General features: G+C 38.0%; 1 protein-coding gene, 2 long non-coding RNA genes and 1 other non-coding gene across 4 annotated transcripts; 3 read left to right on the top strand and 1 right to left on the bottom strand.

The window, feature by feature from the left end:
- Positions 1 to 29,142: 29,142 nt before the first annotated feature.
- Positions 29,143 to 31,226, top strand: LOC141373103 (uncharacterized). The gene is made up of 3 exons (XR_012378758.1): positions 29,143 to 29,203; positions 30,257 to 30,372; positions 30,994 to 31,226. It is a non-coding gene; the product is annotated as an uncharacterized lncRNA (long non-coding RNA).
- A 2,596-nt stretch (positions 31,227 to 33,822) lies between these two features.
- NDFIP2 (Nedd4 family interacting protein 2) lies at positions 33,823 to 101,169 on the top strand. The gene is made up of 9 exons (XM_073894403.1): positions 33,823 to 33,844; positions 34,104 to 34,447; positions 67,904 to 68,069; positions 73,907 to 74,040; positions 80,243 to 80,336; positions 89,748 to 89,872; positions 94,985 to 95,051; positions 97,704 to 97,809; positions 100,222 to 101,169. The coding sequence occupies exons 1-8, from the start codon at positions 33,838 to 33,840 to the stop codon at positions 97,805 to 97,807; spliced, it is 1,041 nt and encodes a 346-aa protein (XP_073750504.1). The 5' UTR covers positions 33,823 to 33,837; the 3' UTR covers positions 97,808 to 97,809; positions 100,222 to 101,169.
- A 3,595-nt stretch (positions 101,170 to 104,764) lies between these two features.
- On the bottom strand, positions 104,765 to 104,835 carry TRNAQ-UUG (transfer RNA glutamine (anticodon UUG)). The gene has a single exon. It is a non-coding gene; the product is annotated as a tRNA-Gln (tRNA).
- A 3,384-nt stretch (positions 104,836 to 108,219) lies between these two features.
- LOC112826918 (uncharacterized) lies at positions 108,220 to 111,174 on the top strand. The gene is made up of 2 exons (XR_003209078.1): positions 108,220 to 108,784; positions 109,176 to 111,174. It is a non-coding gene; the product is annotated as an uncharacterized lncRNA (long non-coding RNA).
- Positions 111,175 to 144,179: the final 33,005 nt, after the last annotated feature.

Genomic DNA, 144,179 nt, shown 5'->3' with positions numbered 1-144,179 from the left:
AACTGGCTGTGATCAATGAATTGTAAATGCCACTGCACTCGAACCAGCCTCTGCTTTTTTTGTGTGTTTTTAAACCAGAAAAGATTTGGATCTTCTGAAGATAATGATATAATATCCCAGGAAAATGGAAAGAAGGGGAAGATGGTTTTCTTTACGTGTTATGTATGCAAACAAGTGACCCAAGTCACCCATTACAGAAGGCCTTTATATCAACTTCATAAAGTGTGGATGTCTTGCCTATGGCAAATCTATATGTATTTCAAATATATATATTTGATATTAGATTGAGGCTGTTCAACTTAGAGGTTAGCTATAGGTTTTCGTAGATGCCGCTTATTGGGTTGAGAAAGTTCCTGTCTATTCCAGTTTTTGGGGGGAGTTTTTATCATAAATAGGTATCGAATTCTGTCAGATGCCTTTTTCTGCATTAATTGGTAGTGATCATGTGGTGTTTTTCTTTAGGCTGTTAGTATGGGAATTACAATGATTGAATTCTCATGGTGAACCAACTAGCCCTGTATTCCTGGGATAAACCCATTTGGTTGTGATGCATTGTTTTTTTAATATATTGTTGGATCTTATTTGCTAATATTTTGCTGAGGATTTTAGTGTCTCTGTTCTTGAGGGTATGAGTCTGAGTTTTCTTTTCTTCTAATGTCTTTGTCTGGATTTGGTACAAGAGTAATTCTGGCCTCATTAAATGAGTTGGGAAGTGTCCTCTATTCTATTTTTCTATATACCTACATTTATTCTATTTTTGCTTCTATTTTCTGGAAGACAATGTATAGAATTATTTTTATTTCTTTAAATGTTTACTAGAGTTCTCTAGTAAAACAATCTGGGCTGGATATTTCTTTTTCAGAAGATTTTAAACTATGAATTCAATTTGTTGAATAGTAATAGGATTATTCAGGTTGGGTAAGTTTTGGTAGTTTGTAGTTTTCAAGGATTGGTCTTTTTCATCTTATTATTCTTCATATTATTATTCTTTTATTGTCTGTGGGATCTGTAGTGATGTCCTCTTGCATTCCTGCTATTACTATTTTTGTGCTGCTTGCTCAGTCTCGCTATAGGTTTATCAATTTATTTATTCATTTCAAAGAACCTGCTTTTTGTTTCATTGACTTTCTCTATTTTTCTATTTTCAATTTGGTTGATTTCCACTCTAGTCTGTGTTATTTCTTGAATTCTTCCTGTTTTGGGTTTATTTTTCTTTTCTTTTGCTAATTCCTGAATTAGAAACTTACATTATTGATTTGAGACTTTTCTTCCTTTCTAATATAAATATTTAATGCCATAAATATCCTAGTAAGCACTGCTTTAGCTATGGTCATTCACTTTTAAGTTTCATTGTATATTAAGATTATTAGCCCTTTGCTCATTTTATATGTCATTGATATTTCTCACAGTTTGTCAGTTCATGACAAACTTTGTTTATGGTTTTGTTATGCAAAATTTTTAAATTTTTATGTAATCAGATGTATTATTTTCTTATTGTCTGTGGAATTTGAATCATGATTAAAAAGTCTTTCATTATACCAAGGTTAAAGAGGAATTCACCCATGTTTTCTTGTAGTATTTATATGATTTTTTAATTTACATTTAGATTTCTAATCTATTTGGAGTTTAGATATGGATCTAATTTTATCTTTTTCCAAATGGTTACCTAGTCATCCAAGTACTTTCATGTTTTGAAATTAATGGAAAACTCAGCGACCAAAAATGAATGAATGAATGAATGAATGACAAAATTATTGAGAATACAGACTCCTCAGGAATTAAGTTTGGGATCATTCCACCAAGTAAAGAGCCCAAGTAGGTGATATCTTTCCTGAGAGCAAGCAAAATATGGAAAGGATAGTACAAGAAAGAAGTCCAGTATCAACTACAACCTCGCGGCCAGTTACAAAAGCAAGGATTGTAGCAGCTTTGTGTATTTTCTCTTTGCATAAATGCATATATTAGTGATTTTCTCTCTTTCATTTATGATTTTATATACATGATTTTGAAGGTTACATTTACAATTTAGCCTTTAGATAACAGAATATTCGGTTGGACTATGATTGAATTACCATACGGTAATTACAATAACCCTTGGAATGGTGCATCTTTCCATTTTGGGAAAAGGGTGAGAGCTTTCTCATGTGTACGAAGGACAGCTGCATCTTTTTTTTTTTTTTAAAGATTTTATTTATTTATTTGGCAGAGAGATACAGAGAGAGAACAATTAGGCAGAGAGGCAGGCAGAGGGAGAGGGAGAAGCAGGCTCCCTGCCGAGCAGGGAGCCTGATGTGGGGCTTGATGTGGGGCTCAATCCCAGGACCCTGGGACCATGACCCGAGCCGAAGGCAGCCGCTTAACCAACTGAGCCACCCAGGCGCCCCAGGACAGCTGCATATTATTGGGTAGAAAACTTAAGTTGTTTTGTTGAGTAGAGGTCTAAATGTGTGGAGAAAAGCGCATATGGAAGCTGAATAGCCAGAGGATGGGCTGTGCAGTTATCAATTTATTGTCTCTCAGCTACAAATCCACCTTTATTTGCCCTGCTTTGTGATATTACAGCTGGACTCTCAGCACTGGTGTGACCCTCCAGGCGAGCAACAGGAACACACTTCCCTTCCAGATTCCTATCTTCAGATATTATCAAGAGCAGATTAGCTGCTGGCTGTTCCAAGGAGCTCCAGCCATACCCTAAGGCCATAATCTCCCTACCAGAAGCCTGAGCAGCTCTGGCCTGCCTACACTTTCTGGCAATGGTGTATCACTTCTAGAAACCAGCTCCAGCCCACTCACAACTTGCAGCTCTGGTGCACCCTTTTCTACAGACGAGTGCCTATACCCGAGTGGCAACTTCTTCAGCGACCAGCAGGCTGTGTATCATTATGGTAGCCACTTCCTCTCTGAAGATGTCAGACTCTCAGCCTGGGATACGGGACAGCCTGCTCCCTGTACTACTATGTTTCCCAAAGCTTCCAGATAGTAGCTGCTTTTTTACACCTGACATTTCCGGACTCCTTTTATTCATTTTGGTAGATGACCAAGTCTGCTTGTTGTCTAGCAATAGTATTGTCTAACAAAAGAATTGTCTAACAAAAGAATTCTAACGGTCTTTATACTGAACTTTTCCTTTTCAAATAACTGGTGGTTTTTGTTTTGTTTTGTTTTGTTTTTTTTAGTCAAGTAAATTGCCTTTTGCTCGTTGGTTTACTAGGTTAAGAATAAATGTCTTACATCGGATTGCATTTGGTTTTATAGTGTACTTTCTGTTTTCTAAGCTCCTGTCCCCAAAAAGAAGAAGATGTGCTGCAGAACCTGATTTTATCTACTGTGAAATACACAGTAAGAACCCTTGTACTTGAATAAGTGTAAACATTTTGTGAAGCACTGTAGTAAATAATTGCCTCAAGTCATGATATAATAGCTAGAGTGAAAATTGATGATGGTTCATAAATTTAATCGATTGGTACAAATGAATCAGCAGCAAGTTCACCGTTTTCTCTTTTGAAGTCTTTTATTTTCAGAACTGTAAAATGTTCATTGTAACTGAGTGGTTAGAAAAAAATCACATTCTTTTCTGTAGCAGATCTTTTTATTTTTTTTAAAGATTTTATTTATTTATTTGACAGAGAGAGAGACACAGCGAGAGAGGGAACAAAAGCACAGAGAGTGGGAGAGGGAGGCTCTCCACGGAGGGGGGAGCCCAATGCAGGGCTCGATCCCAGGACCCTGGGATCATGACCTGAGCCGAAGGCAGACGCTTAACGACTCAGCCACCCAGGGGCCCCTGTAGCAGATCTTTTTAACAAAAGGATATGTGACTGATTCCTGAAATCTAAACACAATGCAAAAATTTTGCGTGGCTTTTTTTTTTTAATAAAAACCTTTAACATATGACAGTCAAGACAGAAACTGGCCCACTCCCAGTAACACAAGCTGCAAATGCTAACTGATGTTCTAAGGAAGTGGTTCTCAAACTTGAGCTTGTGCTGGAATCCCCCGCTGGCTTGTTAAAACCCAGGTTGTTGGATCCCACCTAAGAGTTTCTGATCAGTAGGTGTGGGGCAGGGCCTGAGAATCTGCATTCTTAACAAATTCTCATGAGATACTCATCTGGGGTCCACACTTTATTTATTTATTTATTTTTAAAGATTTTATTTTTATTTATTCGAGAGAGAGAGAGAATGAAAGATAGCACGAGAGGGAAGAGGGTCAGAGGGAGAAGCAGACACCCTGCTGAGCAGGGAGCCCGATGTGGGACTCGATCCCGGGACTCCAGGATCATGACCTGAACCGAAGGCAGTCGCTTAACCAACTGAGCCACCCAGGCGCCCTGGGGTCCATACTTTAAGAACAAATGTTTTGGGAAAACCACTCAGGACCTACTTCCTCTATTATCTTCCATCTCTCCCTTTCCTTCTATTTAATCCCAAACTGTTTGCACTTGCTATTATTACCTGGGGGTCCATATTCTTGGCATCATATTCTGTCTTCAATTCCTGAACTCTTTTTCTAACATTTTTGAAAGTTGGCACGTTCTTTTTCTCTGTCTTTTCTCAATCACCAGGCCTTGACACCTCCCACTGCCATAGCCTTTTCATTGCCAGCTTTATTGCTCAGTGTTATATTATACTAACTTCCACTGCAGCCCCACAGCCAATGTCCCTCTTCTTTTCTCCTCTCCCCTCCTTGAAGCTCACAAGCACACTGTTCTTTTGTTAGTAATGAACGGTAGGTGTGGAATTTGGATAGATGAGGTTAGGGTGTATTGATCTCAAGTTAATCCATGCTGGGAACTGGGAGAACATGAAGCATTCCTTAATAATCCAATTAGAATTCTCCTTGGGGAGTGCCTGGGTGGCTCAGTCGTTAAGCATCTGCCTTCGGCTCAGGTCATGATCCCAGGGTCCTGGGATCGAGCCCCACGTTGGGCTCCCCACTCAGTGGGAAGCCCACTTCTCCCTTTCCCACTCCCCCTGCTTGTGTTCCCTCTCTCGCCATCTCTCTCTCTGTCAAATAAATAAATAAAAAATCTTTTAAAAAAAAAAAAGAATCTTCCTTGGGATTTACCATTTTAGGAATTTGTGGAATGAACTTCTTATCTCTTCTAAGTGTTGTATAATCTTTATTTTACTCCTGCTCAGCATCTGTCTTGTGCCATGTGGGTAGTACTGTTATGAACAGCATTGTAACATTTCCTCTATGTTTAGTGTCGATATCTCTTTCCTGACTACCATGGTTCCTGATGCTTTTCCTTACTTCCTTTTTATGATCTGATCTTTGCCTCTTGGTCCTAATGATTGATATTACTCTTCTGCTACTTACCAGAAGATCATATCTGCTTATATGTGTCCTCTCTGAGGAAGCCCTATTTCTGGAAACATAGTGTAGAACAATGACTTAGTTTTATAGAAATCGGCTTTAAAGAGTAGCAAAAGTAAGCACTCTGACATATATATATATGTGTTATACATTTTATTGTGTAACTTACAGTGATACATTTGCAGCAAAGAAAAACAGAAGATATGAAGCTAAGGAAGTCTTTCTCAACTAATTCCAGGTGAAAATCAGGCCATATTGCAATAAGGCAACCATTGCATGCCATAGATAACTTCTCTCCTATGCATCTAGAGTGGTACTAGTTTTGTAACTAACTTGGGATAACGGAGAACATTGTCACTTGAATCATTTTTCCATGTTCTTTAGCTGAGATGGGTAGCAACTATGACTTCCTGTGTCCTGCAGAGGACATGTGTTTAAGTGGTGCCAATGGCTTTGTGATTGTCCAGGGTAAGGGCCTGCCACACTAAAGAAAGTTCCCAATGGAGCAAGGGCAGATTTAAGCTTAAGATTGAGGGTCCCTTGCTTGCATAAGCCTATCCCCAGGCCTTGGAAGAGACCATATAAATGTTGAATTTGTCAGCTTTTATTTCTTAAGTAGGGCCCTCCTCCCAAACTGAATACATTCCAGACCCCAGAAAACCTAGATCTGCTGCTTCTCTTCTTACTCACACTTTGTTCACCTGAAACTCCAGGATAATTACCTTTTATGGTTTCTAAAACTGTCTTAAGCAAAGAACATTACATGCATTTCAGCCAGGGTCTAGGTGCAATTTTTTACTGCCATAGATACCATATTGCTAAATGGTACATGTGTTACAAAAAAATGACTAGGGCTTATCCATGTATAGTGGCACTGCAATCATGTTTCATTGGCACTATGCAACAATGACCAGTCTGCAAACATGCATGAGGCATGGAAGGCCTGGCTGGGATCCACAACATGTGGGTCCTTTTCCTTTCCTCTCCTTTCCTTTCTTCCCTTTCCTTCTTTTTTCCTTCCTTCCCTTTTTGTGAAATAATAACAGAAAAGGAAGGAAGAAGGGAAGAGAAGGGAGAGAGGGGGAAGTGAACAGGAAGGAAAGAAACAAGTTGCGATGTATAGTATTTTAAAAATAATCTCACTTTATTCCTTAGGCATATGGCTGCCCTCTGACATTGCCCATAGTTATATGCTTTTTATTTCCACCACATATACATACATACATGCATGCATGCGTGTGTGTGTGTGTGTGTGTGAGTATAGGTAATATCACATTAAAAACTATAATTTAGGGGCAGCTGGGTGGCTCAGTCAGTTAAGCGTCTGCTTAGCTCAGCATGACCCCAGTGTCCTGGGATCAAGTCCTCCATCAGGCTCTCTGCTCAGTGGGGAGCCTGCTTCTCCCTCTGCTTGTGCTCTCAGTGTCAAATAAATGAATAAAATCTTAAAAAAAAACACTATAATTTAAATGTGAGATTACCAAACAATTCACTGTGAATTATATGGGTTTTTTTTTGATATCTCCCCATTCACTCACTCACACATAGACTAAACCAAAAGCTATATAGTATAGAGCATTTATTCAGTATTGGTGTGATTACTGATGCCATTTGAATTATATAATGAGAAATAGATTTCTGGAGTTTTAAACTCTCTTGAGCTAAATAGGAGCCTTATAATCTATTCCTCTGGGTTTTTTTTTTTAAATATAGTCTCTTAAAGTTAGGAAAATCGATCTAATTTAGATTTTAGACGTCCTAAAATTAGCTTATGCCCAGCCTTTCTCTCCAGACCTATGACAAACTCTAAAATTACAAAATTTAAGCTCTTTAACACTGTCTCTCCTACATCATCTCCTGCCATTCCCACCTTCACACCTTATGTTCTAACAAAATTGGGCTGCTTAAAATTCTCTAATCCAGTTGGCTCCAGGCTAGTGATAGGAGTTAAGTACATACACAAAGACACATCTTCCATAACCCCTCCATGTGGGTGTCTCCACCTTATGGGAGGTTAAGTTGCTAATAAGTATGCCAAGATCTCTAATGTAAAATACCAATTCTAAAAGGTGGAGGATATTTAATTAACAGTTTTAAACTATAGTAAAATAAAACCAAGAAACAAGTATAGTGGAATCATGATTTATTTCTTTATTTATTTTTTTAAATTGCTTGACATTGCAGAATAGTGTGAAGATCGGGTGCAGCAACTTTGGTTGCATTGACAATCGTTGTCATTCAGGAGAGGTATGATATGTAAAACTATGAATAAACAGATCCTAAATAGAATGCCTAGGATTGCAGTTCTGTACCTTATTTTGGACAATTACTGACAGCATTTAATGGAAAATACAGTAAACTGTACCCTAGGAAATAAGATCTTCCTCCTGCACTGTTTTTCCCCCCATGGAAAGAAAATGCCTTAACAGGGAAGCAGAATAGAAAGCCATTTTTAAATAAATGATCTGCAAAACAAAGTTACGATTTTGGACTTAATTTAGCTTGCATTCAAAGAAATGAGGAGAAGTCTATAAGAGAAATGACCAAAAATAGATAAATAAGTAAAAATAGGGGTTATTCTTGTCCCTATAAAATGACACTGGAGAGATAGGGGATTAGTCACAAACCACCTCAGCAGAGCTGAAAATTGGGGCAATGCCCCAGATCTCCATGTGGGGAGGTGGGGGCGGGGTGTGTTACTGCTGAGCAAACAAGCAGCTGGTAACAGCAGGGCAGTGACTCATGGCAGAGAGTCTCTTCTGAGAGAGGAAGTGGCTCAGGCACTGCTGGAGCCAGGCCTCAGCTCTGTGTCTGTGTAATCAGTACATGAGGACCTCCACTGTCTTCAAAAGAAAGGGACGGGGACGCCTCGGTGGCTCAGTTGGTTAAGTGCCTACCTTCGGCTCAGGTCATGATCTCAGGGTCCTGGGATCAAGCCCTAAATTGGGCTCAGCATGGAGCCTGCTTCTCCCTCTGCCCCTCCCCCAACTCGTGCGCACGCGCACACTCTCTTTCTCTCTAACAAATAAATAAAATCTTAAAAAAAAGAAAGGGATAGACTGCATCTCCCTTATTATTCTCAAACTATATACTCCAGTGTCCCTGATTTTCACATTAAATGCAATTCCACCTGAATAAAAATGTTGACTAACTAGGTGGAGGGAAGGGTGAAGCTGTGATATTTGTCCCTGCCCATACTTTCTAGAACTCCATAAAGAGAAGTCAATGCTGTTAGATCATTTTGGGGGAGAAAGAAAAGAGAGAGAAAAAGAACAATCTGAAGCTAATTCAACAGCTAGATAAGGTGTAAGGATTTTTGGCTACTTGGTCAGTCTTTTAGAAAAGATGCAAGAAACCTGAGAGAACTACAAAGTGTAAGTTTAGCCCAGTTAGTAGAAAGGGTCATAAACAAGAACGAAACGTTGGGAAATCATTCTGCCTGATCATGTTTGTGGACGTCAGTTATGATTGTGCATAACATCAAAATAGGAAACTGAGCAAATACCGATCCACTCTCTGAAGCAGTCTGAGTTACTTCTGAACTTAAGGAAGCCTGTAGCCAGAAAATTAGAAGACAAAATGAAATCTAAATGGATCTTTTGGTCCTGGTGAGAACTCAGTAATAAGAAAATAGACTCCTTTTGTAAGAAATCATTCTCCATCCATTAGATTGTCGAATGCCTGCTCTGACCTAATCTGCACAGCTTGAGTTGTATCTGAATTCAAAAATTGTTGTTCCATAGATTTAACCAAGGGCAGTACTGAAGCCACTTTGAGAAGTAAAAAGTATGATCCTAAACCATTCCTGGTGATCTTAGAAAGTGGGTTAATGCATTATTTTCTCATATTTCTCCAAAGGCTTCCAACCGTTTTTTCCTGAACTGATCCCTAAATATTCATATCCTGGTGCATACCTAACCTCCCTCACGATACTGCTTCTCTAAAAACCAAACAAACACAAAGCAGGATGAAGTGAAAAAAATGGCAAAGAAGATCTCTTAGAAATGAACAATATGGGCGCCTGGGTGGCTCAGTCGTTAAGCGTCTGCCTTCGGCTCAGGTCATGATCCCAGGGTCCTGGGATCGAGCCCCGCATTGGGCTCCCTGCTCAGGGGGAAGCCTGCTTCTCCCTCTCCCACTCCCCCTGCTTGTGTTCTCTCTCTCGCTGTGTCTCTCTCTGTCAAATAAATAAATAAAATCTTTAAAAAAAATCTGTAGACATGTGGGCATTCAAACATATGACTTTTTAAAAAATTTTTTGTTATGTTAATCACCATATATTACATCATTTGTTTTTGATGTAGTGTTCCATGATTCATTGTTTGTTCATAACACCCAATGCTCCATGCAGAATGTGCCCTCTTTAATACCCATCACCAGGCTAACCCATTCCCCTACCCTCCTCCCCTCTAGAAACCTCAGTTTGTTTTTCAGAGTCCATTGTCTCTCATGGTTCGTCTCCCCCTCTGACTTACTCCCCTTCATTCTTCCTCTCCTGCTATCTTCTTCTTTTTCTTTTTTCTTAAAACATGTTGCGTTATTTGTTTCAGAAGTACAGATCTGTGATTCAACAGTCTTGCACAATTCACAGCGCTCACCGTAGCACATACCCTCCCCAATGTCTATCACCCAGCCACCCCATCCCTCCCACCCCCCACCACTCCAGTAACACTCAGTTTGTTCCTGAGATTAAGAATTCCTCATATCAGTGAGGTCATATGATACATGTCTTTCTCTGATTGACTTATTTCACTAAGCATAACACCCTCCAGTTCCATCCACGTCGTTGCAAATGGCAAGATCTCATTCCTTTTGATGGCTGCATAATATTCCATTGTGTATATATACCACCTCTTCTTTATCCATTCATCTGTCGATGGACATCTTGCCTCTTTCCACACTTTGGCTATTGTGGACATTGCTGCTATAAACATTGAGGTGCACGTACCCCTTCGGGTCCCTACATTTGTATCTTTGTGGTAAATACCCAGTAGTGCAATTGCTGGATCGAATGGTAGCTCTAATTTCAACTGTTTGAGGAACCTCCATACTGTTTTCCAGAGGGGTTGCACAAGCTTGCATTCCCACCAACAGTGGAGGAGGGTTCCCCTTTCTCCACATCCCCGCCAACATCTGTCGTTCCCTGACTTGTTAATTTTAGCCATTCTGACTGGTGTGAGGTGGTATCTCATTGAGGTTTTGATTTGGATTTCCCTGATGCCGAGCAATGTTGAGCACTTTTTCATGTGCCTGTTGGCCATTTGGATGTCTTCTTTGGAAAAATGTCTGTTCATGTCTTCTGCCCATTTCTTGATTGGATCATTTGTTCTTTGGGTGTTGAGTTTGATAAGTTCTTTATAGATTTTGGATACTAGCCCTTTATCTGATATGTCATTTGCAAATATTTTCTCCCATTCTGTCGGTTGTCTTTTGGTTTTGTGGACTGTTTCTTTTGCTGTGCAAAAGCTTTTTATCTTGATGAAATCCCAATAATTCATTTTTGCCCTGGCTTCCCGTGCCTTTGGCGATGTTTCTAGGAAGAAGTTGCTGCGGCTGAGGTCAAAGAGGTTGCTACCTGTGTTCTCCTTTAGGATTTTGATGGACTCCTGTCTCACGTTTAGGTCTTTCAACCATTTGGAGTCTATTTTTGTGTGTGGTGTAAGGAAATGGTCCAGTTTCATTCTTCTGCATGTGGCTGTCCAATTTTCCCAACACCATTTGTTAAAGAGACTGTCTTTTTTCCATTGGACATTCTTTCCTGCTTTGTCAAAGATAAGTTGACCATAGAGTTGAGGGTCCATTTCTGGGCTCTCGATTCTGTTCCATTGATCTATGTGTCTGTTTTTGTGCCAGTACCATACTGTCTTGATGATGACAGCTTTGTAATAGAGCTGGAAGTCCGGAATTGTGATGCCGCCAGCTTTGCTTTTCTTTTTCAATATTCCTCTGGCTATTCAGGGTCTCTTCTGGTTCCATACAAATTTTAGGATTATTTGTTCCATTTCTTTGAAAAAAGTGGATGGTATTTTGATGGGGATTGCATTGAATGTGTAGATTGCTCTAGGTAGCATTGACATCTTCACAATGTTGGTTCTCCCAATCCATGAGCATGGAACGTTTTTCCATTTCTTTGTGTCTTCTTCAATTTCTTTCCTGAGTATTTTATAGTTTTCTGAGTATAGATCCTTTGCCTCTTTGGTTAAATTTATTCCTAGGTATCTTATGGTTTTGGGTGCAATTGTGAATGGGATCGACTCCTTGATTTGTCTCTCTTCTGTCTTGTTGTTGGTGTATAGGAATGCCACTGATTTCTGTGCATTGATTTTATAGCCTGCTACTTGACTGAATTCCTGTATGAGTTCTAGCAGTTTTGGGGTGGAGTCTTTTGGGTTTTCCACTCAAACATATGACTTTTATAGGAAACTACTAGAGAATGTACTCCAGCAGATGAGGGAGTAGACATGACAGTATGAAAGGGATCCAACACAGGGAGGAGGCAAAGCAAAGTCCCAGAGTAATAATAGCAAAAGGACACCCCACGTGACAGCTGCACAACAAACCCAATAATAAGTCAATCAAGATTGGAGCAGGAGGATGGTGGAAATTCTTCCTGTGGGGACAAATAGAATTCATAGATTATTTGATATGTTTGAACACTCATAAAAATAATATTTGATGTATAAAAATTCCCATGAGAAATTGAGAAATGAAGCAGTTACTAATGTTAAGAAATGACAAAATGAGGCAGTGAAAGCTAGGAAAAACAATGTTTTACAAGAAAGAATATGACTCTGAAGCATCAACATTTACACAGCCATAAAAATGTAAACACTGGATATTGAATTAATCAAAACTTGTGGTGTTACTATCTTGGGGGAGTAGCAGATTTTTTTTTTAAAGATTTTATTTATTTATTTACTTGAGAGAGAGAGCGCGCACAGGAGGAGGAGCAGAGGGAGAGGGACAAGCAGACTCTGTGCTGAGCATGGAGCATGACTTGGGGCTGGATCCCATGACCCTGAGATCATGACCTGAGCCAAAATCCAGAGTTAGCCACTCAACCAACTGAGCCACCCAGGCACCCGGGAGAGTGGCAGATCTAAGGAAAGTGGGATTGGTATTAATATCCTATCATAATAGGATATTAATAAATAAATTTGAAATTAAAGAAGACATACCAGTATCAGCAGATTGTTTAGAAATATGGAGGTAAGTACCAGAGAAAAGTGTTAAGTATTTCAAAGAGTTTCACCTGGGGAATGAGATGGAGATAAGCAAGGGATTATAATGAGTACTATATATTTTTTTAAAACTGCTATTACTTTACTAAACTTTCTCCCTTTCCTCTTTCTTTCCCCTCCTCACTCATACACACACACACACACACACACAGTTCTATGAATTAAGACTTTTTAGTGTTCAAGTGTGTCTTAATAAGAGAGAAAACAAAGAAGAAAGACTGATTTCCATTTTTATCATAACTTAGTTTATGGACTTCATTACCTTGACCACTGAATGATATCAAGACTTTGAATGGAGAGGAAAAGTTTAATTCTAGGACATGGGAATCTGTCTGGGACATAGCCTGTTGGGTTAAGGTTAGGATATGATGGGGCCTAGGGCTGTGGGGGTGCTTTTGGGGTGCTTTGGGTGGGAGAACACAAGTCAGGGTATCCAGAATAGAGGAGCACATAACCACTCTTTCCCCTAGCCCAAATAGTACACTTGTGCAATTTAGGAAAAAAGACACTCACAAGACATTTTACTGCCATCTGTCAGAAAATCATGGAAATACATACACAAATCAGTGATGACTATGGTTGTGAACAGAGTCCACTAGAATCCTGTATTGCATCATCAGTCAATAGCGAAGCCTGTAGCTAGAGATGAGGAGAGGACTGATAAGGATTGCAAGGATTCTGATGGAAGACCTTCTGTTTCATAATGTCCTCAAGATTATTAAGCAGATTCATAAGGATATTTGGTAGATTCTTTCACCATAAACCAGGAGCTTTAAAGACAGGATGTGTGTCTTATTTCTATGTATCAGCTTCTATTAAAGAGCAAAGATCATAATAAATACTCATAATTTCACAAATGAACGATTGATCTATCAAAACTATAAAATTTGCTTTGCTTTCTGTCCCTGGGATTGTATTTTTTTTTTTTTCACCTTTGAGAAGTTTAGAACCAGAGCAGTCATGGCAGCCTTTCTGGGTTTGAGTTCCAATATTACCACTTTCTAGTTTGTGACCCTGAGGAAGTTCCTTAACATTTCTGAGTTAAATGTCTTTATATGAAGAATAGAGTATATACAATACCTACCTCATAAATCTTTATGAGGATTAAATAACATAATATTTAGGAAGTATTTCAGAAATTGGCAGACAGTAAACAATACGTTTTACTATTATAAACTAATCCAAGAACACCTCATCTTTATTTATATTCACAATTAACAGTTGTATCTGTTGAGATTTACCTTTAGCAGGTAGTGGCAAACAACAAACCGGGATCTTTAACTGTCTCTCAGGTAGGAGAAGTTTGGGGATGGGTGGCCTACATTTCACAGGGCAGTGCCAAAGTCATCAGACACTCAGCCTGTTCCTATAGTCCTACTGTGCCTTTTGCAGCCATGGCTTCTATCTGCAAAGTTTCCTCATGGTCCAAGATGACTGCTGAAACTCCAGCCACCTTGTTTGAGTTCCAGGCAAGAAACAAGACAAAGAAGAGAAAGTAAAAAGGCTTCATGCAAGCTGGCGGTCCTTTCTTAAGGGGCCTTTCTGGATTTCATGTCTAGCTGCAGTGGAGGCTGTGAAAAGGAGTCTTTTAGCTGTTCATATTGCTACCTGGAATAAAATCAAAGTTTTGTTTTTAAGTAAGAAGAAGAAAATCAGTATTTGTTTGGCAGCTAGCCTCTCTCATAACTGTAAATCAGGACCTGAACATTGCTATCCTGATGAAGGTTTTAATTCATCTAAGCACAAGTCCCAAATTATGTTGTCTGTTTCTGCCCTGCGGTAAAGACATGCTTGAGCCACTAGAATGAGTATTTTCTTATAAAATTTGTGTGAGGATAATTCATTCCAGGTACAAAACTAAGATTTTTGAGTTCTAAGAGTAAGATAGGTCACCAGTTGTTTATATTTTGCTTTCAGGATACAAATATATACAGATATATACATGTATTTTGTCATTCTGTATTGTTCATGGATCATTGGATATCTCCAAATTGGTATTTAAAGGGATAAAGTCAGCTGTTGAAGGATCAACTATCTCCTTAACTCAATCATTTAAAAATGGCATCACTAACAATTAACCTAGAAAATATATGATCTTATAATTGACAGACTTTTCCAGTGAGAATGTTCTAAGAACTAAGATGTGATATGACATAAAATGTTAAAAAAAAATCTACTCTTTTTAAAGTACATTCTTACCTTTTATATAAAAGAGAGAGAATTTAAGTAGTGAAGATGCTCTTTGGGGAGAAAAATTATGATCATTCTTTGAGAACTAAAGCTTAATAGTCAACGTAAAGACATCACTGGTTTAAAGGATCTACCATGGGGCGCCTGGGTGGCTCAGTCATTAAGTGTCTGCCTTCGGCTCAGGTCACGATCCCAGGGTCCTGGGATCGGGTCCCACGTCGGGCTTCTTGCTCCACGAGAAGCCTGCTTCTCCCTCTCCCACTCCCCCTGCTTCTGTTCCTTCTCTCGCTGTGTCTCTCTCTGTCCAATAAATAAATAAAATCCTTAAAAAAATGAAAATAAAAAAAATAAAGGATCTACCATGGACAAGCAGATGACCAACCATCCTGGTTTGCCTGGGATTTTCCCAGTGTTAAAACTGAAAATATCAAGTCCTGGGAAACCTTCAGTTTTGGGCAAACTGAGCCAGTTGGTTACTCTACTTTTAGCTAATATCAGGTTAACTGGTTTAGGGTTGTGTGAGAGAAATTATTACATTTTTATCATATATGGATAACAAAAACCTAACAGATGGTTCACTGTGAAGAAACACTAATTCTTGAAGTCAGAGGTGAAGGTGGATGTTTCTGGAAATGCCACAGGTAGGAAAGAAGCAGCTCAACAGTCACAGCTAACCAGTCTGTGGTTGTTGCCACATTATGAGCATGTGTTTGTTGATCTGTCTGCTATTGACAGTGAGTCATGCTTGCAAATAAAACAAATATTAATGAATTAAGAGGATTTTTATAGTAAACTTCAACCTTAGCTTTAAGTATTAGGCATTAATGTTCACACCTGATTTTTTTAGTTCTCATATAGGGTTGCCTGGTAATATACAGGTTGCCAAGTTAAATTTGTATTTCAAATAACTAATGAATAAATTTTTAGTTTAGGGTCGTCCCGACTGGGGCGCCTGGGTGGCTCAGTTGGTTAAGCGACTGCCTTCGGCTCAGGTCATGATCCCGGAGTCCTGGGATCGAGTCCCGCATCGGGCTCCCTGCTCAGCGGGGAGTCTGCTTCTCCCTCTGACCCTCCCCCCTCTCATGCTGTTTCTCTCTCTCAAATAAATAAATAAAATATTTAAAAAAAAAAGTTCATCCCGACTATTGTATAAGACATACTTATCCTAAAAAATTACCCATTTTTATTTGAAATTCAAATTTAGAAGGGGATCTTGTATTTTTATTTGCTAAATCTGGCAACTCTATGGGAATAAAATCACAGTGTGCTCTTTTGTGCCAGTACAAACACAGTTTCTTCCTTTGATAGTGCTCTCTGAGAGGCCACAGCACATTCCTGTGTCCCCTACGAGCCCCCTCTCATCCTCTACATGATTCTTGCCATCCTCCTTATGCACCTTAACCTTTTCCGAAAAAGGTCCCGGCTGCTTCACTGAGGAAAAGCGCTGGGGGATTAGGGGCGGATACATAGTAGAATTCCTTCCATCCTGTCCCTAGCCCTCTCTCCCCAACTATTTGGGTCTATGTTCCTATCCTTTCTTCTTTAGTTCCTAACTCAGAACTGAGATCCTCCTTCGCTTCAGTCTTTCCTCTGTGAGATGGATTCCAAGATCTTGACTCCCTAGCTGCTCCCTCCCTGTGGCTTTTCTTTCTTTGACATGTGAACAGTCGTGGCTCTTTGATCTTTCACCAAAGCTCCCCAGGGCCTTCTAATTGCCATCATCTATCTTCTCTCTCTCTCTTTTTTTTTTTTTTTGGACACTCAAGTTCTCTGAGAAGCAGTCTGAGCCAGTATGTCCCACACCTGACTAATCAGCAGGATACCTGGAAAATTTTATTAAACTATTGGCTTCAAGATATTTCCACAGACCTACTAAATCCTGGGCTGAGACCCTCACGATATCTAGCCAGGTCTGCCTTCTGAATATCTCTGAGGTATTCGGGTTTCATTCCTGCCTCTGAGAGCCTACTGTCCCGGCATTGTTCCAGGTGACCATGACTCCTGCAAGGATTACTGTAGCTCTTTTTCAGTTTCCTACATGCCCCGAATCTGAATACACATGCACCTCATCCTCAGATTAATTGTAAATTTAAATTTTATCTCATCACATTTCTAATTTGAGTCCTTAACTGACTTCCCCTTGCCTTCAGGATAAAATCCAAGTTCCTTAGCCTACCAAACAGAGTTCTTAATTATGTGGCCACTCCTAACCATGCAGCCCACTCACTCACCACCCTTCTCCCCAAGAATACTTAACCACTGCAGTTTCTCCAAGCTCTGCTCAATCTCGTTTCTCAGGTTTTTCTTGTGCACCTTCAAAGCTCCTCTCACCAGGAACATCTTTAGCCACTTCTTTTTTCTTTTTTTTTTTTTTAAGATTTTATTTATTTATTCATGAGAGAGAGAGAGAGAAGCAGAGGGAAAAGCAGGCTCCCCGCTGAGCAGGGAGCCCGATGTGGAACTCGATCCCAGGACCCTGGGATCATGACCTGAGCCAAAGGCAGAAGGTTAACCATCTGAGCCACCCAGGCGCCCACCTTTAGCCACTTCTTAACCTCCTTATCCTTTAAGATGAGGGAATTATCTGTATACCTCTCTACCCTTGCTATATTGATAGTGAGCTCCTTTAGGGCAAACAAGGTATCGGATTCATTTTTGTGACCTCATTATATACCAAACATCAGAAGATATTGTTGTAGGTACTCCATCAAAGAAAGAATGCCTGAATGATTGAATTAAAAAATACTAAAAAGCCAATGAGTTATTTCTTGGAGGAAAAAGTGTTAGAATACAAGGTGAATTCTAAAGGACATTGAAACTTACTTAGAATATTATACTTAGAAAGGAACAGGATCTGGGCACCTGGGTGTCTCAGTCAGTTGAGCGCCCGACTCGTGATTTTGGCTTGGGTCATGATCTCAGGGTTGTGGGATGGGCCCAGTTTCGGGCTCCCCACTCAGCATGGAGTCTGCTTGAAGATTCTCTCTTTCCCTTGCCCCTCCTCCCCACTACACTGCTTGCACATGCACATGCCTTCCCTCTCTCTCTCTCTCAAATAAATAAAATCGTTTTAAAAAAGAAAGGAACAGGATCTCAGAATTCACATAGTCCAATTTATAACTACTGAAGATTAACAAAATTTTAAAAATTAAATGTAACTCAAACGTACACATACACTTCATCAGAACCAACTGAGTCCATATTCAGCTGTTTGCTATTTTGTTTTGTTTTGTTTTCCTGTGCCCTTGATTCTTTGGTCTTTCTTTTGTTTTCTTTCTCTTTACCATAAAACCCTACACCAGCTACCAAATTTCTTAGTGCACCTGGCAAACCTAACTAGTAACCTCAATTCTAATGACTAGTATGTTTTGTCTAGTTGTCCCTGTATCCGAATCTGTGCTTAATAGTTCAAACATTTAAGTCCATCTCTCTTCTGCCTGTGACTACAATGTGTTAGCTGAGTGAAACAACTTATTTCCTTCCACCAGTGCAGACATATATCATCAACTTTTTATGTTTTCTAATTAATCATTTCCTCCACATTAACTAGAAATTATAAAATCTCCGAGCAACAGTGAGTTCCTATATGAATAATATTGTCCTTCTTCAGGATATACAGGGATCACTCATGTATTTATGTATGCTAGATTTGCAGACACATGTACAAAATTTTATTAGTCTCTTTTGTTTCACTTTTTATGTACAGTTTGTCTTCTGTTGCAAGTAGCATAGTGTAGTGTGTTAACTTGCTTTTTTCCCCCCAATTTTTTTATTGTGGTAAAATACATAACATAAAATTTACCATCTTACCATTTTTAAATGCACAGCTCACTGGTATTAAGTCCATTCATATTGTTGTGCGATCATCAGCACCACCCATCTCCAGAATTCTTTTCATCTTGCAAAACTGAAGCTCTGTTCCATTAAACAATAACTCCCCACTACGCCCTTCCCTCAACCTCTGGAAACCACTATTCTACTTTCTGTCTCTACGATTTTGACTACTTTAAGTACCTTATATAAATGGCATCATGTGGCATGTGCCTTTTTGCGACAGGCCTATTTCACTTAGCGCAATATGCTCAACGTTCATCCGTGTTGTAGCAGGTGTCAGTATTTCCTTTCTTTTTAAGGCTGAATAATATGCCACTGTATGTATGTACTGCATTTTGCTTATCTGTCCATCTGTCCATGGACATTTGGGTTGCTTCCATATTTTAGCTATTTTGAAAAATGCGGCTATGAACATGGGCATACAAATATCTCCTTAAGATTCTGCTTTCAGTTCTTTTGAGTGAATACCCAGAAGTGGAATTGCTGGATCATATAGTAATTCTATGCTTTACTTTTTAAAGAATTGTCACACTGCTTTCCACAATGGCTGTACCATTTTACATTTCCACCAGTAGTGCAGAAGGGTTCTAAGTTCTCTCCCAACACTTATTTCCTGTTTCCTTGTTGTTTTGTTTTTGATAATAGCATCCTAAGAGGTGTGAGGTAGTAACTTTTTTTTTTGGTTAAAGATTTATTTATTTATTTATTTATTTGACAGAGAGATAGAGAGAGAGCACAAGTAGGCAGAGTGGCAGGCAGAGGGAGAGGGAGAAGCAGGTCCCCCACTGAGCAGGGAGCCTGACGCGGGACTCTATCCCAGGGTCCTGGGATCATGACCTGAGGCAGACGCTTAACGGACTGAGCCACCCAGGCGACCGAGTAACTTGTTTTTATTATTAGGATTATTTGGCTTATTTTTAAATAATTGGATTGCCTACAGTTATTTTTAAATATGTTTATGAAGCTTTTTTAGTTGTTGTTAGCAAATAATAGATAAAACATACTGCTCTCATTTCCTGAATATTGATCTCTAATGTGTCTGACATTAAATAATCGGTCACCTTGAATTGGTGACAATATCATGTATGCTTCCCAACCTTGAAATTTAGTGTTAAAGTCCAAAAAGGCAACTGTTTTTTTTGGGGGGGGGAGTGTTTTAATATTAAACAGTTTTTTATCTATATTTGATAATATTAAGAATTATTATTAGGGGTTTTTGTTTGTTTTAGCTATAACAATGGATATTTTGATTTTGTTTAAAAAAGAATTCTTACTGTGGTCATCATTTCACAATATGTGTAAGTCAAGGCATTATGCTGTACACCTTAAATTTACACAGTGCTGGATGTCAATTATATCTAAATAAAACTTAAAGAAAACCCAAACAAACAAAAAGAGATCTTATCTTGTAGAGATACATACTAAAATGTTTACAGACAAAATGAAATAATGTCTGATATTTGCTTCAAAATAATCCAGTGGAGACTGGGGGTGAGAGAAGGTAGGTTATAGATAAAGATTGGTCATTAATTGATAATTGTTGAAATAGGTGATGAATCCAGGGAGATTTATTACATTAGTCTTTCTACTTCTGAGCAAATTGTAGTTTTTCATTAGAAGGTTTGTTTTAAGCAGAGTTTAATCTATTAAGTATTTAAAAGGTAACATTTATTAAGTATGGTGAGCGTAGGTTTTCACTTAATGCAGAAAAAAATGTGAAATAAAACATTTGTACGACACTCACATAATGCTTTTCTTGCATTTGATCCTTACCGTAGATGATTGATCCAGTTCTGAAATGATATTAAGCTTGTATTATATTAGAACAAATTTCTAATTACTAAAAATTGAATAATTTATTTAAGTAAAATGGAGACAAAAGCACATTACTCATGAATTGATGCATAATCCAAACATGCCACTTTCTGCCTAAAGCCATAGTACAGCTCTGTCCAATAGAACTTTCTGCAATGATGGAAATGTTCTATATCAGCTCTGTCCAATATTAGAGCCACCAGCCACATATGGATATTGAGCTGGCTGGTATAACCAAGTGGTTAGTGGGACTGGGAAATGGAAATTTATATTTTATTGATTTACACTTGTATTTTTAAGCACTTTTCATTAGATCTGAGAAATTACATTTTTCAGTGAAGATGTATATCCCTTTGACAAATGAAAAATAAAATCACAAACTTAGTCCTCCATATATTAAAAAATTGGTGATTAGAAGTCTTACTACTCGACCTGAAAAACTTTATAGATGTTAAAATTTAAACAGAAGGTATTATAAGTAAGTTATCTATAAATAATATTGCAAATTTTAAATTTAGTTATTATATCTATCCTGTTTTAAGATTTCAGTATTTAGCAAAGCAAATATGCACTTAATAATTTCATGTGTGTTACAGATTAACACATTTAATACTTATACCAACCCTCTCAGGTTGGGTACACTTAATATTCCCATGCTTCAAGAAACTGAGACAGAAGAAATTACTTACTCAAGTTAATGCTAGCAACTGGTGAGACAGAGATTTGAACCCACAAATTTGGCTTAAATCCACATTCTTAATTGCTTTGTATATTTCCTCTCTTGAAGTAATTTGCCCAGAAAAGGATTAAGAAAGAATGATTAATTAGTTGTTAAAAATGTGTTAGTAAATTTAGTTTCTCATCACTTTGGAAAAAATCCTATGTAAGGCATTACATTATAAGGTCTAGTGAAAAAGGATATAAAATTGAATATAGAGAATCATTCACTATGTTTACTCTCCCCTAACCCCTAAAAAAACTGTGTTCAGGAAAAGAGACCAGAAATAAATCTTTTCTCTAACTTGTTTGTATGTTCAAATTTCTAAAATAAGAAAAATATTTATTATAAAACTTTAGCTATTATTATAAAGTATATTTAAAACTTCTTTATGGCTTAAATTAACATTTTATATCAGAGACAATCTAAAACTAGATTGTTATAAAAGTTCATAAAAATTTGTCTGAATAGTTTGGCTGTATATTTTCCCAGATGCTCACTCTGAGAATTAGTCTTAGTTGAGTCTGAAGATGCTTTTTATTAGTAATAAGTTATTAATTCCATATTCCTTGAAGATATGATTTTATTTATTTGCCAGAAAAACAAAATGAAACTTTTTTTTCCCCTGAAGAGACAAATCATTGATACTCCTTAAAACTGAACTCTTTGCAGTGACATTTTGACCTCTCTGATGTTGGCGAATAGATTGTGAGTAGAATAAAAAAAATTCATGTTTCACAAATGATTCTTGTTTTCCTTTGGTGATTTGAATATTTTAGAAGCCAAAAATACCTTTTGGATATGCCATATGTATACAACCTGAGATGACTTTTTCATAAAGCAGAGGATGCAGGGGACGCATTGAATACGTTAGTCTGGACTTCTGAGAGGTGTGGAACAGACTTTTGAATTGTTTTACTATCAACATGAGTCATTATGTTACTAGCTACCCTTTACTTAATACCAATTATACGACAGGCACTACACTAGATGTTTTGTTATCTTATTAAATCTTCCCTCCAGGAAGGTGGGTAATTTCATTTCCATTTTACAAGTGGGGAAATTAATATGCAAAGAGAAAATTCAACTTGGCCCGAGTCAGTTGCTATGTAAGTGACAGTCAGTTTTCCCATTCAGGCCTGCCAGGGCTAGCAACTGTGAAGGTTAAATAAAATAACTTAGGTGGAAACAACCCAAATGTCCACTGATAGGTAAATGGATAAATAATATGATATGTGATATACACATTCAATGAAATATTATTCAGTCTTTAAAGAAGGAATGAACTTCTGATACATTCTACAACACAGATACACCTGAGGACATTATGCTAAGTGAAATAAGCCAGACACAAAAGGATGAATATTATATGATTCTACTTATATGAGGTACTTAAAATAGTCACACATAGAGACAGAGTATAGAGTAGTGGTTGCTAGGAGCTAGGAGGAGAGGGGAGTGGGGAGTTAGAATTTCATGGGTGCAGAGTTTCAGTTTGGGATGATGGAAAAGTTCTGGACATGAATAGTAGTGATGGTTGCACAACGATGCAGAAGTATTAGTGCCAATAAACTGTACGCTTAAAAATAGTTAAAATGGTAAATTTTATGTTATGTACATTTACCATAATAAAAAATAACTTATGAAAACTCTTCAGTGGGCCTATAGCCCATTATAGAGCCAATACAAGGTTGAGAATCATGAGACTCTATCTGTAATAATAAATGAAAGTGGGAAGGAGATCATTAGTGAGATGCCATTTAAGTTGTCAGACCTAGCTCTTTTTACATTTAGGATAAATCAGGGAAATTTTCATGGAGAAATATTAGAGACTTCCTAAACCTCATTTACAAAGTATGGCATTTTTGGTTACCTCTTGGAATATTTTTTGTTGATATTAAAAATTCTTAAAAAACAAGACAACATTCTATGAACGGGTACTACTATGCATCCATTGCATAGCAATCAAGTGGAGGCTTCAAATAGTTGTAGTCAACAAATCAATCATGAGGGCCTACTTTATGCAAGATTCCGTATTAGGCACTGAAAGCAGACACATACAGCCTATCTTTCTCTGCAGCCAGAGCTTGAAGGCAGGGGTAGTAAGCCCAGAGGAGAAACTGAAAAAGAGAAGTGGGCCAGCCAAGTGGCTAAAGCCTTTTGAAAGGAATGTTAAAAAGGACAGAAAGATAGAGTCTGATACAAAGACAAACATGCACACTCTCATTCTCTGAAACTAAAGGTCAGATTAAAAAAAAAAAATTCAATAGACCAGATGCTGATGGATAGTTTTGCACCAATTTTTTCCTCTTGTTCCTATTTTAGGGTATGATTTTTTTCACCTTCTATCTTTAGCATTTTAAACACATGCATAGGGGAAGCATGCAGAAAGTGAAGCAAATCACCGACATCTGTCCACTTGCCCGAAGCCAAGTTCCTAACTCTGAGTGAAAAGGGATATATATAAAAGACCCATTATTTCTGGAAAAATAATGAGTTATTGCAAAGCCAAGACAAATGCAGGTAATTCAATTGAAAAATAAGCAAGTGATTAGTGAAATGATCTCCAGATGGTCAATAAAGATATAAAAAGAAGTTCAACTTTATTAATCATCAGAGAAATCCAAATTGAAATCACAATGATGGGGCACCTGGGTGGCTCAGTCGTTAAGCGTCTGCCTTCGGCTCAGGTCATGATCCCAGGGTCCTGGGATCGAGCCCCGCATTGGGCTCCCTGCTCAGCCGGAAGCCTGCTTCTCCCTCTCCCACTCCCCCTGCTTGTGTTCCCTCTCTCACTGTGTCTCTCTCTGTCAAATAAATAAAATCTTAAAAAAAATCTATAAAAAAGAAATCACAATGAGATACAACTACATTCCCATCATAATGGCTTAAATAAAAAAGACACAATACAAAATGTTTGTGAGGCTGTGGCTCAACTGGAATTCTCATACGCTGATAAGGATGAGAGGAGGGAAAATTGGTATAACTGTTTTGGAAAACTGGCAGTTACCTGCTCAAGCTGAATATATATATATATATATTCACTCTAAAATCTACCATATCCACTTATAAGAATATACTCATCGGGGTGCCTGGGTGGCTCAGTTGGTTAGGCTACTGCCTTCGGCTCAGGTCATGATCCTGGAGTCCCGGGATCGAGTCCCGCATCGGGCTCCCTGCTCGGCGGGGAGTCTGCCTCTCCCCCTGACCTTCTTCCCTCTCATGCTCTCTCTCTACCATTCTCTCTCTCTCTAAAAAATAAATAAAAATCTTTAAAAAAAATAAAATAAAAGAATATACTCATCAGAAGTAAGTACATATATTCAACCAAACACGTATAAGAATATTCTTAAGAGTGGTCCTAATAGCCTTGTTGTGGGTTAAATTATGCCTCCCCTCCTCCCAATTTATATGTTAAGGTCCTAACCCCTAGTATCTCAGACTGTGGCCTTATTTGGAAATAGGGTCATTGCAGATGTTATTAAAGTGAGGTCATATTAGGGTGTAGCCCTAATCTGACCAATGACCTTTTGAAGGGGAAATTTTGGACACACACACAGGAGGAGATGCTACGTAACGATGAAGGCTGAGAGGCGGGTAATGCTTCTACAAGGCAAGGAATCCCGAAGACTGCCAGACAACCACCAGGAGCTAAGGGAGAGGCATGAACAGGTTCTTCCTCACATCCCTCCAAAGGAACCGACCCTGCTGACTCTTGGTCTCAGACGTCTAGCCTCCAGAACATGAGATAATAAATTTCTGTTGCTCAAGCCACTCAGTTTGTGATACTTTGTGTTGCAGCTCTAGGAAACTCATACAAGCCCCAAATTAGAAACAATCCAAATGTCAATCAGCTGTATTTATTCAGTAAAACAGGTAAGTAAAGTAGGGTATATATTCCTGCATTGGAGTACTATACAGCAACAAAAATGAATTAGCTACAACTACACGCAGCTATATGAATAAGTCTTACAAGTATAAAGTTAAGCAAAAAAATCAGACTCTAAAGAGTATGTATAGTATGATTCCATGTATATAAAGTCAAAAGTATAAATTAGCTAAAACTAATTTATGGTGTTTAAAGTCAGGATTGTAGTTGCTCTTTGTATGGGAGAAGAGACAGGAATTGGGCCAAGGGTTTTTCTGAGGTTCTGGAAATATTCTATTTCTTTTTTTTAATTTTTAATTTTAAAGGTTTTTATTTAATTCATGTGTCAGAAAGACAGAGGGGGCACAAGCAGGGGGAGCAGCAGGCAGAGGGAGAAGCAGGCTCCCCGCTGAGCAGGGAGCCTGATGCGGGGCTCAATCCCAGCACCCTGGGATCATGACCCGAGCTGAAGGCAGATGCTTAACTGACTGAGCCACCCAGGTGTCCCGGAAATATTGTTTCTTTTTTTTTTTTAAAGATTTTATTTATTTATTTGAGAGAGAGAGAATGAGAGAGAGAGAGCACGAGAGGGAAGAGGGTCAGAGGGAGAAGCAGATTCCCTGCTGAGCAGGGAGCCCGATGTGGGACTCGATCCCGGGACTCCGGGATCGTGACCTGAGCCGAAGGCAGTCGCTTAACCAACTGAGCCACCCAGGCGCCCAATATTCTGTTTCTTAATATGGGTGCTGGTGGCATGGATTTGTTCGGTTTATGAAAAATCTTTGAGCTGTACACTTATGAATTGCATACTTACTAAAGTATGTTATTTCAATAAAAAGTTGTTAAAGTGGAAAAAAAAACCCCAGAAGATCCCTTTTTTCCTCAATTGTTTGTGACCTTTGGTAAATTTCTTAAGACTCTAGGTATCAGTTTTCTGATATATAAAATGGCAGTAACAATAGTACTTATTCCATATGTTGTGAAATATAGGGAGATAATATATAGGATGCACTTAGCAAAATGGCTGGCAGCATTTAATAAATGTTAGCTATCATTACCATAATTATAATGATTGACAAATATACTATGGAATAGTTTTACTTCTAGATAAACAACTGACGTATTTTCTATGGTTACACACATTGGAGTCTTTTATTTATTTTACAATGACTCATGCAGAATATAATCCCAGACACTTAGCCTAGGAAAAATATGATGTGGCCAAGTTAGGAGGCCTAACCAGCTTCTGGGTTCTTTGAGCTAATCTCCGTCATCTCTAAATTATATTTATGCCACATTTTAACTATACAAGGTGTTAAACATCACTTTTTTTCTGCAGTGACTAGAATGGAAAAGAACCTCCAGGATTAATTTTACTTTATATTTGTATGGTTACATTTCATTTGAACTTCACAACAACCACTGAGACAGATAGGGAAGGAATTAGTATTCTGATATTTTAAGATGAGCAAACCAGCTCAGCAGGTTAAATGACTTGCTCAGGAGCCACATTGCTAAGATATGCAGAGTTGGGACCAAAGCTGGTACAAAATTATGTGGATAATCCAGGAAGTCAAAGAAGGAGGATAATTTAAGGTGAATAGTAAGAGAATCTTTGCTTGAGCAATGATGGCCAATGGAACGTTCTGTGATGATGCAAATGTTCTTTATTTGCTCTGTCCAACACAATAGCCCCTACACACTTTTGGCTAGTGTCACCGAGGAACCAAATTTTTAATATTAATGTAAATGTAAATGGTTATATGTAACTATTGTATGTATGTGCAACTGTCTTGTTTCCAGGAATCATGGTCAAAGGGTTGTGCTGAGAGCCGGCATTCTGTTCACTTTTCGTGGTTAGGTCATATTATATCCCAATCTTATCTGAATAGACATGCATGTATGGGGTTGGGATTGTTTGGTTTTTAAGCTTGCATGTATATAACTAATGTCAGGTATCTATTGTATTTTCAAGGATTATCTTTTGGTAAGGCTCATTTATTGCATTTTAGAAAGTAGACATTCATAGGGAACCTAGTGCTAAACCAATTTTTAGACGACCTGCTTCAGGGTCGGGGTTTCATACTTAGCAAAGCAGCTCCCTCGTTGCAATCTATTGAAAGTCAGCCCTCAACACGAGGGTTTGAAAAAAAAAATAAGAAGGAAGAAAACACAAGAGAGAAAACAATATTTAATATATGTTTATAAGATAAAAAATTTTAAAAAACAAACAAAAGTAGTTGTTTTACTTTTTCCGAAGCAGCAACCCCTGAGAGAATTAGCAACGATCTTAGAATTTATTCTGTTTGGTGGCAATGCGTTTGAATATAGTATTTCTTCCAAAAGAAATGTTGACATGTTGAGTTCATGATGTGTTGAAGTTCTATATTTATTTTTACTAGTACTGCTTCAGAGGGCTGTTTCTTGTTGGATGTGGTAGGAACAGTCAATGGAGTATTTTTTATTGTTTTATGAATTACCACATTTGAACCAAGCTGGAAGTGGGGTGGTAGTTTCACAGATATTCACTTCAAGGCTGCATTTACCTCTCTGAGCCTCAGTTTCCATATATCCAAAATGAAGGTTTGGGGAAAGGTGACTAAGAAGTTCCCCTGAAATGCTAAAGTTTTATGAATCCCTGAAAACACACATTTTTCTCTTTTCCAGACATTTGGGTTCTAAGGAAATTGCAGTGGCCTGCCTGTGAGTGAGCCAAATCATCTGTTCCTTCAAACCAAAAATATTCAATTTTATTTTCTACTTTATGTGCTATATTTATATGTCCACATGTGTTTTTATAACTTTATGCTTTTGTTTTTAAATGTCAGTACCTGAATGCTATGATCTGAATGTTTGTGTTCCCCTTCCCCACAAACTCAAATACTGAAAATCTAATGCCCAATCTGATGGTGTTAGGTGGTGGATTAGGGAGGTGATTAGGTCCAGAGGCATGGGATTAATGCATTATAAAAGAGTCCCTGGATAGAGCCCTCAGGGCCCCTTCTGCCACGTGAGAAGCTGGCATCCAGTGAGAAGCTGGCAGTCTGAAACCTGAAAGGGGGCCCTCACTAGAACCCAACCATGCCAGTATCCTGATTTTGGCCTTCTAGGCTTGAGAGCTGTGAGAAATAAATTTTTCTTTCTTTTTTTTAAGATTTTATTTTATTTGAGAGAGAGAGAGTGCGCGTGTGAGAGAGCACAAGCCAAGGGGAAAGGCAGAGGGAGAAGCAGACTCCCCGCTGAGCAGAGAGCCCAATGTGGGGCTCGATCCCAGGACTCTGAGATCATGACCCAAGCTGAAGGCAGACGCCTAACCAACTGAGCCACCCAGGCACCCCGAGAAATAAATTTCTGTTTATAAGCCACTCAATCTATGGTATTTTGTTATAGCAGTCCAAACTGACTAAAATACTGGATAAAGAAGATTTGAGCTTGATGTCTTTACCTTTATTGTGGAAATCATGCCAGATTTCTCAGGGATCATTCTTCATAAGCAGAACTTACAGACATTTCGTGGGAACTTTACACATTATTGACAGGTAAAGTAGGATAGTATAGTTTATTTTTTCTATAATATCTAGCAGATACAAAAGGAACTCCCCTTTTTCATTATCTTGGCTTACTTTGGCTCTGTCAGGCCATTCAGTTTTTTTTTTTTCCCCCTATTTTCCCCTTAAGGTCAGGAAATGGGTATGAATTTTTTCTTGTTCTGGAAAGGCAGCATCTTGTGAGTCACTCCGTCTGAATCCTATCACCATTTTCTCCCTTCAGATCTTGAATGCCCTTTATCCTCACTACTGAAACCAGGCAACTTTATCATATGGAAACCTTACTGCTAATGTTGTACTATGTTGTTAATTGTGAAGGAGCATTCATACGATTTAACAAATGAGGCCTAGTTCCTGTTATGGAAGAAAGAGAGCAGGCAATGTTTAACCTGTTAAGAATACCTGGATATATAGAAGACATTTTTCTCTCCTAGTATTTTATACACACACCCACACCCACATGCACACACAAATAGTATTTGTCTTCTTACACAATGATCTTGCATTAGTTAGTCAAGAGAAACCTGTCATAATAGGCAATATACTCAGGGCCTGCCTTGCTCTTCTATGATGAAAGCGATGATCAGGCTTGCAGAGAAAACAGGAGACAAAAAAACCCCACATAAAGTCCTGCTTTAATATGGTCAAAGAACAGCCTTCTGTACTCAAGGTAAAGCAAAGAACATTTTAATAACTTATGACTTAGCCCAATTTGAAATAAGTAATCCCTAAGGCAAAATGGCTGTTGATTTGCTCATATTTGTTGCTCATGACTAAACAAAAAATGAAAGTGCTAAATAAAAATAGTGTTAGGACAGCTTATCAGAATTCAGATATTTTCTAATTGCTACAAGCTGAAGGGAAATCGGACAGGGAGATGAACCATGAAAGACTATGGACTCTGAGAAACTCCTCCAAATATAATAGTACATATATAAAATAAGGCTGATAGGAAATATTTAATATGGAAATTTATTTTAATCTCTAAGCTAACTCTCTGGAACTTTTCTCTCTTTGGTCTCTCTCTCTCTCTCTCTATCCTTTATTGTATAGAGATAATTTCAGCTTATAGTATTTATTTTTTTAAATTTTATTTTATTATGTTAATCCCCGTACATTACATCATTAGTTTTTGATGTAGTGTTCCATGATTCATCGTTTGCGTATAACACCCAGTGCTCCATTCAATACGTGCCCTCCTCAATACCCATCACCAGGCTAACCCCCGCCCCAGGACCCTCAGTTTGTTTCTCAGAGTCCATAGTCTCTCTTGGTTCGTCTCCCTGTCCGATTTCCCTTCAGTTTGTAGTATTTATTTATTTATTTATTTAAAGATTTTATTTATTTGACAGAGAGAGACACAGCAAGAGAGGGAACACAAGCAGAGGGAGTGGGAGAGGGAGAAGAAGGCTTCCTGCAGAGCAGGGAGCCTGATGCCAGGCTCGATCCCAGGATCCTAGGACCATGACCTGAGCCTAAGGCAGACACTTAACGACTGAGCCACCCAGGTGCCCCCAATTTATAGTACTTAAATAAACATGTGATATTCAGTTTTCTGTGTTAACTTGGTTAAGCTATAGCTCCAATTACTCACTCAAATACTAATCTAGGCGTTGCTGTGAAGGTATCTTGTAGATATTATGGTCAAAGTCCAAATCAGTTGACTTTAAGTAAAGGAGATTATCTTGTATAATCTGGGTGGACTTGATTTAATCTGTTGAAGAGTCAAGAACAGAACTGGGCCTTCCTGAAGAAGAAGACAGCAGCTTCTAGAACTCTTCTAGAGTTCCAGTGGCCTGTACTATGGATTTTGAAGGCTTAACCAGTCCTCACAACAGTGTAGGTCAATTCCTTGCAACAAATCTCTTAATATATATCTTCTACTGGTTCCTTTTCTTAGGTTGAACCCTGACTGATAAAAAACATTAGCTGTATTTTAGGTTCTTCCAACATAGTGTATGAGAATAAAGAGAAGAAAGGAAGTAGATACCTGATTGTCAAATTGCTCACTTAGATTTTCTTTCTAAAATTACAGAGCTGAACAGATGACAGGAATTTCAGAAACAGTTAAATAAGGAACACTATGTGAAGCTAAATTGAGGTCCCAGCCTCCAAACTGCTTAAAAGATCCATATACATGGTAACAGAGATAAAACGTTGGAGTAATAATTATGCTTATTTTCATTTACCAAAGTGACAATAATTTCTTGTATTTTCTAAAACCTAGTTTAGAATTTAGTGTACAGAAAATAATGGCTAGTGAATTTTTATTAGGTAGAGACGGAAATCTTCAGAGAATGCAATTTTACCTCTTTTAAATCATTCTCTAGATAAATATGCAAAGTCATACATATTCCAAATACAATTAACTATTAGGATCTATGGTCACACTAACCATCAGCAGCTACTTGAGGAGTAGTTCTATGTTGCATGTTCTATGTTGTATGTTCTATGTTGTAGGGGAAGTGATAAAGCACTAAAAAATCACTGAAAAATTAAGGAAAATTTGGAGCATTTGCCTACCTGTGATTTAGGCCTGTGTAGAAAGCCATCTGCAGGCAATGGCATGTCTGTCCACTGCTCTTTAATTGGTGGGAATATCAACAAACAATCTTGGCACATATATATGGAGCTTAGCATACCCGATTTGAGCTGAGAGGAGACAATGGAGGATGATAAGAAAGCAGTTTACCTCTGGCGGGAATGACTCTGCTTTTGGGAAGGTAGGAGGGATTCCAGTGGGAAGTATGTCCCAGGAAAAGGGGACTCGATAGCATCACTCTACAGAACATCCAAGTCATTCTGAGTGGGAAGACATTATGTCCACATGAGAAAATGGGAACAATGGAGGGTACTGGGGGTGATTCTGGAGGTGAAACATCAATTATGTGAAAGGACCTTTGTAGTCATTTCACACAATTTTGATATGAACAATGTTTTATCACTTTACATTTTGGCACTTGTCTAGTTTGGGTTCTCCAGGAAGCAGATGCTGCTATGAATTTATGAGTGCAAGAGATTTATTAGGGAGTTAACATCTGTGAAAGGAAAAAAGATCGGGCAGGGAGACTCATTACAACATACTGCAGAGCTAACGAGTTTAGCAGGGAGTTATGAAGCAAAGATTGCCCCTTAAAAGGGTCAGTGTCAGGCAAAAGTGGCTTAACCTGTACCACCACCAGTCAATGACCAGATGCCACGCTGAAAATAACACGACCTCAGGTTGAAAACTCAAGGAAACCCCGACACAGCTAACAGCTGGAGGTTGTTGGTTAATCACACTCCTTGCACCTGGTCAGAGTGTTTTCTGGATGGGGAATCCTGGCAGTTTATCTCCATGTCTGCCCCAGTACTGCAACGTGGCACTCGTGAAATTATGGGTGGCTGTATATTTGGAGATGAAAATTGACTAGGCCAGAACAAGAGGTGTTAGTGAAATGCATTAAAATTCTAAAATTGCACTTGAACTAGTTTCTAGAGGTACACTACCACCAACTTCTTAGGTAACTAGAGTTGTCACCACTTCCAGTAAGTTTAGGGGTTGAATATATTGGATGTTGCTTAAGGCCTCTAAAAGGATAAGAATATTGTTATTCCCATTTCACCCAAAATACATTGCTCTTAGTGGGACAACTCAGGGCCTCCCTTGTGATGGGCTACTACAGGTCACACTGGCTTAGTTGTAAAATGGGCAAAAGGAGCTCAGTGTGGCTCTTTTGGGGATAATGAGAAAAAATCATTTATTTCATATAGATCAAGAAGGTAGACTTAACGAAGTCAGATTGGCTCTTTGTGATGCATTTTTTTTTTTTTAGGGTATATTATAGCATAGTGCTTAATATAGAGGAGACTCTGGAGTCTGTGACCATTTGCTAGTGATTTGGCTTTGGACAAGTTCCTGAACCTCTTGATGCTTTACTTACTGATTTGTTAAACAGGGATTATAGTCATGCCTACAGCAAGGAGATATTGTGAGGATAAAATGATGTAACATATGCAGCCCCCAGCTTGGGGAGGATTCAATATCCATTAGTTATTATTTTACTTCCTTCCCCTCTTTCTCTTCCTCTTCTTCACTGAAAAAGTGCTCTCCCATTGAATTTTGTCATTTGCTCTCTAGATTAGCAAAATGTTCACAGAACTTGGGAGGAGGGTAAAATTGAAAGAATCCGTCACCCTAACAGGATTCAGGATGTCTACTTTTGGTCAGGTCTTTAAGCTTTTACCATTATGTTCTCAGTACTGATCTGGGTGTGTTAAGTGTAAAAAATGGCCTCTGCCCTGAGCAGTAGTGTATTTGAGAAACAACAAATGGACATATAAATGGTTAACGAAAACACAAGCACATATAAAATTAAGTTCTAAAGGAGCAGTATAGGTCATACGTGATGTAGGAATCTAATTTCATTTTGCTGATACTGTTGTTTTGACCATGAAAGATGATACCATTTGGGGTGAAATTGTGAGGGTGACCTCTTGTACAATAATACAAGAAAATGTTCTATTTCATCGTCTTCGAATCTAAAATATATGAACCTAGATCAAAAGAAAACAAGTTTAAAGACATTTAAGTATGATATTATTCTCTTTTTATTGTTAGCCTATTCATGCTCTCTACCACTAGATGTGTCAGGATGGTAAAACTAGGAAGAACTAGTCAATGCTTTGAATAAAATTGTCAAGAAGGTTTAAATTTTTTTGGTGATGATCTCTCAATGAGTTTCTGTCTTTATTGTATTTTTGCTATTTTAACTAGCTGATCAGGCTCATTCAGTGGCCTTTTTCATTCCAGGAATGTCCTTTGGAGATTCAGGAAGGAAGTAAAGTAAAAGAGATAGCTGGGCCAGATTATGTGGGATCATAGTTTTCAGCGCATAGAAAGCAGGTCTTTGGGTTAAAAGGTACTTTATTTTGTCCCATCATACTCTTCTACTCCCTAGAAAAACATGCTTTGTGGCCTTTGGGAGATACTCACACATAGTAGGTAACGTGTAGTTACCCAGACACTTATATAGTACACAAATTTATTGTTAAATCCTTCGGAATTATTTGAGTAGGATGACAAAACAGTCCTATCTTATTTCATTATATTCTTGTATCCTTCCAGTAACGTAGGGCTCTCCAGAGGCCTCCTTCCTTGGCGAGATATTAAGAGTATGGTTGAAGAGTCCCTGTTAGATTCTTAAATCTCATACTACCAAGAGGGGGTCAAAACAATATTTAAAAAGATATCCCTTACCTCACTAATGATTTTGAATGCGCGTTACAGGAACGTCCTAGAGACGGATCTCCCTGCATTGTCCTATGCTGGGTGAGTAATAAGAGGACGTGTTGGGTAAATGGGTGGTGACCCGACCTCAGGTGTTCTAGGTATGCGTTCTCTTTCCCCTCCACTCTGGTTTCTGCGTGGTGTGACTGTGTACCCGCCTGTGCTTGCGCGAAACCCGTCCAATAGAAAAGACCTATCAAGGACGGTGATATTTTTTTTCCGTTCCCTTTGCCACCGCCCACTCCCAACAACCTAGACAGTTCCCCGGACTTGTCTTACTTTTCCAGCTCCTCCCACCCAGCCCGACCTCCCCTGCTTGCGACGCGAACGGGACGCCTGAGGACCCAACGAGCATGCGCAACTATTCCAAGCATGCTCAGTAGCGCGCGCGTCGTTCTGGGGCTTCACTGCGCGGTGGCCGACGCGGAGGATTCCGCGGCTGCTGCGGGAGCGACAGGAAGTGAAGCGGCCCGGCCGGGCGACCGCGGCGGCAGAAACAGAGGCGGAAGGGGCGCTGCGGCGACGACGTCGGCGACGGGGGTGGACGAGGGGGTCGAGAACCGAGACGACTCGCCCGCTCGGAAGCCGGATACCGAGCCGGGCAGGATGGATCACCACCAGCCGGGGACTGGCCGCTACCAGGTGGTGAGTTCCTGCGCCCCCGCCCCGGCCTCCTGAGCGGCCCGCCTCCCGCCGTTGACCAGGGAGTCCCCTTCTTCGGGCTAAAAACTGCGTAATTTATTTTTTTCCTTTACACCTCTCCTTGTGGAGCTTGCCACTGATTCGAGACCGTTTGCTCTCGACCCAGGGCTCCTCCTACCTCCCCGCCCCTCACCCGCACCCTATACCCCGCTGTAGGACGCCCTCCGTCCTCCCTTTCCTAAAACTTGTATTTGTTTTACTTCTCACTTTCTCGATCATTTCCTAATTTCCTGACCCAGTCACTTCTGAGATCTTTCCAGTGGATTGTCTGCTGGAAATGGTGTTGAGTTCACATACCTGCTAGGAAGATGATCGCCGTCATAAATGGAGCGGGTTGGTGGGGGGAGGAGATGTAAGCACGATGTAGGGTGGGATGTGGATTCGGTGAAAAATGTGGGTTGAAAAATTGTGTAACTATAGAGAATAGCGGTGCTGATCTTGTGTCTCAGCTCTAGTTAACCTTGTCATTTTGTCCTTTTCCATTGTTAGTATTAAAAGTGACTATTTTTTCCAATTCCGACTTTTTTGGGGGGAGGGGTAGGAGAGGATATAGAAGTTTTACTAGAAAAAAACGCAAATCTTGTTTGAAGAATTATTTTTCATTAAATACAGGGTTTTCCAGTTCAACCACATAAGCCTTTGTATGTTAAAATGACTGAAAAGTGTCCCTCTCTATTTTTCAGTGTCAATTTTTCCAACGTAGTTTTTCCTCTAGTATTAATTATGGTCCTGGCATTGGGGCCTTCTATTGTAAACACTCTTTAAAAAAGGGTCTCGGCAATAGTTGACTCTTCTGTTGTAACTAGGTAGCGAGTTACAATATAAACTTTCAGATGGTAATTAAGTTAAACCTTTTTACTAAGGAAGAGGAGGAAAACGTTAATATGTAGCATTGATGGTGCAATTAATAGTACTGTTTGTGAAATTTTACAAATGTAGGTATAATAGAACAAATATGTATTTGCACATGTGAGCCTTAATTATGAACTAAGAATTTCTTTTAATAATTGCATTTTGACAAATATGAAGGCTACTGAAAGATGAAATCCCAATGTATGCAATTTTGCATTTTTCTAAGGTAAAAGCTCATGATGCTTTCATTTCATCTGCTTTACATCCTGTAAATCGTCAAATGATCTATGTTGAATTTTGTGAAAATTTGTCCGTATTTCAGAATGGTTTGGAAAATACTGTCAGTATGGAAGGCATTTTTCAAGTTGTCAGTGTATACACTTTTGGTAGTTTATTTTTTATTATTTTTGCAGATGTTAGCTAAAATAAAATTCAGTAGGTTAATATTGAGTACTATTTCCCGTGGTTTTTTTCTAATCTCTTTTCTTTTCTTGATCCTATTTGTTTCCTTAATGGCATTAACTGATTTGAATTCTTTGTCTGTGGGGATTTTGCTTATCAGAATCAACCATGTTCTCATACACAAGTCACTACTCAAAACATTTTTAATTGATATAGCTGTGCGTTAAAATAATTTGTTATATTGTCACATTCACTTTCAGTAGTTATGACTAGTTAAGACTTGACTTAATTATTACTAAAAAAAAAATTCCTAACACCAATATTTTGAAATTTACTCTCCTAGTTTTAAGATTTTTTTCCTTTTCTCTACAACTTTCTTCACAATAAGTGGACATATCATATTTTATTTCATTTTTTCCCCCTCAACTGGAGATATGTCCTACGTAGACTTTGAAATAGACTTTGATTGGGTGGAAGCATTCCTTCAGAGCAGAGGGCAAAAATTTGTTCTTTTAAAGTTACTCTTGGGTGGGGGGATGGGTTAGCCTGGTGATGGGTATTAAGGAGGGCACGTTCTGCATGGAGCACTGGGTGTTATACACAAACAATGAATCATGGAACACTACATCAAAAACTAATGATGTACTGTATGGTGACTAACATAACAACAAAAAATAAAAATTAAAAAAATAAAATCCATTAATTCCTGCTTTCTATATAAAAAAAATAAAGTTACTGTTCACTGAAAGTAGGTATGATATTAATGGGTTTTCTTTGTAGGGCAAGTGTTTGAGAGTCTTAGTGTAGTTTAAATTTGGATGTTAATTCCTTGTTGCTTTGTAATTACATAATTATTTCCTTTGTCTAGTATAACTCTTGGTTTTGTTGAGAGTGGCCTGGTAAATAACTCTATCTAGTTATTCCAAAGAAGCAGCTGAATTGGTGTCTCCTAGACTATTTGGCCCGGGACAAATCTGCAGCTCTGGTTTGTTTATACGATGAACACAACTGCTGCGTGGCTGTCTCTAGCTCAGAGTTTTTGAAAACTCTGGAATGATTAGTAGATCACTGAGCAGTAAACAATTTCAGTTGTTGAATGTTAAGAGATGACTAAGTAGGAGACGGGCAGATATACTTAGGGGTGAAATAGTATGTGATGATAATTTATCACTTGGTGATAGAGTTACAGTTTAGCTTTTCCATATTGGAAAGCTGGCAGTGATGCGCAGGCCCACCAGGATGACTCACTACCATTAACCAATGCCAGGTTTTATGTGGAAACTGGTTTTTCTGTGGTCTTTTCTTCCCTTCCCTTGTTATAGGGGGTCTGAATTTTGTTAGGTAAAACAATGTAGAGCTACCAAAAGCCTTAATTATTACCCTTCTAATTTCAGAAAAAGCTAGGTATGCTATATAATTTCCTTGTGTTATGGGGAATTAAGTCTTGCTTGGTAAAAAATGAGCAATGTTGCCAAACTATGTAGTAGTTGATTTGGCTTGAAGCTGTTAGGCCACATTCTAACTTTGATGTTCTCTCTTGTAAAGGATTATGTACCTGAACCAAGCTGACTATTATGGTTTCAAAGATAATTCTGTATACCAGTAAAGTTGGCATTGTTGATTGTAGCAGTAGTTTCCCAAACTCTTTTCCAGAATGCTGATAATAGATTATCTTAGAAGATTTATGGCTTATATTAGCATGTTAAAACATATATTTGCATATTAAAACCATGAGAAATTCTACAGTAGAGACAATGGTTTGGATTTGTTTGACCTAGCTCTTCCTAAATTTTGATCGCAGAATTTTGAAGAAAATTTTAAGATTAACATTTCCAAAATGTTAATTTTTCTGTGAACATAATGAAGTATTCATACTGTAAAGGTCTAGGTACTTTGGTCTTATATCTGGAGAATTAGAGTTGTCCTTGGTAAATCAGCTGGGAAGGAGATTGATTATTGATGGTTTAAAAAAAAACACATTTTAAAGGCATCTGGGCTTGTATTTAGGTTGTGCTGTTTACAGTTTGTGGGCCCTTAGCTTATTTACTTAACATTTGAAGCCTCAGTTTCATCATATTAGTACCTATCTCATAAGGATTATTATGAGAATTATATGTTGTAACATATGTAAAAGATAAAATACCGAGGCCGTTACATGATAAATAATATTATGAATAACTTAAGGTATACAAACTATAAAGTATTATATATATTTCAGTTTTTGTTTGTGACCACTTTTGTGTCTCTTTTTTATATAGCAACATGAATATCAACTAGTTCTTTGTTGCTCATGTCAAGTACTGTGAAAAGTCTTAAGATTTGATTTTACCATGTTTATAGGCTAATAAGTTAGTTTTATTAATTTTTAATTGTTGCTAGTAAAAAACAGGAGATGGCCAGATCAGAAACACTAGCGTTATTACTCATAACACAGCAAGTGGCATGAACATCAGCATGTTTGTGTAGGTTTTCGTTAGTACCCAGTTCCCATGAAGGTGATGAGTCTAGATGGATGCATGTAGTGGGTCACAATGGAGGAACTGAGGACCAAGGCTCCAGTACTTTTTTAGCAAGCAGCAAACATTGTAGCAGGCAACAAACAAGGTAGTTCACCTCTCCCTTGGAGTATAGTTATGTGCTGTGGTAACCTTGACCTTCTTTATTGCCTAGGTGACTTATTACAAGAATCTACTCAGTATCAGGAAGTAGGTAAGTTTTGCAGACTTTCACACTCAGCGGGAATATGCAGGGACAGTCACGCCCACGACTGCCTTACTCAATAGTACATGTTCTGGATGAGATAATAGATGGGGATTTTTAGGTGTAGTCATTTACTTTTGCTTTTCATGTTAAAGAAATACTGTAGCCTTTTATATTATGTTGCTCTCTAGCTTTTTCCTTCTTGGCCTACCTTTATTTCTTTGATCCTCACTTGTTTGTTTCCTTTGAATTTATCAGTATCCTTTTTCTGGTGTATGGTCTTACCACACCACTTTTACATCATCAGAGTTGCTCATTGCTTAATCTGATAGGTATTTTTCTTTGTTCATCTTGCTGGATTTCTGTTATATTGACACTGGGAACTTACTTTCTCCTTGAAACTCTTTATTCCTGATAAGAAGCTTTCTACTGTTCTCTGACTTCTCTTTGTGAACTCATTTTGTACTTACTATTTAAATGTTAATACTTTCTATGACATTGACTGTTGTAAGATCCTACTTACTACTTTCTTCCTTCTTCTGACCATCCTTCAGTGTGTCTTTTGCACTGTGTGGGTCATATTTGTAGAGCATAAATTTGTATATCATCCTTTTTATTGCTGAATAGTATTTCATTGTATAAACTGAATGAATACACTACAGTTTATTCATCCATTGCTCTGTTGATGGACATCTGGGTTGTTTCCAGGTTTTGGCTATTATGGATAAAGCTGGTAGGAATATTTTTTTTTTTTAAATATCTTTTTTTTTTTTTTAAGATTTTATTTATTTTGACAGAAGGAGAGAGTACAAGCAGGGGGAGTGGCAGGCAGAAGGAGATGGAGAAGCAGGCTCCCTCAGCAGGGAGCTTGATGCGGGACTTGATCCCAGGACCCTGGGATCATGACCTAAGCTGAAGGCAGCCATTTAACCAACTGAGCCACCCAGGCGCCCCTGTACAAATGTTTTTATCAACATATATTTTCATTTCTCTTGGGTGGAATTACTAGTAATAGGATAGGTGTATGTTTACTTTTATAAGAAACCACCAGACTTTTTACCAAGTAGTTGTACCATTTTACACTTTTACCAACAATGTGTGAAATTTTGGTTTCTCCACCAACTTGCCAAATCTTGGTGTTGTCAGTCTTTTTTAATTTTAGCCATTCTGGTGGGCTTATTGGAATTTTGAAATCTAAATTTCTGTTTTTAAAATAAAAGTTCCCTGAATGGACCTTTCCATACCTGTACAGTGCAATATCTTAGGAGTTCCTCCTCTTAATTTTTATGCACTAACTGCTGTTGTCTAGCAGGACCTACTTATTATTATTACTTCTTCAGCCGTGATGTATTCTTTCTTACTTCTTTGATTTTACGTATGTTTATTTCTCATCTGCAATTCTGTACTACACCCCTCTGGTTTGTTTGCCTGTTCTTAAATGTAAAAACTCCTACAAAACTATATTTGGAAGAGGGAGAGAGGGCGAGTTACTTGTATCTCATCTGCATCAAGGCAGAGAAAAGTTGAAAATCACAGTATTAGAGAACTTGTTATAATGAATTATGTTTTTGTGTGTCTTTCTACCTTCTAGACCTGGTGTATTTTGGAGGTGCTTCAGCACTCAGGGTTCCTGTGAATGATTTTTATCTCAACTTTAGAATAGGTTTGAAACTTATAAATAAAAACTGTAATTGAGGAAATTCATACTCAAATCTATATTATACCAAGTTTCCACAGATTGAAGACTAGTATTATGTTATTGTGTGTTGCCAGGTTAATTTTTTTTTTTTTTAAGATTTTATTTATTTATTTGACAGAGAGAGATATCGCAAGAAAGGGAACACAAGTAGGGGGAGTGGGAGAGGGAAAAGCAGGCCTCCCGCGGAGCAGGGAGCCTGATGCAGGGCTTGATCCCAGGACCCCGGGATCATGACCTGAGCTGAAGGCAGACGTTTAACGACTGAGCCACCCAGGCGCCCCTGGTTAATTTGTTTTTGAACAGAGCTCATATTAAAGTTTCTCTGGCTATTTCTGTGCTTGTAGTGATATTAACTGTAAGTGTGTCACTGATTTGATTGATTGAGGGCAGCTCATTTTTTTTTTTTTTAATTATACAAATGAACAAGGAACAGTGTTGGCGGGGATGTGGAGAAATAGGAACCCTTGTACACTGTTGGTGGGTGCAGCCACTGTGGAAAACAGTATGGAGGTTCCTCAGAAAGTTAAAAATAGAACTACTCTACAATTCAATAATTACACTACTGGGTATTTACCCCCAAAATACAAGAACACTAATTTAGAGACATACATGCATCCCTATGCTTATTGTAGCATTATTTATAATAGCCAAATTATGGAAGCAGCTCAAGTGTCCAACCATAGATAAATGGATATAGAAGATGTGGGGTGTGTGTGTGTGTGTGTATGTGTGTGTGTGTATACATACACATACATACATACGTATATATAAAATGGAATATTAGTCATAAAAAGAATGAAATATTACTATTTGTAATAACATGGTTGGAATTAGAGAATATAGTGCTAAGCCAAAAAAGTCAGAGAAAGATAAATACTTGACACTCATGTGGAATTTAAGAAACAAAAGAAAAAAGAGCGAGACAAATCAAGAAGCTGATTCTTTTTTTTTTTTAAAGATCTTATTTATTTATTTGAGAGAGAGAGAATGAGATATAGAAAGCACGAGAGGGAAGAGGGTCAGAGGGAGAAGTAGACTCCCTGCTGAGCAGGAAGCCTGATGTGGGACTCGATCCCGGGACTCCAGGATCATGACCTGAGCCGAAGGCAGTCGCTTAACCAACTGAGCCACCCAGGCGCCCCTCAAGAAGCTGATTCTTAACTATAGAGAACAAACTGATAGTTAACCAGAAGGGAAGTGGTTGGGGGGGTGGGTGAAATAGGTGAAGGGGATTAAGAGTGTACTTATCATAATGAGCATGGAGTAATGTATAGAATTGTTGAATCACTATATTGTACACCATCTGAAAGTAATATAACACTGTGTGTTAACTGTGCAGGAGTTAAAAAGCTTAAAAAAATTAAAGTACAGATGATATACTACATGAGCACACCTAATTGATACTGAATCAAATGCTGGCCATCGCTTAGGCATATTTAAGTAGTACATGATCTAGTAATAGTAAAAGATTTGTGCAGTAACAAGTGTGTTGGAATTATGTCATGAAAATACCACATTATAGTTGATATGCTTATTTTATGTTTTGAGTGCCTCTTGTCAGATTTATGCTTAAGGTATGGGAACAGTTCTTGGATATCATTGTTAACTATGAAACAGAGGTCCTGAAACTCATTTATTCAATATATAATAATTCATGAAGTATCTCTGTCTACCAAATTCTGTTTTAGTGCTGGTGAACAAGACAATAGCCAAATGTCGTATGGCTCATACTTTGGTGGAGGAGGGGGTGCAGATAAATAAGTCAGCATAATTTCAGATAGTACTAGGTAGTTTTTAAAAAAATGAAGCAGGTTGTGGAATGAATAATAAATTTTATCAATACTGAAATAGCAATAATAGAACAATAATGACTTTGCATTATGTCAGGAATATGCTGAGAACTCTGCCAAGTGCTTTACACATATGAGCACATTTAATCCTTAGACCACTTCTGTGAAATAGATAATATCCTGATGCTTACTTTGCAGATGAGAAAAAATGAGACATAAAGAGGTTAAATAATAGGCTTAGCTGTGATGGATGTGGTATTCAGATTTTGTTATTGTTTTATATTGCTTTATAACAAACTACTCCATATGCGAGCATTTTATTATGTTTCATGATTCCGTGGGTTGGCTTTGATCAATAAAGAGGTTCTTCTGCTCCATGTGATGATAGCTGGGGCTGCAGCCGTTTTGGGGCTTGATTGGGTTGGAATGTCCAAGATAACTCATTCACTTGGCTAGCAGTTGATGCTGACTGTTGATTGGGAGCTCAACTGGTACTGTTGACTGGATCATTTCAGTTCCCCTCTGTGCTAAATTTTAAAGCAGTCATAGATTCAGCCCTGTTCAAAGGGAGAGGAAATAAACTCCATCTCTCAGTGAAGGAGAGGCATGCATATACATGCAGGTAAGAAATTGGTGGTGACCATCTTTGGAGATGTCACACCAGTTGGTTTGACCCCTCACTTGACTGGAATCAGGATAATCAGAGAACGTCATCCATTCTGAAGGGTGTGACAGTCAGGCTGAGGCTTGATTGAACTGTTCTAGTTGATGAGTATTTCAAGTGTGATAGTGGCTTATGGTGAATATTAGTTTGTTGGTGTAAGAATATGAAGAAAACTTTGTGGCTAGAGCAAGAAGAAGGGCGTTGGCTCAGAGTGAAATGGGACAGACCATAGAAATTTTATGAATTTGATAGAAGAATGGAAGTTTCATTTACAACTTTGGTTTATAATTTTTGTTTTATGAAAGCAGTGAAGTCTAGCTACATAATTTGTGGGTCCCAGTGCCAAATGAAAATATGGGTTCCTGGCCTGGGGCAAGGAAGCCAGTCTCCCCTTCCTGTAGGTCTGCTGTCTCAACCCACAGCAGATGGACAACTCCCAAGGGATTGCATCCTCCGTGCCAGGACTTGCTCCATACCTGAATCAGCCACAGGAGGAAACCTTGCTGGTTTGCCTGTGAATGTGTCACAGTGATGCCAGCCTGGGATGGGCGTGGCTGGTGCCTTGTTATACCCCTAGTTATGGGGCAAGCGTGGGGAGGTCAGTCAGAGCCAGAGGGTTCAACTGACTGAGAATCCTTCCCGGGGAGGCAGACTTCTTATGGCTTCTTTTTCTTTTTTTTTTTTTTAAGATTTTATTTATTCATCTGAGACACAGAGATAGAGACAGAGAGAGAACATAAGCAGGGAGAGAGGCAGAGGGAGAGGGAGAAGGGGAGAAGCAGACTCCCTGCTGAGTCAGGAGCCCGATGTGGGGCTCGATCCCAGGACCCTGGGATCATGACCTGAGCCGAAGGCAGACGCTTAGCCATCTGAGCCACCCAGGCGCCCCTTCTTACGGCTTCTTCTGAGCCCTGGCACATGCACTATTGTCTCATTGGGGTTTACTTATAAAACTCAGATTCAGAGATAAAATTATTAAAAATTTTAAGATGGTGACCATAGAGCATTAAACCCCAAGCATGGGGCCTTCCTGAGGCAGGGTTCTAGTGACTACACTGGTCATGTGCTCATGAAGGTGACCCTGAAAGTGGTCATACTGTGGGGGGGGTGGTGGTGGTGGTGATGATGGTGATGGTAGTGTTGATGATCTAGACCAACTTCTGTAAAGGGCCAGATAGTAAATATTTTAGGCTTCCCAGGCTATGTGATCTGTGTCATAACTTCTCAGATCTACTGTTGTAGTGCAGAAGTATCCATACTTAATATGTAAACGGATTAATGTGGCTCAAAAACAGTGGGCTAGATTTGGCTTGCTGTAATTTGCCCACCTCTGATATAGATGTTATGGTAATATACCTCAAACAGTCCGGAAGCTTGGGCCTGTTGCCAGATGCTTCTGACAAATTTTTTATTTCACCCAGTCTAGAAACCCTTAGGACTGTGGTAAGGTTGTTTTGCATCATTTACTTCTACCTGGTAATCAGTCAAACGCCTAGTCTGTCACTAGAATTGGGGTAGAGATGAATGGGGAGTGGAATAGAGTATAAATTTTTTCTGTGAGAATGGCAAAGACAGACTTCTCATGTCTGGTAGAATCTTCATTCTGTTGGAGTGGTCCCCTCATTGAGGCCCTCTTGGCCATCTTATTTAAAACAACTATATACCCTTTTCAAAATACTTTCAAAGTTTTTTCTGTAGTACTCATCACCAACTGATATTCTAAATATTTTGTGTATTTAATTCCTACCTCCTCCCTTCACCCCAGGTGTAAACTTCATGAGAACAGAGATTTTGTTTGTTTAGTTCATTGCTATATCTTTCAGTACCTGGCATATGGTAGGCATTTAGGGAGTATTTGTTAAAAATGAACGAATGAATGAATGTTGCTAGCTCAAGACCAATTTTGTACGCTCAAAATCTTGCTTATTTTATTGTTTTTATATTTGTTTTTTCATTGCTACTAAGACTTGGGCTCTTGGTGGTGGTGATGGTGATGGTGGTAGTTGTGTGTATCTGTATTACCTTCCAGTTTAATGTATATTGCTGGCTCTTTGTGTGTGTGTGTATGTATATAAATATATGTGTGTGTGTGATTGGCTCACCCTGGAGTTGTTTAGTAAGTAACATGTGAACCATATGCTGTGGCCCTGCTTATTAGTATCTTCATTAATTGTGGAGTTGTGGGTACTCCTTTGATTTTCTCATCTGTTTTATATTGATTACTTAGCGACTATTTTCTTTTTATTCTTTCCTTAATGTCAGACTTACATTCTAAAACATTGTCTCATTGTATGTCTATTAATAATATTTTAGAATTTTATGTCTTTCATGTATGTAGGCTTGACTTAAGTTTAGATAACTATGGAATACATTCTACTGACATTTATTAAATGTAAATTTACTGACAAGATCCTTGTAATTAAGACTAGCCTACCTAGCATGTGAGTATAAATCATCCTATATCTGTGTTTTAACAACCATGTTGTTATGGTTTCTTCCAGTTTGATTACTTAGCTGGAATTAAGGTGTGGATAAAATTCTTGTTAAATATATGCCAAATGCAAGTTGGGAAATGCTGCAATGGTCTAATATTTACTATCAGATTATCTCAAAGGTTTGACTTGCTTTTAAGATTTGTTTGAACATGAGCAATTTAATATTTTCAAAGTTTAGGAATGTGCTGTGGTTTAGTTTGTCTATGATGTTTCTTCAGAATTACCCATTACGTTGTGTGAAGAAATTGTGCTGTTTGGCATAGGCTTTGAGAATCAGGAAATAAACTGGATGGTTTTACCTCTTTACTAATTTTGAGGTGCTTACGATTTCTAGACTTCAGATGTTGGATTGAAGAAGTCCCGCAGTGACAGTTTTTATAGAACATTTGTTCTCACTGAGAGCTTTCATTTATCAACGTGACTTTTTGTGTGATTTCCCCCAAAGAGGAAGGTTTTGAAATAAATCTTGACCCTTTTTAAGTTTTTGTTTGTAACCTTTAGAGAACAGCATGAGCCCTTGCTTACCTCCCCTCTGCTTGGTTTGTTATTGCCCTGCACAGGAGCCAAATTTTGAACTATATTACTTTTGTTCTCCTGCTTTGCCCCTCTCTAACCACCACTCTAAACTATGCTTTCTGGCATTTTGGCATTTGAACAAATTATTCCCCTTTTTCCTTTTCTCCCTCCTTCCTCCAGGATTATTTTCTATTCTTTATTCAGATCTGTTTAGATGTTCTTTCCTTCAGAAAATCTTCCTTCACCCTTTGCTTTCCCCCCTTCATTTCCCCCTTTAACTACCAAGTTCTGTGTGTTCTTTAACACTGCACTGATCCCTATCATTTTTTAAAAAGATATTTATTTATTTGAGAGAGAGAGAGAGAGGGAGAGCACTAGCGGGGGGAAGGGGCGGTAGTGGGAGCAGAGGCAGAGGGAGAAGGAGACTCTCTGCTGAGCACGGAACCTGACATGGGACTCGACCCTGGGACTCTGGGATCATGACCTGAGCCGAAGGCAGATGGTTAATCAACTGAGCCACCCAGGTGCCCTGCACTTATCCCTATCATAGTTCTTATTCCATGGTATGTATTTTGTAAACTCAGTGGGAAGTAGAGCTTAGATTTCTCTTGTTTATATTGGTATATAGCATAGGGGCACCTGGGTGGCTCAGCCGTTAAGCGTCTGCCTTCGGCTCAGGTCATGATCCCAGGGCCCTGGGGTCGAGTCCCGCAACAGGCTCCTTGCTCTGCGGGAAGCCTGCTTCTCCCTTTCCCACTGCCCCTGCTTGTGTTCCCTCTCTCACTGTGTCTCTCTCTGTCAAATAAATAAATAAAATCTTTAAAAAAAAATAGTTCTCGGCCAATCATAGGTGCATAGTACATACTTACTGAAAAAATAGATGAAAGTCTTTCTGAATGTTTCAAGTGTATACATGAGTTTACTGGTGTATTATCTTTTATTTATGAAGTGAACAGTTTTGCAGTTATGTTAAAACAACAACGTATTGCCCAGCCTATACAATGATATTCTTGATGTCCATAGTTAGGGTAGATATTTTCTTTTTAGAATAGTGCTGAGGGGTCATTTAGATGAATTCTGCTGCTTTTACATAATTCCTCATCTGACTGATGGCTTGTATTTGCAAAATAGCTAACTATGGTTAGGTTATTTGGTCTACCTGTGGAAAGAAGGAAAACTGTTTCCAGGCGTGTAAGTTACTTAGTGATCGTTTTCTTCAACCTGCTTATTTTAGAGAAGATTGACTGAGGGAGGGTCTGGTCGAGGTTATGCAGCAAAGCTTGGAGGACAAATTTTATTTTATTACTCGCAAACATATCAGTTAGGTTAAAATGTTACGTATTATATATTATATATAATATGTTAATATTAAAATAAAATGAGAAACATGAGTCTCCTTTTGTCTTCCTAGCCTTTCTCAAAAGAAAACATTAGCTGCTTTAACTCTTGTGTTTTTAACATATATGTATATTCATTTATTTGTTGATTTATTAATCTTAGAGTTGACCCTTGGACAATGTGAGGTTTAGGGGTGCTGCCTGCTTCCCGCACCCCTCGCCAGTCCAAAATCCAAGTATAACTTGACTCCCCCAAGATTTAGCCTACTGTTGACTAGAAGCCTTACTGATAAACATTTGATTAACACATATTTTGCATTTGTATCATATACTGTATTCTTACAATACAATAAGCTAGAGAAAAGAAAACTATACCGAAAATACAGTCATAGTACTGTACAGTATCAGAAACAAATCCATGTGTAAGTGGACCCGCACAGTTCAAACCCATGTTGTTCAAAGGTTAGCTCTACCTTGTTTTCTTACATGTCCCCCTTTCTCCTCCCATATCATGACCTTTGTAGTCTCACCTCTGGGGTTCAGATTTTGGCTTCTCACTTAAATAAAGCACTGTAACCTTGGGCCAATTACTTCAGCTCTCTATGCCATTGCTTCCTCATCGGTAAAGTAAGGATAGTACAGATATAGGACCTACTTCATAGAATTATTGTGAGGATTAAATGAAAGGCACCTAATTTTTGGCTAAAGCGGTAATTAGTGTTTACATTTTATGACATGAAAATACTGTTCACTAAGTCAGGTGGTGTAATTTCTATAACTTAGAATTTTTAATGGAGTTGCCTAATTTTTATTTCTTTATTTTTTCTCTGTATGTTAATTCTTTGCATGTACTGTGATGATTTTTCAAAATTTGCTTTTCACCTGTATTCTTTGTATGGTCAAAAATTATTCGTTCCTTTATTTTGTTCTTTGAAGATGAACGTTCTTAGAGCCCTTCTCCTCCCGTTTCCATCTGTACTGTTTGTTCTCTAGGCCTGCTATAGAGCTGTCCTGCTGAGACTTTTTTCTTCCACACTTTGCTTTGTTGGATCCTCTGTTTCTTGAGTTCTTAGTCTTACTCTGATTTTGGTTTACTCTCTTATTTTAGTGGGACATGTTTTCTAGTAGGTTCCTAGGAAGAGATGCCTAGAGGTAAAATTCACTCAAAAATTTTGTTGCTTTGTTTTCTGTTTACCTAAGATTCTTTCTCTGTCATTTTCATTGATTTCAAGATAATTTTGCTTTACTTCCTGGAACATAGTTATAATTGCTGCTTTAAAATCCCTGCATGGGAACTATAATCTGAGTCATCTTGGAATTGGCATCTCTTGATTGCCTTTTCCCCAGAGAATGATTTATATTTTCTAGTATTTTTTATTTCTAGTAATTTTGGATTTTATCCTGGATCTTCCGAGTTTTGCTGTGCTCCTCTGGAGAATATAGATGTTTTGTTTTAGAGGCAATAAACTCAGCTTTAGATTTTAAGTACTGTTTCACATTCTGTGTGCTGTGCATTTGAATTATATTCAAATATATTAATTCCTTAGGCCTTTACTAGTCTATTTTGGGTCAGTCTTACAAATGCATGTTTCCAGAGTTAGTGATTTCTCCTCACTTTCTGGCTGGTGGGCTTCATTTCATGCTTCCTTTGCTAGAAATAGCAGGATTTCGGGGCGCCTGGGTGGCTTAGTCATTGAGCATCTGCCTTTGGCTCAGGTCATGATCCTAGGGTCCTGGGATCGGTTCTCGCGTCTTGCTCCCTGCTCCGCGGGAGGCCTGCTTCTCCCTCTCCCACTCCCCGCTTGTGTTCCCTCTCTCGCTCTGTCTCTCTCCGTCAAGTAAATAAAAATAAAATCTTAAAAAGAAAAAAAAAAGAAATAGCAAGATTTCTATTGGGTTTTTGTAGCTCAAGCGATGGTGCTTTTCCACAACTGTGGTTCTGCCTCAGAGCCAAGTTGCAAAAAGAAAGGTGGGGGGTGGGGGGAATTTCTGCAGGTTCCTTCCTCAAGTTTTAACTTACCTCCACATCCCTATTTTTTTAAATGTTCAGATTGTTCAGACAGTTGGGTTGTTTGTATGTTGTCCCAAGTTTATAGTTGGGATCAATGGGAGGCTTGTACTGTCGGGACCTATACTGCCATGCTGGAACTAGACCCCACTGTAGATTTTTGAGATTTTTGTGTTTCTACTTCCTACATTAACTTTTTCTTCCTAATATTTTTGTTTTGTTTTTCTTTCATGTTGGAGGTTTTCTCTAAATTTGGGTGCTCTTTCTCTGCCTATTTGTATTTTATAAGCTGTGTTTATGTGTTCTTGACTTATTAATTGGTGGGCTTCAGTGTTGTTATTTTTTGGTGAACCAACCAAGAAATAACAAAGGTCAGTGTCTGCAGTTTAGTTAGGAAGCTGTGGCAGCAGTTGAGCTAAGAGAGAGTGGTGGCTTGGATTAGAGTAGTGGCATTGAAGGGAAGTAGATGGGTGGGTTCAAAGATGTGTGTAGTGTGTATGTGTACTCCAGTCAGCATTAGAAGTACTCATAAAGGTCATTTTGTGGCAGAATAGATTACTACCCGTTATTTTTTATTGGCAGCATCTTGAAATAGAAAGAGCCTGAGTTTGGAGACAGTACAACCTGTATTTGAATCTTGACTTTGCTTCTAACTAGGTGTGTCAATTCAGTTACTTAAAGTTTGTTCCACCATACTCATCATACCCAGCTATACTCAGAGGGTTATGGTAGAGACTAAAGTCGATGATATATGTAAAGTGCCTTTGTTTTGTTTTTTAAAACAACACTTACATGGGGTTTTTACTGTCAGCCATTATTCTAAGTACTTACTGATGTTAATTTTTGTAATCTTTACAAAAACCCTATGAGTAAGTATTTCCTGTTTTAGATGATACAGCTGAAGCCCAGACAGATCACAGAGTTGATAAGTGCTGAAGCTTAGATTTGAATCTAGAAAAATTGATTCCAACCCTCATTACTTAAACCCAGTATGCTTCTGATTCTTAGCCCAATGCAGGTGATTGAAAATGGGCTCAGAATCAGAACTATTTGTGCTAGTATTTTATTTCACTTACCTGTATATATGCCTATGCAGTGCTTCTCATTGACCCATTTAAAAGCAAAATTACTGTATAACGAAATACTTTCAAGTCTTTATCAGTGTTTTAGTTATGCTAACTAAAGATTAGCAAAATGCAGTCTTTCAGAAAGTAAAGCATTTAGATTACCAGGTCCATCCCCCCTCCCCCCCGAAAAGTATTTGGTAATTTTTTTTTATTGTGTGCTGACAATTGGAATTTGAGTATCATAGAGAACCACCTACTCAGTTTCTTTCTGGAAAGTAATTTTGCTCTGGTTTTTTCTCTCTGGAAAGTACTTTTGCTCAAGTTATAACATGTTTTTTGTCTTGTACATCTTTGCTCCTAGTGCAAATCAATATAGTATCGGAATTCATGTGTGTAAATTTTTATTAGAAAATGCCAGTCATGTCAAGTTGTGTGGAAAAACCTCAGTGTAATTGTGTTTCTGTATTGACCAGTTTTTAGAAATGTGACATTATAGTAATCTCTATAATATGAGGATATTATTGTTTATATGGGAATAAGGAAATACATGGGGTGAATCAGTATAGGAGTACATGATCGCTAACTTTTTTGAAAGGAACAGAGAGAGAACATGTGTGTGTTTGGCTTTTGATATTATGAAGTTATTGAGATTATGTATTTAGATTTATTAGCCAACGTTTGAGGGTTTGCTTTGGCATATAACACTGATGGATGAGTCTTTCAACTTTTGCCTTGTGCAATGGCATCTTGGCATTTGCTGTGCTTCCTGGATGAATCATTAACAGCTTGTCTCTGTAATTGATATTATTTTACTTAATTTTGCTTGAGGATTCTGTTTGTAGCTTCTCTGTGTTTATTGAGGGAAAATTGAAGTTTCAGGCCTGGGTCCTTCCTGGTCTTGGCTCTCTGGTTTACCTATGATAGAATATGCAGACTTTTATTTTGCTTTATTCCCTCTCTTGCAGCCCTAGTCATACTGTATCATGGCCTCGCCTCAGAGCTCCTTGTTGTTAGAAGCTAGAAGTTCTGGGGATTGATGGGTTGGGATTTATATCCATTTCTTGCACCCAGTATAGTACCTAGAACATACTAGGCACTTAGTAAATGTTAGTTGAGCAGCTGTTGGGTAACTGACTAATGAAATGAAATGAATGATTCACAGAAAGAAGATGAGGTTCAAAACCCAGTCAGGATTATGCAGCTAGGAGGTGGTAGATATCTTGAATTTTTATCTTCTGGCATCAGATTATCTTCTTTTCTAGTTTTTTCATTTAACAACTACCCAGTCGTCTAAGAGAATGTAAAATCAGAAAGACAGTACACCATGCTAATTTCTTAAATGACAAATGAATGCTTGTAATAGTAACTTTAACACTGTTACAGGGGGTTAGTTGCCTTATCCCCTTGCAAATGAAACTAAATCATACCAATTACACACTCTCCAGCTTCAATCCAGTCTATGTGTTAGATGCAGCCTCCACAGCTTTGATTCAGTTTTAGCTAAGACTCTTTAAAGTTGGCAGAGTAAAATAAGGACCCCTACAAAAGAAACAAAATGAATAGTCAGAGGTAGGAGGAAAACCAGAAGGAAATAGTTCTCTGGAGGCTAAAGAAAAACCAATTAGAAGTACACTCAATTGTGTTGAATGTATTAAAGATTTTCTTATAATGAGGACTGAAAAAAAGACTTTTGGATTTAACAATTAGGAGGTAGGTGTTCTTAGCAAGAGTTCTTTGAGTGAAAGCCAGTTGGTAATAGATTGAGAGGAAATGAGAATTAAAAGTGCACAGAATAAGAATAGATCTCTGTCTCTCTCTTTTTTAGAATGTTTGTCACTGAAGGAAAGAAAGGAGAGATGGAAATAGTTCAAAAAGCACAAGAGGGAAAAAAAACTTTATTTTTAGCGGATGGCAGTTTTTCTCTTTTTAAGTATGGCATGAATAGAATATCCATGTGGGTAGAGAAAAAGAAATTAGTGGAGAAAGGAAGGAGAGACATAATGTAAAGCAAAAATGATTCTTTGGGAGGCAGGATCTTCTCTGTACAGTTATCTGGCATTTAGGAGCAAAGAGTGTATGTTAGGATGGATGCCATAATGCTCTAAATATAGAGATGCAGGGGAGAGAGGTTGAAGGAATTTTTGCTTGAAAACCTGTTTTCCTCTGTGAAGTAGGAAGCTCCAAGGTTGGAAGTAGGGAACAGGAGATTGGCAGAGCTGAAACACCTGCCATGATGAGGACTGGTTATGACGGCCCTGCTGGGATCAGAAACTAAATTGTAGTGGCACAATTGTGTGATTTGTTTTCCTCTCTCTACCAGGAGAAGAGCAGTTAGACTCATTCCAAATTGGATCTCAATAGGGTAGATGTATCAGAGGACATAGAAACTAGGAAATTGAGTGTGAGCGTCATGCAAGTTTTTCACTTTATAATCCTGGCTACGTACAATAGAAAGTGAAACCAGATGGTAGTGAATGGAGGCCCCAAAGAATAGATTTAGTGGAAGTTAAGGGAAAGAGAAAGGTAAAGGCTAGGATGTTGTGACCACGTACTAAGATGTAGAAATCTATCTTTTTTAGTAGAAGAGGAATAGATGAATATCATCAGGTCAGGAAAGTAGTGAACTGAGGCAGTCTCTGGACCACTCAACTCTGAATATTTTTACTTCCTGTTTTATAGCTGAGGTGTTAAGTTGGTTTAGTGATCCTGTAATACAGTAGGATTTAAGGCAGGGGGTGATGATATTGGGGGTAGAGAGCTGGCTTGGTAAGTTTTACTGACTGGGGAATGATTTTTGACCCTTGTAAATAGTAATGATAGGATGTGAGTGGGTCTGACAAGCTGTATAGACTGAATTTTAAGAGAGCCTCTTGATCTAGAATTGACATCATCTAAGAAAACTTTCCTTGTCTTCTTGTTCCCAGATAAGGGGGAGCTGTGGGAGGATTAACACTTTTGTTTGAGAGGTCTTTGAGGGATATAATGCCATTCCAGGGAAAGTTGGATTTTAATTAAATGTAGAGAAATCATTTTGTAAAGTGACTGAAGGTGTAGAGGTTTTTCATGATCTACAGGATTTCTAACAGTGGATTGGAAATTGTTAGAAGCTGGATTGTAGAGTTTAAGTTAATCTGTTGGTTTTTATATAATATGTTCTATTTTCTTATTATATAGCATTTTGTTTTTTTAACTTTTGTTTTAAAATAATTTTAGACTTATAGAAAAGTTTGGAAAAATATTGCAAAGAATTCCTGTATACCATTTACCCAGTTTCCTCAAATGTTGGCGTTTTATTATATTTGCTTTGTGATAATCTCTTTATATGTATGTACACATACAAACATACTGTTTTTTCTGAAACATTTGAAAGTAAATAGCAGACATGCTGTCCCTTTACATCTAAATATCTCTGTATATTTTTTAAAAACAAAATCATTCTCTAATAAACTACAGTGCAAATTATTGAAATCAGTAATAGTGGTATAATAATATAAACTGTAAACAAAGTTCACCAGTTTCCCAAAGATCTTTTAGAGCAAAAGAAAATACATTTTTTACAATATCAGGATTAGTTCTTGATTAAATACTGTGCTTAGTTATTGTGTCTGTTAGTCTATTCTAATCTGGAACAGTTCTCTAATCTTTTTGGTCTTTCATGACAGTGTTTTGGAAAGATTCACATCGGCTATTTTGTGGTATACCCCACAAATGTCCATTTTTTTTCTAATTATACTTTTTCCCCTTTGGCTTTAGAATTCATTGGTTATTATTGCCTGGAAAATAGTTATAACTATGGTAGTTGTCAAATGGTGATTTCCTAATTCTGTCATTTCTTCTACATTTATTTAGAATTCTATAAGGAAACATTTTCCTTTCCTCCAGTTTATTTTTATTTATATCAGTATGAATTAATGGGATTCTTATTTTATTCTACTGGTTATAATCCGATGCTGTTATCATTTATTATAAGGCTCAGCTCATCCCAGATTTGGCCAGTGGGCGCCTCTGGTATCGCCTTTTATGTTCTTTAATATGTCCCCATCATGTTTGTACTTTCCTACCATATAGCATCTAGATAATGTGAAGTATCTGATTTCTAGAGTTAGGTTTGGATTGAGGAAGTACTGTTTACATTTACACATAGGGCTGTAATGGAAGCAAACTGACCAGCACAACATTATTGCCACAGTAGCTTACTACTGCTGTACTGGGTGCTGAATGAGCATTTTCTCATGGAGTTGTTCGTGGAAAGTTTTCAGAGTCCTTTATCAGCTAGGTTGTTGAATAAAACAGTTGGAACATTGGTGGCATGTTGCTGACAATGTTAGTGTGCCATCCTTACAACTGGAGTACTAAGGAGTGGATACTATTACTGTGAAAACAGAATGCCTTTGTAGATTATATAGATGAATATGTAATGCGATTAGCAAAGGCAAAACGACACCATGAAGAAAACTCTGTTATAGATGAAGAAGAGACAAAGAAAAAGCCCTTATGAGTCATTTTGACCTTTAAAATGGGTTTCATTAGAAAATCATTGGGCGCCTGGGTGGCTCAGTCATTGAGCGTCTGCCTTCGGCTCAGGTCATGAGCCCAGGGTCCTGGGATCGAGCCCCGCATCGGGCTCCCTGCTCGGCCGGAAGCCTGCTTCTCCCTCTCCCACTCTCCCTGCTTGTGTTCCTGCTCTCGCTGTCTCTCTGTAAAATAAATAAATAAAATCTTTAAAAAAAAATCATCACATTAAAATGGATACATGTTGATATTTATTTAGTACTGTTAATTGATTGATAGAAAATAGCAAACATCATCATATCAGGGTTTATGTGCCTGACTTTCTTTTCTTGTAAAGATAATGGTTATAAAAGGTTATTGAATGGTTGTAGAGTCTGTGGTGATTGTTTTCTTTCAGTATCTTTGAGAAATTTTGCAGTGTCAAATTTTCTAACTTATAGAAACTTACTCCTTTAGGCATAGATGGAAATCTCTTTAATGTATCACATTGTGTCTTACATTAAGAACAAAAAAGAATGTTTCTTACTTTCATCTTAGTTCTAGAGAACTTAGAAAAAATGGAAAAGTAAAAAACAAAGAAACAAAAAATATGGACAGTTTGCAAGCACTCATGCTGCCGATTTTGTAAGCTGTCATTTTGAAACTTTTTCTTATTTAAGAATAGAATAATTTATGATTTAGCAGACACACAATTTTGTTACTTTTTTTTTAAGATTTTATTTATTCATTTGACAGAGAGAGAGAGACAGCGAGAGAGGGAACACAAGCAGGGGGAGTGAGAGAGGGAGAAGCAGGCTTCCCGCTGAACAGGGAGCCTGATGCGGGGCTCGATCCCAGGATTCTGGGATCGGGACCTGAGCTGAAGGCAGACGCCTAACCAACTGAGCCACCCAGGTGCCCTGTTACTTCTTTAATACAATATCATGATCATTTCCTTATGTCATTAAGTATCCTGTTAGAAACACCATCTTAAATGGCTGCATAGTGTTCCATTGTATTGATACTGTGTGTTTGTACTATTTTGGATGACTAGATTGTTTACAGTTTTCTGTTATCATAAAACTGTGATGACCAGCTTTTTAAAGAATCCTGTTTTAAGTTTCTGGTTTGTTTGGGTGTAGTCTTTTTTTTTTTTTTTTTTTTAAGATTTTATTTATTTGACAGAGAGAGACACAGCGAGAGAGGGAACACAGCAGGGGGAGTGGGAGAGGGAGAAGCAGGCTTCCCGCTGAGCAGGGAGCCCGATGCGGGGCTCGATCCCAGGACCCTGGGATCATGACCTGAGCCGAAGGCATACACTCAACAACTGAGCCACCCAGGCACCCCTGTTTGGTTGTAGTCTTAATGTGTTTTTGTAATGACCTTTTTAATTTTTATAAAAAGTGATGTACTTAAAAATACAAGCAGTATAAATACAAAGAAAGAAGCAATCTGGGCATCCATAACTTACCAACCAGAAATAGGTTAGCACCTAACATAATTTCATTTGTGCTTATAGAAAGGAAGAATGTTATAAAAACAGGATAATGCTCTTTATGCTTTTAAAAAATGAAAACATGAAATATGATTTTGTTTGAATTTAATACCAAGGAAAAACATCTTAAAGAACTGTTAAATTCTAGATAAAGATTTCTTTAACACAGAGCTATTAGGTTATGTAAGATTTCACTAAAATTACAAAAACATACAAAAACCAGTAAGAATTTGGGGTAATTTAAAAAATGGTATGTTTTAATTTTAGATATTAGAAAGTAAATCCCTGCTGTGATAGATGAGGTGAGTGATTACTTTCTCTCATCTCTTCCCCGTTTCCTGATTTTTATGTTGTGAATATTTTTGCTTTTTTGGGGTGTGTGTTTCTTTTCTGTTTGCTAGCAGCTATTTAGTCTTTAGCTCTATATTTAGCATTAGTTCTGTGTTTAATAGGATTCAGTGCTAGCCACCATATCTTTTCTTTTTCTTTGATTCATTTTCTGATTGCTTGGTTTTCATTATGAAGTAATTTTTTTTTTCAAGGAGTCTTGGGTGTTGTAAAATATACAGTTGGAAGACGACTGGCTAGCTCAACTTTTTTTTTTTAAGTGTAAACATTAAAATTATGAAACATTTCAAATATAAAGTACAGAAAATAATGTAAAAGATAGTTTTATATCCACTGTGGAGATAATGGCAAATGGAGATAATAGCATTTTGCCATATGTGTTTCAGGTTTTGAATGTTTTTTCCTTTACTTTTTTTTAAAAGAAAGATAATTTTAAAGCCTTACATTCATGCCTCTCCCTTTGTCCTCATACGCTTTTTTTTTTTTTTTTTTAAAGATTTTTTTTATTTATTTGACAGAGAGACACGCAGTGAGAGAGGGAACACAAGCAGGGGGCATGGAGAGGGAGAAGCAGGCTTCCTGCTGAGCAGAAGCGGGGCTCAATCCCAGGGCCTGGGATCATGACCTGAGCCGAGACAAAGGCAGACGCTTAATGACTGAGCCACCCAGGCGCCCCCTCGTACGCTATCTTGAAGTTGATTTATATAATTTTTGTGAATGTTTTTACTACATAAAGTACTTCAGTTTTAGATTATGTGAAAATGTATTTATTACAGTATTTTGCTGTTTTATACTTTCCCAACTTGCTTTATTCATCTAGCATATTTTAAAGATTGGTCTAGGATGATTCATACAGATCTGATTTATCAATTTAAAATATTGAATTGTATTATAAAGTCATGGAATAATACTCATTTCCTACTGGCAGACAGTTTTCATCTTGCTATTACAAATAGTACTGCTGTGAGCATTCTTGTACATGTATCTTAATGTCCATGTGTGAGAGTTTTCTAGTGTTGATATCTGGAAGTAGAATTACTGCATCCTACACACCTTCAGCCTTAGTAGGAGTTGCCAAATTGCTCTTCAAGGCAGTTGAGTGAATTCATACTCTTATTAGTTTGAGTCCCAACTCCATCCTTTCTAACAGTTTTTGCTCTTGTCCTTATTAGGAATATTTTCTTTTTTTTTATGAATAATTTATATTATGTAATACTGTTTTATTTATTTTGTCCAGTAAAATTTGTTTTCCTAGAGTTTTCATTTCTACTAACCTTTATCAAAAGATCACCCCCTTTATGACCTATTTTTGGTTTTGTACCTATATTCTTTTGTAGTAAATTATTTTTTGATGAATAAAAATCCTGTGTATGACTGTTTGTTACTGCTCTGTGCTCTAAGTCACTGATGCTTCTTCTATCAGTGTATGCAGTCTCAGGTAGTTTATCTCTTAATTCAGTGACCTCAGTGACTTTAGCTTTGCTAACTCATTGATTTTGTTGTGGGAGAGGATAGCTGCTTGTGATTTTTGTGACTTTCTTTGTTGTTGGCTATCTTTTTTTAATTTAAAAAAATTTTTTTAAAAGATTTTTATTTATTTATTTGACAGAGATAGCAGAAGTAGGCAGAGAGGCAGGCAGAGGGAGAGGGAGAATCAGGCTCCCTACTGAGCAGTGAGCCTGACGTGGGACTTGATCCCAGGACCCTGGGATCATGACCTGAGCCAAAGGCAGCTGCTTAACTGACTGAGCCACCCAGGTGCCCCAGTTGTTGGCTATCTTGTCTAGCTATGGTAAGAAGGGCTGTCTCTAGTGTAGTTGTTCTAAACACTTGGGTGTGTGGGGTTGGAATTTATTTTCTTGTTTAGGATGTATAATTTCAGTGATTTTTTTTTTTTTAATGTAGTAATCTTTTGGGCCCAACATTTGCTTATTAAGTTATGGTGAGTGCCCATAAAGTTGAATGACTAAATAAATATTTCAGGTTACCACTATGTATAAAGCACCGAGGAAGTTGTAGAAATAAATGAGGATGATTCTTGATCTTGAGATGTTCAGTGTGCATCTGTTAGTTGACTAGGCTCCCTACCCCATTTTGGTAGAAGAAAAACTGGGAGGCATGGAAGACAGTGTATTTTATGTGAAGTCTACTGGAAGCTCTAAACTCAGGTAACTGTTTAGGAGATACCAGGATGAATAAAGCATACTTTCTAAATTTCAGAAAGTTATAATCTGATTGGGAAGGTAGAAACATTCCCAAATCTAATTAGAGGTTCCCAAGGGTCCCGAAGTCCTCAGGGCATCATGAAGCACAGTACAAACTTGCAAGGGGTAGTTTCCTGGAAGGAAATAGTTGCAATTAGAATTTACTAGCTCTTGTTTTTCATTTTTGTGCCTAAATAGTTTTGCTTTTAAAAGCTCTTGATGTTCAGATTCTGATTGCCAAAAGGGCTTATTTCATGTCTGATGACCTGTATCTTATGTTTTTATTTTAATGTCTGACATCTCGGTTCTTTATTATAAAGCATACTCCTTAGCCAATTTTGCTTTTTAATCTTTACCAGATACCACATTTGCTGACTTACTGTGGTGTGTGCAAATTAGAAAATGTATTAGTGTGTTCTTACTTAATTTAAGGAAACAGGAATAAAACATTTCACTACAAGTTACCATTATATTATCAGTGGCAATATATTATCATTATATTATCAATGCCTATGTTAAATAGAATACTAGTATGTTAGCTTGTAAAAATCAGACCATTGGAATATTTTGAAAACTGAGGATTTGAATAGTTTTATCAATTAAAACATTAAAACTTTTTCTCCTGCTTTTTAAAAATGCATAGGACCACCTTCTCCTTTGGAGTTTCTAAATTATGATCCCTAAGACACTTAAGGAAATCTTTCTTTAAAGATCCTATTATTTTATTATTTATATTTATATTTATATTATTTTATTATTATGCAACCACTTTGGAAAACAGTATGGAGATTCCTCAAGGAATTAAAAGTAGAACCTACCATATGAACCAGCAGTCTGACTTGTGGGCATATATTCAAAAGTACTGAAATTAAGATCTCTAAGAGAGTGCTTGCTTCGGCAGCACATACACTAAAGATTTCTAAGAGATGGGGTGCCTGGGTGGCTCAGTTGTTAAGCCTCTGCCTTCGGCTCAGGTCATGATCCCAGGGTCCTGGGATTGAGCCCCGCATTGGGCTCCCTGCTCGGCGGGGGGCCTGCTTCTCCCTCTCCCACTCCTCCTGCTTGTGTTCCTGCTCTCGCGATCTCTCTTTCTCTGTCAAATAAACAAATAATAAAAAAATCTTTAAAAAAAAAAGATATCTGTACTCCCATGTTCATTTTAAAATTGTTCACAATTATCATTTAGTTTAGATGGCAAACTTTTTTTTTTTTTTTAAAGATTTTATTTGTTTGACAGAGAGAGACAGCGAGAGAGGGAACACAAGCAGAGGGAGTGGGAGAGGGTGAAGCAGGCTTTCCACTAGCAGGGAGCCCCATGCAGGGCTTGATCCTAGGACTCCGGGATCATTGCCGGAGCCGAAGGCAGCTGCTCAACTGACTGACCCACCCAGGCGCCCCAGCACTTAAGGAAATCTTAAATGCTGGAATTGCTCTGCATCTTTGTTTCTAAGAAAGCATAATTGATTGATTGATTGATGTAGTGTTCCATGATTGTTTGCATATAACACCCAGTGCTCCATTCAATACGTGCCCTCTTAAATACCCATCACCAGGCTAACCCATCCCCCCACCCCCATCCCCTCTAGAACCCTCAGCATAATTTAATGGAAGGTGGATTTGTCTCAGGAATTATTATCTGTGTTACTCTAGACGAATAATAAAAAGTGCTATGGGTGTTTCCTGAGCTGTGTTAAAGTAAGGAGAAGAGGGTCTCCTCTTTCTCCCAACTGCATGTTTTTTTCTAGTCATCATTTCTCCCCCCACCATTTACAACAACCTTGAGTATACTTTAAGTGGATCATCTTAGGTTATCTTATTGCTCACCCTTGCCCCAGGCACCCTGCCCAGCAGGAAGTCAATGCTGCTTGGGAACCAGTTGCTTGCCAAAGGAGAGAATCATCCTGACTGATGACTGATGTAGTCTAGTCAGGGGCTGGTCTTTGAGTGGGGTGGGTTCCATCCTACCTAAATTACTGTGAACCTGTAATGAAAGAGGGATGGAAGGGATTTTAGAAAATCACAAGTCTACCACAGATACCCTAAATGCTTAAGACCACAGTATAATCACTAACAGATCTCAAAAAGCTACTTGTATTGATGAAGTCAAGATACTGTAGAGACAGAAACTCAAGTTAGTGGCCAGACATTGAAAAAAGCAACCTTTATAAAGCAAACCTAAAATATTGTTACATGTAACATATTTTGGTATAAAACTGCAAATATGAGGCTGAACATCTTCCTCTGATGAACTGTATAGACATTTATGGCATATATTATGGTCTTTTCATACTAAATTGAAGTGAGCTAGATTGTTAGATAGGAGACTTTGAGAAGGTATGTGAAGGCTGACAAGCAGTGCCCTGAAGACAGACACCCTTAGATGAAAGAAAGTAACAAATTATAGAAATGATTCCTGAGATGAAAGAAAGTAATGAGAAGACACCAATCCAGCACACTCAAGTATTTTTCTCTCCCTCTGTCCCCCCCCTCCTTTTTTTTTGAGGACTATGAGATCAAGCAAGCTGTTAATAGTCTCTGTTAAGATCGTAATGACGTATTGATAAGGAAATAGACTTGTAGGACACATTTGTAATAAGTACATATTAGGTAAGATCTGTGTAAGCTAAATAGAATTTTGGAAAAACATCTTATTTATAACAATTTAAGAATTAGGACACACATTTGTCATTAAAGAGCTATGAATGCAACTAATGAGGGTACCCCATAGGACCCTTCAAATTGGAGCGCCTGGGTGGCTCAGTTGGTTAAGTATCTGCCTTTGGCTCAGGTCATGGTCCCAGAGTCCTGGGATTGAGCCCACGTCAGGCTCTCTGCTCAGCGGGAAGCCTGCTTCTCCCTCTCCCTCTCCCTCTGCCTGTCACTGCCTACTTGTGCTCTCTCTCTGTCAAATAAATAAATAAAATCTTAAAAAAAAAAACCCTTCATATTAAAGAGGGAATCTTAGGGTCTAGTATACTTACATTGCAACTTTAGCATATAAAAGGAATTTAACCAGAGGGTGAGTGCTTTTGAAAATAGAAATTTATAAAATCTTTATCCCATCTGTTTAGCTTCTTTGTTCTTTGCTGGTCTTTGGGTTGTAGATATGCTCCAACTTTTTGTCCTTTGTCTTAGTTAGTAACTAGTACTTAAAGACTTCAAAGTACATAGGTTAGCAAGGTTATTCTCTCTCGAGGCTTCCATTTTACACTATTTCACCGGACATATCTTGCATTTCTTTTTTTTTATTTTATTTTGATAGTGTTCAACAAGACAGATATAACTTCCACTTTTTTAAAACTCTTATGCAGCTGGGAAAACAGATTGTAAATGAATGATTACATAAATAATAGTAGTTGTGATAGGTACTCTGAAGAATAGGGTGCTTTAAGATTGTCATCAGAGTCCTAATCTTTTTCTGATGTAGTGTTCCATGATTCACTGTTTGTGTATAACACCCAGTGCTCCATGTAATACGTGCTCTCCTTAATACCCGTCACCAGGCTAGCCCATCCCTTCACCCCACTCCTCTCTAAAACCCTAAGTTCGCTTCTCAGAGTCCATAGTCTCTCATGGTTCGTCTCCCCCTCCGATTCCCCGCCTGCTTCATTTAGCGCTCACTAGAGTCCTAATCTACTTTTGGGAGACAGGAAAAGCTTTTGTGAGAACTTGGTTTTAATCTGACATCTGAATGATGTGTACAGGTTAACTAGGCATGGAATGTGTGGTATGGAAGGGAAAGAATTGAACGTATATAGGAATTAATATTAACAAGTGGACGTACAGGTCTGAAGCTCAGAGAAGCAGTCTAGTCTGGCAGGATAAGTTTTGTCTTCTGTTCGTTAATCATTCTGTTGTCCCATTAATTATCCCTCTCCTTATTTTTCCTTAAAAAAACAGATACGGATTCTGTATTACATTCTTCAAATGTTTATTTTTTGACTATAATTCCAGGTTGTGTTATTTTTTTTTTTTAAAGATTTTATTTATTTATTCATGAGAGACAGAGAGAGAGAGAGAGAGAGGCAGAGGGAGAAGCAGGCTCCCAAGGAGCAGGGAGCCCGATGTGGGACTCGATCCCAGGACTCTGGGATCATGACCTGAGCCGAAGGCAGATGCTTAACCATCTGAGCCACCCAGGTGCCCTGGGTTGTGTTATTTTTAATAGGAAATTGCATATACATAAACCCCAGGGAACTATTGTAATGATACTGTGTAAAATTTAAGTTGGAGAAAGCTTTTTATCATAGAATACAATGCTTACCCTTATTACCTCATTGCTTCTGAGATACACCAAGCCAGAAACTAGAGATTTCATTTTTTTTGCATTTTGGGTTTATTAAAAATTAGAAATTTCAAATTATGTTTAGTGTGAAAAATTCAAATAGAGAACGATGAAGTCTCTCTCCCCACCTACTGCTCTTTCCTGTTCCTTGCTTATCTTTCCAGAAATTTTGATTGCACATATGTATTACACAAATAACATCTCTCTTAATATTTTAAACATTGTTACACTGTATATACTCTTTTGTGTGTGTGTTTTTTTTTTCAGTTGACCTGTTGTGAGCAGACAATAGCAATTTTAAAATGAAACAACCCTTATTTATTTAAAAGACAGCTTAGTTGTGCCTTGATAAAATATCTGATGACACTTTGTTTTAATCAGTTATTTTGCAGACTCGTTCAGGTGATGGAGCATCTGGAGCTCATGGTACTTTTTGTGGAGCACCATGAAATAATGATATTCTTTCATACTAAGAAGAAAGGTTTTACTTGCAGAAATATGTTTATAATATGAAATATAAAGCCAAACCAGAATTCTGTACTTTAAAGAGAAGAAACTGAAAACTAGGCATGATTGCCAACTCACAGTTTAATATTCATTTGTTGCTTATAGTCTTCCCTAATTGTTTATATTTTTGCTTTATCATAAGCTAGCTTTCATTTGTGGAAAAATGTCCAGAGACAGTGAAGTTTTAGTGGAAATATTCCTAAAACTAAGTTCTGTTAATTTACTTAATAGTATGGTTTATGTACATTAGGAAGACTGCTGTAATTTAGTTTTATTGATAGAAAATCTAGCTTCATTTGCCAAGCAGCAGTGCTTTGTGGGAACTTATCTTCTGAGCATATTGGTTTAGATCACTTGGGCTCTCTGCAGGGATTTCTTCTTAGCTCCTGCTGTTACCTTTCCCTAGCAGCGTAGATAAGAAAGCTCACTTTCTTCTTGGGTAATTAAAAATGGGTAGCTTGACTCTACCAATTGATTTTATTGCAACTCTAATCTGTTTTTTTTCTCTAATTCAGGTGTTAAATAAGGCAACATAGATTGATAGAGACTACCATAGGTTTTCGCTAGAGCCTTATCATCTTAGAGTTTAAAGGAGCCCTTGTCATCTATTAATATCATACAAAGGGCAAAAATCCCATTATATGTAGGTTGACCATTCAATTTTCTTGAGAATGAAAGGGGGGGAGAAAATGCTAAATTGAGTGGTGCCCTGAAATAATAGGTGTAAAGTAGGACTGTCCTGGGAAAAAACAGCTGTAATGGTCATCCTAGTTAGACAGCAGCCTTGCCATCTAAAATCTGCCTGAAGGTATTTGTTGCCCTACAGAAAAGCTAGTGTTCTAATAATTTAAAAGATCTAATGGAAAAAGAAGGATCTAATTAAAATTTTAAAGGTCTTTTATTTAGTTAAAATTTAACTCCTTGCAGCTAGAACTGTTCTTCCCAGTTTTGTCTTCTGGTACTAAATGTAGTCAGAATATGGCAGTATACGAAATACAGTAGCTCTTCACATACTTTTTTTTTTTTTAACAACTTACAGTTTTTTTTTTTTCCAAACACTGCTCGTTAAACAACACTTTATAGTACATCCATACATTCTCATTTGGGTGTGTTTAGAAAACATTTAGTGAGGTCTCTGGCTTCTCAAAAGCAAAGCTTACATTTATTAATCTTTTATCATCTTAAGATAGAATGAAGTTCTACAGCAAAGGAAAGCTGACAAAGGAAACGAAACTGTAGTTTATACATGGGAAGGCTGGACTTCCAGCCAGAGTTAATCATAATGCTTATGCTTTTCTTACCATTAAAAGTAATCGATATACATCAAGTAAAGACGAACTATAGATACATTTAAGACAGCCAGCCCTCTTGGCATCCTTTTATCCTTCAGGCTAAATATAGGCAACTTTTCATCACCCTGGTTACTATAGTAAAGACGTCTTTTCGTTTTCATGTGCTGTTGTTGCCCATGTTTTTTTCCAGGAGGCTCAAAAATAGAACAAGCTAGGAAGATAACTTTTGAGGTGATGTGTGGACAGGACACAGAGCCACGTTCATTATTGTATATATGTAGTTCCCACCCCACTTATCTCTGTCCCCCCCCCCTTTTTTTTTTGCTATTTATGATAATCCTGAAAGAATGTAAAATAGAACCATTGCACAGCATGATTAAGGAAAAATTTCTACAGAGGACATTGTTTAATTTGATGGACATGTAGTTTGATTTGAACTTTTGAATGAATTTAGTTAAAAGGCAACCAAAGTAGGTTGATTTATAGAGGCACCAAAGATATCAAAATTAAAAAGTTGACTTTTGGAAGTTCTCTGTTACAGTGGGTAGAGATTATTGACTGAGTTATTGGGTTTTACTGCTGATACATGGCAAATGTTCACTGTATATTATAATTTTGTAAAAATAAAACTGTGAGGTGTGAGGTAGGGCAGTTGAAATAATTTAGGGTGTGTTTTACAAGTACCAAAGCTTTACTTCTGAGGTCATATGTAAAAGTATCTGCAGTTACTCTTTTTTGTTTGTTTTTAAAGATTTTATTTATTTGTGAGAGAGAGAGAGCAGGAGCAGGGTCAAAGGGAGAGGGAGAAGCAGACTCCCTGCTGAGCAGGGAGCCTGTAGCAGGGCTTGATCCCAGGAACCCAGGATCACGACCTTAGCTGAAGGCAGACGCTTAACTGACTGAGCCACCCAGGTGCCCCTCTGTAATTACTCTTTTTATTGCAGTTATTTGAATACATTTTTTAAAAAGATTTATTTATTTTAGAGAGAAAGCTTGCGAGCAAGGGGAGGGTGCAGAGGAAGAGAGAGAATCCTCAAGCAGACTCTCTGCTGAGCCCAATGTGGGGGGGGGGAGCTCGATCCCAGGACCCCAAGATCATGACCTGAGCTGAAATCAAGAGTCAGCCACTTAACCAACTGAGCCACCCAGGCGCCCCGAATACATTTTGAAGGTTTTAAAAATGAGTTGGTCATTCTGGGGAGCACATTTATGTATTTGATATGGTAGGGAGTATTTCTTGTGAGGAACCAGAGGAGAGCTATTTTGTCATACAGGATCTTTTTCTGTAATACAGTTCATCCACATTTGCAGCATTAAGGGTAGAGATGGAACAGTGGTTTCCTTTTTTTGATACTATCACTGTTAATTGTTTAGTTGATAATGCTAAGTATATATCTATACATTACTTTTATTTGCCTTAACTTGCTCATCTAATATTTTTGCTCTTTGAAGTATGATCAGAGATGACTAAGTTAGGAATTCTTCCGGGTACTTTGTTACATGAAACATGGAAGATGCTTGGTGATGCTGAGGCAGAGTGTAGCTAGTCAGGAGGGTGGTCATGCAGTGCCAACTTAGAAAACTGCTGCAGGTAAATACAAAGCTCATAGGAAATTCACTTTATGATTGTTTGACCTTACAATTCAGTTTCTGTGTGAATTTTATTACCTAAACCTTGGCGCTATGGGAAAAAACCCTGTCTTATTAACTTGAGAAATGATTTTAGGTATGTTTATGCTAGTTCTGATAAAATATAATTTATGAACTCACAGAAGTATTGTGCTAGGGTGGTCACTTACCAAGACACGTGCAAACAGCAGTGAAGTAAATTTTACTTTGCATGTTTTTAGAGGCAAATGAATGACCATTTATTGGACTGATAGCACCAAATTATTTCAGGCCACGAAATAAAGTCTATTAAACTAAAGGGGAAGAAGGAGGAAACTAGTATTTATTAAATGCCTTCTGTGTGCTAGGTGTTAATGCTAGATGCTTTCCAAATATTATTTTACAATTCTGTGAGGATTTTGGCTGCATTTAGAACGTATACTTAGAGACACTGAGGCACAGAGGTTTATCAAAGCTCCTAAAAGGCGGAGCAAGAATTTGCATGCTCTTTTTTTTTTTCCACTACTCACAAAAGTCAGATTTGTGTGTGTACAGATTTGCTGTGTGACAAAATTTATTTGGGGGATTATTTTTAACATTGACTTTCGTAAAGTACAAGAATAATTAAGATGTAAAAATTGAATAATGTTGAAGGCCTGTAGTGTTTCTTCAAACCAAGATTCTAGTGGATTTAAAAATGTCTTAAAAAATTTAATAACTCTTCTCCAAATATATCTAAGTACCTTTTTGATGAGTCACTTTTTAGAGTATTGATGCTTTTGGTTGACCTACAGTTAACTTGCCTACATGTAGTTATTACCACTTCCTAACAAATGAGCATTTAAAAGATTAGTTATAAATGGAGTAAGAAGTCTTTATAGCCCTGCCACTTAGGTTTGATTCTTGGTCTGACCCTTCCTAGCCGTTTTGATGTCTGGCAAGTTACTTTAGGTGTCTACACTTTTGTCCCCCCCCACCCCCCCATTTTATCTGTCAAATGGGGATAACATTCTCTATTTTATAGATTTGTTGTGAGGATTAAATGAATTAAATGACTGCAGATCCGACCTATTATCTTGCACTTCCTGAGCTTTCAATAAATTTGTTGTGTTGAAGAACATCTTCCAGGATTTTATATACACATTGATTCATCTTGCTTTATAAGTAACTCCAAAATTTTGGACTTGAGAAAACCTCCTTAGAGTATTCTACATTTTTGGAATGTTCATTATTATTTCATTTTATTAATTCAGGTTACATTTTCAATTATTCTAGATACTAGTGTAATAGAAATGGTTTTGTGGTTTAATTATTAGATGGCTTTATTTTTCTTTGTAGTACACAGTGATTAATACATGGTAGTCAATATTTACTATAGGATTGAATGAATTTGAATCTATTTATAGTCACGATGTTTTTCTTTATAAATTCTTAATTTGAACTTCATTTTTTATTGTAAAGAAACTACCAAAATCTTAATTTCTTAATGACTGCTTCAGTCTCTTACAAATTTTGTGCATCTTTACTTTGTTTTTAACTAAAAGGTGATCCTTTGCCTGAAATAATCTTTAAAAATTCGCTTAAAATTTTTAAAAATAATAATCAGAATGACATTAATATTTCTTTTTTGTTCTCTTAGCTACACAATGAAGAAGATAATTCAGAGTCATCTGCTGTAGAGCAGCCATCAACTTCAAACCCAACACCGCAGAGCGTTCAGACTGCTCCTTCAGCATCGGTACTTGAAACGGACTCTTCTCCTCCACCTTATAGTAGTATTACTGTGGAAGTACCTACAACTTCAGGTATTATTTTTAGTATGAAATAACTAGTAATATTTTTAGTGACTCATTTTTTTTTTAAACCAGTATGGTTTTATTTAATTATAGAGTCTCTTAAAGGCTTACTGGTTTTATGATTTTTGTTACAAAAAGGTTTTCCAAAGGATAGTGTATAAAATATTTACTCATATATTACTAGTCTTATATTGTTGTTTTCAAAAAAATTAAAAGTGTAAACTTTCTTCTGCTTACTAGAATGTTTCCAATGGAGTGGCATATTCCTTTTGGAAGAAATAAATAAATGTGTATATATGTATACGAATTTATGTGTATATATAGGTATACATTTATAGATATATGCGTATGTGGTATATGTATCTATATACACATATGTATTTGTGTTTGTGTGTATCTACCTACATAGCTATAAAACAAGGTGTTATTAGTGCTGAGTGTGAGTGGGAATGTGGTATGTGTGAACGGAGGTGAAAGGTCTACATAATATAACCATATATACAAGGTAATAATTCCTGGACACGAGGCAGTGTTTCCTGCTTCCTATGATTCATTTTATCCTCTCAGGTCATTCTAAAGAACTACCTTTATCTATTTCTCTGGTCACAATTTATATTTTCCCAGTAATGTTAGGTTAATCATCATATAATTTATTTTTTACTTTTATTCCAGTATAGTTATCATACAGTGTTATATTAGTTTCAGGTGTACAATATAGTGATTTAAAAGTTCTGTATTTTACTCAGTGCTCATAATAAGTGTACTCTTCACCCCCTTCCTATTTCATTCATCCCTCTACTCACATCCCCTCTGCTAACCATCTGTTTGTTCTCTGTGGTTAATAGTCTGTTTTTTTGTCTCTGTGTTTTCTTTCGTTTTGTTTCTTAAATTCCACATATGAGTGAAATTCTCTGATATCTTGTCTTTCTCTGGCCAACTTATTTTGCTTAACATTGTACAGTCTAGCTCCACCCATGTTGTTGCAAAGAACAAGATTTCATTCTTTTTTAAAAAGCTGAGTATTATTCCATTGTGTATGTGTGTGTATTGTATCTTCTTTATCCACTCATCTACCGATGGATACTGGGGCTGCTTCCATAATTTGGCTATTGTAAATAATGTTATAATAAATACAGGGGTGTATATATCCTTTTGAATTAATGTTTTCATATTCTTTGGGTAAATACCCAGCAGTGTGATTACTGGATCGGGTAGTTCTATTTTTTTTTTTTTTAAGATTTTATTTATTTATTTGAGAGAGAGAGAGAGAGAGCGCGCGCACAAACAGAGGAAGCAGCAGAGGTAGAGGGAGAAGCAGATTCCCCACTGAGCCGGGAGCCCGATGTGGGGCTCAATCCCAAGAACCTGGGATGGAGCCTGATGCGGGGCTCGATCCCAAGAACCTGGGATCGTGACCTGAGCCAAAGGCAGACACTTAATGGACTGAGCCACCCAGGCGCCCCAGGGTAGTTCTATTTTTAATTTTATTTAACTCCATATTGTTTTCCAGAGTGGCTGTACTAGTTTGCATTCCCACGGGCAGTGCATGAGGGTTCCTTTTTCTCCGCATCCTCACCAGCACTTGTTTCTTGAAGTTAATCATTATATAATTAAAAAAACATTTAAAATATGTTTTTGTGTACTATTATAAATAATCTCTAAATATTTTATATATTCATTATGAAACATTTTTTAAATGTGTTATAAAAATGTTTTAATATTAAAAAACCCTTCACTAGAGTATTTCATCTTTATTTGCTTTTCTGCAGTTAGTATCATTATTCTCTTAAACCCTTGCCAGCTTTCTCTGGTTACCATTTCTGCCTCTATGGATTTTATCTAGACCATATGGGTTGTGTAAAAAGACCATTTACTATTTTCATTTACAATATTATGCAGTTACTGAAAATCATCTTTATGAAGGTGTTCTCACTAATAAATCAACAAATGCTTACTCTTATTTGCATATAATGTTTATTTGATCAATATGCTTTTTTAGTGCCCAGTTTGATGGACTGTTTGACAGTTTTTATATTGATTTATAGTAGTTTTATTTGTCTTTGGATTAAATAGCTGGATTAGTGCTTGCTAAAATTTATTATGGACTAAATTTTCTTCGTTATTCTGTAAGTTTCCAGAATATAGTTCTGTGAATTTGCTACCCTAGATTTAAAAAAAAAAAATCTATTTGATGATAGTCTTGAAGAAAGAAAATTAGTTGTTTTGCTGAATCTTGTGTTTGAATGATGGAATGCTAAGATTGAAATTGTAATTTTTTTGTTGTGGTCACCATTGCCACTGCTGTGTAAAAGCCAAATGGAGTACAATAGCAACCACTGTTACTAGTTCTTATGGTTTTTGCGGTGGGCTAGGCTCAATTATGCAGTTTTCTCCCAGGATCTCATGTGGTTATCATCTTTTGGTGATTTGGAGCTCCAGTCACCTTGACAGCTTCCTTATTAACATATTTGGCAGCTGATGCAGGTTTCAACTAGGGCCTCAGCTGGGCCTGTTGGCCAGAACGGCTATATGTGGCCTCTTATGGTGGCCTGTGCTTCTTCACTGAATGGAGGCTGGGTTCCAAGAACAAGCATTCTGAAAGCAGATAGAAGCTATATCACCTGTTATGGCACTGCTTCAAAAATCACACAGTGTCACATCTGCCACATTTGGTTTGTTAGAAGTGAGTCACTAAGTTTAGTCTTCATTCAGGACAGTTGAGGAATTAGTCTCCTCCTTTTGATAGGAAGAGTTTCAAAGAATAGAGTTAAGTTTCAGCACCGTTACAACTGTCTACTGCCTTTTCCCCAATCACCAGACCTTTTCCTTTGTCACTCTTCATTTCAGTAAATGGCTCCAGGAGGCCAGAAACCTTGAAGTCATCTTTTTGGGACCTTATCACAAAATTACATGTTTTTTCTCCTGTAATTTTTGATGTAATGAAATATATTATTAATAGATTTTTTTCCTCTTTTTAAATTTTATTATGTTAATCACCATACATTCCATCATTAGTTTTTTTATTATGTTAATCACCATACATTCCATCATTAGTTTTTGATGTAGTGTTCCATGATTCATTGTTTGCGTATAACACCCAGGGCTAAGCCAATCAACTTCTGTATTCCGAGAATAAATTGTCACTGTGTTCTAATTTCTTCTGGATTTAGATTTGTTAATTTTTTTTAGAAGTTTTACAGTTTTATTAGTGGGATCTTTATGTACTATTCTTATGGTTTTAGTATAAATTTTGTGGAAACAACATAGCATGAATTAGGAAGCTTCTCATTTTTCTGTGCCTTAGAATAGTTTTTTTTTTTTTTTAAGATTCTATTTATTCATTTGAGAGAGAGAGACAGAGAGCACAGGCAGGGGGAGAGGCAGAGGGAGGGGGAGAAGCCGACTCCCTGCTGAGCTGGGAGCCTGACATGGGGCTTGATCCCAGGACCTGGAGATCATGACCGAGCTGAAGGCAGATGCTTAACCATCTGAGCCACCCAGGTGCCCCTAGAATAGTTTTGATAATGGTGCATGCCATTTTTAAAGGTTAGATAATTTTCAGTTGTAAGACAAGTGGAGTCTGGTACCTGGGTGTTCAGTTATTCTTATAATCTGTGTGACTCCTGGTCTCAGAATTTTATTTTTACATCTGTATGAAAATGACTGTAATTGAGCACAAGAATTAAGTAGTTCTAGGAGTTTGTATCTCTTTAATGAAAACCATTGATATTATTTTTTTTTCAGCTTCTTAGTGTTGTATTTGAAGCATTGGCAGTACCAGTTTTCTGTGATTATGTTTTTCAGTAGGTCACTTTCTTACTGGTTTTATAGATTTAGCATCAATAATAATAGTTGACATTTGTATAATGCCTTACAGTTTACAGAGTCCTCTTGAATATGCTTAAATTCTGTCACATAATAGCAAGTAATAGACTTGCTGGGTCAGTTTTATGGATGAGAAAGTAGAGCTTCATAAAGTGCTTAAGTGGTTTGCTTGAGGTCACACAGCTTACGGAGCTGGGACTGGGACTCCTCAGACGTTAAATTTTCTGGTTGAGAACTGCTGCCTTAAAGGGTAGACAAAATAAGTAAAATTAACCAGTGAAAATTAAAGCAGTAGCAAAATAGTGCTTCTTCCCAACTTTCATCTGTTATTGGATAGGATATTTTTGTCTGTCGTGGGAGTTAGAACTTTTCGAAAACTCACATATCTGTTGTTAATGTAAAAGATCTCTCTTCTTGGATGATGTATGTCATTGTTCCAGTTTTTAAATTTCTAATTTTAATGTTAGTGCCTTAAAATTCATAACCATTGCTTTCGCTTAATTTTTCTTCTATTCTAGTCTTCAGACCTAAGGAAATATATTTACTTGACTGTGTGTCGTGTTTTTCATCTGAATAATAAGTCATTTCTAAGAATTTATGACTCCTGTGCCTTTTTGGTGGATAATGTTCAGTATTACACTGCTACTAGGATTGGATTAAAAATTACCCAGCTTCAGATACTTAGGTCTTATTGATAGCATTAAAAAAGCTTATTTTAAAGTCAATATCCATTAAAATACAATAGGAAAAGTATTGCTAGAGTGAAATGTATTTTCATGTTGGAAATGCAAGAAATTCTGATGGAGAAAATGTACAAAAACTATAGGTAAAATGAGGAAACCACGGAACTGATGTCAAACATTATAGTATGGACTACTGAGAGAACCTACCTATTTTTCATGGTAATGATTCTAGCATAAGTCTAATCAGTTTATTGACCTGTATGTATCATTTTACTTGTACCACTCAAGTTGGTGATAGGTGATGCACGTTTGTTTTTTTTTTTAATTATTAGTATTCTGCACTTACTATTGTGTTATATTTCTGGAGATCATATTTTCTTTTTAAAGATTTTATTTATTTATTTGAGAGAGAGAATGAGAGAGAGCACGAGAGGGAAGAGGGTCAGAGGGAGAAGCAGACTCCCCGCTGAGCAGGGAGCCCGATGTGGGACTCGATCCCGGGACTCCAGGATCATGACCTGAGCCGAAGGCAGTCGCTTAACCAACTGAGCCACCCAGGCGCCCGATCATATTTCAAAAATAGTTTAAAAGTTGGGGAGGGAGAAAGTCTTCATAAAAAGAAAATCTAAAAAACTAGGTAGATACAGGAAAAAATGGGAAGAGAGGGACAAGAGTTTTAAAAAAGCTAAAAATCATCAGTTTTGTTTTTTTGTTTTTTTAAGCAAAGAGAAATAGTTTGCTGAAGAGATTCGGGCAGTTTCTAAAACTGCTGTGTAGAAAAATGAACCTCACATGTTATCAGAGCAGATATTGGGAATCGGGAAATCCCTGGGTTCTCCTGCTTACTGGTTGTGCAATATTGGGCAAATTACTTCTCTGAACTTCAGAGTTGCTAGGGTAAATGTATATAGAAGTGGCATATTAAATGGTTAGAACTATTTAAGTGTTACTATTCCTGATATATCTACTTTTTGGCTGTGAGATTATGAGCAAGAAAATTAAATTCTTTGAGCATAGGTACAGAAGGTGCTCACCTGTGGTGAGTTTCTCACTCCCCTTACACACAGATTTTTAGAATTTCATTCCTGATATTTTTATTTTGTATATCAGCCTGTAGGTGATATTTATCAGTCTTTTCCCTTTATAATAAATATGGGGCTAAACTAACATATATGGTTGTAGTAGTAATTTATATGTTACATAGCTTATAAAATAGGACTACAAAAAGCAGTAACAGTCTTTAGTGGCCTGTTGTAAATTATTAAATTGTTTTTGGCTGTAAAAATTTTATTAAATAGTTTGTTTTAATGGTTATCCTTTTTTAATTCCTTTCTTCAGATACAGAAGTTTACAGTGAGTTTTATCTTGTGCCACCTCCCTACAGCGTCGCTACCTCCCTTCCTACGTACGATGAAGCTGAGAAGGCCAAGGCTGCCACAATGGCAGCCGCAGCCGCAGAGACAGCTCAGAGGGTAAGGCAGGCTGGTTGCTCTCTTCTGAGAATATCATGTTTAGTAATGTCAAAAATAGGTCTGAGTTTCAGAGTGTTTGTGCACGTAGACTGTTTTTTAGTATCTTCTCTACTACTTTTTAGGTGGGTCGTCATTTTTTGGTGAAATTGGTACTCACCTCTCCATTCCTTTACCTCCTCATTTCTATTTCTACTGATTTTCCTGTGTAGCCCATCGTAATCGTGGTCCTTGTCTTTACCAGTACATTTCCTAAGTCTTGATTTTCTCCTTTCATGTGCTTTCACTCCCATCCCCTGACTTCCTTACTCTAGATACTCCACCCCATAGACCTCTTCTCTCTTGATGTCCTTCTTTCCCTCCTCATATAGTTTAGGTTCTGTGATCCATAATTATAATCATAAATTATCTTTTTCCCTACTCATTTGTATTATTAGCAGAGCCAGTCTAGTGACTCCATGAATGAACTCAGTGTAGGTTAAAAAGCACAGAGAAATAAGTTACCAGTTTTCAAATTATGTTTGTCAATTCACTTTGTGTGTGTATGTCCACTTTTACACATCCCACCCTAGAATTTTTGAATGATACCTGTCCTTTCTGTCTTCTCTTCCTGTCTCAGTAAGAGTAAGAGTCAGTGATATACATGTACATTACTTCTTGTTCTGGTAAAAGGAGTGACTGTCTCAGGAGTGAAGAATCAACGAGAAGCATGTATGCTATTCTACAGTCAGATAAAAGGTGGAAGTTATTTACATTTTATTTATTTATTTTAAAAGATTTTATTTATTTACTTGAGAGTGAGAGCGAGAGACCACAGAGGAAGAGAGGGAGAAGCAGACTCCCCGCTGATCAGAGAGCCCCGACAAGGGGTTGATCCCAGGACCCTGAGATCATGACCTGAGTGGGAGGCAGACGCACTGAGTCACCCAGGCGTCCCGTTATTTACATTTTAGTATGGCTGCAAGCAGGGCTAGAGTTTGTTGGCTTTTTTTCTTGCTTCAGACTTTAGAGATATCATTTCAGCTTCCTAGGTTCATCACATGTTGTTTAAGAAAAGACACCAAAATCACTTTACACAGAAAGCTAGGATTAGGTGAGGGACAAAGGGAGAGAAAAGTGATTCTGTGTACAGCATTCTTCTTCGGCCATTAGGCCAGAGCCCAACAAGTAGATTATCTGATAGGTGAGTGTTTTTTCCTGGATGGGTTTTTTTCATCAGTCCATCCCTTTCCATGCCTGTTCCCGCTCCCATACTCCAACACACACAGAGTTAAATGTCAACATAAATAGCTTTGGGCACATAAGTAAAGACAGTAAGCCTCAAATTTATTATTTATGCCATTTCCTTCGGAGGGTGAAAGTAAGTCTTTGTTAATACAGTGGCATAAAATACAGCTCAGTCAATAAGGATTTTTGATACTTAGAGGAGAGAATCATAGAGAAGGAGCATAGATCTGTAGTGTGGAGTTTATCAAAATCAGTTCTAGGTTGCTTAGCACGTACATGGTTATACATGCATTATATACATGCATGCACTCTCTGTGAACGAGAAGGGCATAACTCCTTTTCTCAGGGAGTATCTCCCTAGAGACCTTGGAAATGACAAAGGTCCTTAACTCTGAAGAGAAAGAAGCAAGCATTGTCTTGCTCTCTGCTTTGGGGAAAGCATAAAAAAAGTTTTCTCTCTTTTGGAGAGAAAACTCTGAAGTGTTTTCTATTCCAACCTTTCATTGTCATCATTTCCAGTGTCTTGTTTTTAGCAAGTAATATGATGCCAGTCTGAATTGGAACATGTTCATAAGGAAAAGTTTTCCGTTTTCAACTGCTTCTGATATCATTGTAACTCCAGCTTCTGAAGATTTTGGAAAATTTCATAAAGCAAAATATAATTGAACAGAAGAGACTTACTTAGGTCCTTGTAAAAGACTCTTAAATTCATCAGTTTCTAACCCAGGGTTCCAGCACCCTCTCTTCTGCAAAAGATGATTGAGTATGGGTTTCTATACCTGATTCAGATAGAAAACTGGTCTGATTAGCATTTGAGTATGTATTCAGTTGTAAATGAATTTCAACTGGGTGAGGTGTGAAAGCTTATTTCTTTTTTTTTCCTTATTATTTATTTATTTATTTTTGATGTAGTGCTCCATGATTCATTGTTTGCGTATAACACCCAGGGCTCCATGCAGAACGTGCCCTCTTTAATACCCATCACCAGGCTAACCCATCCTCCTACCCCCCTCCCCTCTAGAACCCTCAGTTTGTTTCTCAGAGTCCATAGTCTTAAATCCATGCTCATTGGGAGAATATAGGTAGTAGCCAGGAGACTTGGAAACAATACTGTTTTCTATTTCCTATTTCTAATGTGCAGGATTGCATGTAAATTATGGGATGATTAAATGGACTTAAAGAAACTAACTCCTTTTTTGAAAAAGATTTATTTATTAAAGTGTGTGCGTTAGTGTGAGCTTGCGCTGGAGTTGGGGGAGGGGCAGAGGGAGAGAATCTTCAAGCACACTCCCCTCTGAGCGCATAGCCCACCAGCTGGGGCTCAATCCCAGATCCTGAGATCATGACCTGAGCCTAGACCAAGGCATCAGTAGCCCAACCAACTGAGCCACCCAGGTGCCCCTGTACCTTGTTTTAAAGTTTCTCAGTAATTTGTTTTTTGACATAAAAACTATCACTTTATAAATTGTGAGCCACTCCAGGATAAGGACTCTGTTTGCATTTCTAGCACCTTTCTATTACCTGGTGCATATTTGGTGTTTAATAAATTACAGTTTATTAAGTTGATGAAAGCTTTTTAAAAATTAGCAGTGTAAGAAATTAGGAAGAAGAAAATACCACACTTGTTTTCTCACAGCTTTTCATTTTAAAATATTTTGGTGTCTTTTACCACTTTTAGGATTTATAAATTAATGTAGTTGGAATTATTATAGAGCTATTATATTTTATTTTTAAGCATTTTATATAAATGCTTCTTCTTTAATGGTTTAGTGAAATTCCATGGAATCAATATATTATAATTTAGTGGTTCTTCCTCCCTAGTGAACAGTTGGATTATTTTCAGATGTGATTATGTGTCTGTGTTTATCATTGTTGATGTTGTAAAGGACATCTTTGTGCATGTTTCCTGTCTTCTTAAAAATGATGTCATATGATAAAAATCTCAAAAAAGTATGAAATATTTATATTCTTGCCCTCATGTTGACAGTGGTTTAGAGGGGCTCACATTGGGCTTTAGTGTTTATTTCTTGAATTAACTTGAAATTATACAAAATTTTATTAATATATAGTTATTGCCAATCACTGTATTTTCTCTAAGAGGGTTGCTTACGATATGTGATTGCAGAGTTTTAGGGATCTTTTTGCCTAAATAATGAGCAGTATGGTTTTGAAAATCTTTTTCTTTTGGCAGTGTACATAGTGAGACTACCATGAATGTATTAGCATTTTCTTGACCAGTCTCCTGAGCCTCAGTTCCCACTGAGAAACACGAAGAGGGCCAAGTAATGTTTCCACACAGTGTGGAACCCTGAATTTAGTGAACCCAGTATTTTCTTTTTTCTCTAAAGATTTAATTAATTAATTTATTTATTTGAGAGAGAGAGAGAGAGAGCGTGCATGCAAGAATGGTGGAGGGGCAGAGGGAGAGGGAGAAGCAGGCTCCCCAGCAGGCTCCTCACTGAGAAGGAGCCAGGATGCAGGGCTTGATCCAGGACCCTGGTGTCATGTCCTGAGCAAAGCCAGATGCTTAACCGACTGAGCCGCCCAGGCACCCCGAACCCATTATTTTCTCCTGGTCACTAATCTCTGCTCTGGGGAGAGACACTATCTCTTCCAAAGCTGTCTGCAATATAAGGAAGAAGGGCAGCCAGTGCCTCTACCTAGAAGATGTGTAGAAACATGAAGGACTCATGGAGAATTATCTCCTGACTAGAGCCCACTATTGATGGGCATTTAGATTGTGTCTTAATATTTTGCTCATACTATTATTATTCCTGCAGGGCGCCTGGGTGGCTTAGTCAGTTAAGTGTCTGACTCTTGATTTCCCGGCTCAGGTCATGATCTCAGGGTCGTGCTATCAAGTCCTGTGTCGGGCTCTGTGCTAGGCGTGGAGCCTGCTTAAGATTCTTTCCCTCTCCCTCTCTCTAAAAAAGCAAACAAACCCAAAAAACATTGCTGCAGTGAATTATCTTTAATACATCATTTCTTGTAAGTGGGAATATATTGTATATTTGTACAATATATTTCAAGAGCTGGAATTGTTGGCTGTGTACATTTTTTTCTTTTTTTAAAGTTGTTATTTAAATTCCAGTTAACATACACTGTAATATTAGTTTCAGGTTTACTATTTAGTAATTCAACATTTATACAAAACCTGGTGCTCTTCACAGGTGCAGTCCTTAATCCCCATCACCTTTTTAACCCCCTTCCCCTCTGGTAGCCATCAGTTTGTTCTCTGTAATTAAGAGTCTGTTTCTTGGTTTGCCCCCCCCCTCTTTTTTTCCCCCTGTGATCGTTTGTTTTGTTTTTTAAATTCCACATATGAATGAAATCATACGGTATTTGTCTTTTACTTACTTGCTTAGCATAATACTCTCTAGCTTCATCCACGTCATTGCGAATGGCAACATTTTTATGGCTGAGTAATATTTCACTGTATATATACACCATATCTTTATCCATTCATTGATTGATGGACACGGGCTATTTCCATAATTTGGCTATTGTAGATAATGCTGCTATAAACATTGAGGTGCATGTATCCCTTTTGAATTAGTATTGTATTCTTTTCATAAATACCTAGTAGTGCAGTTACTGGGTTGTGGGGTAGTTTTATTTTTAACATTTTGAGGAGCCTTCCTCCATACTGTTTTCCAGAGTGTCTGCACCAAGTTTCCATTCCCACAAACATTGCAAGAGGGTTTCCTTGCTAGCACCTGTTGTATCTTTTTTTTTTTAATAAAGATTTTTATTTTTATTTATTTGAGAGAGAGAGAATGAGAGAGAGCACGAGAGGGAAGAGGGTCAGAGGGAGAAGCAGACTCCCTGCTGAGCAGGGAGCCCGATGTGGGACTCGATCCCGGGACTCCAGGATCATGACCTGAGCCGAAGGCAGTCGCTTAACCAACTGAGCCACCCAGGCGCCCCTAGCACCTGTTGTATCTTGTGTTGTTGATTTTAGCCATTCTGACAGGTGTGAGGTGATATTTTATTGTAGTTTTCATTTGCATTTCCCTGATGATGAGTGATGTTGGGCATCTTTTCATGTGTCAGTTGGCCCTCTGGATGTCTTCTTTGAAGAACTGTCTATTCATGTCCTCTGCCCATTTTTAAGTTGCATTATTGTTTTGGGGTGATGAGTTTTATAAGTTCTTTATATGTTTTGGATACTAACCCTTTATCAGATATGTCATTTGCAAATATCTTTTCCTGTTCCATAGGTTACCTTTTAGTTTTTTGATTGTTTGCTTCACTGTGCAGAAGCTTTTATTTTGATGAAATCCCAGTAATTTATTTTTGCTTTTGTTTCCCTTGCCTCAGGAGACACATAGTAAAAAGTTGCTACGGTTGATGTTAAGGAGGTTATTTCCTGTGTTAGCATTTTAATGGTTTCCTGTCTCACAATTAGGTCTTTAATCCATTTTGAATTTATTTTTGTGTGTGGTGTAAGAAAGTAATCCAATTTCATTCTTTTGCATGTTGCTGTACAGTTTTCCCAATACCATTTGTTAAAGAGACTGTCTTTTTCCCACTGGATACTGTTTCCTACTTTGTCAAAGATTAAGTGACCATACAGTTGTGGGTTGTACATTTTTATTTTTGATAAATATTTCCAAATTGCCAGCCATAGAGATCATACCCACTTAGATTCCACCACTGATTATGAAAATTCCTCTTTACTGTTCAGTGCAAATGTGTCAGTCACATCTTTCTTGATATATTTTCATTAATCTAATGTTTACTTTTTATCTTTTTTTGTGTTTTCTTTTAAAGTTACTCTTTTCAAGGGTGCCCATGAAAAATTAATACTTGCTAATGTTTTTGAATACTTACTCTGTGCCAGACACTGTTCTCATTTTATCATTTGTCTATACAACAAATTGAGAATATCTGATCTTATTTAAATTATCTTTATACTTAAATAATAAAGTTGTAATTAGTTTTTTAGTGAGCTGTTCTAATGTTATGTGTTTTACAGATTCAGGAGGAAGAGTGCCAACAAAGAGATGACTTTAGTGATGCAGACCAGCTCAGAGTGGGTAATGATGGGATTTTCATGCTGGCATTTTTCAGTAAGTGTTTTTTCATTTCCAAATTGTTTTTTTGCATGTATTAGCTGTGTGTGTATTTAAAGTAGCATTGTGAAGAAAGGCAGATATTGTTAATGGGTGACTACTTTGTTTAAAATGTAAATTGTTCCTGATATTGAACTATGTGATCATATGATGCAATAAAAATCCTAGTATTTAGTATACTTATAACAGTGTATTACAGTCATTATGCTAGATGCTGACTATATAGAATTATATAAATATATTTAAACTATGTTTTTGCATGAGAAATGTTGCGTGTCCATGCAGTGATGTAGGAGCATGCAGAATGAAACTGTAAATTCTGCTTTTGGAGCAAAGGACTTCCATTTGAGTGTCTTTAAGCAGGAACAAGGGTTGGAAAAGGAAATATTCTAGGCATCTGGAACAATGTGATTCGAGACACGAAAGAATGCAAATATATCTTGTTTGGGGGGAATGGTAAGGAATTAGAAGACCAAAAACCTAAGTATGATTTTTTTAGCATGTTGCAGAATTCTTAAATACCTGAATTTATAAAGTGGACTTTATACTTTGAGGGAAGACTGTGTTATAGTCTATTATTTCAGTTCCTAACACGGGGATTGGCAGAGAGTATACTCAATACATAATATTATGACACTTCAATTGTTTAATTGCTAAAATTAAGTTTTTGAAATCCAGTATTCATATAAGTATATTTATTAGACTAGATATGGTAAATTTCTGCCCTCAACCTGGTTAAATGATCAAGCTCTCATAGAATGCTGATTTAATTCATTTTAAGTATAAAATTTATTTTGATAAAACTAAGAAATAGTTTTCTTATTTAAAGTATCATGTTCAACTTTAAAAATAGAAAATACAGAAAATACATACCTTGAGCTGAGTTACTTTTGAGTCTGGGAAATCACTAATCCTCCATTTTGAAATGGTTTCTTGCTTCTTTTCCTTCTTTCATTTCATCTGCTGAAGAATAGAAGTAGATAACCACTCAGAAGTGGGTCGGTGAGTGGGAAAGCAGTTACATTTTTCTCTTCAAATTTAGTAAATTATGTTCTGCTTGGCAACCAGCTAATGTATATGCAATATTTAAATCTTGTGTCGTTAGTTAAAATTTGTAGTTAGATATGATGGTAGGTACCATGGAAGGGAAAAGAACACTTGACTACAAATAACTACTGTTTTGTACTATTAGTCTAGTCAATGTTAGTTTTTTCCTTAGTTTTAGTTCAACGGGTAACCCTTTATTATTCATAACAGGCTTCCCACATATTTTGTTTATAAAAAGAGTAGTGTCAATATTAATTCCTTTAATGGTTATGTATTTTAAAAATCTTAATTGGAAAAGGAAATTTAAGTTTATTGTACTATATGTATTATAAATACCTGTCTCTTGGTATAAAAATGTGATTTGATACCATCTATATGACTCAGCTTAGTGATTATTTCTCCATTTCTGTATTTCACTTAATCCTGTCTTCTTTTTAGCCCCCCCTTTTTTAGATTTGGAAACATTTTGATGATAAAACAGTGTTGCACATGTTTGGTAACCTACACACTTAGTTGCCTTTATTTTTGACCTGTGGTGTATTAATACGAAGATATATATTTCATGTATTTAGTGTAAATTACCTGCTTTTACTACATTTTTACTAAATGATATCTTTATAACTTATTTTTTTATGTTCCCTATTCTACAAATATTGCACCAATATTATAAGAGTAAAATTATAAATTATTTTTGGACTTCATTTCCTGATATATTTTTTTCTGGTAGGTTGTAGGCCAGTGTTTTTGAGTGTATTTGCTTTGATAAGCATAGATTTATTTGTAATCACTACCATCTAGTGGCTATTCTTCAAATTGCAACTTGCTATATTTTTCATGCTTCATCTAGTAGTTGTTATTTAGATTCTATTCTTTTTTCTATTTCTGTGGTTCAGAAATAGATTTTCTTTTTAAAATGTTACTAAGTTTTTAAAATTTAATTTCAGTATAGTTAATATATGGTGTTATATTAGTTTGCGGTGTACAATATAGTGTAGTGACTCAGCAGTTCTCTACATTGCTCAGTGCTCATCTTGATAAGTGTACTCTTAATCCCCTTCACCTATTTCACTCCCCCCCGCCCCCCACATCCCCTCTGGTAACCACCAGTTTGTTCTCTATAGTCTGTTTCTTGGTATATCTCTCTCTCCGCACCCCCCCTTTTTTTACTTGTTTGTTTTATTTCTTAAATTCCACGGTGTATTTGTCTTTCTCGGACTTAATTCACCTAGCATTATACTCTCTAGCTCCGTCCATGTTGTTGCAGATAGCAAGATAACATTCTTTTTTATGACCGAATAATATTACTTTGTGTGTGTGTTTGTGTGTGTACATCTTTAGCCATTCATCGATCGAAGGACACTAGGGGCTGTTTCATAATTTGGCTATTGTAAATAATGCTGCAGTAAACATAGGGGTGCATATATCCTTTTGAACTAGTGTTTTCTTATTTTTCGGGTAAATACCCAGTAGTGTGATTACTGGGTCATAGGATAGTTCTATTTTTAACTTTCTGAGGAGCCTCCATACTGTTTTCCACACTGACTGCACCGGTTTGCATTCCCACCGACAGTGCATGAGGGTTCCTTTTTCTCCACATCCTTACCAACACCTCTTGTCAGAAACAGATTTTCTTTAACGTGGTTTATAACTTAAACATTTCAGGTATAATAAGTTGTGTGAATAAAACTACAGTGAATATCAATAAGAATATTTCAAATTAGAACTTTATGATGGTTTAATTCTTCACTTATCTCTTATAGCATCCACATTTCCATCTCTTACCACATGTAATCCTAAACAAGTTTACACATAAATTTGGTAAAATAATTGCATGTTCGTGTTCAGAAAATATCCTTGATAATTTTTGCTTCTCATAATCCCTTGAAGTGTCAGAGCAGAATGCCTCATATGTACTTGTATCTGATCTTATTTTTAAGAGTTTTTAAAAGAGTGGAATGGAAGTCAATTATTTGTTAGTTAAAAGCTAGAAATTAAGATTTAGTCCACTGGATAATTGATAGTCTGCGGAAATGACCTTGGACTATAATGCTTAAATATGTAATAGACTCTGTTTAAGAAATTTTGTACCATGTGTGAATCTTCAGAATTGAAGAATATTCATGCTATAGTAAAAATTAATCACCTGTATTATTCCCATTTTACTTTATTTTTATTTTTTTAAAGATGTATGGATTTATTTGAGAGAGAGCATAAGTGGGGGGGGGCAGAGGCAGAGGGAGAGGGACAGAGAAGAATCTCAAGCAGATTCCCCACTGAGCACAGAGCTCGACGTGGGGCTCGATCCCACAATCCCTAAGATCATGACCTGAGCCAAAATCACAAGTTGGACGTTTAACTGAGCTCACAGGAGCCCCCATTATTCCCCTTTTAGACTTGAGGGAAACACATTTAAAGACATATTAAATTGTAATTTTAAAAGGAATTAGAATACTGTTCTGAAATGTGAATTCTGAATTGTAAGAAATTGCCAAACTGTGTTACCAAAGTGGCTGTACCACTGTGCATTCCCACCAGCGGTGAGTTTCTGTTGCTCTGATCCTCACTAGTATGTGGTACTGACAATTTTTAAAATTATAGCTGTTCTAATAGATGTGTGGTAGTATCTCATTGTGGTTCAATTTGCATTTCCCCAAGGATTGTTGATATTGAGCATCTGTATTCACTAATAAGCAGTTTTGAGCACCTACCATGGACAAGTCATAAAAGTTAAAATTCTTAAAGAGATTGTCTGGGCATCACACATACTGAAAAACAATACATTGATGACTTGTTCTGTCCAGATAGAGCTGGGTTTATAATTATATAGCTTTTAGGTGATGTTGTAGATGGTAAGTGAATCCAGAAAAGGAACACTTAAGAATTGTAACTACAGGGCACCTGGGTGGCTCAGTTTAGCTTCTGCCTTTGGCTCAGCTCATGATCCCAAGGTCCTAGGATTAAGCCCTGCATCAGGCTCCCTGCTCAGCGGGGAGTCTACTTCTTCCTCTCCCTCCTTCCTCCCCCGCCCCCCCACCGCTTGTGCATGCAGTCTCTCTCTCTCTCTCTCAAATAAAAATCTTAAAAAAAAAATTGTAACTATACCTTAAGAAAGTCATGTAGTATTTGTGAAGCATTAAACTTGTTTACAAGAAAAAATTTGTTTTGGTCATCTCATTGCTTATAATTCAGCTGAAATGTCTTAAAACTAATAAATTGTTAGCATCATGTCTTTCTTAATGGCTAATTGATTAAATGAGGAGAATTGTTTGAGGATAAGAGAGAAATTTACCTGTATGCAATTCAGAATTAAGTTTAGTGAAATTGATTCCTTGTCTAGGAACTTGATGTCTTTGAAACCTAGTGAATTTATATGTATTAAGAATTTTTCTGTGATTGAAGAAATAAGTGCTCATTGTTAGGATCATGTGTATATTCATTTATGATTTTCTTTTGTTTATTTTCAAAACAAGTATCAGATTTTTAAAAATTTAAAACTTTTTAAACTTTACATCTTTAAATTTAAAACTTAGGAAAAATTTGCAAAAATAATACAATTGTCATGTAACTTTCATCTGGTTTTCTCAAGTATTAACATTTTATGTAACATTAGTGCAATGATCAATATTAGGAAATTAACATTATGAAATAGTACTAACTAGTTTACAGACCTTATTCAAATTTTACCAGTTGTACCATTGGTGTTCTTTTTTTCTTTTTTTTTTTTAAATTTTATTTATTCGTTTGACAGAGACACAGCAAGAGAGGGAACACAAGCAGGGGGAGTGGGAGAGGGAGAAACAGGCTTCCCGCAGAGCAGGGAGCCTGTTGTGGGGCTGATCCCAGGACCTCGGGATCATGACCTGAGCCGAAGGCAAGACACTTAATGACTGAGCCACCCAGGCACCCCCCATTGGTGTCCTTTTTATAGTCCGGGATTATATATTGTATTTCATTGCCATTTTGCTTTAGTCTGTTCCTAATTGAAGAACAGTTTTTTAGTCTTTTTTTCTTATGACTTTGATTCTTTTGAAGAATATGGACCAGTTGTTATGTAGAATGTCTCTCAATTTGGATTTACCTGATATTTCCTCATGATTAGATTCAGGTTATGCATTTCTTCTTTCCTCTTCCCCTTCCCCTTCTTCTTCTTCTTCTTTTTTTTTTTTTGTAAGAATACCATAGAAATGATGTGCCCTTCTCAGTGTATCATATCAGGAGGTAGTGATCTATAGTTACGTCTTATTGCTGGTGATGCCAACTCTCATCAGGTTAAGATGGTGTCTGCCAGCTTTCTTCACTATAAAGTTTTCCCCTTTGTTATTAATAAGTATCTTGCAGCTTTTGGAAATTTAAAAGTAAAGTCTTATTAGCTAAAGGATAAACTGTGGTGTACAATACTGCTTTCTAGGTTATCTTGCTCCCCTCTTTATGTAGGTTGGTGGTATAATAAAATGGTTACTGGAGAGGTGAAAGACCTGGATGCTCCTGTCTTACTATACCTCTTGCTTTGCGAGTTTATGTGGCATATCACTGTTCTAAGTCTCCATTTGTCCTTCTGTAAATGGAATTAATTCTGACCTTGCCCTTCTTAAAAGACTAATGCGAGGATCAGTTAAATTAAAATATGTGAAATGTCATAAATTATAAAGTGCTGTTAGGTGAAGGTAGTAGTAATGTTCTCCTTCCCCATCCTTACCTGAGCATTCACCTTTTACGTGATTTAAAGTGGTAGCCTTCTTTCAAATGTCATTAACCTGTCTGACTCACTTTCTTATAAAGAAGCACTGGAAGGTGAATGTGTAAAGTGTAACTGGAGCAACAGTAAGCATTCTTTTTACCAACTTTTCTGAGTTAATTGCTCTGTTTCCTGCTGCTTGCTACCCCAAATCTTACTTTTTCTAAGGAATATAGGCTATATAAGACTTTTGCTTCTTTGGATTCCATGTTGGGCCTTACTGTGTGGGGAATAGGTGCCCTACACCTTTTAAGCTTCCTAATTTGTCTTAGGTTTCCAGGGAAACATGGCATGAATGAAGTAGAGCTAAGAGAAAAGTGTTCTTGTCTTTTTTTCTAGAGGCATGTATATGTTTGCCTGCCTCTACTATATGTTGTTCCTAATTTTATGGATTTTATACACTTAAGGTTTAGCATACATTTATTAAATTCTCCTTTGCCGACTCAGGCATGTCATAGAGGATTTAGAATTGAATGCTTCTGCCCTTTCTGTATTTTAAGGACCTTTTCAGCTTTATTTGCTACCTTATGGGCCAAGGGGCCTAAAAAGTGTATCTATGCTTGAGTCGTCACCAACTTCACTGTTTTCCCAGTGTTTAACCCAGTTACAGAAGGATAAAGTTATGTATTCGTCTCTTAGAGCTGCCATGACAAATACCATCAACTGGATGGTTTAAATAGTGGAAATTTATTTTCTCACAGTTCTGGAGACTGTCTAGAAGTCCAAGATCAAAGTGCTGGAAAATTAGGGTTTGGGTGAGGATTCTCTTCCTGGCTTGTGGACAGCTGTCTTGCCATTTCCTCCTATGGTCTCTTTCCTACATGTGGGTGGAGAGAGAGCTCTCTGGTGTCTCTTCTCTTCCTATAAGGATACCAATCCTAGTGGATAAGGGCTCTACCTTTATAACCTTAATTATCTTCTTAAAGGCCCTGTCTCTAAATACAGTCACACTGGTTAGAGCTTCAGTCTGAATTTTGAGGAGACACAGTTCAGTCCATAACACATTATATTACATGAGCACAGCTTCTAGGAATCCATACTGCTGGCAGAGAGCAAAAAGAAAACACAATGACTCAGTAGGTACTTTTTTGTTATTTTGTATCTTATTTCTGATGTGAGTACAATTATATGTATAGTAGATATTGGTAAATCTGTTTTAAGGAAAACAGTGTTTGAATTAATTTTCCCCAAAACTAAACATACACACACTCAAAGGTAAAAATGCACTTTTGGAATATTTTGCTGTTTTGTATTTTCTCCATCAGTGCTTCCTGTGTTTTAACAGCATGATATGCTTACGAAATGATGGAATGTTTATAGCACGCAGGATCCGGGAATAAGGTGCTCAGGGCTGGTGGCCGTCTGTGCTCTGCCCAGATCTCACCTGCCTGCTGAGGAGGAAGAGAGGAGCTCGCTCAGCCTGTCACTAGCATATATATGGGACACTGGTTTGGGAGTCTCTGCTGCGGTTCATTAATGCACATTATGTATTTTAAAGAGATATCAACTTATTTTTTGATCAGCTGTTGCATGTTTTTCTCCACAGATAACACAGATATTAACCAATTAGATGTAGAGCAGCTGTATCTAATAGTGTATTATTCTCTGACCATGGAACTAATTCTCTCTCCGCTGTCCAGTATGATAGCTACAAGCTAAATGTGACCATTGAACGCTTGAAATGTGGCTAGTGTGACTGAGGGACTAAATTTGAAATTTCATTTACTTGAAATTTAAATAGCAACCTTTGTAGAGTTAGGGTGGGTTCCTGGAGCAAGTAGAAAAAGCAGTGTGGCTGGTGGCATTAGATAGCACAGATGTAGAAGATAGCCGAATACTGATCAGTATCTAGGTTTATAAAAAAAAAAAATGTGGAGTGTGAGCAAGTTTTATTTCCAGTAGTGTCTCCTGAATTTTTTCTTTTTTGCAGAAAAGATATAAGCTTCTCTAAAAATATCATTTTGTATGGGTAGTAATAATGGTTAACATTTCTTAGCAGTCACCATGTGCCAGGTTCTATACTGTGCTAAGCTAAGCTCTTTAAATTCATGATCTTGCTTAATCCCCTTATCAAACTTGTGAAATAGGTCCTGCCGATCAGAGAATTGTGGCTCGTGGAAGTCAGCAGTGAGTCTAGTGAGTGATATATGTCACACTGTGGCTCAAACACGTCTCTTATTTCAAAATTCATTCTCCTGACTATTGTACCATATAACATAGCTTGCCATAAATGACCAAGAAAACTGTGCCCAGAAGGCATTAGGAAGGAAGAAATTATAGGAGTAGGGGAATTGCTTTGAAGAAATAGCTATTTCATTTAAACTTATCTTAAAATGTTTCCTCTTTGTCTTCAGAATTCTGAAAAATCAGCATTTCTCTAGGTAATTTACTTTGTTTCCCTGAGGGTAGGTTAGAGATACTGAAGGTAAGAGGATGGGCACTGAACAGGACCAGAGTTCTGCTCAAATTGATCTTCAGTTTTATTATCGTTACTGTTCTTATTTTGATAATGTTAATATCTTGGACACAGGGCACTCTGATTATATCTCAAGGACCTGTGTTAAAATGGTTTCTGCTACAAGTAACAGAAAACCCTTACTCGGCTGTTTTAAATAGAAGATTATCTCACAAACCAGAAAATCCATAGGCAAGCAGATAGACAAGCAGACCTCAGCCACAGCAAGTGTCAGTTCTAAGGCTCTGCTTTTCTTTGATTTTCTTCACTACCTAGCCCTTGTGGAGTTACACTTTAATCCTCAGGCTGATAGTAGAATCCAGGCAGAAGTTCCAGATGTTATATCCAAACTAGTCATCCACTGGATAAGGAGTTTTTTTGTTTTTGTTTTTGTTTTTTAAAAAAACATTGTAGAAATTCTCAAACTAGGCAAGAGTATAAATAACCTCTGTGTATTTATCACTCAGTTTCAACAATGATCAACCTAGAGCCACTGTTATTTAACCTATATTCCATCCTCTATCTCCTTGATGTGTTTTTAAGAACCAAAGAATGCTGTTCAGAAGTCCTATTTAAAAAAAAAAAAATGGCAGGGAGTTTTGGCCTCCTGTGATTTTTCCCAGACCACTCAGGACCCACCTTTTCGGGTTAAGTATGGGGTCCATACTTAGGGATGCTCTGTAGGTGGGTGGGATCCTAAAAAAAGGGAAAAGCAGGTTTTAGTAGGTAGGACGAAGAGGCAATGAACACTACCTTCTCTGGAAGTATTTTATAATTTATTTGGCTCATCTTTAACATTGCTTTTAAAAAAATGCAGTTTGGTTGGCTGATTGCTTAGGTTAGAATTCTTGGGTGGGATCACATGGGAGTTACCTTGTGACTTGGTTTTTTAGGTGGCTTAAAAATGTAGTTTCACCTATTGGTGGTAAGTTTTAAGGAATTGATTCCTATTGATTAAATTGACAAGAAACCAAGCTTACCTGTTTGTTAATGTATAGTTAATAACTAATATATTTGCAAAAGGTATAGTCTATAAACAAGACTTAATTGGTACAGTCAAGAGAAAGGGAATTGTTATTTCCATGGTGCAATGAAGTATTGTTAATATTATGTCTCTGTTAATTTGTTTCCAAAGTGTGGTCTTTAAAAGGACTATTTTTCTTGCTTTTAGTGGCATTTATTTTCAACTGGCTTGGATTTTGTTTATCCTTCTGTATCACCAATACCATAGCTGGAAGGTATGGTGCCATCTGTGGATTTGGACTTTCATTGATCAAATGGATTCTTATTGTTAGGGTGAGTGTTTTAATAGCCTCTATCGCTTTTATTTCATTAAAATATATGAAATTTCTTGTGTGGTTCATAAATGTTCATTTTACATATATGAATCAATTATTTTGAGACTTATTCTTAACCCTTTTAGACTTGTTATTGTAGTGATCTCTGTGGTGTGAACATTTTGTAACTTTATTACATGAGAGCTTGTTACTACATGGAAAGAGCTTTGAAGTCAAAAATTTGAGTTTGAATCTTATTCATATTTATATCAGTGTTTTAACTTTACGTTTTTAAATTGTTGTGAGCATTTCTTCATAATAAGCTGGTAGTCCTGCCTTTCAGGATTTCTCTGAGGACTAGAGGTAATACAATTCAAGCACTTGTCCAGTTGCTGCACAAATGCATGTGCTCAGTAAACCAGGCTGCGACTGTTGTGATACAGCGCAGGCATGCCTACCATCCGTTAAAACAGAACATTTTCTGTTGGTTAGTAGAATTCTCAAGGACTTAATTATCCTCCCACTCTTTCTTTTAGTAACATTAAGAGCTCAAAGGTTAACTGAGGCCTCTGAGGTGGCTACCAGAACTCACCTTTTTTCCCCTTATGTTCCTTCTCCACCTTTCTTATTTCCCTGTTGTTTCTGGAATTTACCCTCTGTCTACTTCTTATCACTTACAAGATGGTGTGTAGGGAGATAATCCTAAGTCCTTTTCTTTTTCCATCTCAGCAGCTTGTCCCAAAATAATTTTCTGTAACCATTCCATCAGCAGTAGTATTGTTAGCATATTCTTCCCCCAGCTCTTTACCTTTGCCTGTTGAAGGCCCCTTTTGTCTCCTTTTTACAAAGCTTTGTCCCTAGTTTCTTTAGGATAAGTCCTAGGAGAATGATCAAGAGTGGTTTTGGGGCACCTGGGTGGCTCAGTAGGTTAAGCATCCATCTTTCGATCTCAGCTCAGGTCTTGATCCTCAGGATCATGAGTTCAAGCCCTGCATAGGGCTCCACATTGGGCCCCACACCACAGAGATCACTACACGACACTATCACTTAAAAAAAAAAAAAAAAGTGTGGTTTTATTGATTGTTTTAGTAAGTTTTCTTAAAAGTAACCCACATATTTAAGTGCTACTATACAATTGATAAAATGCATAATTTCTACAAATCATATTTATTTAAACATTGATTTCTAATTGAATGAGTCAGATCCTCAAATATTCGGTAGAATCACATACTAAAATGTCAGCTTTTCTTAAGTGCTTCAGACACTTCAGTTATGCACCTACATTATCACATTGATTTAAGAAATTAAAACTGTGGACCTAATGTGTTTCTTCATTATTTTTAAACTTACTGCTTCCCAGAGTATCAGTAATCTTATCAGACCTTATCTCTGTTCAGACCAGATACAGATTTTGGTTATTAATCAGTTGATTCTTGGGTAGTACCTAAGACTTGCCGCCTTCTCAGATGATCAAAATCTGAGCCAATGTAAGAACAGCCCCCTGGCAGATTCTTTTTCTAATTTCATTTTTAAAAATGTGAAGTGGGGGCACTTGGGTGACTCAGTCGGTTAAGTGTCTGCCTTCGGCTTAGGTCATGATCCCAGAGTCCTGGGATCGAGTCCCATGTCAGGTTTCCTGCTCACCGGGGAGTCTGCTTCTCTCTCTCTCTCTCTTTCTCTCTCCCCCTCCCTCTACCCTTCCACCCCTGCTTGTTCTCTCTCTCAAATAAATAAAATCTTTAAAAAATAAATAAATAAAAATGTGAAGTGAATTCCCACTATAATCATAAATCTGTTAAGGTGTTAGGGAGCATACAAAGATAAAGCACGATCCCTGGCCTTGCAGAAGTTATTACTAGAAAAACCTCAACAGAGTTGACACTAGATGTGTCCAGTGGTTATTATTATGTTAGTAATAGAATTAATTACTATTATTCAAATGGATTTCTTAGTCACAGAACACAGAAAATGATTTGAGGATTGTTTTCTCAACTCTTCTAAACTTAGTAAGTTTGTGTATTCTAGATTCATTAAAAAAAAAAGTTCGGTCCATTATATGCAACCTGTGCTGTTAGGGTATTAGGGCCTAATTCTCTTATAATACCCCTAGTTGAGAGGGGTTTGTTTATCTAGTAATTAACTCCATCTGATGTGATAAGATGGGGAACTTAAATTCAAATACTGGGGATTGCATCAAGTTTGATCACCAGAACTGTTTCGTTTCCCTTTAAAATACCACTACTGAGGGGCACTGGCCGGCTCAGTCAGAAGAGCATGTGACTCTCAATCTTGGGGTCATGAGTTCAAGCCTCACGTTGGGTGTAGAGATTACTTAAAAAAAAAAAAAACTTTAAAAAAAACCACATAAAATGTGCCTTTAAAAAAAAATAAAATACTGCTACTGGGTTAAGGTTAATATTATGCCTTTAGTGTGTATTGAGAATTGATATGAGAAAAAGATTTTTAAAAATCTTTTGTATCAAATAATAATAGCTGCATTTCATTGAGTACTTACTGTATTGCAAACATAATTCATTACAAACATCAAATTCTTGACTCCTGCTTGTATCAGTGATGCTCATGATAATCCAGACATTTTATTGATGATAAAAGCTAAGAATAAAAAAAGTCAAATAACTTGCTCAATATCCCACAGTTTGTTGGATTACAATCTAGCTTGGTCTCAATTCCATGCCTCTTCTCCTAATTCTGTCCTGCCTCTGTGACACTGTACTTGGACTTTTATTATAATGCTCTAAGCAATAAATGCCCTGTGAAGTGCTGAGAGAAAGGTTTTCTCCTAAAAGCCTGTTGTTTTATTTTATTAGACAATAAGTAATTTATAAATCATACTGTAGCTTTTCTTTTTGTTTCTGAGTTTCCATTTACTTAGATTTAAGTTAAATATCTTTAGCTGATTCTGGTATTATTTCTAAGGCTTTTGATGTTTTTATTTATTTAAAAATGAATATGTTTTTTTTAAAAACTAACAACTCTTTTTGAAAGTAGACAGGATATAAACAGTAAACTACTGGTGTTATATTAATAAAACAAAATTAGATAAATTCTTAGTGTCAGTTAATTTATTTTCCAAAATTTGGTTTTTGCATCCTGTGATTGGCCAGTTGACATGATTGATTTACTCATTAAACCCCCAACTTGGCTCAGCCCTCTGACTATTGGTATTTTAAAACATTTTTACTCACTCAGTTGAACCCAAAAACTCATTAGTTTATCCTTTTTACATAGTGAGTCTTTCTTTGACTTCACGGTGAAAGTGATTATATTTTTTCATTTGGGAGTAAATAAAGACTAGCTTTGGCAAATATTTTTGGTGAAGAATGATGTTCTTACTTTTCTGGTTGCCTCTTGCCAGGTAATATTATTTATTTAAGTATATTCTACAATATATTTAAAAATTAGAAAGTTAAAAATGTGTTGCTTTGGTTCTTTATTTCTTTTCATTCTTAAAGACTCTAAAACGTATATGAAAATCTTTTATTTCTAATTATTAATCACTTGATTAAAAAGTGTAGTGCAGTCCTACTTTACCAGCTATATTTTTCCAGTTGTTTAGTTCTCCCTTGTACATATTTTAAAGATGTAGTGTGTGGGATCTGCATCTATAATGATACTTTAAAAATTTTAAACTTTGAAATTTCTAAAACCCTCAGCCGAAAATTTAGATTATGGTTCACTTATTAATTGTAAATACTTCCTGTAGAAATACTTAAAAGTTTTAAAAAACAAATTTAGATAATCATTAGTACATATGCTTCCTCAATAGTGACATTATTTACAATTTATAAGTACTTTGTTTATTACTAAACCTATAGGATTTTTATTTTGTTTTTTATTTTTTTTTTAAAGATTTTTATTTATTTATTTGACAGAGAGACACAGCGAGAGAGGGAACACAAGCAGGGGCAGTGGGAGAGGAAGAAGCAGGCTTCCCGCTGAGCAGGGAGCCCGATGCGAGGCTTGAACCCAGGACCCTGGGATCATGACCTGAGCTGAAGGCAGATGCTTAATGACTGAGCTACCCAGGCGCCCCTAACCCTTTTAAACTTTTGTGGAAATTACCAATGAATAGTTGGAAATAATTACCAAAATAAAGTTGGAGATACTTTTAATTTCAGATTTGAGGGCAAATCTCCATTTGACAAAATCATTTTTAGTTAGATTTGGTTTGGAGGCCAATGAATGGAAACAGAGTAAATAAAACAAAGTAAATTTTAGTAGTTTTAGACTAGGTTATATTAAACACTTTCAAAATATAACTTTGGAAAATTGTTTAGGTGCTAAAGGATAATAGGGAAGAATTATCTGAAGTAACTGAAAAAAATTAGATTGACTTAAAAAAATTTTTTTTAAATAATAAATCATGACATCCAGAGGTTAAGCAAGGAAAAGATACATGTGTTCAGTATCACCGGACTCTGCCTTCCATCTGCCTATTCATACACTCATTTCACAGGGGATATAAAACTCTCAACCATGGTCACTAATAGGAACTGTTGAAATGCCACTTCAAGGTTCATTTAGCTGTTCTTAGCTTACTATTGGGAACTGAATACTGGAGCATCTAGTTTGAAAATAAAAAGACTCTAATGAGTTGGGGGTCTTTATGTGCCTAGTATTCTTGGCAGTGATTAACAGTAGGGGGTGTACAGAAGGTCAAAAGCTCTTCTTTTTAGAGGTCAGCTGAACATCCCCATCTGATAAGATTAAACTAATGTGGCTTTTGGTGTTAATATCTAAAGCAGCGGGTTGCTGTAGTGTGTTTGGGATGGTAGTTGTGGCTTTGAGAGATTATGAAAAAAGAACTGACATGTGAACTCTTTAATGAGAAAGTTGGATTCAGATATATAGAATTTACCTTTCTTACAATTTTGAAACTGATTTTTGTTTTTAAAATACTTTGTGTAAGTTTGTTAGCTATTGTATACAAGATTTTAAAGAGTTTGTTTCCTCAAATAATTATGTATGTCATTAAGTATTTATTTTTCTCTTTGTGTTGTTTTAAGTGCAAGAGATGATTTGAGGTAAATTGTTCTGAAACTAAGGCTAATCTATGATTTTCAAATTTAGGTGCATAAATAGGGTTAATATATTTATGTTCACTCCATAGTTTTCTGATTATTTTACTGGATATTTCAATGGACAGTACTGGCTTTGGTGGATATTTCTTGTACTTGGTAAGTTTGTTTCTAATGCATTTCAGTTTTTAATTTGCATTTAGTTTAACTTTGATATTTCCCCAAATTGTAAGATGTAAATACATTGTGTTGAAACTTATGTGGAAATAATTTTTCTACTGTAAAATTCTCATATCCAAATACTTAATATCATCTCAGCTATTTGGATAATTATACATTGCACTCGAGATTTCTGATTGAAAATCCAGAGCCTGTCAATTTAAAAAATCAGTGGTTGGATGATAATTGAATATTGCAAAACTTGAAAATCCTAAAATGATTAAAAAAAATTGTCTTTAGCATTTATTTTGGAAAATATACATGCATAATTTCTTTTAACGATCCTAGGATATGTTGAGAGTAGGATAGTTGGATGTTCTATGCATTTTCTTATTTTTGGAACATTGAAACATTCTTTATACTTTTGAAATGTTAATCAACCAGGCATAAGAAGGCTTCATGCCCAACGATCACAGTACTTCTGTTGAGTTTTCTTTTTACAAGGCATGTCTTTTTGTTAATATTGATGAATTTTATGGATTTCCAGTTTTTGTTCCCTGGTGATTGTCACTCTAGATGTATGGTAAATTAATCTCAAAATCACATAATGCCTTTAATCCACATTTCAGATTTATTTACTGACATGAAGAATATCCTCTCTACTTAGGTTTAAAAGCCCACATTTCTGTAGTAACATAATTGTACCAGAAAATAATAGCATTTCAGTAGGTGGCAGTGTTCTCATTGAGTTTTTGTTCAGTCCTGGTATTGGATCTTTAGGATCTTTAGGGAAACAAATTCTTAGTGGTCAGTTAAGGTCACTAAAGATCTTGTATTCTTTCTCCTAACAATTATAGTGAAATTATTCTAGTGTTGTGATTTTGGTTAGGGAGCCAGATCTTACAAGGGTTTAGGCAGTTATTTGTATTGTTGTGTTCTGACTGCCTGAATTCTGTGCTCGTTATTGAATTTCTTAGTTAAAAGTGAAAAAATATATGAAGTCTTTTAGGTATTTAAGCATATTAAAATGAGTGTATTTGCTTCTAAATATATTATTAAGGATTGGATGTTAGGAAGACAATTATAGGGCCCAGTGAAATGCAGAGGACCATCCCCCATTTTCACATCAGAACCACAATCTAGCATTTAGGGAATTGTGAAAACTTAATCCATAATAAAAATGTTGCTCTCACATATACTCAGAAGAATGTTGAGTACATTGTAGAACACTGAGAGACAATAGCTGCTGAATGATTGGTTTCTAGATATGAACTGGTTTATTTTAGAAAATGCCTGAGCAGGACAAAATAGTCTTAGAAACTGTAGTTTTCTTAGACAAAAGTAGGGATTTCATAAATAATTTTGGTTTACATTTTTCAATAATACTTATACATTTGGATCACAATACCATTATCTTTGAACAGCATCTGGAAGGACATGAGGGTGGAATTGAGAGTGGGAGTCACAAATGGAAGGAGTTAGGATATAGGAAGCAGATGGGCTCAGATTTAGCTGAAATTTATACCACTTGCTTTAGTCATTATTTGTATATCTTCCTATCTTTTCTCTTTATTATAACCATGCTTTTTTTTAGTGCCTTGGTTACTGTCTTGGAGTCGGAGTACAAATTTAGTTTGGGACTTTGCATTTTTAAATCGACAGACTCCTCCTCTTGATGAGGAAAGTTACATACGTGTATATCTTCTGTTTTTCTGTTTTTGTTTTGGCCCCCGCCCATTACCTAGTTAAACATTTACTGAAGTTAATAAATGTTTCCCTTAGAATTCTATGTTTGATAAGTATATCAGAAAATTTACTAATAATGCTAATGCTTTTTATATTTAGCTAATATTTTTCATCTGAAACTTTGAAGCATTTCACAGGCATTGTTTTATTAATTACTAAAGGATTCCTGTTATGTAAATGGTTGTTATTTAAAAATCCTGTTAAAGAGAATACTGATAGATATAAGATCTATCCCAAATCATTTAATAAATCACTAGAGTGGTTGCTTCCCAATTCTTTCCTGATTCTTCTTATCTAAATTTGTACTATAAATTAGTCTTTTGTTAACACTTGAAAATAAGACCTAATAATTAAAATTATTTACATAACATATATCTTCAAATACAGATTTCACAGATGACAGGCACTTGATATTGTTAGAGAGGCTTATTGGTTTTATCCCACGATTGTTAGAAAATTACTTGAATATATTCTTTCTTGAATACTTTCTATTAGTAAATATGTCTTAGTTTGCTTAGTAGTTGTATTAATTGGAAAGTTTCCTATAAAAATGGGATTTCTCTGAGTTGAATCAGCTTAAATGCATTAGGTAACTTTGTTATTAAAAGAAATCATGGAATAAATATATTTTTGTGTAATTCTGGATTTTCATGGCTGGGTTTGCTTTACTTTAATTTAGATACATCTGGACTTAACAAATTGAAAGAATTTGGGGAGGCAGTAAACTTCTTTATATTTTTTCATGATGGTTATTATCGTTATAGTGTAAAATATATTACGGAATGAGTAGAATTTTACAGATTAAATTCCTTAAGCCAAGAGGATCTTGTTTATAATTGTCTGTTTTAAATTGATGCCCTCTTCATATAAGAACATAATGGCTCTGTATTACTTTAACCGTTTCAGGCCTGCTTCTTTTCTTCAGAGGATTTGTTAATTATCTAAAAGTCAGAAACATGTCTGAAAGTATGGCAGCTGCTCATAGAACAAGATATTTCTTCTTATTATAGAGGTAAGAAATATTAATAGAGAACTCTGTTTCCTTCATGTATTCTTATTCACCAGATGACTATTATGTGTACTTATGTTATTTACTTAGACTTAGCATATTTAATATATTGTTATACTGTTAACAGTCAACTGATTAAGATTCAGTACATTGTGAACTTTTTAAGATTTTTAAAAATTGAATTTCATAAATTTTAATTTTTTAAATATATTATGAATAAAAAAACTTTAAGTCAGACTTTTTAAACTTCTTTTTAAAAGATTAACCACAGGATGTAAGTAACCATTAGCACACAGTTTAAAGGCTTGAAAAACAAAATACGACAAAGCACTTACACAGAAGGATGGGCATTTTGTATAAAACAATGTGAAATCCACAGACATGTGGTAAACAAAACAAAACAAAACAAAAAACAAATTTGTGGTTGAAAAGAAATTTTCCATGCAGTGATCTTAACAAACTAGATCAAAGAATAAATGTGAAGAAAATGGGAGCTCTCATAGTTTCCTTAATGTCTGTCAGTTTGTATCAACAATGAAGGCTTCAACTTGAATAAATGGGAATAAAGAAATGAGCAGAAGTTGTCTTACTAGTTATCCAGTGAGTTTCTGGAGGTTGCATGCGGCTAGCTAGTAGTTTCTTCACATGAGGAGACCTCATATCTCTATTTTCTATAATAGACTTTTTGTTATTTAAAAACAGTTAACATACAATGTTATATTAGTTTCATATGTACAACATAGTGATTTGACATTTGTATATTTTGTGAAATGCTCACCACAATGTCTAGTTACCATCTGTCACCAAATTAATACAAATACAATATTATTGACTATATTCCTTGTGCTGTAATTTACGCCCCCATGGCTTACTTGTTTTGTAACTAGAAATTTGTACCTCTCAATCCCCTTCACCCATTTTGCTCCCCCGTCCTGAAACTCCTTCCCCTTTGATAGCCACCACTCAGTTTTTAGTATCTATGAGTATAGGTGGTGTTTTATGTTGTTATTGGTTTTTTTTCGTTGCACTTGTGAGGGAAATCATGCAATATTTGTCTTTCTCTGACTTATTTCACTTAGCATAATACCCTCAAGGTCCATCCATGTTGTCACAAATGGCAAGATTTTTTTTTTGTGGCTCAGTAGTATTCCATCGTGTATATATGGAACACACACATACACACCCTGCATCTTTATCCATTCATCTGTTGATGGGCACTTAAGTTGTTTTCCATATGTTGACTATTGTAGATAATGCTGCAGTTAATAGGGGTGCATATATCTTTTTGAATTAGTGTTTTCATTTTCTTCAGATAGAGATAGCTACAAGTGGAATTGCTGGATCATAGGGTAGTTCTATTTTTAATTTTTTGAGGAACCTCCATACTGTTTTCCAGAGTGGTTGGCTCAATTTACTTTCCCAGCAATAGTTCACAAGGTTTCCCTTTTCTTCCTGTCCTCGCTAACACTTGTTTCTTATCTTTTTACTTACAGCCATTCTGGCAGGTGTGAGGTGATAATCTGCTTGTGTTTTTCATATGCATTTCCCTCATGTTTAGGAATGTTGAACATCTTTTCATGTGCTTGATGGCCATCTGTATGTCTTTGGAAAACTGTTCAGATCCTCTGTTCATTTTTTGATTGCATTGTTTGGTTTTTTAGTTATTGAGTTGTATGCGTTCTTTAACTATTTTGGATATTAACTCTTTACTGGATATATGACTTAAAAATATCTCCTCCCTCTATACTGTTTTTGAAGCAAGTGCCATATACTTCATGTCTATAAATGATTTGAACTTTTAAAGTATTTGAACTGCATAGGCAAAGTGTCTGCTAAAACACTTAACTTCTAGATCTCTACAAGTACAAAATGTTTCAAAGTTACTATATTCTTTTTATAAATAAATTGTATGGTTTGGGATTTGATTGCTTAAGCTTTATAACTAGGAGTTTTTCGTAATCTAATATAATTTACTTATTTCTACTGAAGAGTACAGTGAATAGTTGTATTTCTGGAAAATATTAAAGTATCCTTTTAAATGTTCTTTTAGCTCTAGAAGGTGTCACATTTTCTCTTTAACCACTAAAATGTCTTTGAGAGCAGTAACAGAGTGTATTAGTATGTAAGATAAAATGCAAAGTAATTTTACTAATTTGAATGATATTCTGAGTATTCGGTGTAATTATCTTGTTTGCATTTTCAAGAGCCTAAAATTTAATGTGTAAATATTTTCTAGATGGTTTCCTATAGAAGCTTAAACTTCGGAATATATTCTGATAATAGGCTATTTTATATTATCTTTACCAAAAGAACATTATATATTTGATGTAATACTGCTATAAAATGGGTTTTTATTGTATTATCATGTAGACAGCTGCAACTTAATATACTTTAAGACTCTTTCTTTGTCCCTAGACTGCATCGACCAGACATTCTTTTCTTATATCAATGTGAAATTTCCAGATCATCTGTAAACCTACAACTTTAATAGAAGACTACTAAAAGCAGAAGACAAATAAGTGAAGAAAAGATAGATCTTCAAAATTGAATAGCAGGATGGTTTATGCTTAAAAGCCATTTCTGTTCATTCTCTTAAATATTTATATTTCATTTGTTTTGCACATTTGCATACGTGCCCATGTAAAAGATTTGCGTATACTTGAAAGAAACCATAAAGTTGTAGCAGTAAAGTCCAGTCATATTTGGTTAATCAGTGTTTGTTATAATTGAAAGAGGTGAGTGAGAAACAGTCTTCCAGCATGTAAATGCCATTGACTTCCGACCTGACATTTAGCATAATAAAAATGAAATTATTCAAATGCTTTAGTTTCTGGCTCCTAGATTCATCTAGTAACTCTACACATGAGACATCTTTGTTATATATAGTTTTTGAAACCTGCAGTGCTGATTATAGAAGAACTTTGTCAGATATTTGAACATGATACTTACATTATTATTTAGCAAACTCTGTAAATAACCATGCATAAATTACTTTCTGCATTGTTTTCTTAGAAACTGTGTCTGGATATCTTTTCAATTAATTTAAAATTAAGTGAACTTAATATATAGAGAAAATTTGGGTGTTAAAGATAGTTTGTTTTAGGACAGATTTTAAGAAGATATGGGTATTCCACGTGTCCCTTATAAAAACATCTTTTCATTGTTTTTAAGGGACATGCCAGGTTTAGGGATTCTGTCGAGAAGCTTGGTTTTTAGCATTGCCATCTTAGAGAGTCTTGTAGGAAGAGATTGTATTAGACATTATATTTATTTCATTTAAGACACTTTTGAAAATTAATTTTCTGAATAAGATTCTCATTTGCATTTGTCTTTTAAGAAGCCAATAAAAGTATCTTTCACTTATCATTGTAATAATTTTTTCTTTAGATGTTTGTTAAATGAAACAAATCAAAACTTGTACTAATAGCTTCTTGCTTTATGATTGTAGGATTAACCTATAAAAATCATATCTTGAATTCAGATATGCAAAATAATCTGTTTTTAAGTTACAGAAATGTGTCTGTGGAATATGGGGGTGTGGTGTGTGTGTGTGTGTGTGTGTTGCAAGAGTATGTGTGTATGTGACCATTATTAAAACTGGAATCTACATTCATAAGCTACTACATTTTGCAAATCATTTTATGTCTCATCTGTTTTCTTTTCAGTTATATTTTTGTTTTTGAATGCCAAAATTAAAAATGGGAATTATATCATCTTTTAAACTTAAAAGTAATTTAATACAGCTATAGAGTACATATAAAATTGGTTGCTTGTTTATTATTAGACACTGACTACTACTAAAAGATACATCTAAAACTATTCAGGGACATTTTTCCATTTCTGAAAAAATAAATTATACTTTATAACTTCTTTTGTATTTCTCTGTATTTTCTGATTTATTTCATTGTCTTTGATAAATAAAACATGCAGTTTTGTTTTGCTAATTGAGCGTCCTATTTTTTGTTTTCTCTAATTCATTTTTTTTCCCTACATAGAATTTTTATTGTTGATTGAAGTCCCTGTGTTATACCCCTTGAAGTCAAACTAGCATGGGGTAAAGAAAACAAAATATTTAACTTAGTTGCCTGATTTGGAATTTAAAATTAAATTAGAATGTATTTATGAGAAATGGAATCTCATGCTAGATCTCTTCTTTATCGCATATTAAGTTTCTATCGACCTGTACTTTGTTTTTTGTGATAATTTTTAAATTAAGCTATCGTACATGGTAATTGTAGATTACTAGATGAGCTATCACATCACTTTATTAAAATGTAACATTTTAGTTTTTGTGGTATTTATCCTTGGTTTCTGAATATGGATGTGTCACTTTTGATCCAACATCAAAACCTTCATTTTTTGTTTTGGTCCCCCCCACCTTCAAATCTATAAGGTTCAAGTGTACATGTTAACTGATCCCCTATAATTGGTACAATTCAGTGGTAGCCGTAAATCTCATCATCCAATTGGGCATAGAATATTATTTTTAAAACCTTAACATTCTCTTCCAGATCTGTCAAATTCTGCATACTTCCCTTCATTTCCTGTGAGCTTGGATAGAACAGTTGCTGTTGTGTTTTGGGGATGCTTAACTGCCTTTGCACTCTGTCTTAAAGTTTGAAAATCAGAATCTTTGTTAGGGTGTCTAAATAATTTTTGAATGAATGTGAACAGGGGCTTGGAAATTAATGCAAATATTTATTAAATTATTTCTATTTGAATAAGCTAGTTAGGGCTAGGATATTATGTATTCATGAAATCAACTGAATTTAAGGTAAAAATACATTTTTCTGTATAGTGTGTTCAGGATTGAAATTAGGAATTTAAAATTGAAAGACAAATCTTATTATACTCAGTTAAAATAAAAATCTCTCTTTAAGAGAAAAAATACTAATCTCTATCTAGCCTTTTATTTTGAGTCTGTGAGGTATATCTCCCATATCAACCTGTTAAGACAGTAATCACTAATACTTCCAGCAGAACCGTCCACAACAGGAAAAGTGAAATCCAAAAAGTGCAACTAGAGAAAAAAAATCAGGGTTTCTTAATTTAACATTTTTCTTTTCAACTGGTTTGTAGTCCCCCAAAGCACAAAAGTAACGAGAGTGCATCTGATGCTGTATTTAACTGGAGTGACATATGTCCTGAGTTTGCTCAGAAACAGCCCTATTTCTGTTTTCTCAGCGTAAATAGTGCCTCCTCTCTCAAAAGTGTCCTAATTTGGAGAATAAATTACATGATCATCCTATATATAACTGTACTTTTTACTGAGAAGTGACTGCCTAAATCCACTGCCCTTGGAGAGAAGGACCTGGAGTATTAGGTCAGCAGCTAATTTTTGTCGTGGCCTTTCCTAAACCCATTTGTCTGACCTATAGAAGATGCACGGGATCTTTTTTTTTTTTTTAATAGAAGTTGTATTGGAATGATTCCAGCTTATGGTAAATAGTAAACAATGAGCTTTTATATTTTAAAACTGCTGTTAAATGTTAATTTTAATTGTTTATTCTTCAAATAGTCATATGAAATGTTAGCGTATTTTTTAAAATCTCATTCTTGATAAAATTAAACTGTTAGATGATAATGTGCCAATTATTATAGGAATGTCCTTGCCCATATATAAAACATGCTGACATATGTTTTGCTTATTAATAAAGTTCTATAAGATGTGGAAATGTGAACCTGTGCATCCTTTTGAAAATCAGTGTAAGATTCACAACATACCGCCATCTTAGCCTCACAAACTGTTTATATGGTATACCTTATTTGAGATGAGAACAGCTGGCATGGAATTAGGTTGGAGTGTGGAACAGTATTAAACTTGTCACAGGAGATGATTGCAGTTTAATTTTAATACATGCCAAAAAATCAGCTTTCTGGAATTTATGTTCATTGCTACTTTATAGAATATCAGTGGTAACCATAGGTCAGACCTCCCTGTGGGCTTATATTTTCATTCGGGACATAAGACCTAGAATGCAGAAAACTTCCTTCAAATTATTTAGAAGAAAATCAAAAAGCTCATTCCATACTTGATAAAAATTTTTAAAAGTGTTTGTTTTGAACTCAACATGCTTGGTGGTTTTAACTTTTCTTTCTTGGTGTTTTCAGCTTAGCTTTCATTCTTTTTGTTTTAAGAGATTGAGCTTTTAAAAGCTACTTGGTTTTCATGAAAACCATTAAAAAAATCCAGTAGCTATATAGAGTTTACTTTTTAAAAAAATATTTATTTATTTATTTGAGAGAGACTGGAGGGAGGCGCAGAGGGAGAGAGCATCTCAAGCAGACTTCATGCTGAGCGCAGAGCCCAATGCCAGGCTCAGTCTCATGACCCTGAGATCATGACCTGAGCTGAAACCAAGAGTCAGACGCTCAATCAACTGAGCCACCCAGGCTCCCCTAGAGTATTACTTTTTTAGCAGTTGAGATTATGGAAAGCCAAAATCATACACTTTTGGTTTCCAGAAATTGAGAGGTAGCTTCTCTCTCTCTCAAACTTGCAAGAAGCGTCACCTTATTACTTTCCCACTCCTTTCGTGTTTGTTTTACTTAGATCAACAGTTTACCTTCAGTGACACAAAAAGGGATATTGGTGGCTGGCCTTACAGCATAATATCTTCTTTTAGCTTTACCAGAAGCATAGCAAAATCACGTAAAACAAAAGTTTAACCAAAGTTCAGAAATTTGGAGGAGGCTCTGCGCTCAGATTATGAAAAGTAGCAGATAACCTTGTTGGAAAGTATGAGCTCTTTGGAGATTCAAGAACAGTACTTGTACCTAAATCCCTAGTGTGGAAATATATTTATCATTCCTTTAGTTTCTCAGCCATCTGAATTCCTGCATGGTGATTTGGTTTGGCTATGCTATGCAAACTATGGGATTTGGGCTTAAAATTTTAATTTTCATCTTATTCAGAGATAAGACCTAAAGACTTTTTTTTTTCATCAAGTTGGCTCTGTGCCTAACATGAGGCTTGAACTCATGACCCTGAGATCAAGTCACGTGCTCTACCAACTGAGCCAGCCAGGCACCCCAAGACCTAAAAACTTAATTGCTAGTAAGCATTGGTGGTGGAATGAGTATTAGTATCACTTCCTAAATCCAGCTTTTAAAATGACCAGCAGACTGTGGAAAACAGGATCAGTTCATTGAGAGTTAGGAACTTCTAAAAGATAAGTGAGTCTTAACATTTCCTTAATCCAATGGGATCTTCAGGGAGGAATTATTATTACTTATTTTTGTTATTTTTATTTATTTTAGAGGGGGAGAGGGAGGGGAGGGACAGAGGGAGAGAGAGAATCGCAATTAGACTCCAAGCCCAGCATGGAGCCCTTGGGGCTTGATCCCACAATCCTGAGATCATGACCTGAGCCAAAATCAAGAGTCGGACACTTAACTGAGCCACCCAGGCGACCTCCAGGAATGAACTCTTGATTGAGTGAATCTTAGGACCTCTCTTCAGAGCTAGGATTGTTACTCAAAATGGTGCATTATAATCAAGTGGAAGTTTGGGGGAAATTAACATTCTAGCCTCCATTACCAGAGGATCCAATGCAGTACACCTGGCCTGTGACAGCACATTTCCTTCCCCTAGTTTGAAGTTCGGGGATTTTGGTCTAGTGGGAATCCACGGATTCCCTTTTTCATCATTGTGTGCTCTCTCTATAGCTAGGTGCTTGTACATAGGTGATGGGTAGTTACGTTAGGCTCAACGTGTCAAGACTTCTTGCAGGCAAAGGGAAAGGCACATAAAACATCTTAAAGAGTTAATGAGCATTTCTTGAGTTCTTTATGACCTCTCTGAAGGAGAGCCTTTCTGGTTTTCGTGCCTTTATACAGACAACCTGGCTCTGCAGGGCAGTGTGGGAGTGTTGTGACAGAAGTGTTTGTTGGTTTCTCCATAATCCTGTAAAGTGAGCAGAATTGGATTAATTTTCACACAGTTGATTTTTCCTACCTCAAGAAATGTAACTTCTTTCCACTAGCACCTCCCTTTCTCTATCCTTGAGGAGCCTCTGGATTATTAAGAGAAGCAGCTTTATGTAATAAAAGACTGGTTTTGGAGTCAGATTAACTAACCCTGAACTCAAATAACCAACTTTCATGCAAGCACAGGCAATTTGCTTAACCAAAGCCTCAGTTTCCTCACCTGTTTGTTGGGAAACACAGTATGTACCTGAAGATGAGGTGAGAATTATGCAAAAGAAAGAGACATTATGACATCTTTGCTCAGTGTGTTCCCTGACCAGACTGCCTGTGTCAGTAGATGCTTTGAGGATTTGAAATAAGCCCTTGCCTGATGTGGACCTTGCACCCGCCAAAAAGGGTGATTTATATAATAGCATCGTGCTGACCTAGGGTTGGTTCCTTATATCTTGTATCTTSTCTGCAGGAAGTRGAATCAAAGCAAAAGTTTCTTTTTRTCTGTCTATCTATCTATCTGTCTGTCTATCTATCTATCTATCTATCTATCTATCTATCTATCTATCTATTTTTTATGTTAGTCACCATACAGTACATCATTAGTTTTTGATGACAACTGATTTTAAGGGACACAGTCATGCAAAGGGGAAGGGAGTTGCCTGTTTGACAAGCAGTAAAGCACTCCAGCTGGTGGGGAGTGTGGTAGCTCACACAGATCTTTCCAGGCCAAAGTGTGGAGGCCCCAAAACCAGTCCCTCAGATCTTCACTGTTGAATTGGGATGATGTTTCTTTTTACAGGTATCCCCCGCCTTTTGAAGGTTCACAGTATTCCACTTCACGTTCATGAAAAACCTACACTGGTTCTTGTTTTCGCTAACTGAAAGAAATTCAAAGAAGACTTTTGCTTTACTGAAAAAAGGTGAAAAGCAAAAATAGCACTCAGCGTTTGTTTTGCAGTGCGCTGGGACAGGGGCAGTGCGCACCCCACGCTGCTTCCCCTGACCTGCCCTTGAGCATCTCAGCAATCAAGCCAGCAGAGCTCTGAGCTGTGTCTGGGAGCATCTGTCTTCCCGGATTTGTTTTGTGCATTCGTTAGCAAGATGTGTCCTAAGGTGTTAGAGAAGCCAAAGAGAGATTTTTGGGGTCTAGGAGTGCCCAGAAATAAATGGCAATAAATTTAATGATAATTGCTTTCATATAGATCAGGGGTAATTGCTTCACGTTACACCCTTCGGCTTACGAAGGTTTCCTGCAATGCTCTGCTTTCGGAGAGCAGGACAAACCTGTAACTGGCGCTGCATCGCTGTTGCTCAGGGAGCCTGGGCTCTGAAATCCTGGTTGAGAAGTGATCAGAAAATAGTTTGTGGGCAGGTTGTTTCTGATTCTAGGAATTCGAGGACTCACCAGCTTTCTCTTATCATCATGGGTTCTTAATCTTGGATTTATTTTCAAAAATGTCTATTACCTTGCAAGGGAAATACTTAGATGGGAATTAGGTCTCCTAGACTCTACCCTGATCATAATTGGGTCCATTAAAAATTTTTGAGTGCCGAAGGGATGGTGCTGTTGCCCTCACAGGACATCCATCTACCCTATTCATTTTTCCACCTTCAAAAAGAGCTTGAATACCATCTCTTTTGGGAAGGTCCATTCTCTCTCATCCTCTCACTCTGACCTGGCCCTCTTGGTTTCCATCGCCCTGTGTATTCTTTCTGTCAAGGCACAGACGACACTGCATTATCATTACTGACTTGGGTGTTACTGTCCTCAGTTGTAGATGTTAAATCTTACCCAACTTGGCACGCCTCCCCCACACTCAGTACAGCTCAGTAAATTGGAAGGATGGGTGGGATGGCTGCCAGTGCCAGGCTGAGTGCGCCCCAGGGTCCCTAAAATACTTTCAGCCCTTTAACCCAAATGGAGGGGGATTTATACACAGGAAAATGTGCTAATGTGAGGTAGGGACAGAAATCTCAGGTCTGAACTGTTGCTCTCTGGGAGGACCAGGGCACCCTACACTACAGAGGTGATGCCGGAACTAGAACTTCTAGAGAAAAAAGGAGTGTGCAGCTATGTTTTTTTTATTTTTATTTATTTATTTAAAGATTTTATTTATTTATTTGACAGAGACACAGCGAGAGAGGGAACACAAGCAGGGGGAGTGGGAGAGGGAGAAGCAGGCTTCCCGCTGAGCAGGGTGCCCGGTGTGGGGCTCGATCCCAGGATCCCGGGACCATGACCTGAGCCGAAGGCAGGTGCGTAATGACTGAGTCACCCAGGTGCCCCATCTATGTTTAAATGTATCACCAACGGGCGCCTGGGTGGCTCAGTCATTAAGCGTCTGCCTTTGGCTCAGGTCATGATCCCGGGGTCCTGGGATCGAGCCCCGCATCGGGCTCCCTGCTCCGCGGGAAGCCTGCTTCTCCCTCTCCCATTCCCCCTGCTTGTGTTCCTGCTCTCGTTCTCTCTCTCTCTGTCAAATAAATAAATAAAATCTTTTTTAAAAAAATAAATGTATCACCAACATTTTGTATTTTACCATCTCTTGCACAAGGCTCTGCCTTTCTCGATCCTTCTTAGAAGGAAGTAACCGTTTTTCCAGTTCTCATGGCACTTCATCTGAGCCTCTTTATTGTCCAGCCACGTTCCACTGTGTGGCACACTTACAGCATTCATGCCTCATCACTTCTGCTCGAGGCCAGGATCCATGCCTGGTGTTAATTCCACAGCCTTCAGTGCACCTGGCGCTTGAAAAAGCAAGCCTGAGGTTTTCCACATGTCATTGTGAACCACTCACTTTGCCACTGCACATAGTACTGACCTCAGAACTTAACAATGGTGCAGGCACCCTCTTCTCTAAACACACGGTACAAGAAGTATACAGAATAAATTGTGATAGTTCTTTTTCACGTATCTTCCAATTTTTTCTTCCTTTCCAGAAGTAACCACTGTTACCTATTTATTAAATACTCTTACAGGCTTTTTCATCATAATGTTTTACTAGGATGGCCCTGTCTTCTGTGATGTCAGTGGAACTTCTGATTTCATCTAAAGGTGAGCTGGTCCCAGGTACAATGTCTGAGACAATGTGCCTTTTTCTTTATATTCTGGGAGGCAGCTCTGGAGATGACTGCTTCTTCCTGAAATGCTCTTACTTTGTTTTTCCTGAGAAACCAAGGTTTACTTTCTTGGTTCTTTAGTCTCTAGGTGAGGGATGGCTTGTGGCTTCCGGGCCTGTGGGAACTGGGCTATTCCAGGTTCTGATATTTGCAGCTTTTAGATGTCCTGCTTTCTGATCTTCCGATAGGTCTATTTTTGGCAACAAGTTCTCTGGAACCAGGTTATTAGGAGGAAGGGGGTCAGAGTTGACAAGAATATCCAGGCTGGGTAGGTTTAGGGAAGACCAAAATGATTCTGGGTTTAAAATTAATTTCCCTTGTTTCAGGACCAAAACTGTGTTCCAGGATATGGCAGTCACTGTTCTCTGGCTAAACCAACAGCCATTTACCACCCCTCCTTCTCTCTTCCCCAATTCTTCCTTTCTTGAACTGAAGTGTGACATCTGGAGCTGAAGCAACTATCTTGTGCCACTGAGGCAACAGTTGGTAGACTAACTATGAGAGCAGGAAGGAAGGAGGAGCTTGATTTTGCTGACATCACGGAGCACTGCATAAGACTTGGACCTGCCTACCTTCTAACTTTCTGCTCAATGAGAAAAATAATTGCTTAGTTATTGTTAGTTAGGTTTTTGTTACTGATATTTAAGAATAATTCAAACTGGTATAAGTATAACCATCCGTTTCCCCAGAAGAGCTGCTCAGGTCATCAGAAGCCACCAACATGAAAAAGGAGTCACAAGACTTACCTGCGCACAGGAGGCACTGACCATCCAGGCTCCTTGCACTTGGTTTGCTGATTGTCAGTCAAGTCAATGCAGTGGCAATGTGTAAGCAGTGGGTTTCACATCTGCTTTACTCATGCCTGCATTCTCTTTTTTTCTCCAATTGGGAGTCCCATGGAATGACTAACTTCCCAACAGATGCTTCCAGAAATGGCCTCAGTGAAAATGTCAGCAGCCACAATTCAACGACTATCCCCAAGATCATTCGATGCTATCCACACTGCCCATCAACAAAACTTTGCCAGGGGAAGCAGGTGCCATTTGCAAATTACTGCTTGGTAAAACAACAAATGAGAATGACCCAGGTGCAAAAGGGCACTCCCTTTTGCAATGATCCAGCTCCCAAATGTATGATATTGGTTTGTATTTTCAGAAATGAAACTAAGTCTGATTCTTTGGAACCAAGGAGATTTCTAGGTAGAGAGCCTGCTGCTTAATAGGCCCCCAAAACACCATCTCTCACCTGCCCTGAGTTCTGCCCTCTGGTCTAGTACAGGATAGATGACTCTGAGATTCATTGGCTGTTCACACCGGGAAAGTTTGCACAGACACTTCCTAATAATGTGTTTGCAATGGTTATGTACAGCTTTGAGCATTGCTTTGCCCTTCCCCTTACTGTTAGTTGGAAATATGTATTTTTCTCACTCCAGACTATTCCCCAGAAAAAAATTCTTTTCTCAGAGAAGAGTTAAAGAATATGTAATGGAGTCCTATAGAAATAAGACTGAAGGTTCCAGATTCTGAAATTGATTGATCAACTCTGTGTAGCAGAATGCAGAAGAGATGTAGAGAACAAAGTCCGGGACTATTTACACCTACTTGTTAACAGTGATTACCTCTGCCCCTCTATCCTCTCTGTTCCTACCTCCCTTACTTCCTGCCCTTTCTCCCCTTTTCCCCTCCTCTCCCTTTTACCATTTCTTTGCTAACATAAACCTAGTTTGTCATTGTCTGAAGTCAAGAGTAAAAGACAAATATAAAAAATTCTGAAAGAGAAATTACTTGTAATGTGAGCTCCATTCTGTGTGTTAACTTCAGCCATTTGTTTACATTTGGCAAATCTCTGGGTCCTCAAATTCTAGGAAAATGTTTCTAATAATGCTAATATTTTACAATTTGTGAACTAGAGTTTTGTTTTTTGTTTTTTTTTTTTTAAAGATTTAATGTACTGTTGGAAGATGGGGGGACATTCCTCCACCACTTTTGATGTTTCTTCCATGTGGATGAAATGTAATTATTTAACTCCTGACCTCTCTCTTTATTAGCTCTTCCTTTGGGGAGTAATTTATTTGATAGGTAAATTTGAAATGTAAATACCTAGGTATGTTCTGCTCAGCTTCTCTTCTTCCTCTGGGGAGCTAGCAGGTCACAGGAGTTCCAGCTATGCTCTGTTCTTCCAGGGCAAGCTCTGCTCTGCCCCTGCCCAGGGAAGGAAGTCTAACATGACTGGGTAAGGTACATCTGCCTAATTCTGGAGTTCATTTAATTAAACTATGCCCTCCAATCTAGTTTTATCAGCAATAAAGTTAATATTTTAATTCTCCATGTTCCACTCTTTTGTTTTATAGCTTACATATATATAACCCAGGTGGGAAGGAGAAGTGCTTTATTGGGATTTTCAGAAACTCAGAATATACATCACACTATACTAGCTGTTGACTAGATGTCTGATTAGCTGTCTTCAATATACGAGACTTAAGTGCAAGACTATATGAATTATTATACTTAAAGTCATTTATTTGCTGCATATTTTATTTTTCAAATTTTTATTTAAATTCTAGTTAGTTAACATACGGTGTAATATTGGTTTCTGGAGTAGAACTTAGTGATTCATCACTTAGATGACACCGAGTGCTCATCATAACAAGTGCGCTGCTTATGAAGTCTTTTAGTGGAGGATTTTTGGACAGATCCAGCAGACAAAATCAGTAAGGACTTACTGAACTCAACACCATTGATCAACTGGACATAATTGACATCTATAGACTACTTCATCCAACAACAACAGAATACACATTATTCTCAAGCTCACATGGACCATTCACCAAGAGAGACCACATTCTGGGCCACAAGGTATACCCTAACAATTTGAAAGAATAGAAATCACACCACATCTGCTCTCAGATCACAATGGAACTAAATAGATATCAGTAACAGAAAGATAACTGGAAAGTCCTAAAATTTGTGAAGCTTTAAACAACATACTTCTAAACACATGGGTCAAATAAGAAATCCCAAGAGAAAGTTTAAAATATTTAGAACTAAATGAAAATGAAAACAACTTATCAAAAATTGTAGTGAAAGCAGTGCTTAGAGGGAAATTTATGACAATACACATATTAGAAAAGAAGAAAGAGCTGAAATCAATATTTTAAGTTTCCACCTTATGAAACTAAAAAAGAAGAGTGAATTAAACCCAAAGTAAATAGAAGAAATAATAATTAGAGAAGAAATTAATGATATTGGAAAAAGGATATCAATCAAGAGAAACAATGAAACCAAAAGCTAGTTATTTGAAAAGATTAATAAAATTGATAAGCCTATATATAGCCAGGCTAAGAAAAAAAGAGAGAGGACACAAATTACTAATATCAGAAAGGAAGGAGAAGAATCCTTACAAATCCCAAGGACATTAGAAAGATAATAAAGTAATACAATGAATAGCTCTATATCCCCAAATTTGATAACCTACATAAAATAGACCAATTCCTTGAAAAAAACAATTTGCCAAAACTCACACAAGGAGAAATATCTATTAAATAAATCAATAATTAATAACTTCCCAAAACAGAAAGCACCAAGCCAGGTGGGTTCACTGGTGAATTCTACCAAACATTTAAGGAAGAAATTATACCAAGTCTCTACAATTTCTTTCAGAAGATAGAAGCCGAAGGAATACTTCCTAACTCATTTTATGAGGCCAGCATTACCCTAATACCAAAGACATTACAAGAAAAGAAAACCACAGATGAGTATCTTCCATGACCACAGACACAAAAATCCTCAACAAAATATTAGCAAATCAAATCCAACAGTGCCTAAAAAGTAGGATTTATCACCAGGTATCCCAAGTTTGGTTCAACATTAAAAAATCACTAATGTAATCCATTACATCAACAAACTAAAAATGAGGAATCACATAAGCATATCAATAGATGAAGACAAAACATTTGTCAAAATTCATCATCCATTCATAACACTCAGTAAACTAGGAATAGAGGGGAACTTCCTCAACTTGATAAAGACTGTCTCCAAAAACCTAGAGCTAACATCATCCTTAATGGTGAGAAACTCCAAATTTTCCCACCAAGACCAGGTACAAAGGAAGAATTTCCCCTTTCACCACCTCTTTTCAACAAAGTCCGTGCCAATGTAATCATGCAAGAAAAGGAAATAAAAGGTATACAGATTGGGAAGGAAGAAATAAAACTGTCCCTTTTTTCACAGTTGAGATGAATAGACAAATTCCTGGAACTAATAAACAATTATAGCCAGGTTAAAGATGCAAGGTTAATATAAAAAAATCAATTGCTTTCCCTTATATCAGCAATGAACAAGTGGAATTTGAAATTAAAAACACAATACCATTTACATTAGTACCTCCCCAAAATGAAATAGTTAGGTATAAATCGAACAAAGTACATACAAGATCTATGAAGAAAATTGCAAAACTGATGAATAAAGTTAAAGAACTAAATAAATGGAGAGAAAGTCTATATTCATGGATAGGAAGACTCAATATTGTCAAGATGTCAGTTCTTCCCAATTTGATCTATAGATTCAATGCAATCCCAATCAAAATCCCAGCCAGTTATTTTGTAGATGTCAACAATCTGATTCTAAAGTTTATATGGAGAGGCAAAAGACCCGAATAGCCAATACAATATTGAGGAGAAGAACAAAGTTGGAGAACTGACATGACCTGACTTCATGACTTATTACAAAGCAGCAGAAATCAAATCAGTGTGGTCTTGGTGAAAGAAGAGAAATAGATCAATGGAACAGGATCAAGAGCCCAGAAATAGACCTAAATAAACACCGCCAACTTATCTCTGACAAAGGAGCAAAGGTAGTCTTTTCAACAAGTGGTGTTGGAATAACTAACTGGTCATCCACATGCAAAAAAAAAAAAAAAAAAAGAATCCAGCCACAGACCTTACACCCTTCACAAAAACTAACTGAAAAAGGATGATAGACCTAAATGTAAAATGCAAAACTGTAAAAATCTTAGAAGGTAATACGGGAGAAAACCTGGATGACCTCAGGTATTTATTGTAATGACTCTTTTAAGACACAACACCAAATCCATGAAATAAGTAATTGATGAGCTGAACTTCATGAAAACTAAAAACTTCTCTGTGAAAGACCAGAGAATGAGAAGACAAGTCACGGAATGGGATAACATATTTGCAAGAGACATATCTGATAAAGGACTATAATCCAAAATATATAACGAACTCTTAAAATTCAACAATAAGAAAGCAAACAACCTGAATAAAAAATATGGGCTAAATAAATAAAAGGCTGAAGGGAGATTGAATCTCATCAAGGAAGATATACAGATGGCAAATAAACATTGAAAAGGTATTCCACATCCTATGTCATCAGGGAAACTCAAAAAAAACAATGAAATACCACTACAAACCTATTTAGCATAGTCAAAATCTGGAACACTGACAACACCAAATTCTGATAAGGCTGTGGAACAACAGAAATTCTCATTCATTGCTGGTTAGAATGCAGAATGGTACAGTCACCTTGTAAGACAGTTTGGCAGTTTCTTACAAAGCTAAGTATGCTCTTAATCCAGGATCCAGCAATGGCACTCCTTGGTATTTACCTAAAGAAGCTGGAAACTTATGTCCACACAAAAACCTGCACACGGATATTTATAGCAGCTTTATTCATAATTGCTAGAACTTGAAAGTAACCAAGATGTACTTCAGTAGGTGAATGAATAAATAAACTGTGGTATCAGACAATGGAATATTCAGTACAAAAAAAAGAGGATTTTGCTTTTTGCAAGATTGAACAGACATCACCAGGATTGTATATAGAAATCTCAGAAAATATTAGATTTATCCTCTTAAAAATAAGCTATCGTCCCCTCCAATAAGTTAACTATTTTCTTGGTTGTATGATTTCTGCACAGTCATTTGGATTTAGGATTCCTGATAGTCAGTATCTTCCGCGGTGCCCATGTTCAGTTGTTTATTGATGGCAGACATATTCTAACAGTCCTTCTTGTGGGCAGTCACACGGTGTAGCAAAAAGAAGTCTGAGCTGGTATCTATCTCGTTTGAACTTCCATGGCTGTTGGGACTTCTTTTAGAAAATGCTTGGGGTTTTTTTTCCCCATGTGCTTTGGTTATTTCTGGCTTTAACTTGTCTTCTTGGATGGCCTGTTGGCAACTCTTGGCCAGTTGCAACTCCTTTTGTTCTTTGTATTCTCACCAGCTGTGTTCTATTTCTGAAATTTCGGTAATTATGTTGAAGAACAGAAGAGAAAATGAGCAAAGGAGCACGGCAGGAAAGCTAGGAGGGAGAGTGGAGGGAAAGAAGGCAAACATGTAGGTGAGATCGGGGGCCTTCAGGGTCGCATGGCCATAGACAAGAAGGCGAATGCGTAGGAGGGGAGCCTGTGTTGTGCGGATAATTAGGCTGCAGAGTGACTCTCTGGAGCTGTGGTAGGAAACCTGCTCCATATGGAGAGTTACAGCAGTGGGGCCAAAGCTCATCCAAACTCCACACATAGACCCTCGAGCTCCGAAACCTACTCAAGAAAGCTATTAGGGTAGAGGGATATGGGGACGCAGGACACCTAAGTGCAGGAAAAGCAGTTTATATGCAAAAAGGACGTGTAACCAGGCGCTGAATAGCGAGCAGGAGCCAAGTCAGAATCACATTCACACAATCTTCTCACACAATTCACACATATCTTCTCTGGGACCCCTTGGCTTCTTATCTCCTTCTCCCTGTGTGTCTGCTCGATTATTGTTTTTCTTTCTATAGATTGATTTCTTAAGTTTATCCTTCTTGTGCCTAGTGTGTAATAGTCATCTCTACACGCCGGCCTCAGCCCTTGACTTGACCTGACCTTGAACTTCACGGAAGCTAGCTTATGAGGTCTCTCTGTGTCCCAACCTCAAACTCCTAGGAGATAAAACTTCATGTGCCTCTTTCCCAGGTACCCTGGACTGTGTCCTTGTGTGGTACTCACCCCTAGCACCGTCTGGCACTGGGGAAGGGCAGGGTCATACCTGCTTTCATCTGAAGCAGATTCTTGCACAGAAACAGGAAGACAATTATTGGCATCCTTAGTACACTGCACACCCCAAGAAATACGACCAAGTTGGAGGATCCCCCAGCCTAGGATAAACTTTCATGTATTTAGTTAGAACTGATGTGAAAGCTAAATTTTCAGACTTAAACATAAATGGAGTTTGAGTGAAAATTGTAGTCCTGTCATAATGGTACAGCTTTTCCAGATTTTGTTCTCGGGGAAGTAAGACCGGTGAGAGGATTTTATCTGAGGCCCCCTGCTACTGGGAAGATGGAGTAGACACGCTTTGTCTGTTCCTCCCACTGAGTACAACTAAAAACCCCAAACATTATGTAAAACAGGCCTAAGAAAAAAGGTGGAGAGACCTTTCTTCTAGGGACCTCAGGACCTCGTGAGTTCCCTGAGTTTTCTTTTGCCTCATATATGCCAGACATGGAGCCCAGGATGCCAACAACCCGAAAATACCAAAGGGCGCAGACACAAAATGGCCGGAGCAGAACTCTGATCTCTCTACCCACAGGACCAGGAAAGGGGCGACATAACAAGACAGAAAACTTTTGGACAACAGCTATTCTGCTGCAGCCAACACCACAGGAAAAAAAACCGTGTTCTCGTCCAACCTCAACCAACGAAGTGGGGAGTCTAGACTTCAACATTCGGCAGGCTGAAACAAGGCACTCCACCCTCCACTGGGCTGAGAAGGCCAAGGAAGGAGCTTGCACTTGGGGGTCAGAAGAAGCCTAGTGGGAGGCAAGACTTTTGACGTCCAGTGGTAACAAAGCCACCTTGGTGTTACCATGTGCGGAGCTGGAACACCCTTCTTTCCTCAGCAGTAATGGGGAGGAGGCCCCTCCTTGGGTGTCAGTGTGGGCTGAGCAGGGACCTGGACTTTCTATTATGCGTGGAAATAACGAAGCAGCAACTCTCTTCGCTGGCCAGAGAAAGTCAGCTACAACAGAGGTTTCAATAAGATCCAGAGTCTCATAACTTAATACAAAATGTCCAGGTTTCATTCAAAAATCATTCATCATAACAAGGATTTCAATCATACATTTACTAAAATCTAAACCAGGGGAAAAAATGTCAAGAAATTCTCATGTGACTGTTTAAGTATTTAATCTTATGAATAACTTAGATTGGAGAGAAATCCAAGTGATTACAGTCCTCGATTGTTTATTTCAATGTATTTTCAAGAATGCTAATAGATAGAAGCAGATAAAGCCTTATAACCATTACGTCCTACGCTTGGCGCTGGCTGCACATTTGGAAAGATAGAGCCCTTGGGATGAGGGCTTGAAAGGAGAATGGAATTAAAGGGACAAGATTATCTCAAGAACCAGAAAGCAGCGGTCTTGAATTGTAAGACTAAAGCATCAAGATATACAATAGGATCTATATACTGGGAACTTTTTCTGGAAATATCTGGAAAATAAAGCTAGGAAGATTCTTGGAGGTAGGCATATGGTTTTGCTTTTACTGGAGCAGTATTTTATGTTTTCCTAAGTAAGTAGATCGTCATCTACTTAGTTGCCCAAGTCAGTAAAAATTAAAAATGCTTTTAAAAATCTTAAAAATTTCCATCTCTCATGTTTATTGTTGCCGATTATTCCCCAGATTTCTGGATGAATTTGGAACACTTTTCAAAAAATGGTTAAGATGACATTCTTAAGTGAAGAAAAATACTGCTAATTCTTTAAATAATTTATTTTCCACCACTCCCATCCCCTGGGTCTGGCAGCCTTTAGTACTCATACATTTGAAAAGGGGTATGAGGAATGAATGACCTGTTTAATTGTATAACCAACTTTGTCTTCTTTTAATGCCTGAGAAGAAGGGGGAAAGATCAGATGTGCTGACGTAAGGGTAAGTAATAACTGAATGCTTATTGAGCGGCTAGATGAATATCAGAGAAATGGTTTATGTAAACTTTGGGTTCTGCCCAATGCTTATGCCCACCCAGAATGCTCTCTCTATAAAACCTTCAGTCTTGCTCTCCGCAGGTTCAGCCTTCCTGAATTTACCATATAAACTTTTAATGAGCGCCCTATTTGCAAAACTGCCTTCTGGAGTGGCAAACTCAAGTTGATAGGGGACTCCTACGCTTTTTTTCTTGTAACTTCCCTTTTCTTGTATTTACCCCTCTGAGTCTTACCAAGGCAGGAATCCCACACATCACACAGAGTGCACTTATCAGCCAAAGGGGGCAGCGGGGGGGGAGGGAGGGGAACAACCAATATTTACAATAGTAGTCTGTAGCATTTTTGTACTGTGATTTCAGAATGAAATGATGTCACCTCATCATGTTGTACACTTACAGCTAATACGATGTTGTCAATTACATCTCACTAAAGCTGGAAAAGAAAAAAAAAGGATTTAAAAAGGGGTGACGTGTTAGGCACTTTGATAAAAAAATAGTATCTGCTTTAGCCTTTGTGGAAGTTTTTAGACATAAAACAAGTTTTTTTTTTAATTTTTAATTTTTAATTTTTTTTTAAGATTTTATTTATTTAACCAGGAGAGACACAGCAAGAGAGGGAACACAAGCAGGGGGATGGGACAGGGAGAAGCAGGCTTCCCGCCGAGCAGGGAGCTCGATCCCAGGATCCCGGGACCCTGGGATCATGACCTGAGCTGACGGCAGACGCTTAACGAACGACTGAGCCACCCAGGCGCCCCAAACAAGGGGTTTCTTAATAAATGCTAGAACCTACCTCATTGTTGAAGAATAAAGTGACCTATAATGATAACTGGGAACAAAAGGAAGAAAGGATTGGAATCTTTTATATTTTGACTTAAAGTAAGGAACTAGAGGGGCACCTGGGTGGCTCAGTCGGTTAAGTGCCTGCCTTTGGCTCAGGTCACGATCCCAGTGTCCTGGGATCGAGCCCCGCATTGGGCTCCCTGCTCATTGGCGAGTCAGCTTCTCCTTCTTCCTCTCCCCCTCCCCCAACTCATGCTCTCTCTCTCTCTCTTTCAAATAAATAAATAAAATCTTAAAAAAAATAAAATAAGCAACTCGAATGCATTAATGCTATTAGCCATCTTTTAAGACAATTTTACAAATAGAGAAAATGTTTTATTTACTTGTCCAAACAAAGGTTAACCCTCCATATTATTTCCTTCTTATCGTTTATTCTGTCTTTCCTCTGGAATGTACACACAAAATGTGAATTAAATTTAAATCCGAATGAATGAAGACTAAGATATGAAAAAATTTTTATTCAGTTATGTTTAATTAGTAGATCAGCCATTATTACAAGTCCTCAAATGCGCATATTTGTAAGAGCTGTACAATACAAACAGGGTACCTTGAGACTGTTTTTATTGTTGTTATTGTTCATTAGATACTTTTCCAACACTGAAACACCAGCAAACAATGCAAACAATACCAGTTTGATTATGTCCTTGAAAAACCATAATGCTCTGAAGAAACGACATTCTTTTTTCATGTACTCTCTAAACAATAAGGATAAATATTTTTTCAATGAAAAACTCACGTGTCCCTAAAATCAGAATATTTCAGTCGTCTTTTTAAAAAATTTCCAGCAAAAGTTAACATTGTAAATTTTAGGGAAAAAAAATCATTTCTAATCTCATTATCTTCATACAATTTCATTTTGGCTCATTTTTTCCAGGTCTTGACCCCATGCAGTTGTTGCTATTTTCCAGACGAATTGTGTTCTCTTTTCTCGTCACAATGTTTTACCCTAACATCTATTTTTATACAATTGTCATAATTAATGTTTGTGATAGTTTTAATAATCTCATTTATGGGAATTTCTCACACAGAAAGACTTCAGCAAATAAAAAATACTTTATAAAGAGGTTCATCGACACCCTTAGATATAATAAACTAATACATAAAATAATGATCATCTAATAATATTATATTAGTGAATAATATAGTAAAATAATGAATATGATCATTGTCCAGCAATGGCAAATCATGGCCTAAAAACTGTATGGAATATGATGTCAGTGCTTTCAATAGTGGCCAAGAGGATGAGCACTCTGATCATGGCTCTTGGTCGGCTCCAGGGACTCTAATGGCCACGTGACTGTCACAGTAGGTTGAGTCATATTTCTGTGCTGCCTTCTGTGTTGTTTCCAGCAAGAAGTCTTACTTGACAGACAGAACGTAAGAAGACTAACGAGTAAAGGAGGCCCGAGGATGGCTTAACCAGTAGTTGGCATTTAGCACAAAAGTAAAGTACATCCCCAAATTTGGCGGGGCCACAAGCAGAGATGAGTTGACAAGTTATAGATGCTATTCTTTCCCCTCAGGTTTTTATAGAAGGAGGGACTAATTGCTGAGCTGACTTAGGTCACCTGGCTCAGGAAACCCGAATAAAGAAAGGGAACCTGGTAGGCAAAGGAATGGTATGGATGGATGGATCAGACTTCAGTGAAGGGCTGTAGGCAGGCAGCCTGCATGGGGCTGGTCCCACACAAGTCAGAATGCTCAGTTCCAAGAGCAAACTGCAACTGCTCCTTCAGTGGAAAGAACCAAGGTCATGGCCGATGTCCACGGTATCCTTGCCATGCTGACCTATATCCACACAGGCAGGGCAAATTGGACAGGTCAAACTGGGACTTTGGGTTTTCCTTGGGCATGTTTATCCCACTGGAAATATATTTAAGAAACATTTTAATTTAATGTCATTATCTTTAACAAAGGGCCCTCAATATATGTAAGAAGTAAACTAAAAATAAAAATGGATCAGGGTTTTCATGAATAGGTTTGCTGTTTATTGATACATCATTCATAAAAGTTCTACTTCACACATTCATGGTAAGTTAGAGGAAAATGTCTAATTTTTTTTAGAGGTGGGGAGGGCAGAAGGAGAGGAAAGAGAGAATCCCAAGCAGGCTCCATGCCCAGTATGGAGCCCAACGTGGGGCCCGATCTCATGACCCTGAGCTCATGACCTGAGCCAAAACCAAGAGTTAGACGCTTAACCAACTGAGCCACCCAGGTGCCCCAAATGTCTTACATTTTTTAATGTCATACTTATTTTGAAATGAAATGTCAAAAATAATTGCAAAATGTTTTAGTGCAATGAGCTAATAGCCTAAAATATTGATCTATGCTTCTTTTTTGGGTCTCTCCTGTGACCCTTACCAGGCGCTCCTCAGCCAGGCAGCAGGGGCGGTAATACTAACACTTCTCAGTGTATGGTTCTTAGAACAGCAATGCAAGGACCAACAAGTAAGGGGCTTGACTAAAAAAAAGTCAGTGTTCAGTTTCATGTTCCCAAGTACGCATTTGACATTCATGGCAGGAATAGCAGTTGAGAAGAAAAAGCTTTATGAGTTGTAAGAAAATTAGTGTCAAAAAGCAGAACTCTGAAGGACTAAAGTATAATACCATGCCACAAACAGGAGGTAGAGCAAGCCCTTCCGCAGACCCAGGCAGCCCACCTACCAAGACTAGACAAAGATATTGCCGTCTGGGGGCAGAAGAGAGTAGACGAGGAGAGCCACGATTAGGGGATGATATGAGTGAACGGAGGACTCCACGCACATGCTTGAGGATCCAGGAGGGCATTGCAACTCTGCTTTGTTTCTTTGGTGGGAACTAGGAGAGGGGTGAGTTTCCAGATTTCTCCTCCGTTGTGGTGCGGGTCGTGATGTGTAGGCAAAGTGGCAAGGAGAGCATCTACAGCCTCACCCTGTTCCTAAGATGGGCACAGAGACAGGCAGAGTGGGTTATTGACCTATGCAACCCCGCAGTTAAGACAAGAGTCATGCCCAGGAACTGCCAAGGGGTTTAGATTGTGGACCAGATGGGACTATGGCCATGGGGTGTGGACTATAGACGCCCCACACTAGAGACCAGTGAGCATGAGGACCAGCAGGAACTGCCAGCTTGGGCAGATGACAACAGGGCCCCGAGGCCTTCCAGCCCCTGCTGCCTCTGCTTGGACGTTAGAGATCTTTCTGTATCTTTGCCGCAATCTTGGAGAAATAGAAAGGGGATGGGAAAAGCACTCTGAATTGGCCAAGGAAATTCTGCTTGACTAGCATTCATTTATGTCATCTAAGAAATGAGAGCTCGAGAAAGAAAATAAGCTGAGTTATAGAAAAATCAATATTTTTTTGCCTACCTGAACTTGCAGGCTATGAGATTTAATGCATAGTCATTAGTATAAAGACCTAGCCAAAAATTTATATCAGAACCTTACACATCCAAATAAAATGAAGTATCTTAAAATACTCACATATAAAAGGTTAAATATCAACCTTCGGAGGGAGATTTTCATTTTATAAATTCATTCTGTCAAGATTTAATGCCTTTGGAAGGGGATCCCGCTCAGTTTCCACAGTGTTCTTATGACATAAATGTTAGTGCTGTTACAGTAGTTTCCTGTGTGGAGAAAAAAAATATTGTAACATAAAACTAAGTTTAAATGAGGACTTTGATTCAGAGGAGCCAATAGGTTAGAACTGTGCTTTTTCTCCCTTTGCGGAAAAATGTGTATCCCAAATACTGGGTCCCTATTAAGCTGATTCTGTATCTGGTTCTTTGAGAAAAGCTTTCCACTTTGATCATGGGGGTGCTATTCCAGCTATTGTGTTTCTACAGTACTGTGGACATAGCTAATTTGTCCAAAGGTGCACAACTGACTGGGGTAGGCCAATCAGATTTTCTGTTCCAGAAAATTCAGAACTGAAAAACAGGGGCTAGGAGTTTTTGGTAACTGAGACACTGTAAACTCATGTGGTGGGTTCCCAGAGTAGCCCTGAGTGGGCCCTGAAAGCTTGGTTTTCAGCAAATCTTGGATCTCAGTAGCTTGTCTAAAATCCATCAGTTTTGCCTAAGTTAACTAGATCGGTTTCTGGTCTATAAAACCCAAAGAGTCTTAACTCCTGCTTACTTGTAAATTTACTAGAAACTATTTAGGCAACAAGGCCCTACTACAATGTCCTGGGTGAAATCAGAAGGTCTTGCCTGGGATGCTGGCCTCTTTTTCCCTGACTGAATACACATCTTCCTTAAAACATGTAAAAACACACATACACACCTATACAAAATGTTCTTTCTGAAATCAGCCCCCAGAGGTGGTTGAGCCACCCCAGTAAAACTTAGCCCTGGTCCCTGGTGGTTTTTTTTTTAAAGAGAAAAAAATAGTTTTGTGTTTTTATCTAAGTTGTTCTTAGATAACCACAATTACTTACCACTAGCATGTGTGCACCTGTTGGGGACTACAGGGCTTCTCGAAACTTGAAATCAGATTAGACACCACCATCCTTGTTTCCTGTTCCAAACTGATGTTTTCAAGTCATGTTTGCTAATTTTTTTTTTTAATCACAGCAATCACTGACAACTCAGCTTCACAAAATATGGTGTTATGGAAACAAATAGAGTGTGATGTCATGTTGAAGTTGTGAAACTAATTTGAATGAGGCGTTTGTACATTGTCTGATACACGGTGCTGTATTTCTCTCAAAAATTTAAACCAGCCTGTGGCCCCACTACGGCTTGGCTTCAGTAATTCTGTCAATTTTTTTTTGTATGCATTTTGAAGCTAGGTCCCTTTGGACATACAGTATTCTAATTGTTACGGTGCTCAGAGTGTATGGGACACTTTATCATTATGAAAAACCTGTCTCTAAAAATATTTCTTGCCTTAAAGTGTACATTGTTTGATAAGAGGATTTCCCAAACCTGTCTTTGTGTTTCAGAGAAACTGTTCTTGACAGCATTTTAAACCTGTTCTAGAGAATATTTGTATCTGCTGATGTGCTTCCTTATAATATTACAGCTGCTTGAAAGTGAATTAAGTACTCTTTTATGGCTTATTTCTCTCAATTCTGTAAAATGCTATTTAAAAAATTATTACCGAGCATTGAAGAGCACTTACTGCCCAGCACATCATTTTGCACAGGTCTGCTCTTTGGTTCCGTGCTCTCTCCCGCCGAGTGACCCATCGGTGACTGGTGGCCCAATGCCCTGCCCATTGGAAGAAACCTCTCATCCCAACCTGTCCCACTACTTTCGATGTTGCCTCCCTTCCCTTTTCCTTTGGAGACTATAAGTGTGCTATTTAGGTAGAAGGGGAGAAACTGTTAATGTCTTACTTATGAAGTTTTATTTATAAAATTCAAAAGTCTGCAGAGTGAATTGTGAGCTACCTATTTCCTGTCAGACATGGAAAGAGCTTACATATCCCTCTTGTCCTTACAAAAGAAAAAGCTGAACAAACTGAAAATCGGGAACTGTGCTTAGATCTCTCAGATGATGGAAGTCACCAGGTAAGATGTTGTCTCAAGGACTGAAGAGACAGGTGAATACAGAAAATCATAGTTTAATGGGGGTGGAAGGCAAGACCAAGGTAGAAAAGCTTCAACTAATTGATGAGTTGCTGGAGGCTCAGCATAGATGAGCTAGAGAGTTAAAATCTCCAGGGGCCTCCATCTTAGGGGGTCTGCCCTGCTTTTGTTAGTTTTACCTCCCAGTGCCCCTACCAAGTTCTTCGGGTGAAGATCAGAGAAAAATCCCATGTTTCTGGTGTCAGGGCATGGTGGCGTGATTTTGAAATCTGCCCAGAGCATTCTAGAGAAATAATTTACCAGAGCCCACCTGACTTAGGGGCAAGGAAACACCCAACTGTAGCTTCCTCTAGCCTTCTGTGTGGAAAAGGAAAAATCCCCAGCTCCTGCCCCCTCCAGCCTTCCTGTTTCACTAGGCAGGAAAGAAATGGAGAAGCGCTTGTGAAGATTACATCCCAGCGGTACATGCTCACTCACAGATTGAAAGCTAATCACAAGAAGAATAGAACCCTTTCCTTCTCCCCACATGTCACCGCTACATAAACTGCGCTCCTGTAGAATAACCAGGGATTACAACAGAAAGGACCATAAGCCTCAGATCCGAAGTAAGAAGGAGTGTCTAGGGAAACCCAAAGACAACAGGGGAGATAAAAATAATGATGGTAGAAGGAATTTTAGCCTCTGACACCTGCAGCTACAACAGCAAACACAGTCTGACTTCTACGCAAACACGGAACCTCACACTAGAAGCCTATTCACCTCACATGTCCAGACATGAGCAAAAAAAACTCTGAGTTGCCTTGACCCAGGATCTGATCTCACGACCTCAGATTAAAGTAGGAGGCCTTACCCTTCTCATAGAGTCAAAGTAACTCTGTTCTCTAAATAAAAATATTCTGGTATTTGCAAGTGTCCTAACTGGTTACTTGACAACATTCCCTTTTCTTTGTGAATAGGTTTTTTTTTTTTAAATTACATATTGAATACTACGCAGGAATATCTATAACCTGTAATGCATAAAGAACAACAGTAACATGACACATGGACACCGTCTCCCAGCTCCCAGCTTGAGAACAGGATAGTGTGGGCGCTCCTCAATCCTGTCTGTCTGCACCGCAAGGGAACTTCTGAACTTGTATTTATTATCCTCTTGCTTTTCTTTATAGCTTTTCTTCATCTTTATAACAAAGAGCTGTTTTTTAGTTGTGCCTGGTTTTGAATATTATGTAAATGCAACCATCCTATGTGGATTCTCTGCAGATGGCTTTTATCCACGCTGAGATCCATCCATAGAAATGTATGTGGCTATGGTTCATCTCCTGGTTTTTTAAATTTTGGGGGGCATTCGTTTCTCTTTTGGTAAGGTGTGTTGTTGCTTTGTAGGTTTAGTTGTGTCATTAAGGATCTATGTCAGCCTGTTATTATTGTACACCTTCATGTATGTTTTATATATATTTATCTTATATATATTGTCCACTGGTGATTAAGTATTTTTCCCTGCTGTTTATTCCCTTGCATTCACTCCCCTTAACATGTGGGTCTTGGGCCCAACAACCTCTCACGGGCTCACTTTCTTCCTCTGTGATTACAACATTCAGAGGCAGGAAAAGAGAGGTTTCCCCCAGGTGCATTTTAAAACCTCTCCCGAGGCCCCTCAGAAACTTCCCTTACATCTCTTTGCTGTTCTTGAACCAATCACTGGTGAAAGCAATATAATTATCACAGCCGAGGCTAACACGATGGGGGACTGCCCAGCTTCCCCTGAAGCATATTGGCCTCCCCAAGTGCACGCTAAGGCAACGCTCTCTCGGAAAGAAGTGGAACAAGAGGAAAGGGGCACTTGGCACACAACCCTACTGACCTCATAGGATTATGGTGCAGATGAAATGAGGTAAGATAAGCAAAAGATAAACAAATGATGTAAGAGAAAACAAAAAATACAAGGCACTATTAGATTGAGAATCTTAAAGCATAAAATGTTATTTCCTAACAAACTACTAGCTTAGCAGTTTTCAAGAATAACTACGAACAACATTAAAATTAATATTTGTACAGGCATGTTCTGAAAGAACAGTATTTGAAATGCGGCTGATTTCAACAACCATCATCTAGGATACAGTGGAAACTGGAGTCTAGGAGAGAAAAGAAAGACCCTATACTTTCTGGGGCTTTAATGTTGTAATAGAAAGTTGCTGGCATTCTATTAGATTTGCTGAGGTGCTAGACTAAATTTCCTGTTCTTTGTGACTTAGGAAAAAGAAAGCTTAGGAAAGAATTTCGTACGATATTTAAGACGTTTAGGTTTTTATAAAGGAATATCTTTCCTTATAAACATTGTCAAATTATTTTAAAAATCAGCTTTGAGTTTAGATTTTCGCTTTTTTTTTTTGGCAAATATTGTCTTGAACAAGAACTTTGATGACAGGATTCATCCATTCGACGTCTTCCAGGACAGATTACACCGGCCAAATAATTTGAGCAAATTAAAGCATTATATTAGATACAGTAATTCTGTAATTATTAATCAATAATCAAAAGATCATTATATTAAATATAATAAACTTTCTAAATATTTATATTGTTTTCCATCTCTTGATGAAGTTAGAACTTTATTTAGCAGCAAGAATGATTTAAATATTTGATTTGTGTTAACCTGTAAATATATAAGTTATATCTGCTAAGAGTGACTCCATATTGTGGCAAAAGACATTTTTTACACATTTCTTTTACTTTTACTCAGAACTGAGATTTTGGACTTAATAGTGTTATTGCCAATTTTATAAATCCACAAGGCATTTTGAAGCAAGAATGGAAATAATATAAACAAATTTATAATAGGGTTTCATAAAAAGCAGTAGCTGGGAATGAAGGATTGTGGTAAAATTGAGCAAAATTACATATGCTGTATCCATTTAAAATTGGAGATCATAAAGAGAAATAAAATCCCCTTTCTAAGGTCCATAGGTCTTTTTTTTTTTTTTTAATGGAGAGAGGAGGTAGAGAAAAAGAATTCTAGACAGAGAAAAGATCCTGAGCAATGGTGAGAAGGTGAGAGAAGACAAAAGATGTTAAAGCACAAGCAGGTGAGTGTTGCTGAGCACAAAGTCCGAGGTAGTGTGTAATGGAAGAAGAGCCTAGAGACTCCAGCAGGGGCCGACGATGAAGTCCTAGTATGAGACAGGGGAGCCAGAAGAGCTGGAAGAGGTCAGGATAGGGTAGAGAGGAGATTCTGGCTGGATCGAGTTTCCTACTAGGACAGTGGGTGATAGAGTGAAGATTCCAGGTGGTGGACTCTCCGGGGCATGAGAGTTGCAAGAGAGCTTGGTGAGTTTGAGCAGGTGCCTTTAATCTTCTCTACAGAGCACAGTTTTCCCAATTATAGTATACTTCCATATGGTAATCATCTTAAGTGGTATGTGGATGAACATTTTTAATAGTTGTGTTATAGAAAAAATATCTCATATAGCACAGCTGAGACCTTCTGGATGTAATTGCTCATACATACATTAGACATTTTAATGACTTAAAGAAAAACATTCAGTGATAGTCCCAGAGTCAATGATTAGGGCAGAAGTCATGAAGGTGCCATGTGAATGATGGAGGCTGGGGAACCTGGATGTAAGAGGTGAAGGGAGAGGAGAGAGCTCAGGAAGCTTTGGGGGCTTGAGGGGTGTGGTGAAGGTTTAAAGTAAAGCCACTGAAACGGTGGGCCATGGAGTTCTAGGACAATGGAAGAATTCATAGGCGGTGCTATGGGCCCAGCTGTGGCTTAGAGATGTAATGACATGGGCACTCCAGCCAATCTTTGTGGTTGTGAGATTTGTCCCAGCAGTGCAGCCACCTGTAGTGAGGACTGATCCTGGATCCCAGGATGGGGTTTTGCTGGGAGACCTTGAACAGAGGTTGGAGATGCAGAGGAATTGAGGGAAACTCTGAAAATTGATCCAAGTGATCAAACATCTAGCGCAATCCCACTTCTGGATGTATTTGTGACACTGATCCAGGAAACCGGCCTGTGGGACCCACTATCTGTTAACACTGGGCATGGGTATCCTTTTTCTGTCAATCAAACTACATAGGCAGCCTAGCAAATGCCTGACTGGAAGGGTCTGAAAAATACCATCAGAGCCATGGGTGGCTATGCTCGGATCTGGGTTCTTGGGGCTCACCCTGCACATTTGAGCACCCGGGCACCCCTATGTTGGGAACAGAAAAATCACTCAAAACAGAACCAACCCAATTGTATCAGAAATTTGGGATGAAGGCCACTAGAACTGTGTAATCATACTGTCACGTTGAATGACAGTGACTGGGTCAGCACGGACTGCTTGTGGGGACCCAGTGATTGCAGTGCATAAATGTTTGACCCTGCTTCCACCTGGGTGACTGAGCCGCTGCACCCTGGGTTGTCTCTGGACACAGGGGGGAATCCACCCCATGGTGACAAAAATCGCCAACCTCCCTCTTCTCAAAGCCAGATGGGCACGTTCGGTTTGCCACTGGTATGATCATTTGCCCACTGTCTTTGTCCCCTCCGTAGAGGACATTATACCACACCTAGAAGCCCTTATTAAATTCACCCAAAAAGCCCTAAATGATAGTCGGCAAAACCAGTCTTTACCGAACACTGAAATGTCTCTAATGAGAAAAATTGTCCTCCACAATGTCCAAGTCACTATTACATTCTGCCACGCAAGGAGAAACGTATGCCATTATCCAAACAGAATATGGTGGGTTCATACATACTAATGTATCATCTTTATTAAATTACACGAGGACACCCTGAGGGATCCAATCCCCAGCCTAGGGGACTTAATAAATCAAAGTTCAGATCCTGGGGCTCTTCATGGAAAAGATTATTACTTACTTTGGGAATCATGATCTTAGTCTGTGTTTTCTCCTGCACATTCTAAATTGTTACTGGGGTATCTGCCTCCAGTGCAGCCAGAGAGCTACCAAAGGAGCCACCCCTATGCAAAGAAAACCCCTTGCTGCGGGCTCGGGCTTGCTTCCAGGCTTGGAGGGGCATGTAAGACTGAGAGAGCTGGTGGGGAGGGCTGCAATGTGGGAGGACGTGGAGGTCAGGGAGAGGATGCGACCACTGCTTGCCCCCGAGCTGGATTGGGCCATCAGAGGTTGCCCACCCCTCCCCTGTGCTTTGAATGTACCTTTCACCCACAAGTCCCGCGGTGGGGGCAGTTTTCGAGGGCACAGCCTTGAGAGCACAATGTGGTGTTTAGACCTTCTAGATGGCGTACGAGGCTGAACCCCGTTAAGGCCTCTATAAACCTTTCAGATTCTGGTAGGCGGGTGCGGAGCCCAGCTGGTCTTCAGGCTGGTGTAGGCAAGACACCTAAGTAAGCTCCCTTGCTTATTGAAAACTGCCCCCTAGCCGTCTGGAAGGGTCTGCTGCTTTCTTCCATCTCTCCTTCCCCTCCCTGTACCAGGCCATTTTCAGATTTCACTGGAAGCTCCCGAGTCTGAAAACCAACACCTAGAACTGTCCCATTTTGTAGAGGCAGAAAGTAGAATAGCAGTTCCCCAGGGCTGAGGGAGCGGGGGTGGGCAGTTACCGTGTAATGGGTACGCAGTGAATGTACTTAAATGTGATTGTACTTAATTGTGAATGTACTTAAAGCCATTGAGCTGTACACTTAAAAATGGCTAAAATGGTAATTTTTTTTTTTTTTTAGTAGGCTTCACGCCCAGCATGAAGCCCAACGTGGGGCTTGAACTCACCACCCTGAGATCAAGAGCTGAGCTGAGATCGAGTCAGATGCTTAACCAACAGAGCCATCCAGGTGCCCCTAAAATGGTAAATTTTATGTTACGTCTTACCACAATAAAAAAAAACAAAAAAAAACACAACCCCTAGACTTTGTATTAATTCAATGACAAATCACCAACATGGTAACATGATACCTGAAGTCTTGTAGACTGTGCCTTTACCACTGGGCCCTTGATACAGCCCTGCCTGTGCTGAGGGTCTTGAAAGATCTTTCAGTTACTTAACTCTGTCCACGTCTCAATTTCCTCCTCCCTCAGAGGGACTCGGAATTGGGCCTGGGCTGTGTAACAGATACCAGCCTCCATTCTGTAACCCTCCCTTTCTCCTCAGGAGCCTCGGTGCACTCAAAAGGTAACCTTTGCCTTCCTCTGTACCTATATGTCCTGTCCTTCCCCCCACCTCACTAGAAAAGTCTGGAGACCACAAGCCCTTCAATTCAAGTAAATAGGCACCTTTGGGCACGGGGGAGTTGCTTCCTGATTTAGGATACCAATTTCAGCCAGGAAGGACCTACTAGTATAATAAATAAGGTAAATCATATTATTCTGAAGTGAACTTTTTACTTTGTGTTTAATCCCCTTACAGGAAGCTAGTGGAAGAGAGGGGCCATTAACTGTGTATGTTCCTAGGGTCTAACACTGTGCCAGACATATAGGAGTAGGTATTCAGGAAATTTCAAACTGAACCGGGGATATTCCTATCAATTAAACCAATTAAGCTAAATTTAGTAAGTAAGTACTTGTATTAATTATCTATTGCTGTGTAGTAAATTACCTCAAACTTAGTGTTTTAAAACAATACTAATCAAATATGACCATTTACAATTTTGCTGGATCAGAAATTCAGGGCTTAGCCCAGGAAAGAGGGTTTCGTGTTGACTGGGACCACAGGTGGATGACTCGAAGGCTGGGGACCGGAATCGTCTGAAAGCTAATTCACTCACATGTCTAGTGCTTGATGTTGGTGTCACCACGTCTGGCTTCTCCATGTGGCCTGGGCTTCTTCCCAATATGGTGACTGGGCTTCATGGGTAAGCATCCTACGAGAGAGAAAGAGAGGGCTGGTGGGCAGGAGCCATATATTTCCTTATATGACAGCCTCAGAAGTTACATAACATCATTTTTGCAACTTTTGGGACAGTCACAAAGTATGCCTAGATTCAAGAAAAGGAAACAGACCCCAGTGGAGGCGTGTCAGTCTTACTTGGTAAGAAGAACCTGGGGATGGATCACGTCAAATGTGGCCATCTTTGGAAAATCCATTGGCCACAGAGTCTATAATGTGTCAGGCACTGTGTTGATGCCTTTCTCTAGGCTTTTCTTTAAAATATCTATCTAAGTTTTTTCAGATGCTTGAGGTCAATGATAGCAGCATTCTTTTGTTCTTGTTCTTCTACTTCATATTCTCTGAAGTCTAAAAATGCAGAATATAATTGGTCATCTTTCTCATGGTTCAAGGTTGATTTACTTATTAACTTGTTTGCTTGGCAAGTATTTATTGAGCATCAGCTGCTAGGCACTAAAGTTAGGTGCTAAGGAGAGACGTGAACAAAACAGATGTGGTTTTTACCCACACAAAGGTTGTGGTCTGGTTGGTGATGGAAGAAAGCATTGTAGCCGTCATTTCATTTATGTGCAGAATGAAGACCGAGTCAGATAATAGAATCATAGATTGACAAGGATATAAAAGATTTTCCTGAGGGCCACCCTTCTTTCTTGTAGGCCACGTCGACCAGATGGTTGACCATTCTAATTGTAAATCTCTCCGGGTTATAAGAGGACATTTCTGATGGTAAAGCCTAATGGCAATTTAAGCTCGTTTTTCTCTTGTCTGGTTTTCTGTCAAGCCACAGAAGTGCTCAGTTCCCTCCTTACAAAAACTTGTTTAAGTAATTATTATCAAGTCGCTTATTAGCTCTTCCCTTTTCTGGCTAAACTTCCTCAACTTTTAAACTTCTCCTCATAGGGCTATGGTCTGTTCTTTAATCATTTTATTTTGTCTTGTCTCTGTAGGGAATCTCAAACTGTACACAGGATTTTGAATAAAGCCAAGAAGCCACAGGAGTGAAGAGATAACGTGTGGGCTCCAAACGTGTTTCTGTGAGTACACACTGATTACGCTGACTTTTAATGTGACACGACACTGCTTGTCTGTATCTTAGGATTCATTGACTCTTCTGTTCCCCTCCTTTGTAATGTGAGTTCCAGGTCATATTTGTAACTTTGCTCTAGTTTGTGTGTTGTTCTTAAATGACCATGTTTAACACCACCATCAGAATTAACACTTTACCAATTGAAATAGGCTCTGGGATCTCACTTTCTTATTTTGATACCTTAAATATTTTTAGTATCCTTTCTGACCTAGGATTGAATGTTTGAACCTGTATGTGTAGACACACTAGTTCTAAATACCCTTGGACCTGGTTTCATTCATTCTGCAAATATTGAGTACCTACAATATGCCAGGCAGTTTTGCGAGGTGCCTGGGGGATCTAATGCCCGGCAAAGGCTAGCTGGGTGCATTTATTACCATCTTACATTAGTATGGTACATTCACCACCATTGATGTACCAGTACTGGTACATTTTCATTGAAATCCATGATTTATTCAGATTTCCTGAATTTTCACCTAATGTCCTCTCTCTGTTCCAGCATTCCATCTAGAATACCACATTACATTTAGTCATCATGTCTCCTTAGGCTTCTCTAGGCTGTGACCATTTCTCAGATTTTCCTTGTGTTTGATGACCTGGAAAATTTGGAGGAGTACTGTTCAGGTGTTTGTAGGGGTCCCTCAAGTGGAATTTGTCTAGTGTTTTTCTCATGATTAGACTGGGGTTATGGGTTTGGGGGAGGAAGACTATGGAGGTAAAGTGCCATTCTCATCACATCAAGTCTAGGCTATGTGCTATCAACATGACTTATCGCTGTTGGTACTGACCTTGATCGCTTGACTGAGGCTGTGTTTAGGTTCTTCATTGTGAAGAACACCATTCCACACCATACTCTCTGGAAAGAAGTTACTATGCACAGCCCACACTCAAAGAGCAGGGAGTTAGGTTTCCCCTCCTTGAAGGTAGAGCGTCTCAGTATATTATTTGGAATTTTGTTGCATCATAGATTTGTCTTTTATCCCCTAGAAAGCTATTTTAAAAGCTAGCTTTGTTGTTAGTTAGCCATGTGACCTCTGGCAAGTCGCTTTCTCTTGATGAGTTGGCTTCCTTATCTTTAAAATCTGTCTTCTTCACATACATTCTTAAGACACAGTAGACCAAAATGCTTTGTGCTTTATGAACTGTGACTATACGAAGGTCTTGGTAATTGTTTCTCTAACTTCAGATTTCTTGTCCCCCGGGACAGCTTTCCTGAAGGCCGGGGGGTGGCGGGGGTACCCGAGGCCTCAGGGGGCAGTTGCTGGTCGGGACGCAACCACAGGCCCAAGTAGGGAGTTCTGCTTTGCTTTACTTGCATTCTTTCCCCTCCTGCCAGGGAAGCTCCTCATCTGGGGTGATTGCTGTGGTTAAGATTACCCAATATAGCTGTTTTAAGGCTGTTCACCAGGTCAGAGTTATGAGGAAGAGAAGGACTTTTTCTAATCAGATAACTCGAAGAGAGTCCAGAGCATTTTGGTCCAAGGATTTCAGTAGCCTGCTTGGTACTCCTTGCCTACTCTTTTGGGCTTCCTCTCTTTCTTTGCTTCTCCCTCAGACTCTCTTAGGAGTATTTTTGGTTTCAGTTTTGTGCAAGTTCCTAACACAGTTGCAGGTTGTGATTAGGCTGATTGTCTTTAGAAAAGACACTTGAAAGTCAGGTTCAAACACAGCACACGCACGTTCTTTGCAGAGGCTGTTAAGCTTGTTGACTGGAAGCCGGCCTGCCAGAACAAGATCCTTCTGCGAACACCAGGAACAATCTGCTATTGTCTCCTGGGATAAAACGGTGCCAAGAAAGAATGAAAACTCTGAGCCAAGAAGAGGAATACCGCATTAACTGCTTCACCACTAAAAGTCATCATGAGGAGGGAGAGAGAGAGGGGGTAACACCCTCTCCTTTGTGTTTAGCTTGCCAGGACACACAGAGCCCAGATGTGACCAGAGCAAGACCTGTCATGTGTCTTGGTACCGGGGAGAAAATGGTTCGCTCCTTGTGTGTGAACCCACGTCAGGTCTGAGCCCTACCTTCCTCCTGTGCGTGCTCGATGCTGCTGGGGGAGCGAGCCGGGCGCCCCCTCAGTTTCCTTTCCCCTTGATTGTCTGGGTTCCAGAAGCTGTTACCTCAGGTACAGGCCTGTGCCAGGGTTTCGGGGGAAGGCAAGGGGAGTGTGCATAGCTTTAAGGGCACCTTAGGGAAGGGGATAAAATGCAGTGTCCGTGGAGGGAACGCAGGAAGGAGAAATGAGAGGGGAAAAGACCAAAGAAAATACACTGAATTAGGTAATGGGGAGGCTTGTCTTAGTTTTATTAATTCTTTAATTTGTGACTTAATAAGCATGGGGGCAGGAAAAGTTAGGGGCAGGGGGCTACAATTCTCCAAGCCCCCTCTTCGCTGTTCTCCCCTAGACTCTGATGAATAAAAGTAAAGGGATCTTAATTAAATCTACGTGGGACCTCCATTTTCTTCCTTCCTAGAGTCTCTGTCAGGGTCTGATGCCCGCTGCAATGCATAGGAAACTCTCTGGTGATATTCGGAGCCCCCTGTTCCTCAGCTGACCGCTAGGCCGGGCCACCCTAACTCCTGTCCTCACACAGAGTTCAGCTTTACTTGAAAAATTCAAAGACTGTGCAATAATGCAAGACTGTAGGCGTTTTGGGGAGGTACTGGCTTCACGTGAGTAATCACCAAGGGGTAACGGACGAGCCTCTGGGTCAGCAGTCAGACTTCGCGCCTGTTATTCAAGGTCTCTCACACAGACAACGTCTTCAGAGGAGAAGCCCTTTTCTGAGTTACCAAGATTCCCGGCCAAGTCCCATTCTAGTTTCAGGCACGACAAGTTTGTCTGTGACACTCGATGAACTCTCTGTGGCAGAGGGGGGAGGCAAAGTCTGCCTTTGTTTTAAAATTTGGGTCTGATCATTTCTATACCTGAATCACAACTGTGTCTGATTCTGTTAGGAGTTTTAAATCATAGTTCTCCCTGTGGGTGTGTCTGATAATCGTCCGAGGAAGGTTTGTGCAAAATTGTAGAGGGTCTAGATGATACTCTCTTCAGAGAGGATGTTGTTTTGCTTTCGGAAGGCAGTGAGTAGAGGAGCAGATCACCTTCATCCAATCGGAGGGACACTGATTTGAGCCTGAGTCTCCATCTTTAAGGCTCTGACTCTTTAGGGTTTGCCCTTACTGCTCAGGTGTAGAAGTTTCAGATGAAGCCCTGGAGTGTTTGCCCGGGCACTTCCACTTGGGCGACCCTGAACTCTATTTTTCCTCCTTAGCACTGTGAGGCTGTCAATAGCTCTGCTTAGTGTTTCAGCCTCTTAGCAAGAGCTTTCTGGAGGCGTCACTCTCCCTTGGCCTGCACCACAGACAAATGGAGGGCTGTCCAAGAGGAAACGTGGCTCAGACCATTGGGCTTATTTTCCTGTGGATCACTTCCCTCCAGGATCCTGGCTTCTCGTATCTTGGGTTTCTCGATCGTCCCGAACTTCCATTTTTGACTCTCTGGTTCCATAAGCCTGCTCAAAGTTTTGTTCCGTTTCTCTGCAGCTCGGAAGCCACTTTCTGCCCACCGTCTTCATTAACTTTTCTTCTTTCAAGGATCTTGACCCCCTCAAGTAGTTAGTTTCATAGTTCTTCAACACCATTAAATAGGGGTGTGTGTGTGTGTGTGTGTGTGTGTGTGTGTGTGTGTGTGTGGTCCTACTTGTCTGGTTTTTCTAAGTAGAGTTAGTCTGCTGTAAGCCAGATAGCAAAGACCAGCCCTTGTTTTAAATGTCACTGATGGAAAGTGTTCTGAAGTTTCCTTTTCTTCTGCCTTGTTCTGAGTCTTTCGTTTTAACGCAGGGAACCAAAAAGGTACTTGTTTGACTTATAGTTTACTTATGTGCTATGTCTCATATTTGGGATTGTGTATGTGTTTCTCAAGGACAGGAGCTCATATTTCTTGCTTCTCCCATTGTGACTTACAGAGTAAGTACTCTAGAAAAACTGGCCAGTAAGGGGATTTGATAGTTACCATCTTCCTGGCAAGAAATCCCCCCTCCACCCCTCCAGGAATCCAGCTGAGTCATTCAGGGTGTCAGCCAGACAGAGATTTCCTGCCTGCGATAGGACAGACCATCTGCATCCCACTTGAGGCAGAGGAGAAAGGAAGCCAAAAGACAGATCACACCAATTTCTTCAGCTGTATAATGAACAGGATGATTCTAGACAATATCAAAATTTCTTCAGACCCTAATAGTTTGTGACCCTGTTAGCAAACCCACTGTAATTCTTTGGTCCCTTTAGTGAGGAGTTCGTTAAAGACAGTGCCCATCTGCACCTGTGTTTCCTCAGGCCATGCCCATGCTCAGTGATACTGGTAGAAGAGAGACTGTAGTCTGCGTGCTGATTTTTCCATTAACTCTGTTTCCCGCTGTATTCGTTTCCCAGGTTTGCCATAACAAATAGCCATGGACTTGGTGGCTTAAAACAAATAAATTTATTCTGTCATAGTTTCGGAGGCCACAAAGTCTGAAATCAAGGTTTCAGCGGGGTTGGTTCCTTCTGGAAGCTCTGAGGGAAAACCGTCCCACGCCTCTGTCTTGGTTTCTGGGGGCTGCTGGTAATTCTCAGCATTCCCCGGCGTGTTGCTCCACCGCTCCAATCTCTGCCACCATCTTCCCATCACTGTCTTCTCTCTGTGTTGCCCTGTGTCCGCTCCTCTTCTGAGGACACCAAACATAGTATTTAGGGCCCACCTTAAATCCAGGTTGACTTAATCTCAAAATCCTTGGTTACATCTACAAAGACCCTATTTCTACATTCTGAGGTTCTGGGTAGGCTTGAATTTTTGGAGAACACTAGTTAACCCACTGTAACTGCCAAAATCAGTCAAACAAGAAACTTGATGAGGGCTGTAATTATGTATGTCTTGTTCGCTGCAGTATCCTCAATGCCTAATTGAAGGCATTGAATGTTTGTTAAATAAATTAATGAAAAAGGTTGAAATAGGGCCTAGATGGTAGGAACTCAATACATATGGCCAGCTACATTCAAGTTAAGATGTCATTCACGGGCTAATCTTCTAGAGTGCTTGCTTTTTATGAGTTTTCAACATATTTATATAAGTTCTATGCCTCGGTGGGTGGATGGAAATGCAATCCATTAGTGAAAATTGTATTACTACGTAGTCTACTTTAAAAAAATTAATTTTTATATTAATTCTTTACTTTTGCTTTGTCTTGTCTTTCTTTTTCTTCTGTTTTCTTCCTATTTTCTGTTGGAATTGTTCACTATTACGAGCTACAAGCCCTCTGTTTTCTTCTCAATTCTCTTTCTTTTTTATGTCTTTTCTCTTTTTTCAAATCCTCATATTCTGCTTTCAAAAGGTATGGGTCTGGAATGTAAAAAATGCATATTTTTTATATAAATATATATTTCAGTATATTCAACAAAGGTATATTTCAATAAAACTTAGATGAAAGGGATCCCAAGGGTTCAGGTAGCTTAATCTGGAAAAAGAGAATGATGCTTAGTGATTTTTTTTACCCTTTCCCTGAAGGAAGGAGACACAGCTTATTTTGTATTTTAAATCAGCCATAAGAGGAAAGGAATTCCATGTTTTCCAGCATATAGTCTTTTAAGGTATTACGTCTGCATCTCTTCTAACTAATAAACGAAGACATAATGAGGGAGGCGACATTATACATAATAAGCTGCCTGCCATCCAACTAAGAAATCCTTTCTCACGCTATTTCCTGCGGAGTGAGATTGTACGGATGCCTGCAAATATCTAAACTTGCTGCACTGTTTGAACATCCCTATTACCTTGCTGAGCCTCAGATCTAAGTTCTTTGATTTGTTCTCTCAAGCTCCTTAAAGCTTCTTCTATGCCAGTTTGGATAGTATTTAGGAATCTTGATGAATATGCTCATTATCTAATACAAAGTGACATAAAACCCTCCTGCCACGAACTCTGCCACATAACCATACCCTGCTGAACTCCCTCGATTCATTCGGTACTAGATTAATAGCATTTATGTTATTCAAAGATCTCAGTTGACCTTGATCTTCTAGAAACTCCCTCCTTTTTATCTCTGTTCCATACTGGGGAGGTTTTGTCCCACATGAACAATGGTCCTTTTGTACATCAAAGCACATGCCTCCCTTCCCCAACATCCAAGTTTTAATTTTCCTTGCATGCATAATATGTATCTCTCTTCTGTTCAATGTCTGTTACTTCTTACCTATGTTTAATTGATGGATAATAGAATTTTCTATCTATTTTGCAAAAGAAAAGTACTTAAAAATTAACCTTTTAGTATCTGAACAACAACAAAAAGACTGCAGCTTTGTGAATGAAAAAGTTCACAAAAATAATTTTTCTTCTGTTTTTCAAATTTATGAAATACAGATCAAGCAAAGATCCAGTCTCATATCTCCATTTATTCAGCATCTTTCAAATAACAGTATTTATTTGTCTTGGAAAATAAAAGAGTTTTAACCACCCTGACATATCCCTATTTGGGGTGAGTATTTAATATACATCTCCATGTATTTTGTATGTATGTGTATATATTAAATATATGTGTATATATGTAAACACACACACGATCTTTCAATGAGTAATGATACAGACCCTGGGTAAAAGTTTGTCAGCAATAATTGAGAGTTTAATTCACTGAGTCAATTCTGCCATTCCTTTTAGGAAAGTTCTTTGAAAAGCACTTATCAAAAGCAAACAAACACGTGAACATTTCTTGATTGGATTATTTGTTCTTTGGGTGTTGAGTTTGATAAGTTCTTTATAGATTTTGGATACTAACCCTTTATCTGATATGTCATTTGCAAAGAACAAATAATCCAATCAAGAAATGGGCAGAAGACATGAACAGACATTTTTCCAAAGAAGACATCCAAATGGCCAACAGACACATGAAAAAGTGCTCAACATCGCTCGGCATCAAGGAAATCCAAATCAAAACCTCCATGAGATACCACCTCACACCAGTCAGAATGGCTAAAATTAACAAGTCAGGAAACGACAGATGTTGGCGGGGATGCGGAGAAAGGGGAACCCTCCTCCACTGTTGGTGGGAATGCAAGCTGGTGCAACCCCTCTGGAAAACAGTATGGAGGTTCCTCAAACAGTTGAAAATAGAGCTACCATACGATCCAGCAATTGCACTACTGGGTATTTACCACAAAGATACAAATGTAGGGATCCGAAGGGGTACATGCACCCCAATGTTTATAGCAGCAATGTCCACAATAGCCAAACTGTGGAAAGAGCCAAGATGTCCATCGACAGATGAATGGATAAAGAAGATGTGGTATATATACACAATGGAATATTATGCAGCCATCAAAAGGAATGAGATCTTGCCATTTGCAATGACGTGGATGGAACTGGAGGGTGTTATGCTGAGTGAAATAAGTCAATCAGAGAAAGACATGTATCATACGACCTCACTGATATGAGGAATTCTTAATCTCAGGAAACAAACTGAGGGTTGCCTGAGTGGTGGGGGGTGGGAGGGATGGGGTGGCTGGGTGATAGACATTGGGGAGGGTATGTGCTATGGTGAGCGCTGTGAATTGTGCAAGACTGTTGAATCACAGATCTGTACTTCTGAAACAAATAATGCAACATATGTTAAGAAAAAAGAAAAAGAAGAAGATAGCAGGAGGGAAAGAATGAAGGGGAGTAAGTCAGAGGGGGAGACGAACCATGAGAGACAATGGACTCTGAAAAACAAACTGAGGGTTCTAGAGGGGAGGAGGGTAGGGGGATGGGTTAGCCTGGTGATGGGTATTAAAGAGGGCACATTCTGCACGGAGCACTGGGTGTTATGCACAAACAATGAATCATGGAACACTACATCAAAACCTAATGATGTAATATATGGTGATTAACATAACAATAAAAAATAAAAAAACACGTGAACAAAACAGAAAACAATCTAATAACAAAAACCTCATAACTTAGAAATTACTCTGTACCATACATCTTCCCTCCTCTCAATAAAGCATCTTAATTATAAAGTACCCCCTTCAATTAACTTATTTTTTTTGTAATCAATGAATACTTACCTGGTAATTAGTCATCTGTGTAAAATATTTACAACTTTGTTGTCCACCAATTACTCTAGTAGGTGAATAATATCTTTTAAAGCCTTCTTTCATGGAGTCCAATTCAGAGTGTTCAAACAGTCTCTTGTTTTTACTTCAGGATTCAAATTTTGATTTATTTATTTGATGTATTTATTGTTCTGGTATATTGCTTCCCTGTGAGGAGATATTCCACAACTATTTGTGATAGGAAAATGTGTAATGAAAATTATCTACCATCCTTAAAATGTTTTTCCACATTCTCAAACTTCAGTTTGAACAAATAGCACCTGGAGAGCTTTTTTTTTTTTAAACATGCAGACTCCTGGGCTCCATTTTGAGAAATGCTGACTTAGTAGATGTGGGGGTTTGGGGGAGGGTCAGGGGCCAAGCCCACATTTTAAAAAATCAGCTCTGTTGATCCTAAAGTGCTTGGCTACAGATTGTACTTTGAGAAACATTTTTCTAAACTATTAGGGAGCAAAGAGCTTAGTTCCATTGCTAGGGAGCTAGAGTCTGAAGGCTTGAAGGGTGCAGTGGAATTGTATTCTGGAATGCTAATTGTGTACCTGACATACAACACAGATGCACAAAATATATAAACTCTGGTGGAAGAAATACTTGGTAGGTCTGGCTCTTAATACCTTGCCAAAAGTAGGAAGGGGAAGCCCTTACAGAAATTGGTGTATCGGGTAATGTGGAATGAGGAGGGTTGTTGGAGGTGCAAGTGGTAGGACATTTTCTTCTTGACCTCTGTTGGGCTTATTTGAAATGAACTGGGGCCCCTGATTACTCATGCAAAAGGCCAGGACAGGCTAAAACTGCTCCATGGGAATAAAATTACTCACCAGCCCATCTATACTTGTTTTTGTTTTTTAAGTCTCCCCATAATCGTACCATAGGGATACTTTGGAAATGAAGTGATTCAATCGTTAGACAGTTTTTAACTCCTTCAGGATAAAATGCTCATTTCCCCAAATGAATAAGTGTAGGCTATTCATAGTCCAGATTAACATAATTAGTGTAGGGCCTACCTTAAAATTAGGTCATACAGTTAATTGTTTTTATCTACATTTGGCTTTGGTTAATTACACGAGCTAATACACGTGAAAGTGCCTGGCACGGAATCTGGCATGTGTTAAGTACTTAGATCCAATTGCTTAGTTAGCATCTTCTCTTGGATAGCTTGCAGCCACCTCAAACTCAATATTAGCTGATTAAACCATCTACTGTGTCTCCTCTCTGAATGTTCCCTACACCAACCAGTCACTTAAGCCAGAAAACGTTGCTTTATCCTTGATTTCCTTCTCCCCTCCAAGTCTTATTGATTTGACTTCCTACATATTCCCTAATTCATTCATTGCTCAGTGAACCAGTCATGGCCTTTAAGAAGCTTCTGGGCAGGTTGTGTAGGATGGCCCTCAGGTCCAAAGACCTTAATACATACAAGAAACACAGAAGTTCAGTGTGCAAGGGGAAGGAGGCCACAACACAAAGTGCCCTTTTAGCCACGTTAAAAGTTTTTGAAATTTCATTCTAAGAACAATGGGAAAAGTTTGAAGAGTTTCAAGCATGGGGGTGATGTGATCAGATTTGAGTTGTTTTTTTTTTAATATTTTATTTATTTATTTCAGAGAGAGAATGAGAGATAGAAAGCACGAGAGGGAAGAGGGTCAGAGGGAGAAGCAGACTCCCTGCTGAGCAGGAAGCCCGATGTGGGACTCAATCCCCGGACTCCAGGACCATGACCTGAGCCAAAGGCGCTTAACCAACTGAGCCACCCAGGTGCCCTGTTGTTGTTTTTTTTTAATATTGTATTTATTTAAGAGAGAGAGCATGAGCACGGGGGGGGGGGAGGGGCAGAAGCAGGCTCCCCACTGAGCAGGGAGCCTGATGCAGGGCTTGATCCCAGGACCCTGGGAACATGACCTGAGCTGAAGGCAGATGCTCAGCTGACTGAGCCACCCAGGCACCTCCAGATTTGAGTTTTACAAAGATTGCTCCCTTCCATCTCTCAGACTCTGTGACCACGGAAGACTGGAGTCTCTCCTCAGGAGTATTACATCCAGTCCCTTTAACCCCTTCCTTGTCCCCTCAAATGCATGCTCTGCATTGCAACAAAGCAAACCCCACACACAAACCCCTAGGGATCTGATTATATCATTTTCCTGTTTCAAGTCTTTTAATGGTTTCCCAATGCCCTTAGGATAAAATCCAAATTCCTTGACAGGGCTTCCATGGCTTATGAGCAATATTTACCTTCCCAGGCTCTTCTCTCAACCACTTTCCCTCATACATTCCAGCTACACTGAACATCTTTCAGTTATTCTAACGAACCATGCTCCCTCTCACCCAGACCTTCCAGTTCTCCATGCCTGGGCACCAGTCCTGCCCAGCTCTGTTTGGACTGGTGAATTCTTTAAGCTTTATTCTTACAGCCTTTGACTCTGGGGAATACCCTGCTAACGATCGCCATCTTTCCCAGTAACATTTATCACATGTTTTCCTGCTAGACGGGGGCTCCACCAGCATCTGTCCTCGTCATTACTTCGACCACAGATCCTCCCACAGCCCCTGCCCCTGGGAGGCTCTCAATGACACCCTCCTGCAGAATGAATGAAGGAGCAGTACCTATCAGCTTCTTTCCCTTTGTCATTTATATCGTGTCTTCCTTCTAAAGAGTTCATTGGAAAAAGGACTATCCCGATAGTAGCATACCTGTTTTGAGTTTGGATGACACATTTTAGTCCTATTACAGTGCTGGGAATAAAAATAACCATGTTAAATTTTAAACAGGAATGTGAAATCTGATCTTAGGGAAACAAGGAAAGGCCTAAGGGGAATTTTTTCCTATTCTAGATGGGGGATGCTAAATAATTGTTAAATATAATCAGTATATTCAGTTGCTTAGGGTTTTCACTTATTTCTCTCACAATCATAATTAATATTTGAAAAATGCTTTATATTTTATGAAGTGCTTTTCATACACATGATCTCATTATGCTAACAATGCTATATTATCATTACCTGCCTTATAAAGGAGAAAATCAAGGTCTACCTACGGTGCAAAGTGACTCCCCAGTGGTAAGTGGTAGGGCAGGACTTGAACCCATGTCCTGACCTCAAATCCAGTGTTCTTCTGCTATATCACATTCCTTCCCTAAATATCTGAAAGCAAAACCAAAATAGTTGGTTACTCCTGGGCATAGTTTGGTATGCATGATTATTTAATCCAGTAAAAGTTGAAAATAATTGGGAGGAAAAGAAAAACAATAGAGAACATGACTGTTTTGGCTGGGGATGGAACCCATTTCTGAAATATTCGCTTGTAGAAGGAGAAACAGCAGTGGGGCTGAAGTGCCACACCTGACCACCATTCTCCATTAAGGAAGTTTCCCACCCAAGCAGGATGATCCTGATGGAGGGAGGCCTCCAACTGCTGTCAGACTTGTCAATTTTTTTTAAAGACTTTTATTTATTTATTTGAGAGAGAGAGAAAGAGAGAGAGAGAGAATGAGAGGGGGGAGGGTCAGAGGGAGAAGCAGACCCCCCGCCGAGCAGGGAGCCTGATGTGGGACTCGATCCCAGGACTTCAGGATCATGACCTGAGCAGAAGGCAGTCGCGCAACCAACTGAGCCACCCAGGTGCCCCAGACTTGTCAAAATTTTTTAAATTTAATTTTATTATGTTATGTTAATCACCATACATTACATCATTAGGTTTTGATGTAGTGTTCCATGATTCATTGTTTGCGTATTACACCCAGTGCTCCATTCAATACGTGCCCTCCTTAATACCCATCACCAGGCTAACCCATCCCCCCATCCCCATCCCCTCTAGAACCCTCAGTTTGTTTTCAGAGTCCATCGTCTCTCATGGTTCGTCTCCCCCTCTGACTTCCCCCCCGCTTCATTTTTCCCTTCCTACTATCTTCTCTCTCTCTCTCTCTCTCTCTTTT

Source organism: Callorhinus ursinus, unplaced genomic scaffold (assembly GCF_003265705.2).
Source record: "Callorhinus ursinus isolate GAN/ISIS: 27379988/994484 unplaced genomic scaffold, GSC_fseal_2.0 scaffold7, whole genome shotgun sequence".
In the NCBI taxonomy this organism is placed as follows: domain Eukaryota; kingdom Metazoa; phylum Chordata; class Mammalia; order Carnivora; family Otariidae; genus Callorhinus; species Callorhinus ursinus.
Note: the sequence above shows the minus strand (reverse complement) of the source record. Positions and strands in the feature narration are given on the sequence as shown.

Coding starts and splice junctions, on each gene's coding strand:
- NDFIP2 (XM_073894403.1), top strand. Junction 80,337..89,747: donor TTTCATGCTGGCATTTTTCA/GTAAGTGTTTTT, acceptor TCTTGCTTTTAG/TGGCATTTATTTTCAACTGG. Junction 89,873..94,984: donor AATGGATTCTTATTGTTAGG/GTGAGTGTTTTA, acceptor TTCACTCCATAG/TTTTCTGATTATTTTACTGG.